The sequence below is a fragment of the Lepeophtheirus salmonis genome, chromosome 2 (genome assembly GCF_016086655.4).
Source record: "Lepeophtheirus salmonis chromosome 2, UVic_Lsal_1.4, whole genome shotgun sequence".
NCBI lineage: Eukaryota > Metazoa > Arthropoda > Copepoda > Siphonostomatoida > Caligidae > Lepeophtheirus > Lepeophtheirus salmonis.
Window position 1 is genome coordinate 2,364,355 of NC_052132.2, and position 144,179 is coordinate 2,508,533.

Here is a 144,179-nt window from a genome sequence, read left to right on the forward strand (position 1 = left end):
ATCTTATTTCGCTATGAGCAGTTTCGAACAATTATTGAATAATAACTATTTAGTTGTTAATAATTGGCTAGCTTACCAATTGATGTTGCCCATTGTCCCCATCTTTCTTATTGGAGGAAAATTTTCAAGATACAATAAGGGTAACGACGTGTCATATCAACGATTCTTTTTTCTTGCTCTCCAAAGATATATTTTACAGCTGGACCAAAGCCAACACCAAGTGGTATAACACGGACCATATTATTAATTTTTGTCCAAGTTCAATTGGTTACTAGTAGAAATTTACGCTGAAGATATCATGAATTATTCAATAAGTATCCACGTAACGTTCATGAATTCTCCTTTTTAATTGAGTATTAACAAGGTAAATTCTGCAAAAAAAAAAAAAGTTGCATATGTTGAAGCTAGTGTTGTGTCAGTCTTATTTAGTACCAAAGGCCGCTCTCTAGTCCAATCCTACATATCGTCCCTTTAAGAAGGTGAAATTGATCCCTCTTGATGTCATAGGGGTTTTTCCCCTTTTTTAATTATTCAATTTTATAAATTATATAACTAAGTAAAAACGATAATATGTTAGTATTCTGTCAACGGATATCGGCCTATATGACCTCTAAACTCGCCTATAAAAATAGGAACAAGCTTACTTCTACCCCTTCCTTCTCTTTCCTGTTATTACATAGGTTATATCTTCAACAGAAAATGGGATAAGAAACACTGAATCTCACTCCGTTTTAACCGGATTTTGCAAATGATCCATTACATCACTTATATGTTTGAATCATAGGTACACGAACAGAAATGATTTCCATATAACTCAATTTAGTATTGAATAATATCCTACCCGTTCATTACTTACTTTTACTTTTAATTATCAACACCCTAATATAATCACTTAGGTAAATAGGTTCATTATACATATTATAGGTATGTTACAATGTCTGAAACAAGTCAAAATATGAGTTTGTCCATGGGCTCTTACGTTGTGTATGGAGCGTCTCTTCCCATAGATACCTCGATTATTAAAATCCATTGACTAGTCACTAAGAAATCCAGAGATTCGTACTTGAAAATTAAATCTGTCTTCTCCTTGATTCACAGGAACTAAGAACTGGTTTCTTAAGACTGGTAGATTAAATATGACGCACGGAGTTTGATATTCATTATCAAACTTAAATTATGTATCTCTTCATTGAAGACTGTCGTAGTTTCAATCACAGAATATACATTTTTCTAGATGTGAATTGTACGTGGCTCAGTGACCGGAAAAGAATGAACATAACACAAACATGGAAATCCTTTCATAATTTTTTAATCCCTACAAATTTATTGATTCTGTCTATCAATTTATATATTTTTTTCACTAATCAATAGAAAAATGGTCAAGTTTTCTTAAATTAAAAAAAAAAAATCTCTTTTTAGAAGGGGGATTTTTGACCCAAAATGTCGAAGCTAATTTGAAGATAAGAAATACCCCTATTATTTATTAGGTACTATAAAATTTGTCATTTCATAACAACAGATTCTGTGAATCAACTTTTTTTTTCCACCAATGAATAGAAAATATTCAAGCTTATTTATGTGTTCTCAAACTTTTTCTTTGTCAACTGGAAGTGGGTAATTTTTTGCCCCAAACTGCCACACAAATCTGCTGTTAATTATATCCTATATTTATTAGGGACTACAAACTGATTCATCTCATAAAAACTGATTATCTCAATCAATTTGAATATTTTTTTCACTAATGAAAAGAAAAATATTCGAGCTTTCCTAAAAAAATTATCTACTAGTTAAAAGGATTATTTTTGCCCTAAAACGTTTAAGCCAATTCGGAGGTCATTTTATGTTATTAAATGAAGTTGTATATTGAGACTAATTTTTGCAATGACAATATAGTTTAAACGTTCTAGAACATTATTAGAGCACATTTTTTGTAATGTCTTTAAGAAAAAGTAATCAAGTTTATTATTTAAAAGATGTACATATTTATGGCGTTTTATACGTCACAAAACTACTTATCGATCATCTGTTCGAGCAACTTAACTATTGGTGGAGAAAAAAGATTAGAGCACTCCCTCTTTTGTAATATACCTAAATATTATATCATAATTTTTTGGGGGGAATTCATAATTCAAAAAAGAAGCTGGCAAACTTACTGATATGTACTAAGCTCATTGCACATATATTGCAAAAAATATTAATGTTTTCATTATAATGCAGGAAAGGGGGCTCTAGCTTGTACTGTGTAGATTCTTATTTAGAACTGCTGTCCAGTCTAATTCAGTCCTCTAGCCGGTCCTTAAAGAAAGTAAAATTGATCCTTCGTGAAGTCATTGAGGGTTTTTATATAATCGAATATATTATACAACTAAGTAAAAACAATAATATGTTCGTATACTTTTGCATTTCATTTGGCTTAATAAACCATTGATATTTTTAAAAAATTCCAAGGACCTGTCCTAAGGCGGAACTGGAACGAATAAATAAGGACCAATACACCACTAGTCGTACCCCAATAAATTACGACTTTTTCGGAAATGAACAAATGAACGTAATAAGCCCTAACGGGTTGAAGCCTGGATGGAAGTGACAAATCACTAATCACTTAGTGCTTTAAGCTCATTTGTATTCTAGTAGCTAACAATACATAGAACTCACTTCATCTCACCTATCATCTTTGTCCCTTTGCAATGTACAATATGTATAGAAATGACAATAATTCTAAAACATTTTCGTCAAATGAAAAAAAATGATCAATTAAAAGCAACAGTTTTTTATGTTTATCAAACGCAGTCTGATAATATCTTTGCAATCCTTCAAAGCTGCGAAATTCAACACCATCTATTCTCCAAAATTATATACATATTACATGTTATGACTGTAGATCCTATCTTTACAACCTTATACAACTACGTGATTCCCTCTCATCTCTTATTTCCTCGTCTTTCTATCCGTTTTCTATTTCATAGAGACATACCAAAAGGAAAACATACGTATTGAAGGATTACACGTTGTATTTTTCATTTTTACATTATGGCTGAATATCTAGAAAGCAAAAAAAGATACTCAAGGATCTACTCTAATCAATCAATAATGCCCATCACTTCCCGAACGTACTCCACTAATATAACATATAGTTATATGTTATAAAATAATACTATAGTTAATTAAAGAGCTAAGATAGATAAAATAGATAGAAATTACGCTAATTCATCGTAGTAGCAGTAGTAAATCCATAAAATAAACACCCGCCGTCTTTGTGCTCTTAAATAATATATTGATTAACTCAATGTGTAGAGAGTATACACTAGAAGGCGACGCATACAACTAGAGGGTGGGGTTCTTCCAGCCTTCTATTGTATAAAGAAAGAGGAGAAATAGGGGGAAGCTTTCTTTCTTTTTCTTTCCTTGTCATTCCCCCCCCCCCTCGCCCACCTTCTCCACTGTTTCTTCTTTTTTGTTTCTGTTTCTTACATGCGTGTTGTATCCGTTTGCGTTATGATGTTGTAGTAGTACTAGAAATCGCGCTGTTTTTTATATACTAAAACAACCATATAGGCGTGTGTGTACATCCACGCTTCTTCCTTTTCTTCTTCTGATTATTTTTTGTTATAGCCGGTGTTGTGACTTTAGTATAGTAGTAGTTGACGGTTTGTCTAGCTTGTTTGTCAGGGCAGTGGGGTTGCGTGAGTGTACAGCAAATATATTTACTATAAAGTTGACGGAGTGCAGTTTATGAAAAAGACGTTCACCGATTCTAAGGTAAGTTGATTACACAAAAATTACTTTGTCTAAATAAATTACATTTATATGCCAATTAGTCAAACTACATTTTAATTTACTTTATTTATTAAATATGTTTTTATTTTTTAAAAATCAGTGTTGTACAATTTAATACATACATAAATCCATAACAAAAAACCACATGAATAAAAGGCCGTAATGCACAACTCGAGATTGATTTATCTGCATTCCTCAGCTTGTATGCATAAATTCGTACTCTTTGAATGAATAAATTTGAATAACGATTTCTTGGAAGAAAAAAATATTCAAGATGAGTTGAATTTTTTCTTTAAGGGTAACTCCATCCCACACTTAACTTTATAGGTGCATGATAGAGTCTAGACGTTACCCACTAGAATCAAAATAACTCATTTTTGAAGAGAAAAAAATAGGCAAAAATTCATTATTGTAGAAGGGAGAGGAAAATAAACCTAATCGACTGATTTCCTAATATACATAGATTATTCAAAGATCATTAAGTATATAGTCTGTATGCCATGAATATCTCGCTTGATGAATGACCCTTTGTGGAAAGTATTCAATGAACCCCCTTCTACAAAAATCCAAATCAAAAATACATCAAAAGCTTAAGAAAATACATTTGGAGGAAGTCTAACGTTCCCAACGCCGGGTTGATGATGATAATTGAATTGGTGGACGTATTATTTTGTTATAATAGTCAAGCTCCATAAAAAGTTGGGTTGCCCATTAGGAACTCCGGATATACTGGGCCCAAATTTAATTAAATATCCAAGGTATTACAATCTTTAACCCGTATTGTGATCAAAAGAACCTTTTCCAAGACCTCAAAGTAAGAGACCATGACACTATATTTAAGACATTCAAGAGTCGTAATCACAGGGAAATAAAAACAGAGGAATCCAGGAGATTTCCACTCTTTTATATGGCATACAGGGGTAACAGTTGATTTAAAAACTTATGTATGGACTATAAATTCAGTTGGTAGAGGCCATAGGGGTAATAGATAAATTTGTAGTATTCCGTTTAGTCTGAGGTTTGCTTAAATAAAAGGCTCATTAGAAGATCATTGTAATAAAATCAACCATTTACTTATTTCGTAGTTATTATCTCCTGGAATGTTTTGAAGTATAACTTAATATAATTTAAAAACAATTGTGGTGTCAACCCTTAAGCAAAGCCATTTTGTCCGATTAAGTCAATGTCTTACGCTGGCGTTCATCTTGCTCCGACTATGTATTATGTTTTCTTATCGTTTTAGTACGACGTCATTTCAAGACAATTTAATATCTATGGAAACAGTTACTGGGGACTGTTTTTGGATTTGAATAGGAACACTATTCAAATTGAAATAACTCAACATTATTCGAACATTGTGACGTCATCACTTGAATACGCACCCCTTTATCAGACTGAGGTCAAATGCTCACTCTGGCACGCAGCTTGTCCGTACTATAGCTAATGTTTCTCTAGTATAGTTAGACTGAGATGATACCATGGCTGATTGCAAGAATATCATCACTTGTACACTCCACAACATTCTTTTATTTCCGACAGGAAATACCAAAATGGCGCCAGAGAAGATCCTTCGCAATTTCGCAAATACAACATTGCTATGATTTTTTTTTTGGCCTACACCGACCTTATTTATTGCTCCACTAGCTTTGCACCCCTTAATTACATTCTATTAATTAGAAAGAGAAGTTAATGAATAGCAAAAACTAAACAAAGGACTACACTTATCTGATTTATATCACTCATGAAAATACAATTTTTGATTCATGGCTCAAACGAAGAACAAAAACAATAATGAGTAGTTGTGTGTTTTTTCATAAATGTTTGAGGTTTTCTTTCTTATTATGTGTTTCTTCTATGTCTATTGGACATTAGGGTGGTTTGCTTCTCAAATTTTTTCGCATTTCGATTACGGCTTATTCAGAAAAGTTGCCCACTTGTAAAAAAATAACCTATGCAAAATAGTCCTGGGATTTCATTGTTAGTTTGCAAATCTTGATCAAGTTTTGAAAAGAGGGAAAAATTCTTTATTTAGTCAATAAGTATTAAAATAAAACATTATTCCGTATTTTACATAAAATAATTTTGATAAGCTTTTTATAACCTATAAAAATTTTAATAAAGTAAGTTTCTAAAGGAACCCCATGGAGTAATAAGAGTGAACAACGTACGGAAATTTTGATGATCACTCCATCTTTTTTTTCCACATTTTCAGAGAGGAATGATCAAAATATATTTATACACTAATACTAGTATAAATAAGTCCGAATCCATAATTATTTAAATCATTTTATCTACATTTTAATAAAATGAAATATAAATTAATTACAAGTATGAAAGATACTCGATATATGAACCTCCAGCTACGGATGTAAATCCACAATTTCCTAATAAATAATACAATCGGTTATTATTAAATAAATATATACTTCAAAGGCAAAATTAATATCATAGAGCTCATTTCTTCTCAGACCTTGTTTAAAATTACATTTTGGCCCATGTATAAAGTACATATGCAACTTGTCGGGGTTTTTGCTCCTCTATTCCACAGCTCCGTATTTGTCACTCATAAAGTACTCGTACCAATTTGCAATTTTAATCCCCTTCCTACCTTCAAACGTACTTTGTACATAGCTCCTTAACTTATTATCACTTTTTGCTCCATTTGCACTGACATTTGGATGAAAAACAAACAAACAAACTTACCGTTCAATTGAAATTTGAAAAAAACCCCGAAAAAGAAACCACCCCTAATGTATACATATTCCATGTCTACTATTATCATATATGGAATATTCCTGCATACAAGAACTAAGGAGAGGTAATTGCGGTAGAAAACGGTTCGTGTTCCAATCTTCTTTCTTTCTCTCTCTGCGTGCCAATTGACCAATTGGTCATATCTACACATCATCGCCCCTTCTTCTCATTGTTCTCATTATCCACTACTTTTTCGTGCAATATAAGAAATTATGTAAATCAATTACCTTTCTAATGATCAGGGAACATTTTCCAAGATTTCATATCCTATATCTACATTCTCCTAGTGTTCTGAGATGTGTCAGTCCTAATTTATTTGGTCCAGTCCAGTCTTAGGACCGGTTCTATCAAGTCCTTTGAATTTTTCATAAAAATATCGCTGGCTTATTAAGGCAAATAGGATATACGACTAATTTATTTTGATCATTGCACAAATCTTGCAAAGAATATTCTTTTTCTCATTATAATACAATAAAATACGAAGATTTATTATTTTTACTTAGTTATATAACGGAATAATTAAAAAAGAAAATATACCCTCAATGACGTCACAAAGGAGCAATTGAAACTTTTTTACGGACCTACAAGTAGGACTGGACTTTATTGAAACGGACTGAACTACACCGCGGTCCTTGATCTTAATTAAGGACCGAAACAAAACTACATTGTACGTACGAATTATTGTTGTGTTTCGGTCTGGTATTTCTAAGACTGTCTGATACCGCTTATATTTTTACTATGTTATTTATTCGAGTCACAAAAGATTAAAATTTTTTGGAAAAAAAAATCATATATTAAATTGTTCGATTTTTTTTCTTCAAAATTCCGTGGCTATTCTCCAAAAATTTCAAAAATCCATAGCTGTTCACAAAAAAATTATATTTTTGAAAAAAAAATTCAAAAATTATATTTCAAATATTAAATTGTTTGGAGAAAAATTTCAAAAATCTATAGATTTTTACAGAAAATTAAATTTTGTCAAAAATAAATTTCAAATATTAAATTTTTTAGTAAAAACCAAAAATTTCTTAGTTAGCCTCCTGCGGACGTCCTTGATATATCAATGCAATTTCCTCTTCTAACATGTTCACAGTGATTTATGCATACAAATGAACTACCTTTTTATTATATTTATGTAAGTATGATATCAAAATCTTATGGACACGCATCCCTGCGCTTCTGTCATGGATTTTTTTGTAATCTACATAATATGTTACATAGAATGTTTCCTCATACAGGAAAAATGATTATCATAAAATAAAAAAGCATGTATGTAATTTGTAGAGAAAAGTGTAAAAATAAAAAAAGTACAAAAATAAATATTGGAATAAATGTTCTAAGGGAGTTGGGGTTGTACTCTATAGTTGAAAGACTGGGAAGTTTTTCTTTAATGGCCCTTGAATTTTCCATTCAGTGAGTGACCAAATATACTTTATTCTTTTTGTAAAATGAAATATATTATGTAAATCGTTGATCACGTTCCTTCTTATTTTCCCCCTTCATGTTATATCAAACTCCTTGGTTAGACTAGTTATAGCGTTATGCTTCATTCCCATTGGCTTTCATATATGAATTCTAACTTGTACACTAAAGGGTAATTACAGTAAACTTATAAAAAAAAATGGTCTAGACCGATTTTACAGATAAATTGTTAACGTATATAACAGATAAATTGTTGACGTATATAACATGGACATCATATGTTTTTCAAGTACAATGACGTTATACAAAGTTTAAGCAGAGATAGCTCGGATTAATTTGTATCCCACCGTCTCTTATATGTATGCATTATTTGTTCTAGAACTTATTGTGTACTTATGAGATTTTTTGGAAAAAAAATGAATGACAGTGGATCTAGAAAAAAAAAAAGGTCTCTTATAATATATAAGACCGAAAAAAATTGGTCCATAAATTGAGACCGAAAAAAAAAAATCTGTCCATAAAGTGAGACCAAATCAAAATCGGTCTAAAAAGTGGGACCAAAAAAAAATCTATCGATTGTCTAGAAAAAATTACTTAAGACCAAACTGAAAAAAAAATTCGGTGCTGAACTGAGTCTCAGCACTACGAAATACAGGGGCGCACAACGTTTATCTTGCTCTACAAGTGACGGATTTAACTTGAGGAATATATTACATATAACGCAAAGTCTTTTTAATGTAAGCAAAGCTTTTTCATTTATGACAAACAAAAAGTTTATTTCATAAGATTTTTTTTTTTTACTTAATACAGAAACCTTTCCTGACAAAAAGCTGGATCAGGTAGGGGTCTGGGAAAATTCATTTCCATGAAAGGGTTTATATTCACGTGTGGCAACTTTTGAGATGCCTTAATCCGTGATAGCTCATTCTTTAGGTCCAGTTACACCTCCTATTTTATAAGCTGTAATTTATTCGTCTTATAATATCAATCCTTATAGCTACCAACTATTCAATTAATGGTAAAATTTAGACCATATTTTGCTCTCAATTGTCAATTTTTCTACTTATTTCCCCCTGATTTTTGTTTCGGAACGTTGATTGGTTGAATTTGAATTCGTTTTGCTGTGCTGTAAAAAATTCCTATTATTTTTTAGTAATAGTTGGCTAGCTACAAACTGATGTTGTGCCTTTTTTCTGTATCTTTTTAGAAGTCAGGGTTGCAAATTTCGGTAAAGGTAGCGATGTGTGTAGGTTAAGTTGACCGTTGATACATGACCCAGAGACGCATAAAGGGATCTTCACACTTGGAGGTATATTTTGGAATGAATACATGAATAAAAATCCATCTAAAATAACAACTTCCATTTTACAAATTAAATAATCAATTTCACAAAATAAAACGTATGAATTTAATAAATAAATAATTATTGGATTCGTGATCTTTTACAAAGTTGATAATATTTTCTCATGAGATATCATTTTATAAAATAATTAGGGTATCCGACGCTATGTTTTAAACTTACTGATCAATTTATTATGTTGTGAAGGTCCTTTTAAAAGTGTGAATCGTTTGATTACTATTTAATGTGTCGCAGATAGCTTATAAATGAGTAATCATTATAATTAAAAATGTAAAAAAGACAAAAACACTCTTAAACATTTATATATTGACCATCCAGTGGAATTTACAATGGTAGCTTCAAAACATCAGCAACTCCTATGTATTGTTAATCAACTCTCAAATTTTCTTTTTCTTTTCCTTCTTGTTATTGTTCTGAATGTTGATTGGTTGCATACGAATTAGCTCTCGTTATTCAGTTAAAAATTTACTACAATGAACACTTTTACTGCATCTCACAATCTTTCCTTCAAAAAGAAACAGGAGGCAAAATACCCAAAATAAGTTTGTTGCTTCCTAGTTCCTCTCTCCAACTAAGGAATTACATATTGTTCAATAGTTGCTGGTAATTGTTCGGAGATTAAATGATAAAAAATAATTTGAATTCAACCAAACAACGTTCAGAATACAGATTTTGAAAAAGGAGTAAAACAACCGACAGCTAACAACGAAATACAGAGTAAATTGTTGGAGTTAAAGGAAGATTGGTCACATTATAATTATCACAGTAAAATTGACTGTAACATCAACTCTTTTTTTTTCAACCACTGCATCTCATTTTTTGTTGCAACTTGTTCAATATAGCAACTTGTACAAAATGTATCTAGGAAAGAAATTACCATTGCCAATCTCCCCCTCTTTTTTGTTTTGTAAATCACTTTTTATTCTAAGAACCTCCTTGCTACGGTATGTTTCATTATAGCATCATTATAAAACCATCATTTGATGATCTTCTCCTCCGTTTTGGTAGGGTAAACCATTTGTTTAATATATATATTAGTATTTTAATATTTATATTGTATCTTAATATATACAATACCCATGCGTGTCAGTCTTTTAACATCTTCCTTTTCATCATTTATTAAACGTTCCTTTTTGTAACCTAATGATTTTTTTACGTTACTATGTTATGTACATAAATGTTAGATTTCGCCCTAAAAATCCCTGACCGGTCCGAGACGTTTATAACTTTGGTTCGACCAAATTCATAATTTGATACCTTGAAGAAATACGATGAAAAAATAAATCTAGATCGGTCCTCCCCTTCCAAAATAATAATGGTCTGTAATGGTCTTACAGAAAATTGTTCTGAATGGTTGTCCTCATTTAAAATCGGTCTAGACTGATTTCATATATGACTTCTTGATGAGGTCACTTGTGTTTCCAAATAACTAATGTTGGACCAATGACGTCATAAGAGGATTAGTGGGTCTCGAATTTATGCAACTCATAAATCGATCCATATATTGAGAATAAAATCTAGACCGATTTTGTTGATGGATGATTTGATGACGCTATGTGTGTTTCCAAATTGTGAACATCAGCATAGTGACGAAATATAAGAGTTAATTGTGTTTTGAATTTGTACAACTCATAAATCGGTCAATATATTAAAACGGAAAGTCGGTTCTATAAGAAATTCCGTCCAGACGGATTTTATAGATACATGTTTGATGATGTCATGGATATTTCCAAATTGTGAACCGGAGCACAATGACGAAACATGAAGTTTAATGCGTTTTGAATTTGTACCAGTCATAAATCGATTCCATTTAAAAATGAGGTCTATACGGATTTTATAGTTAAATTACTCATGACGTAATGCGTGTTCCTGAATTGTGAACATATGCAATATGATGAAACCTCATAAATCGATTATTATATTGTCACCAAAAAAACGTACCATGATTTGGAAAGATTCCATTTTGCTATACGATATAAGACCACGCTCTGGACCAAAAAACTGCTCCAAATTTGTCGTCAAAAATTATTGAACCGAATAACAATCCGTATCGGACCGAGTCTCATCACTAGTATGTAGAATGTACATTCTCTAGATCCCTTGGATTAAAACTTCATTTCATGGGACTGTTGATGAGTCCGTTATAATTCTATTTTTTGTTATTGTTGTTGCATGAAGTATACATACATAACATAATAATAATATATTGAAGCCACAAAATAACTCCAACCCTTCTTTTTTTATAAATATTCATCTCACTCTCGTGACACTGATAAAGTCTTGAATGATACATATATAGTCATAGGTAGTAGGCATTCATCTCACTTATTATCGTTACTATGTATGTATTAGGAGTCCCGTTGTTTGACACTAAGAATTTAACTTTGATTTGGATTTTGTTATTGTTAGTTTGATTACCATACCTTTTTGTAAATGGCAAATACTGGTTTGGAGCCCTTCTCTTCTGCGTAAAGTCGTTATTATATTAAATAGTCATAATTCATATTGGATTATGTTCGTAACAAACGTTCAGGATCCTCAAACCCAGGTATATTGTCGAATGATTTAATAGAAGTATTTTTATTGGTCATTGGGTTGGTTGAAAACAACCCCTGCTGGAACAATTATGAAAAAGGAGTGGCAGTTTTATAAGAAGGATGTCAAATATTAATGACCTCATCTTTTCATTTACATTATTTTTTTCAAAAAATGGATGGCACAACTACGGCCCCTTCCTGTTCCAGCACCTATACTCAAGTTAGTTTTTGTTGTATTTTGATCGGATATTCGAGGCAAAACAGTGAATTAGTGTGTTTTGCTTCAATCTAAAAATCAATCTGCTGATAGAATGATTTAGTTGAAGACATTTGAAATAGGGAGTCTCATGAACATAAAGAAGTGACTTCCAAAAATTTGTCTGTTTTTGCCTAAATAAGGCAGTTTAGTTGAATTTCCACCGGCCTAAGTTTTTATAATATGGGTTATCAACTAATACTACACTGATATCCATATTTTCCCATGGCCTTTATGCTGTATCACATTTATATTTTCCTTCATATCACGCAATTTTATTTAGTTTGATATACACTGACATTTTGAATTTTTACGTCTATCGATATCACCTCTGAATAAAGTTTATATACTAATACATAATAGTTTCCTGAATTACCTATGGGCCACAACGCACCAGTTGAGAAAGACGGATCTAATGGATTTACACAAAAGCTCATGCTGGAGAAGTGTTGAGAAGTTTCTAAGGGTAGTCGTAGTGTTGTGTTTAAGATATCCTTATTATACGAGATGAGACCATTGTGGGATTCAAACCAAGACTTTGGCAGGACTGAGACTATTGAGGAATTGCAGTCTAGAGTTTTAAAGAATTGATATTATTAAGAGATTGTAATAGGACATTGGAAGACTGATAACATTGAGGGATTGAAACCAAAATTTTGGAGGACTGAGATATTTGAGACATTGTATGATTGAACTCGAGAAATGCATACAATACTAGAGATGTAAACATTATTACCATATTGAATGATTTCAACCTTCTTCAAAACAGGGTTTTATAAGGGAACCTTTTATATATTTGACATCTCTTTTTTATCCACTTGCTGAATGTTATAACGTTTTGGATTCAGAGCGCATTTAGGAACGAGAAGAAGGTCATAATATCAGGTCTTCAAATCCTTTAATGGAAAATCGTATGCAGAGCTGTTATAATTGCGACATTTTATAGTATGTATGTCTGCGTAAGATAGTGAAAGGTTCAATAGGATCAAAATGTGGGTGTTCCTGATGATTATCTACGCATTCATGCAGTGTTTAAAAAAAAAAAAATACCTATTTACAAGAAAGAAATAAAATATCAAATGATATACATTTAAGAATGTTGTGTACAAGCTGCAATTTCTATGATCAGATTGTTCAAGATACATTTTGCATATCTCATAACGCCTTATTTAATGAGAACATTAGTCATTTTGATTAACAACTATTAATTGATGCATTAAAATCCCTTATTTAGTATGCTTTTACAATTAATATACTCTGTGTATTTTTGCTTTATGATATGCCAGATAATACGTCTTATCCATTTGTAATTTTCACTAAACCAGTAAAATCCAATGAATATTCAATATTTGCAATATCCTTATCGTATGTAGGCTGTTCATTCTTCATTTCATTTAAAGTTATAAGTTATACAAAATCGCAATTCCTTATCTTTTTATCATAGATGAAAATACTGCTCTAGCAATTTGGGTAATCATATAATGTGCCACATTTGAGTCTCACCTTCGTGCTCCTTGCAATTTAGAGTCTTCTCACGAATAAAAACGAAGTTTAAAGCATGTATTTTAAGTTTGTAGTAGTTATAATTTACTTAAAGGATTTATAGAATGAATCACAGTCAAAATAAACAATTTGGATATAACTTATAAATAAGTCATTGATTCAGCTTGACTTGAACTCTGTACTATGAGTAATTGGACCTCACTAGAACTCAAAATCAAACGGACTAGGATTTGAATTGAACTTGGAGCTATATGAACTCAGAATTGCAGTCATTTGGTCTTTGGCCTCTTAGAGTTGGTCTTGAATAGCTCTCATTTTAACACTGATATTTTGTGAGAAATCTACGCTTTCCTGAATTCCACTATTGTTCACAGTTATTCATATGAACAAGTTTCAACTTAACTATTTAAAAGAAATATCTATGTATATACTGCTATTTGTCCTCTTTTGGAGTGTTGGAGTTTGGATGATTTCCATAATTTTTTTGAAAAATGATGGAGTGACATGACATAGTGGACAACGAGCTCGCCGGAAATTATTCTCTTGAATTGAATGAGCGTAGTAGTAGCTTCGATTCCCATAGATGAGAAAAATATACACTCAGTATGTTAACTTCAAAGATATTTCTTAGGTAAGATGGATTAATTGTAGTACTACAATGTCTCCTTTTGCCTAATCTGTGCAACTCCATCTGATCAATAAGGGGGAGTAGTCGGTTTAATTAAATTCAAGCTTTTTTCGAGTTCAAGTAATACTCGAATCCAACAATATTAAATATACGTATCTTTTTAATATTGTACTTTAATAGTACTCGTATCTGGTCTCGGTCTTGACTTAGACATGCAAGCAAGAGATCATGTAGGAGTTTGACCTGTTCTATGAGACTGTTAAAAGGATTCTGACGGATGATCTCCTTCTTGTAAAATGAGTTGCGGATGGTTGCCAAATTTATTTACTGGAGCTTACAAATGGAGTCAATTCGGTCTGCAAAAGCATACTAAAACGACTTGTATGATGAGGTGAAGACATTTCATGACTCCATTGTTACTATAAGTTATGCTAACATTACCTTGTATACCCCGAAAGAAGAAGAATTGACATGAAGGACTCATTTAGTTCAAAGTGCAGAAAAGTCGAAAAAAGGTGGGCATGACTTGGTTTGGCATACGGGGTAACAAGGTGTATTCTCCATATTTTTGGAAGATAAATACTACTTTCATGAAAAGTTTTATGGTCAAAAACATACTATGGCCAAAAAGGATGTGGTTATGGCATATGGACAATTGCAGCAATCTCACTGCAAGAAACACATAAAAAATTCATCGATCAGCAGCCTTATTCAGATAACCTGGTTGTCGACGCACTTCTTCTTCTTCCTCACAGACAAAGTGACCTTGCTTAGTACCTCCATTGCCAGCAATACTGTCAAGATTGAGTGCACCACCATCAGTACGGATGACTACGAGGCAGCTTTGAACAATTGGATGGAGAGCTGAGATAACGTTATCGAGAGAAATAAAGATTGAGTCGAAAATTTAAGTATATTAAAGTAATTTCTAAACCTTCTAGTTTGGCTGTTGTACGTTCATTTCTAATGGTTTTTACCTCTTATAATAGAGTAATGATTTCATAGGTAGTTGTGAAACAAAAAAACACATTTATAGTAATACAATTAATTAATTAACTTTTTAAGTAGAAACGACAACCCTCTTAACAACTTTCTTGGTACTCAAGTGTACATAAAACTTGATATGTATACATATTTATCAAATGTCACTAACTGCTTGTGGTTATTATTATTTGTTTTTAAATAATAAAAATCCTCATGAGACACGTCCACATATATAGCTTATAATTACAATATATATATGTGTATATTATGTATATACATATTAAGTGTGTTTCTACGAGAGACAATCTATACATATATATACTAGTGTTGTATAACTTGAACTCGAATAAAACTCGTTTTTACTTCGGTTGACGTAATTTTCTTAAAATCACGTCAACTTCCCCAAAATATTGTTATAAAAACTCAACTAAACAGGAGCTCGAATGATCAAGATTTGAAATATTTTATGTATTGATTAAAGAATATAAAATAATTATATAGATATGCTTATAATCGTGAATAACGATTTTTATATCCCTTACTTCTTCTACTAGAAATTATCTATTTGATATACGGAATCCAATTAACTTATAATTTATAACTCAACTATGAATGTTAATTGTTATTTATTACTATCATTGTAGAATATTTAAGTATATTTGAAATAAAGGTATTTTAAAAATTAGTTTGATCAATTCCAATAGCTACACTGCATTGAAAGATCACTAGATTCTTTCCAAACTTATTTGAGCAAGTCATGAAATACCTATTTATCTATTCCTGCAACTTCGAGGCCGAGGGAAAGTGTCTTTTCTACTCCTATGGAAATTATGTCTAAAAAGAGAGGATAAATGGAATTGATAGAATAAAAAAGACGACAATTCAAAACGAATTAGTGACATATTTGAATTCTACACATATTTGGCTATAATTTTTATTCAATATGTCCTCCTTTACCTTCTCAACACGCCGGCGAACAAATTGGCAGCTCTTGGCGATGAAGGTCGTGTCCATTGTATACCGTGCTGTCCTTTAATCAGCTCGGAGCGAATCCAAATTTTGATTTACTGGTGTGGTAGACATTCTTTTCCAAGACACCTCAAACTGAAAAGTCCAGGGAGTTGAGGTCAGGGCTGGAGGAGGGCTACATAGAGGGAACCATATGGTTGCTGGTTATATTTTTGTTCTTCTTGTGTGTAATGGACTTCTTTTCATTGTAGGAAGTCCAAATGGTGATCCCAAAGGTCTCTGCAGCCTTCTCAGTATTGACAATGGCGGGGAGGAAACTACACATGGCGTATCATTTTTTTGCTGTTGCCCCAACATTTTTTTACATTTACAGATATGGGATAAATACAAACTTGTTTATTTTTGTTTCAGCTGTCGTTGGTTGCGTAATGAAGCCTCATAATTAAAAATATCATCCTAAAAACATACAACTGCCAGTTTTGCGTCCCACTCTGTACATGGCAACCTAAATTAATTTATTCCTTGTGGTAATATGATCGATCAAACTTTTTCAAAATAATTTACAATAAAATATTCTAAAATTACCTACATACTACATATTATTTAATTCGTAATTGCCTGCCTTAATGAATGAAGTAGACAAACCCATTTTATCTATTTTATGAAAAAAAAATATTACTCGAATTTAATCTGACTCAATGCTCAAAAACTCAAACTAGACTTGACTCAATATTCAATTACTCGAACTCGATAGAACTCGGATCCAACCCTAATACATGAATATACTGCCAATATAATATGTATTTGTATAACTAGTAAATATGTACATAGATCTCCCCAACCTATTTATTACTCAGAGTAGCAAAGGTTAATAATATATATTATAATCCATCAAGTTACCTTTGTGTCAATCTGACTCATCATTGTAAATGTTTTATGTCATATACATACAAACATGAACTGATCATATTTTGTAGAACTGAATTCTTCACATTGCATCAATGCATTTAATTAATTAGCTAAATGCCTTTTCAATCACAGATTTATATATAAATGTATTGCCGACTTTTAAGGAGAAGAAGACGAGAGATGGAATGCCGGATCAAATAATTTTTTCCAATTAATACATGATTCATCATCGAAAGTTCCCCGTACAATGGACAAAGAGCCTACAAAACGGTTCACAGATTCTTACTGCTGCTCTACAAATGTGTATAATTGATACGTTAGTATAAAAACAATCTTGAACAAAAATCAAGAAATGGAGAAAATCCATAGTTACAATTCCATAGTATTTCATAGACATATTTGCGTCAATTATAGCTCTGTATTCAAATTTTTGGGATGCGTTAATATGCTCAAGAATTTTAGTTGTAATTTAGAAGCATTATTACATATAAAAGACTCATATTTGCCTCGATATGACCTTTCAAATACATACAGTCAATGTATTCCTCATTTTTTATTTATTGTCATGATGAATTTTCACTACTTTAAATGCAATTTGCGACACACCCAAAGGGTTCATAAGTATAATTTGTTGACAAAAAATAATTCTTTTACGAATACAAATGTAATCTACACCCAGATTTAGTGCAAAATCATTCTAGCTTACTTTTGTGTTCAAGGGCCACATTTTGCAAGCTTGAACCCTTTTATTTCTTTACAATATCCGTTCTTGCTCTCATTTACAAATTTATTACTTTTTATTTGTTCTCAAAAGAAACATACAATGGTCTGGCCCACCACTTGGATTAACTTATGAAATATCCGTACATATGACGTCACTGTATCATTTTTCTTGGTACATTTTTTCTTTTCTTCGCAGAATTTCCTGCGTGAATCTACGAAGGTTGAATAGTTAGTTATTGAGTAATTCATCATATCTGTACTAAATATAGTGAAAAAATAAATCACATGGTCATCATTTCGTCACTTCTATAAATTTGTCTTTTTGAGAATAACAAGCAGATATCGATTATAATTTTTATATTGTAAATGATCAATAAATAATTTTTTTAAATCATGACATTCTGACAGTTGAAAGGGATGCCAACTGTTTTGAGGTACATTGATTATCAAAGTCAATGAGATTAATTTGGAGGGAAATTGAAAAGATAACTTTTCAAACACACATTGTACTTATCTACATTTTTTTTTCTTTTTTTTGGTAACAAATATACTTTTGATATCGTTTGATTTTTCGTTTTGATATCGTTTGATTTTTCGTTAAAAAAAAGTTGATATATCGACAAGGCCTTACTATTCACAGATGTACAAAAAAATTAACCCATAACAAAGTAACAGATTCTTATAACTGTTGCATGACACAAACCTGTGCCTGCACAATGTATTTTCTCATGACTTAAAAAAAACGAACTTCATAATAACTTTTAAAATGTTTTGTCCAAGTTGGAATTTGTACACGCTACAACTTGTACAAGCAGGTTGTACAAGTTGCAAATACATCAACCATATCAGTTGTCATCTATACAATTTTTGGTTCATTAAAATTACTCATGTGTATATACTTTATTTATTAACAAGTGAAAAAATCCTGGATCTTTGGTCTATTAAATATAACAACGTGTCACATAGCACTTATCAATGAGTTATTTTTTCATCAGCAAATTGAAAAATGACACTATTAATATACATCAAATTTTTAATGGAATTTACATCATTGCATTATTATGGCTCTCTAGTTTTTATATCTGTTTTGTGTGACATTTCTAATTTTACTACATGACATAATTCAACTTATTTTACTGGCACAAAAATAAAAATAAAAGTTTATTTATGTCAGCTGTCAACTTTTGGCTTCTTTTCCTCTAATCAGTTTTATAATTATTCATTGGTTCAATAAGAATTAGTACTTGTTAAGCAATTTCTCAGAACTTTTTAAGTATAATTTCATAGTTGGCTAATTTTGGGCCTTTTTCTGTGTGTGTGTATGTTTTTTATTTAAAAGAAAGGTTGCGAGATATAATAAAGGTTCAACCGTGTTCTTAAGTTTAAAAAAAATTATGAATTATCATGAATAATGAATAATGCATGCAAAGGAAATATTGATTATCAGCGCTTGTGGGATGTTTTGAGACCTGTAAGTCAGATAAAGAAGGCTTTCTTTTGAAGAATTGTGGTTTTAAATCAGTGATTGGGAACTTATTTGATAAATTATTTGAGAGCTTTGTATTATACTTATCGTGAGAATCAGTGTAAATTATTCAATTTAAATACATGCCATTTGTTTATAATACAAGTTACATCTTGTATTAAATCCCAACTTGTACACAAGATTCTCATATCCAATGTTCAACTCACACTTGTATTTAAAATATTTAAGTGTAAATGCAACCCCTTCGTTCATTGCATTACATTCATTTCCTCAAAAGAATGGAAATAGTAGTGTAATAAGTTTGTAAGAATGAAATCAAATTGATTCAAATTGTATTGCAAACTATTTTTTTTGTTATATTTTTGTTCAAAAAGAAATAAAAATAAGTGCATTTTTTCTGTCTCATCAAAGCAAATGAGTCTCTTATATTTCTTGGAAATCATTCTTGAGTATTTTTTCTTATATATGTACATATATTTGAAATATTTACGAGGAACTTCAACTGGCGCCGGCATCTTTTCAAATTACATTCATATATCTTATATTTAAGTATACATTATATGTATGTATATTGTTATATCCAAGTCAAGTGCCAAATAAATTAGTGTTGACTTGACTTGAGTCGAACCAAACGGAGGGGTTAACAACAAAGCCGATTCAATAATCAAATAGGAATTTTTCTCGGATTTTTACGAATGTATTAATTATGTACTGACCACATTTTGAGTCAAAAAGTCATGGACTCCAATCGAGTCGATACAACTCTAAAATAAATTAGGGATAATATATTTAGTATTCAGGGGCGTCTACAGGATTATATGGGGGAGGGGCTTGGTTTTGGTATTTTTTTGAAAAATAAATCAAAAATCCTAATTAAAAAAGAAAAAAATCAAAAATCCTTAGTTATTCACAAATTATTTCAAAATTTAATTTCTAATATAAATTTTTTTGAAAGAAATGTAACTTTTGGAAAAAAAGTTGAAATAAATTCAAAAAATAAATTTCAAATATTAAATTTCTAGGATTTTTTTCCCCAAAAATCCATAACAGTTCTAAAAAATTTAAATATTTTTGAAGAAAAACTTTTAAAAATCGGCAGCTATTCAAAAAAATAAATATTATTTTGATAAAAAAACTACTTCAAAAATCAAATTTTTAATATAAAATTACTTTAATTTTCGCGTAACTTTTTTTCATCCTGAGCCAAAAATTTGCTAGTAATTCATTCCTTTTTTTCTTCTTTTTTTAAGGGGAAGGGGGCTACAGCCCCTCCAGCCACCCTCTGGGGACCCCTCTGCTATTAGAGTGTGATCTATTAGGCACCACTATGTAAGTATTATAATACTTAAGTACTCAATGCAGCGAGTAAATAAATTTAAATTACAGACTCATTTCCCATGAAAGAGTTTTGTAGAGAGAATAATTACAGTAATCATACATAATACATCGTCGAGGGTGGTCTCTTTTTCTCCACTCGCTCAAGATGATGGCTGAGAAGGGACGGATGTGCGTTTTGTAGACGCATTATAGGCTATAAAGTACCTACTAAGGATGTGAATTAAAGAGTCCAATCCGTGTTGTTGTTGCAGTGTGAACAACAACAGATGGATGAAAAGTGGTTAAATTCATTTTTATTCCTATATAAATAGATATACATATGTAATAATATACGTAGTGTCTCTCGTTATTGTGGTTTCTTGCTCTACAGGGTGGTTTTTTGAAACTGTATCATGATAAATATATATTTAAACAAATTTAAATGAGCTAAATCACAAACTCTTTTAATATTTGGTATCTACTAATGGTAGTACCCGGCATTGCGTCGGCTCAAACATAAATTTAGCTAGCTCCAAAAATATATAAGATAACTTCCCAAGAAATCCTCAGTGTTTCAAGACCACACTCACACGTAACTACTCAATACTTATATCTATTTAAATGATCAATCAAGAATAAGAGTTTGAGGGGTGGGGATAATATGTTGGGATGACTGATGAGTACTTTAATCTTTAGAGTGCTCACTAACAAAAATAAGAAAAATTCATATTATATACTAGCGTTCATATTTCATTCAAGTCTGAATATATAATGAAAATACACATGAATTATGATAAACCTAAGAAACCAATAACAAAAACAAACAGAAACAGTTCTCTTAGTATACATGCACACACCTGCAATAGTTCATTCATACGACTACATTACTATTACTTATGTCAAAGGTATTTAAATGATATACACCAGGGGTCACTATTTACAGTGAACCCTGATACACGTTAAATGCTACAAGCACACGCCTGCAATATTTCATTAATACGACTGTATTATTATTTCTAGATCAAGCTATGTTTATGATATATATAATGGACCACTATATACAGTGCACCCGGTGACTTGTTTTCGTATATTAAGACATTCATAAAAACAAACTTTGCTCTATTAATAAAGAAGGTACAATATCATGTACAATTTGTAACTTGCATTATCAGATTGCGTTCATATTTTTCAATTAAGAATTTACAATCTCTTTGTGATGAGGATGATATAATAATTAAATATTCCATCGATAGTTGATATATTAATCCTGTAATTTTAGACATTTTCAGGATAATTAATTACTTATTGATACATTTACACTGTCATACTTGGTAATTCAAATTAATTATATTGTTGTATAAAGGGTCCATGAACCATAGAAGTTATAACTTGTACAATAGGTTTATATAAGTTATAACTTGTAAATAACGTACATACAAAGAAAGTTTAATAAAGTTATTCAAGATGGGTACTCTTGTCCAAAGGCCGTAATTTGAAAGATGTTCACAAATGACTCAATACGAGCCAAAAAGGTATCATTTTTGGGCCCGAAAAAACAACTACAAATCTTTGTCAGATAATGCACAAAAGCATAAATCCAATACTAAGTGCCAATATTTACCATTAGATAGTGGGAACGCTACACAAAACCACCCTGTCGTATGTACCCTCAACAAAGAGACTTGAAGAATACAAACATATGACAAGAGTAACAAAATGGGTTGTTGAGCTCCACGCTCGTTTATCCATGGGTGGATGTATGTACATTATACGGTCAAAATGAATACATTTTAACAATAATAATAACACAAAGAAAAAGGTACAAAAGCAAAATTGAACCTTAGTTAAAGTGTGATAAGAGTTGAACAAAAATGAGGAACAAAAATATCTTTGATGGAAGAGGGAAAACGCAAATCCACATTCAGCACATCTTCAAACAGTGATGATGAGTGTCATCAGTTGTTCCTTTGTTGTATATCAGACTCCTAAAAGTCCAAGAGGGAGCAGTAGGGGCTGTGGGGAGGTCAAGAGGTCTTACTTTTCAAGCTTGTTGAGGAGGATTTTGCGCCATTTCACATGCTTTACTTGATCCATAAGCTTCAAACCATGATGAAGAGTTGTCTTGTAGGCATTAAGGTGTAAGTCTTACTTCACAGAGCGGAGTATGGTGATCTGGCTGTTGTCAATTTCACAAGCAAGACCATTGACGGTCACCTTCCCTCTTCTACATTCAAAGGTGTCTTTAACTGCCTCAACCAAGTCTTTTGGACACTTTGCCCTTGATCTGGACCTTGTGGAAGCCCTTCGTGTACCTCTTGCGGTCACCTGGTACACAGTAGAGCGGTAACAGGCCAACACTTTAGAGATCTCTGTTTTGTAATTTTCCACGTGGGGATAGCTCCAGAATTGCAGCTCTGCCTTGGTTCATGGCCCTCTTATTTCTGGGTTTACTTTCTTATTTTTTGTTTAGAGTTTCTTTTGATAATTGTTTACAATAATTATTTAGAGTTAAGAATCTAAATATAACAGATTGGATAAAGGTTAACCATTTAATAAAGTGTTGCATTTCAGACGGAGGGGACTGTATAATTATCCTTGATACAATAGGAAAACTGCTAATCAACATTGAGCAGACCTTACACCCCTTAAATTGTTAAAAACATGGGGTTGGGGTATAATAAGTTTTACTCATAAACCCAAAAAAAGTGAAATTGTTGTCTCATATCATCATATTTGAGAAGAGGCTTACAACTTTACTCTGTACCACCCCAAAAATTGTGCGAGAGGCATCAAACCTTTTCAAAGTCCTTATTATGATTGTTCTTGGCAGAAAATGTCTTTTGGCTAGGGGGGGGGAGAGAATATATTAATTTGAAAACGGGACAGTCTAATGCAGATGAATAGATTGTTGATATTAACAATAAGACTAGGTGAACAAGGCAACCATAAGAAGCCCCGCTACTTTTTTTGGACGTTGAATGAATAGGGACATAATGAGGCATGTGACATGTCTAACTTTAATTCCGTTCATTGCTTGTTGCTTGTTAAATATGCATACATATTACATATGTACCCACATACACAGGTGCTGTCTGCCTCTGATTGTATTCGTCATTTGATGTACTTATACAACATACAAAGGGGTTTACAAAGTGGGTAGAAGAATAAAAAGAAGAGTTTGTGAGATATGGAGGACAAAATGATGTTGCATGTTTGTATGTAGTTGATGGTGCGACAGCGTAATATATACATATAAAAGGATGGGGTTTAACCCTATAACGCTATGTGTATTATAATATTTGATACATGAGTTTTGGAATCTTCTATTTGAGCAATTGGATACTGCTTTACTCAATAATGTAATTGATACGCTTGCAAATATATTATGATCAATCAATCATTAAACAGAACAAAAAATGTAAATCTCTTACATATGACCTGATCCAGTGTTGCAAACGTACTGTTATCCAAATTAAAAAAGTGTTAAAAGCACGTGTTTTACAACGTGAAAATACAAATCTAATTTTCGAGGTGTGATAAATACAATGTCATTCTTCTTTATGCATACATCAGCATAAATAGTCAATGAGGTACTTTAAAAAAAATCAATTTTCATCAAAAAACCGAAAATTTTTGATCTAAAAAAAATAAAAATCCTCAATTTTGACATATTTTCTAAAAAATTATAGGATTTAGTACGTGAAACTACAAATCTAATTTTCGAGGTGTCATATATATAGAGGCATTCTTTTTTATGAATACATCAGCAAAAATAGACAATGAGTTACTTGGAATTGTAAAAAATATGAATTTTTGATAATAAATCGAAAATTTTTGAATTAAAAAAATAAAATATTGCTTAGCTCGAGTACTATTTTTTTCCATCAAAAAGAAGTGTAAAATTAAAACAGGAAATTTTGTTTAATGCATTGTCTTGGAAATAGCAAAAGTAGAGTCACACTTACCACAATAAATCACGAAATATAGAACATATTGTCATGAAATTATGATAGCTGCCTTTTGATTGTTTGAAAGAAACGATATAAATAATAAAAAATGCACCATCTCTGTGTGAAGTCCCGGGATTTTTTAACACTTCTAATATTAGATTTGTCATTTATCAAAAAACACGTGCTTTTTTAACCTTTTGTTAATTAGGCAATACCTTTCCAGTACTATGTAAGAAATTCGTATTTCCCCACCTGTTTAATAACCTATTAATTATATATTCACAACTGCATCCATGATTTTTTTAAATCCAAAAATTGTCCAACTACTCAAATCGAAGATTCCTAAACTCAAATATCAGAAATTAAACGAATTATCACTTTAAATAAGTTCAACAGCGTAAGCAGTCCTCTATTTGTACGGGTCAACTTCTTTGATTATTCTTAGTAAAAAACTTCCTACGTATCACTTTTTGCTTATCTAACAAACTGTTTCTTTTATTCCAAATATGTATGCACAGGGTTTTTGTTCCTGTTTGGCTGGTTATAGAAATGTACATTGTTCTTTCTTTGTTTCCATCATTCATCAAGGGGATTATCTAAGGTACCAATTTCAGGGCTTACACATACATATATGTAGGTCTATCATAATGATTATTATATCAAAGGGGAAAAGTTTATTGTGTATATATATATATATGTAGAACAATTAGTCATCAATACATATACACACAGACAAAATACATACATTTACCTCAAAGTTTGTACAGAGTGAATAACTCATTCTACATAATAAATATGTAGAGTGAATTACTCACTCTGCTCGATATAAAGTGAATTAATAATAAAAAGGATTATCGAATCATATAAAATCTTTTAGATGTTATCATAATGTCTGACTTGAACAAATATGAAAGTTTTTTCTACTCAAAATTCGCTAATGCAAGTTTTGTCTATATGAAAAACAATCAGAGGGTAGACTGCATATAATGTACCCTGATGTATATCATATACCAATACAGTATAAAGAAAAATAGGGAGCTCTGTATAAACTGAATGAAATCTAGCAATCATTTAGTTCAACTCTTATTCAAAAAAATGGAAGTACTATACACAAAAAATAAATGACTGTGACTTTAGTTGAGGTTTAGCAACGAGCCAAAGTACACCCTTGCTCATCAAATCATATTGAATTTAATTAATCATTGAAAGGACTATCGAATCATATAAAATATTCTCGATTCTTTTTTTTTTTTTTTTTTTTTTGGGGGGGGGTAGATAGCTTTTATTTATTCAAATATGGTAAAAAAATAATATAACTGAAAGAAATGCTCAAATGAGTTTTCAAAATACCATAAGTGAGCACGAACCAATTTTTTTGTTAGTTAACTACACGCTATTCTACAAATCTATCGCCAATTCCGCTATTTTGTAATTTCACCGGTCTGCTAACGCTGCAACACATGCTGGAAGATTGGCAGGAGGCTTAGAAGGGTTAAAAGTTATAGGCTTTCATATCAGTTCTCCCTCAATTGGCCTCAAAGAGGTGACTGAAACAGGCCGACTTGACATTGGCAACAACGTTAAAAATTTGGTTACCACAGTTACTGAGATATATTACAGACGAATACTTCAAGTCTTCTTAAGTAGTCTATCTCATAGTAAGATTAAATCCGGCATGTAAATAAGAATAAAGGTTCCATGATACCAATTAGCTATTCTGTGCATAAATGCTAATACAATCTATCAGACTCAAAGTATTGATAGTGAATAAAAATGTTGTATGTTTTAGGGGCCATTTATTTAATGCTTAAAGCTTAATTGTACTTTGTACCAGACGAGCAATAATAATGATGTTTGATACAAACAAGATTCATCATTAGGATATCACTAACTCAAAGTATCGAGTGTTGAAAAAATCATCAAGGGTTATTACAATTGTAGTTAATTTATCAATTTGCTTATCTGCTAATTTTTCTTAGTCCTCTAATTAGTGAATTAACGATAAGCAGAAGGTATTTGCGGAATGCCCACCTCTGAAAGTTACTATAGATAAATGTATACTATAAATTTATAGATTTAATTTATATCTATTTGTGAGTAGATCGTGTTCCGCCTAAACATCATAATTTTATAGAATCAGTTTCTTTCTTAAGACGTAGAACTAGGGATGTATCAGTCCTTAAATTTTAACGCTTCGTCTTCACCAGATGCAAAAGACGTTCCCCTGAACGATCTTGGATAAATATAGATATCATAAATCCTTCTTCATCGATTTTTATAAGAATAATAAATACATTAATTAGGCCTTATTTAAAAGTAATAATAAAGTATTTTCGTGCATGAAATATGATTAAAGTTTGACTAAACTAATTAAATTAGTAAACTTAGATATTTTACTTTAACATATATTAGTCAAATGATTTGGAGTTTTAAAAATTTGGTAGTTTTTTCAAGGATCAAAATAAAGGGATGGGACTGATTTAAGTCTCATATTAAAGACCTATTGAGGATCTCATATAGAACACTAACAACCCGCTTCTTATTAAACATTTACTCCCTAAAAAATGGGGTATACTTTTTTTGATTTTCATGGCATGTATCAACATTTCCTACCAAGGTTTGGATTAAAATAAATAAGCAGTTGAAATGAATATTGAAGACATCCAAAAATATTTTTTAATATATGTTTGATGATTAAAACAATATGTATGTAGATACTTTTCTTTTAAATATTTGTGCACCAGAAAAGAGCTATAGGATAATATCGAGTGTACTTAAAAGAAAGTTTACTTTTATATTGATACATACACATAAATAATGCATTGCATCCTCCTCCTTCCACTCCAATGATTTCCATATACACTGGTACCCGAATGCATTTGCAAGTGAAGGCGTAATGAGTTGGATTAGCAGGTTCTTTTTTTTGGGGGGAGAGGACATTTATGTTGGTACTTTTTTATAATTTTGTGAGAATTTTTACGATTTTTTTTTAAAGAGTCATACACATTTTTGAGAAAATATAGAGTTAATTTTTTTTTTGGAATGGATAAAATTTGAATAATTAACCTTTTTACTTTAGGGAATGACTGTAACTTTAACGTGTTTATTTTTACATTTTTTCTAGTAATCGTTTTGTAGAATTTTTTTTTTTCAATTTTATATGTTTCAAAGGAATTAAAAATTGTCTGATGGTCTTTAATTGAAGAGACACTTTTAAAATAAATTTTTTATGTTTACTTATTCTCTAATATGCAAATGTAAGAAAAAGTTAAGGATCTTTTTACAATTTTACAATATGATCAATGTTGTATGTAGAACACATAATTAGTTGTCGATTGCTGGAAATACATGCATGAAAGACATTGTAAATCATCTTCGTCAAGGCCCCTGTCTGCTCCTTGATGCCTTCCTGGGACAATCCTGCGCGGAGGTGCGCTGATATCTTAATCCTCTTCACGTACTGTGTACTCATTGTGGCGACTTGGACAATGTTTTTCTGAAGATTTTCATTATTATTTGTGTAGACAAGACAGTTTTTTATTCATTTCGATCAATATAAAAATTCTGCAAAAGTGGGGGGCAACAATGACTTCAAGGCCCCTATGGTTCCTACGCCACTGAGACTTTTATCCTTTTATAATATTTAATGGCATACAAAATATGCTCACCCCAACGTTTATTTATTATTCATTTAATCTCTGGTGGAGTACAAACTGAGCTCCAAGGAGCTCAGTTTGTAACCACTACTTTAGTCTAACAACAGCAAGTAGAATTTGAAGGATTAATAAAAGATTCTAAAGAACAAAGGCACATATGAATAATCATATTATCAACCCTACCTTTATTTTGCTTCTTCAAAGTACATTTTTATCGTGTAAAAAGGGGTTTTTACTTATTCATTAATACATATTAATACAAAACTATTAGTGAGGTATGTATTGTCATAATTATAAAGGGTTATATTTTTACCAGCTACATTATATTAATATACACCTTATCCTACATATAACAAAGGAAAAGGTAGTGAAGCAATTAGGAAGAAGGAACTACGAGGGCTATCACTATAACTTCTTTTTCTTCAAAGTATAATACATAATTATGTATTTATGTACTTTTGAATAATAATAATGATAGCTCAGATCCGATTACTTAAATATTATGTAGTCAGTTGATGCTCCAAACTTTTTATCAATAGTGTCTATAATCTTTTAAAGATCCCCCTGCGATACAAAGTGTGATGATTATATCACTCGACTCTGTGGGCTCACATGCTGAAAAATGTTTTGTTCATTTTTGGAATGGATAAATTCATACATGCAAATGATTTTTTTTCATTATAATTTATATTAATGTGTTTTTTTTTTTGTATTCATCACTATAGCAACGCTATTGAAATATATTTTTTTATCATGAATATGTTATATACCTTTGTATAAGGACATGGATGTATAATATATGTCCTGCCGGTATGTGAAATAAAAGAAACTAAAAATGAACGTGGACACCCTAAACATTTCAAGAATGTTTGGGAGGAGAGCAGCTTAGCTGTCGTGACGTTTGATTAGAATAACTACAAGCAGCTCTGAATAAGCAAATAAAAACAAATATCACTCCGTGTCTAGGAAAAACATTCACAATCAAAAAAAGTATACCCATTTTTTAGGGAGCAAATGTTTAATAAGAAGGGGGTTGTTAGTGTTCTATATGAGATCCTCAATAGGTCTTTAATATGAGACTTAAAATCAATCCCATCCCTTTATTTTGATCCTTGAAAAAACTACCAAATTTTTGAAACTCCAAATCATTTGACTAATATATGTTAAAGTAAAATATCTAAGTTTACTAATTTAATTAGTTTAGTCAAACTTTAAGCATATTTCATGCACGAAAATACTTTATTATTACTTTTAAATAAGGCCTAATTAATGTATTTATTATTCTTATAAAAATCGATGAAGATGGATTCATGATAACATCACTGTATGATATCTATGAAGATGTCATTTATCCAAGATGTATATTCATTTATAACAAAACTTTATTTAGAGTCCAAGATTTCAACCTTTTTATCACTGTATTTATGGTCAAATATTTGGATTTTTTATTTTTGATATTTATTCATAATGTAGACATATACAAAATTATGTTGTATTAACATAAATAAGCATTTTATCTTGATATTAGTACTCCTAGCCAAGACCTACACCTAAAAACAATCCCACAATCAAAAAGTAATAAAAAAAGTCACACACTAACTAATATAAAACATAAAAATCAATCCATTGATCAATGAGGATTGCTTTTAAAGTAGTTATATATCTTGATGAATCTAACAAATTTATATTTGACAATGCCAATAGTTGTGTCCCAGGAATCTACATCTATCTTTGGTATCCTCAATGCAAAAGCACAATATCTTGTTGCAGAGGATAAAACTATTGCTATTAGGGTTTCTCTAAGAATTGCTTCTCCACTTACCAATTTATTTTAATGACCTGGATCTGAAAAAATACATTTTTTTTAAATTCAAAAATTAGACTTCATCATTTACAACATTAGTTATTCCTGGTTACAGAGTGGCATTTATGGTTATTCTTTTCCTCTCATAGCTGCCTGCAGTTAATTTAATCAAACGTCATTACAGCTAAACTCCTCTTTCTCCAAAAATGTCTTCAAATTGTCAGGATTACCATCTCCTTCCTTGATTTCATAATGTTTTTGGATACCGTTTGGTGATATTTTATACAACTATAGTTATTCTATATACCGGTACTAGAGTGGTACCCCAGTGCTAACGTATTTAACCCTCCGTTGATGAACTGAGATGTTTTACAACTCGAGTTTTATAAAAATGATTCTTACTCCTTTTGTATCCACATTTAAAAGCCAATACTTTTGAAGTATGCCCTTAAAACAGTATATGCAATTATTTATTTCCTTGATGATGTCTTGTCGTTCCTTTTGATTTCTTGGATTCTTCTTTTTTTTTTCCAATGTTTAATATTGCAGCTAGTATTTTTGGCAGTACACGAAAATTCATAAAAATACTCATTTAATTATTAAAATTTACATAAAATAATGAATATTTAAATTTAATGTGCTTGCTTTAAGGATAAATAATTTGTATATCTTGTGGAAACCCCAAAATCATGTTATTCAGATGATTTTAAATGAAGGTTTTTTTAGTTTGTCGATGTTATATATTCATAAAAGTATTTTTAGAATTGTATAAATATTTACAAGTGTAAAACGAATGGAATAGTTTGAAAAACAATTAAATGACGTAACTATTGTTATCGTTATAAACTGTGTTTATGATGTTATGAAATACTTTTATTTTTGGGGTTTCTTTTTTACCCAGTTGACTAACCCTGTTATAATAAGTATGTATCAACATTTCTACCTACTATTCAATGTATCCCTATATATGTACGACAATGATCCTTAAATGACTTGAAAGAAGTTGAAGAATTTTTTTCTCTCTTTTGCAACAAAGAAGAAGGAATGAAATAAGGTGTTTTAAACATACATTTGTATTACACACATATAGGGGTAGATATCAACATAATATATGTCTGTATAATACCTTACATATGTAAATCAACTTTCTAACAAAATTTTAATTCAATCTAACATCATCTAGTCTCTGTTGCTTTCTAGAGCAACACGAATAAGAAGTGGATTGTTTTTTGTTGTTGTTTTCTTCTTCTCTTTCAAGACAAAGAAAACATGAACAATGTCTACGGAAATAACGTTGTCTTTAATCCTTCTTTTATTTTGGGTGTAATAAATCCTTTTTAATGGAAAAACAAAGAAAGAAATACGGAAAACAAATAAATAGTTAAAACAAAATCATACGACCTATAGATAAAATAAATTAAAAAGATCTATTAATATATTTTTTATGTTAGATTATATCTTATTATTAGATTCTATCTTTACAGAGTGGGGACCCAAAACTTGCAGTAACATTTAATTAAAATTAAATCTCCGTTATTTTTAATGACGAGGTTTCTTTTCGAGGGCAGCAGAGCCAAAAATAAACATGTTTTGTTTTCATCCTATGTCTCTAAGTGTAAAAATGTTCGAGCCACCACCAAAAGACAACCCATGTGCAGTGTCAGTGCTGAGAAGGCTACAGAGACTGTTGCCATCTTCAAGCCCATATAGGCCCATACAGCCATGAAGAACCAAAACTTCTGCAGCTACAAGTATGCTCACTTCTGGCCTGCCTCCACTTGCCTCTCTTCCAGCCCTGAGCTTAACACCGTGGAATTTGCAGTATGGGGTGTCTTGGAGATGAATATCTGCCAGTCGCCTTATCCAAATTTGGATCCCCTTTCTATCTTCCATCATGACATCATGGTACACTATGGACACGGCCTTCATATACAAGAGCTGCCAATCTGTTCTCCGGCGTGTCGTGAAAGAGATATTGAATAAAATATAATAGCAAGATATACATTCTATTTAAACCTATCACAAGTTAGTTTTGAGGTGTCTTTTTGATTCTATAAGAATCACGTTTTTTCATAATTTAGTCATGGTATTGCAAGTTATAGGTCCCCACTCAGAAATAGTTAGTTCTATTAATATATATATATATATATGTTGTGGTCAAATTGTAAATTGTATAAACAAATTGTACTAGCTGTAATTAACACGCCTATAAATAGTTTATTTAATTACAACATCAGACAGCTTAATTACCAACTAATAATTGATGCAATCATTTCATTTGGATCGATTAAAACAAAGCATTAATGATTAATATAACTGTAATTATTTGATATTATTAATGTGCCACGGAATACTTGTCAATTAGTATTTTTGATGGAAAAATATATCAATTACATATCATTAACATATGGACCATCTAAAGAATATTCAATGATTACATTTTTCTCATCATAAATACTCTTTATTTAAAATTATTTATGTCATTTTTGAGTTGCAATTTAGAAATCCCGAACCCAAGCTTTAAAACATTGTTAACAATCCCTTCATAAACTAATCCAAGCCCAAACAGAGGGGCTTGTTTACTACCCTAGTTCCAAATCCATTTGAAATCGAGACATCTGCTGTCGACTTTATATATTATATCTATGTGATACGTGCATGCATAAAACCATAATACCATGGGAGGTATTATCGAATTCATATTACCATATTATATCATAATAGATTTAAGCAGATGCATTCAACTTTGGTTGCTTACTATATACGCATACGTAAAAATATGTGTTTATAGTATATGTAATATGCAGTCATTTATGAAATTTTAGGCTTTCAAACCCCTTTGAACAAGGTTTATCCATATTTTCCCATAGTCATTTATCTGCGACACATTTTTATTGTCATTCAAACAATAAATGTGCGGGAAAACCATGGTCGTCTCGAAGAGATGGCATTTGATTCTGAGAAAATTTGATCTGTTTATGGAAAATTTCATAATATTTAATGGAAAAACAAAGTAGTTGGGGTGGAAAATTTTAAATATGTAAGAACCCACCAAAAAAATTACAAAAAAAGGATAATCAACAAAAAATTTTAAAGAATTACCCCTCGCCCTTCCATAATCCCAAGAAAAATCTTAGGGACGGCTCTGCGTAGGAGTTATTTGAATTTCATTCTGATATTTTATTCTGTCTTTTTTGATGCGGTTTCTCCTGAAGGGCTTCAAAACTATTAGTAATCTTTTTATATAGACATTGGACCGCGTAGAGGATTAAGATGACACTGAAAATCATACTTTCAATCTTTTTAGTGGGTTGGGAGCCGGATCAACGTCATGAAGAACCAGTATAGTATGTGTAATTTTACATTGTACTCGACAAAAACGTTCTTGTCAAACATCTTTCCTGAATATTTGAGCCTTAAAAATTATTTACTTGTTGGAAATTCCCTCGCTGCGACCAACTTTTAAAAAAACATTGAAACGTCAACCCAAAAGCCAGTAATAATAATCTTTTCTCGAAATTGAGTCTGGATTTCCTACATTTCTTTTCTTCGAGGAATAATTATTGTCAATTTCTATTTAGAAATTATTCTGATTAATCGTTTGGAGGCACTGCAAATTGGACATAAAGTAACAAAAATTAACAGCCCCAATTAAATACTTGAATGGATGGATTTCGGCATCTCGACTCATCCCGGTCATATGAAAACAAAGCTTTTATTGATAAATATGTTGTAGGAATATTAAGCGATATGTACAGAGCTCTGCAGATGAATTGGGAATTATTCGAATTACTATATTTCTCCTCCCACTTTGAATTTCATACAATAAATGGCTAATTTATTTCTTCGTATGATATTTTGTTTATAGAGAAACGCCATTAGAGCTGATCGTTGTCTAAAGTCTTTAAACTATTTGAAGCACAAGGGACTTCAACAGATATTGCCCATGTCGATAAGAAAAGTTTTTGGTGGATGCAGATATTCATCCGGAAGCGTCATCGCCCGTGATCAAACTGAAGTCCTACCAGTTTTGAAGTCCAAGAATCTGCCCGGAGTCATGGGTTTTACAGCTGTGGCCATCAACGGTTCCATCATATCACATGGAGGCTGGACTTAAGATCTACTCTGATTGCAGAGAAGTTTGACCTGAGTGATGTGGTACGTACAGGGGCAGGACTCTGCCCCTTGCCATGTCTCATAAGAAACTAAATCATTTCTATCTGAGAGGTTCCAATTTTTGTGAAGGCGGAAATCTGATCTGGAATAGTCCATATTTAAGCATTCTCAATTACTATCTGTGGGTCATTCTTGAACAACAGGTCAACAGATGTTCCTACGGCAGTGTTAGTTTCCTTAAGGTTAGCATCACTAAGAACTGCAGGATGATTCCAATTGATCATGTAATCAAGGCTGAAGGAAGATTCCGACCAAGGATTACAAAGGTTATTGAAGCTGGAGGAGATAGCATCAAATGAATCAAAGCACAAGATCCCTGGCAACAACTTCAGAAATTTTCATTAGATTTGATAAATAATGGACCATGATATAAATATCATAATTTGCTAATTCCCAGTTTATCTACATAGCCCTTTATATGTATATGATGTAAAAAACAATTCGACTTTTATATGTATCCTTGATGTTTGTTCAAGATTATTTTTTTGCTGTTAACTCACTACATCTCTAACTTTAGAAAAAAAGGATGAATTTTAATAGAATATTTAGCATAACTTTTCATGATCGGAGAAGTACAAAGGATCTATAAAGGATGAAATGAGTCATAAGGCCAGTCAGTAATTACATACAATATGTACGACATTCTAAGTACATAGAACATTAATAATTATTTCTACTTTTTCAAATAAGGGTCAGCATCAATTGATATATGTATAGAAAGATATATTTTCAAAAGGTTTAAAGGCATATACACCTATATATCAAATATTTGGAATTCCATAGTTTCTTTTAACTTTTATTATTATTTTGAAAAGTTAATATAAATATAGAAATGGCAAAACACGCAGAAAATTCCTTCACTCCCTCCCTGCCTTCAAAAAGGGAAATGTTCAAATAAAGATAGCGATGATCTCCCTTTTTGTTCATTTGGCATATTTTAATGCCATATAAGTAGTAAGTAGTAGAAATAGGAAAATGGAGTATGATTTATAGGCCTATAATATATTAAGCCTTATTTTCATTGACTACTACTTATGTATAACATACATAATGTAAAAAAATGAGAGTATAAAAAACACATTTAAATTAATATATATTTTTACTGTTATGAATGTAGTCAAATGGCAAAGAGGAGGATTACCTACTTTATGGGTTGGGGAGAATCATTTGATAGTGAACATTTTCGACATATTCACCGCCTTTCTATGTTATAGGGACTTTCTGTAGCATTACAAAGCTAAAAAGAACTTAGTTTTTATAAAATCATGGAAATACAACTCAAAACCATATTTAACATTATATATGTTATTCAATATGTCCTCCTTCCCAAGCAATAGCCGCCTCGTTACACCGGCAGCTCTTGACGATGAAGGCCGTGTCCATGGCGTACCAGGCTTTCATGATGGGAGCACGGAATCCTAACTTGGATGAGAGGTGCGACAAACATTCGTCACCAAGACGTTCCAAACTTGAAAGTCCAGGGGGTTAAGGTATGATATGGAAGTGGGCCACCTGGAGGTTGGCCAGAAGTTAGTCATATTTTTATTGCAGAAGTTTTGGTTTCTATTCCCTGTATGGGAGAGGGTGCTCCTTTATGTACTTTTAAGACAGTCGGATGGAGATGTTAACGGTATTTGCAGCATTTTCTGCACAAACACCGGCGCAGAAGAGATCGCACACGCGTCCCTTTTTTTTTTTTTTTTTTTGCTCCGACATTTTACATTAAAAAACATGGAATAAAAACAAAACTTATTTCATTTTAGCTCTTGTTGGATTGCGTAATGAATCCTCGTAATTAAGAATAACAGGAATGAATCTGTAAGGAAATGCTATTTCAATTTTTGGTTTCCCTACTCTTTAGGTTCGAACTTTACCTTTAGTCTGACTGTTTTTTCGCAGCTATAGATCATAGTATAGGAAAAATGTGATTAAATAAAGAAGTGCCAGGGTTTATAAGAACAAAGGAGTTACAGGTACGGTATCATGAGCCTAAATCAAAAGGACTCATTCACTAGTTGCTCCTTATGCATAGTCATGATCTTAGTAGAGGCTTGTAGAAATGTTTTAAGCTCCATGATGGTAAGAAATGAATTTGTCAAAAGTAAAGACTCAGTTGTAAGTTCGAACCTATAATATAAAAGATAATGTGCCAGAGCATGTTATCTGGCAAAATCCCCAAGAGGCAAAAAGGTTTGCAGTAAAATTAACGACGGCGAAAATATTCTTGGCAAATTACCTAGAACCCATAAAAGTTGTTACCTTGATTGTATTTTGGAACCTTACCTTCAAAAAAGAATCGACTGACTTTTAGATCTTTTTTCATATTGGAAGAAAGGCTGCGAGGTACAATATAGGTAACAATGTAAATAATTACGTAGTGGAGAACATTTTTCCACAGAGTATAATCGTATAAAAATTTCTGTCCACGTTATGTTATCCTAATCCAGATCTTTTCTTTTTTTTGGAAATCAGTCAAAATGGAAGATGTTTCGGTTTTTAGTTACAAAGTGAGAACTTTTTTATTTAAACTAACTGATTGACTGTACTCGCTGATGTTTATTTTATATTTATTAAATGAATATTTTTCTCTAAATAAAACCCCTAAAATTAAATTTGTATTTAAAAAAAAAAAAAAACAAAAAAAACCACGTGGTTTTGGTACTTTTTATGATAAGGCAGTAGGTTATTAGTGCACTGGAAGGTCATAAGTAAGAAATTTGCATTTTTTCCTCTTTTATGATATTATTTAATAATAATAATACATTTTTATTACATGCATAAATCTTTTTGACCCAAAAATTGTCACTTGGCTCAAATCAAAGATTCAAAAACTTGTATCAAATATGATAAGTATGAAGGTTAGAGTCTCTTAAGTATTATGTATCTATGCAATGAAAAGCAAGTAAAAAAAAGGATATATATGGTTAATGTACTCTTATTAAGTAAAAACTCTGTTAAATGAAATAAATGAGATATTGCTTATTTGTTAATGGTGAAAAAATAATGATATACACTTCTTATATTTACATATATGTAAATATGTGGGGACTAACGAAGGGGTCAAAGTGCATTATTGTATATGCTGTAATTTTTTGCAGAGTGCCTTACACAAGTTGAGATTTATGAAGAAGGTATGTTTTTACATAATATGTACATTGTGCAATTGCTGTGATGTTTATGATACTTGAGATTTGTTTGTGTACATATATAACTCAGCATATAGAGGAGATTCAAGGTCAGAGTGAGTGAGTCAGTTATTTATTATTGACACACAGAAAACATACATAGGCAATATTGTGTATAAGTATTTCGAAGCAGTCAATAAGCTACATTTGTTTTTTGTATACAATATATGTATATACGCTACAGTAAATCTTTTGAGAACAAACAACTTACTTTGCGTGAGTGAAATACTCATAATCCCACCCCCCAAAAACTTAATAAGACTAAGTTTCTTAAGAATAAGTAAATAATTATGCCATCATTCAGAAGGGCATCCATCGCCAGTTTTCCGAAAATAATTTGAAAAATTATTATTATTTATTTTTTTTAATTTAGAGATCACTATTTTTTTACCAAAAATAATTCTTTCAGAATTTGTTGTATAACTCCATAGCTATTCTCAGAAAATTAATTTTTTGTATTATTTTTTTTTCGAAAAATCAAAAAACCAAAAAATCAATTTGTATTAAAATATATGTTTTATTATTTAAAAAAAAAAAAAAAAAAAAAATCAAATATTAATTTTTTCATAAAAAATTCAGAAATCCACACCCCATTCTATTGTAGCTATATAACGGATTCTAGTTGAAACTATCACTATTAGGCATTTGAGGATGTCGAAACTTTTTTTGTATGATTTCTTGGGCTATTTCTTGCCTTTGGTAGTAATTTCCTTGCAAACTATTTGGAAAAAAAAGACATGCATCTTAAATATAGGCTCGCCTAAATAAATTACCCATAATACATTTTAGTTTGTAATAAAATCCCAATGGAATGAGTTAGTAGTATACTATAAAATAAATATTTGATCTTTGCAAATATAATAGTTAAATTATGTAAATAATTATTTGAAAGATGGGATGACATTTAAAGGTCTGATATATGTATAATAAATTTAAAGAAATTGATTTTTAATAGAGTTTGAAGTCCTTTTATTAATTGGCCTCATTTTGACATCCAAATACACAGCAATCGTTCCCCATATTTATGAAAAAAAGGATTTCTTTTCTTATAAAACTTGGTTGTTTATGCCTCTCCAAGATGGCGGACATCAACAATGCTGACTTCCCATGATAAACATAAGTTTTTTGTGGCTATTTATTCCCTCCTTACCAAAGTCATTTTCAAGTCTCTTGAGACGAGCAACAACACCTTTAGAAAAAAAAAAAAACTAACCTCTTCAATAACACTTTATAAAAAATAAGTTTAGAAACAAAATGTCTTCTCATCAAAAATTTTGCAAAAGTTTTTTATTATTTTTGTATTAAACTCATATTATATATATATATATGTATGTATAAGAGTAAAAGAAATATTTGGAAATGAAAAAGCAGTTATTGAAAAAAAAGTTTTTTTTTCTCTACATATTGTTATTATTATTTTGACAGGAGCTGTTTTAAGTTTTTTTCTCTCTTTTTCTACTTCTTAAGTTTTATCATTGTTTTTTTCTTTTCTTTTAAATATATTTTTCTTTGCCTTACTTTTGCATTTCTTTGCTACCATAAATACTATTTTATTTTTTTCAGGTAAGGATAATTATTTCCCATCATTCTTTGGATTAGAGATGTTAAACGACAGTCTTTATAAATAAAGAATATTCGATCTGTGTTAATGAAGTTTAATATTTAGAATAAAAGGTTGCGTGATAGGAAACAAAAGATCTATTGGGATTTCGTTCGTACACGTAGATTTGTATAAAATGCAGGGATGTAAAAATAAAAGTCACCGAAAATGAACTTGGTAATCCTGATAATTGGAATAATGTATGGGGAGAGAAATGCATCGATGTCGATGTCCTGAATTTTGATTAGGTCAGCGTCTAGCAGCTCTGAGATGAAGTAAACAAATACAAATCCAACTCCGTATCTTGTAAAAAAAGCGGTAGGAATTACTCAGATATTGGTCCTCAGTTTAATTCAAAGTCAAACAAGGAATAACCCTCAACAAGTTAATCTCGTTCTTTCATGAGTGATTGCTCTGTAATTAAGTGTTATCTCTTAAATAATTAAATAATTGTAATGGCTACTTTGAAAGAAAAAACTTTGTTCAGGAAGCAAACATAACAATTCTCTGACATATTTTATACAACTCAGAAAGTTACATGACGTCCTTATCCAGCGATGACCTTAAATATTGTATGTACCTATGTGAAACGGCCCAAAATGCCTATTGGAGAGGGATAAGGATAAAAACTGAGGGCATATTTGACTTCTTTTTTTCTGAGCGGTGTCCGGGGTATAGTTAAATGTTTGGGCTTTTTTAAAATTTCTTTTTCGAAATTTTTTATTTAATTTCAAACTTAAACTGTTCTTCTCAATTGATCTTTTTCTTAAAAGAAAAAATGTCATGTCGGGGACCTTTGTGGCAGCATGGGTTGCATCGGCCTAAGGGTGCTCTCTGACTTTCATTGGTTTTATTTACAATCCTTCTTTTGTTTTAAAAATATCATTTTTGTGGCGATACTTAATAATTATCTCACGTTCTGCTTCTAAGCAAGTGAAGCTGATGCATTATATATGGCCTACTGCTATGTAAAAATAAAATAAACCGAAAATCAACGTAGTAATACTGATAATTTGTAGAATACTAGAAGAGGCTGTAATGCCGTTTCATTAGATCAGCTACAAATAGCTGTGAGAGGATGGAAATAAAGGCACTGGGGTGTATCACATACCTCTTTTTTTAGAAAATAAATGCTAGAAAAAATCTCCCCACAACTTTTTTTTTGTTAAAAAAAACCTTAAAAATTATTTTTTCCCTCAATGACCTTTTTTAATAAAAGAAATGATAATTTGTTTTTTCTTAATAACCTATTTTCTTAAATTTATTTGGTGTTTTTTTTGGGGTGGGGGAGGCTACATCCCTTCTCTCCTGCGGAAGCCCCTGAAACAAGACCCAATATCGTCTCTAGCAATAATATAGGAAAGAAATACTCCGCTATCGATCCTCAACACTAACTCCGAGTTCAACATGGACTTCCAATTATAGATGCAACCAACCCTCATTGTTACTCTCCCCGTCTTTCATGAGCACAAGCATTAGTTATTACTTATTAATTAGATGTTCTCTCTTCAAGAATAAAATAATAATGACAACAGCCGTGGAAAGTAAAAAATCATCTTCAAATTACCAGCTAGAAAAAACCACTCCCGCTTTCTAGTACATGTTTTATACCGATCTATTTTTTTATAAACCACAAATTCCCCATCTCTATTCAAGGGGCAATACCTTAAAGTATTATCGGCCGACAAGAGTTAAAAAAAATACGATATTCGATTTTTATTCTTTTTTCCGGATGATTTAACATCTCTACTCTTTGGATTGCATCGACCCAAGGCCTGTAATATGACCTTGTTGTTATTATTATCGTCTCAACTCATTGATTATGTTTGATCATCATTTCATTGTTATTGTTTTCATTTATATACTTTTGTTGGGATCTAAACAACAAAAAAGAATAGGAAATCTTCTCGCTAATGGATCTTCATCAATCGTTGTTTATTTTCCATTCCATTAACTAACACATTTATATAATTAAAAAGTACTACAATATAAGCACTTATAAACAATTTAATATTGATGTTTTATGGGTTAGGTTGCGTTTATATATTTATTTATGCACTTGTCAATGATTGATAATAGCACATCTCAAGGGTTATCCAGTTATACATACGAAACATTTTCTCACGTGAGATATAGTTGTAGTTAGCAACTTTAGCAGTGGTTTTTATTCTTATTTTCCAAAGGGGTTATCATTATTTTTCCATTTGAGGAGATAATGTCTAAATCAAAAGTGTTTGTTTACTCATGAACGATGGGGAGTAATTCTGAGGGTCTGATAGATAGTTATAAGTACAAGTCCTGGTTAGAATCTTGAGGATCGTAAGCAGAGTTACGTCTTTGCTAGATACGGAGAGGATTTTGTCTTCATTTTCCCCCTTTCATAGGTGCTTATAGCTTATCTAATAGAATATAATAACAGCTCTACTCAAAAACATTATTCAACAACTTGAATAATTCAACAACTTGGTAACCATGTTCCTTTTGTACCTCCCCCTCCCTATTAAACAGATGGAGCTGCACCAATTAAGGTGTAAAAATTACATTATAGTACTAAAATTAAACCATTTGGTCTATAAAAAGAAGTCAATATCCATGCTAAGAAGTGACCAGGATTCGAATGACTCCTCATTGAGTTAAGGAAAATAACTTTTCTTTTGTGTGTTATAACGTTTCTAGTTTATAAATTATCTTCACAAAGATTTATTTTGGATATTTGTTTTGTCCATTTAAGTCAAATAAACTGTACATAAATTGTGTAATTTGTAGGGAAAATGTTATACATTGGCGTTACAGTAAGGCAATTTTGAAAAAAGCTTAAAAGTCATTAGCATATGCTAAAAATGAGTTCTTAGAGAGTTATTATCTTGTGTTTTTAATTGTCTGTGCATTTTCACAAAGCTTTTATTTTTGTAAAAAAAATAAAAATGTTCGAAATCTCACAAATTTCTATCTGTCTTTCCTTTCTAAGCACCATGCTTTGTTGAAGACATAATTTAGTAGGTGTTAATACTTTTAACAATAAAAATCTCACAAAAAATGCCATTTTTTTTACAAAAGAATTCCCATGTATTTTTGCTGGGTTTTTTATTGCTAATTTCTTCTCAGCAGCATTATGGTTGCTATGTTTATATAAATATATACAATGTGTTCCAGGAAATTGTTCGCAATACAGCTTCAACTAAAGTCTGAACTCTTCTAAAAAATATATGTTTATATTTTTTGTCGTAAATAAAAAAGATAATAAAAACACAGCACAAATCATTTTTAACTTCAGCGACAGGAGCGTCTGCAGGGTTATATTTTGAATGGGGTCTTGGTTTTTGGAACTTTTTTTTAAAAGAAATATAAAAAAAAAGATTTTTTTTGGAAAAAAAATTTAAATATTAAACTTTTTCGAATTTTTTTTCAAGAATCTATAGCTGTTTTCAAAAAATGTCGAAATTTTTTGAAAAAAAAAATCAAACATTAAATTTTCTCGTAAAAACAAAAATTCCTTAATTTGGGGGCTACAGCCCTCCAGCCCACCTCTTGAGGATGCCCCTGAGTTATGTAATACTAGTAAAATATTCTTTCAAAATCTCAAGTACCCCCTGGAGTGCCTACAAGCACCCTAAGGGGTACGCATACCCTATTTGGGAACCACTGGCCTAGGTTATTTGCAAATTTGGACGAACAACATATTTTTATTTTTAAAGATGCCCAAAATGCTACTGAGTTGCATCACTGTTCATCTACAATGAGTCACCTATTGTAATTGTGTAAGTCGTTATTTATTCGGTCCAGTCCAGTCTTCTTTCAGTCCTTGGGGCCGGTCCTTAATACTGTTAGTACTAGAACTGATTTAAAAAATAAAGTTGAGTGACGTCATCAAGGATCGGACTTTATAAGTTTGAGGACTGAACTGGAGGGGACTGAGAGTGAGTCTTCAGTCCCTTGAGTCGTCATTTCTAAATAAGGACTCCCACATGACTAGTCTCACCACTTTGTTCTTATTTCAGCTCTTGAAAAGCAACATTAGAACACGATAGGTTTGCATTTGCTGGAACGCACTTAGAATAGCTTCATAATGATGTCGATGAAAGAGTTTCTAGGGAGGGACAAACTACATTCCCAATTTTTGAATTTGTTGACAAATTGATGGCACTCCTTCCTTCTCATTGCCTAAATTATTATTATTATTATTATTGTTTGCACAAAAAAAAAAAAATGAATTAAATCTCTATTGATTCATCACATACAATGAAGTTTAATGTTATAATCGTTGTTAATAATGGGCATTCATTTATGTACGCCTTGTCTCTGAAGAGTCATATATGAAAATTCAATTACTCAAATTTGCCCTCTAAATAGTTCTCAAAAATGACTTTGACAATTTTGGATTAACATTATTTAAGTAAGAGTATTTATTTATGAACCTAGCAAAAATAGTAAAGTGTCATGTTTGGTTTGAAATTGGACCATTTAAAAAATCTTGTACTCCATCCCAATTTTAAAAATATGAAACAATATTCTGATTGTATTGTTACATACATAGGTTTTAATCTACCAAACAATATCCAAATAATACATGACCCGAAAAATATTTATCTATATTTATATAATTACTTACATAAATAGGTTTATTTTATCTGTATACAATAAAAACAAAGAAGGAAGGTAGAAGAAAAAAAGACCGAGAATGATATAGAAGGATACAGAGAGAGAATAGAAGAAGGGAGAAGTAGAGAAATTCAGAAAGAGATGAGCAAAAGGAGGTTTTATTTTGGTCAAATACAGGCCTTAATGACCTTGGAGGTCCACAAAAAAATATATCATATGAACATGATTTTGAGCGTCTAATAGGTAAATTTCAGCCTGATCTCTCCGACCTTTTTGGATTATATATGCGATTACACCAAAAACAAACATATATATATAAGATGTGATATTATAAAAATGTGGGTGGGCCTTCAAAAACTTTAAAAAAGGCTCAATCCCTCCCTCCTCGTCCCCAAATGAAGCCATGGAGAGCAAAATTTGAATCTTCATGCTTGAATATTGGTGAAGACATCGTCACCTAAATGTTGAAAGTTAAATATTTCAGTTCAAGCTTTTGTCCCGATAGCGTGTTTTCCCATTGGGGGAACGCAATGTAGTATTCCCGACACAATTTTGAGGAAAATTATCATAATTTGCTTTCGTGTTCATGGACTACTCATATACATTGAGCACATTTCAGACCATTTGGATTATAATTGAAGTCAAAGTGCTCTAAGGAATCTACCCTCAATTTTTTTTTTTTTTTTTGAAATCTAATGCATATTCTCGTATTCCCTACACTTGTATGTACGATGTACAAGTTCATACATATGTATAAAAACTGTTATTACTAATATCGATATCTTTACAGTCATGTATGTATGTTCGGTATGCATTGATAATCGATATCTATACATGTTATTATTATTTCACTATGTACCTATGTAATGATTCCCTCCTAAATGTTTTGAGCAATTTACAGATAATTTCATTTTGTTTTTCTTCTTTTTATTGGAAATATACACACCGTCATATATTATGAACATATGTATATTCGGTTTTGCCTAAGTTGTTCAATGTGCTATTAATTATAATTCAGTAGGAAATATAAAAACCAATACATAATTGGATTAACATATGTACCTATGTGCATTATAGTGCACTGACCGTTCCATGTAAAAGTAATTCATAACAATTGCAATTACCAATATTGATGTATAATTCTTATGTGTATGGTTTATATAAAAACATGCCAGTTAAACCGAATTTGAGCATTTAAAGCACTGTACATCAATTCAGTAATGAATTTTCATTTGTTGTTACCATTGCTAATTTTTTATATTTGTTCTGTGCGAGTTGCAAATTGTATAAGACAAGTGTACAATTTGCAATTTCTTATCTTAAAATGCATTATTTAATTCCAACATTGGAATACTACATTGATACTGAAGAATGAATTTTCTTTTCCTTAGCATTTGTTATCAAAGTAAGTCATTGTTGGATTCACAGTAGTATGGGGGATCGACATTGGAATAGTTCTAGCAAATGACCTTGTTTATATCTTTTTCTCCTTCTTCCCTTGTCGCAGTGATTGTAGCTGATCTAATGAAACGTCTAGAGCATTATTCTTTCTACCCTCCAAAACATTCTTCAAATTGTCAGGGTTAGTTGATTTTCGGTTGATTTTTTCACACGCCCATTCTACACTGGATTTTCATCACTGGTAATATGACTGTAGGGATTTGAACTTGATAATGTGCTACAGAATACTTATATTTTAGTAATTTGTATTCAAATACTAATAAATGACACCATTATTGTTTCCAACAATCATGGAATATTCAATAATTGCATTATTCTCATACCAATATCCTTCAATTAAAATTATTCATCTCATTTCACATAACTTCATACAAAATAGTCCTTTCCCAAAATTTATATTTCAGAATCGTCTTTACCCGGATAAGTCTTGTTCTGAACTGCCTTTTCATTGAATAGTCTTTCACAAAATAGTGTCGTGCTGAATTGTCTTTCCACGTAGTAGTCTTCAGCTGAATTGCCTCTGAGTGGAAACTTTTTTCCTGAATTATCTTCAATCGGAATGGTCTTATGCTAAATTGTCTTTAAGAATAATATTTTCGTGCTGAATTGTCTATACACTTAATTGTCTTTGCTCTGATTAGTCTTTTGCTGAATTTAATTTCTATGGAATAGTCTTCTACAGAATTGGCTTTGTACCATATAGTCTCACAAGAAAAAAGTTTCGTGGTGAATGATCTTTGCTCAGAATAGTGTTATAATAAATAGTTACATGCTGAAAAATATTGTACTAAAATGTATTTCTGCAGTATAGTGTCACACTGAATTGTCTTTTTGTGGAATGCGTTAATTTTTTCTGTGCTCAAAGTAATTAGAATAGTTTTATGCTTGATTATGTGCGTAGAGGTGTCTTAAGTATTCAATAATCTTGTGCATATTTGTTTTTGCGTGGAACAGTCTTTTACTGAATTCTAAATGTGTGAAATAGTCTTTCGTCATTTTTCTTAATTTTTACTTAATCTTATGGGGCGGAATTATCTCTGTGTGGAATAGTCTGGCTCTGAGTTGTCTATGCAGAGAATAGTCTCGAACTGAATTTTATGTGCTCTAAATAATTTGAATTGTGGATGCATGGAATGGTAGAATGGAAAAACTAGTATTGCGAAATAGTCGATGCATTGGGCTTTATTGTTTCTGAATTCCTGCCTTCGGCAAAGACAGGGAGGAGAGAAGGAATGGTCATACTACTCATACATAGTTATGTACTACCTTGCTCAGATGAATAATTGTAGTTCCCATGATTGTATATCAATTTTATTTTGATTATTGGATATATATCATAGATATGTAATATAATATTATATCCACAATACACGCACACTAGTATCAAAAGTGAAATTCGTAGTACTATTTTTACAAGAATGTATATTTCTCATGCACTAATACTACTCGTACTGAGAAGAAAAGAAGAGAAGAAGAAAAATGGTTATTTATTCGTGGGAAATGTGTGTTTTCTTCTTGGGTAATTTGGATGAGGAGTGCATGTAGGGGAGACCGGGTGGAGTTGCAAGGCTCTGTTTTTCTAAAGCACCAAAGAAGCTAACGACATAACAATTTTCATTGTTTTTCCTGTAAATAATATCATTTCATTAATGTTTAGAAGCGTTAGTACCCGGAATTGCCGGAATTATTAGGCGGTGACAAACTTTGTTCCTGCATAAATAAACTCTATTCCTTTTTAGTATGACTTGATGAGCAATAACTACATACTCTTGTTGTTCAATTGAGTTATTTTCAGACAATCCCGCAAATAAAAAACAGACAAAATTTGCTGTTTAGCATAGATTTTACAATGAATAAGGAGAAATTGGAAATATTGTAATGCTCAGTACAAAGAGGACAGTTGCAAAAAGTGCTACAATTTTCCAAGCACTGTTTATTTAATTGCACTTCACATCAAACATGCTTTTTAGGCAGAGCAGGGCTCTGAAGAGATTTTTGATAGTTCATTTATGTGACCTATAGTTCAAATGAGCGATCGTAAGGATAAATGTATTATACCACTATAATACATTTCAGTTTAATAATTGAAAGTCGTCAAAAGTCTTAATTATTTATTCATCAAAGAATAAATTTGTAACTCAAATTCGACACTTTTTAATTGCTACAACCGTCTCTGGCTACTGGAATAGTTGCAACATTTAAAGAGATGCATTTAAATACATTTTGGGAGAAAAAATATTGTGTAAGATACCCTTTAACAACAAATTCCAACAATAAGTGACATATGTTGGAATGTTGTCTAAAAATTTGGCGAGTTTAACTCAAACCATCTCCGAGTAATTGAGACAAAAGCCAAAACTGTCTCCGGTCTCCCTTACTATGAATGCATGTTAAGAGGATTAAGAAGGTGGTGTACATATCATTGGCATGCCCTCTTTAAACATTTACGGATATTGTATATCTATTATTATATTAGTAAATTGCATTCACCATTCTACATTTAAATGGTTCAACAATTCTATAATAATAATTAATAGCCCAGGGATAATCATTCATCCTCCCCACATAGAATTCTATCTAAGTATGTACATAATTGTTCAATATATGTGAGTGAAAAGTGTGTCAAATGCATGCTAAATATCCCTCATTTATCAACAAATACTGAAGTTAAAATCATACATATTAGTCACGAAGAACATCAAGTATATAATCTTGATTTAGAATGTGTATTAAGAATTAACACATAAATGTAGAGTTGTCAATTAAAAGCATTATCACGTGTGTGAGATTTTTGTAGTTGGAAAATTAAACATGTTTTTGTTTTTTGAATTCTAAAGCTGTTATTATTATAATTTAACTCTGGAGGATAGAAAATTAAAAAGTACTCGTAACATTGGATATTTGTTGGGGAGCTGGGTTTAAAACTTTGTCATTGTCATTTTTTTAATTATTTGCTGCAGAAAATGTATTTGTGCAGGAGAGAAAAATATATGTCCAATATGGTCTGCAAATAGTATTAATACAATAGAATATTAAAGAAACGAAACGGAACATGATTTTAAGTAAGCATTATCGCCTATTGATTTAAAAATGCATAATTAAATAAATATACAGTGTTCGGAAGCAAAACGTGGACTGTTAATAAATGCTAATTATGTAATTAAAATAGAGAGGTTTTGTGCCACCTGTTAACGGACACTCTGAAGGAAAAGAGACGGAGGGGGGGGTATGCAGAGGTGACCTGAAGAAGATCTAAGAAAGTTCGTGCGTGGAGCAAAGCAAATGGATCCACAGTAAAACAATTCTCTGACGAGAAGATTTTGCCCGTGGACCAGGTCTACAACCGTCGGAACGAGTGTTGGGTTAGGGAATCACAGGAGGAGGAAGTCAAGGAAGTGTTTCGTACAAAATATCCGGCCCAAACAATGGTCATGGGGGTCGTGGCGTGCGACGGCAAGAAGATGCCTCCCTTCTTTTTTAAGGCTGGGGAGAAAATCGTCCAGGAGGCATACTACAAGGTACCGAGGTTCACCATACTGCCATTGTTCAAGGCTACCTATCCAGAGGATAACTATGTGCGGACCCAAGATGGTGCACCCTCACACACATCTGCCAGCCAAATACCAGAAGTTCTGCACCGACAAAATGGCTGATTTTTGGCCCAAGGACACGTGGCCATAATTTTCGCCAGATTTGAACCCGTTGGACTTTGCTGTGTGGGGCACTTTGGAGAGAGAGACTAACCAGACATCTTACCCGAACGTAGACTCCCTGAAGGGTGCCATTGTGAAGGACAAGACATGAGCGAATTTCTTATTTTTTCCCAGATTAACAGTCATTGATGTTTTCATTATATTATTGAAAGATCTTACATAGATTATATATCTCTGCATAACCTTAGAAATCTAAAAAAACAAAAACAATACTGCATTCTTACAATATTCAGAATAATTCAGAATCCAGCGATCCGTATATTACAATATGAAATTATAACCATTAAACTAAAATAACAACAGTTTGAAATATAGATATGCTTTTCATTCAATAATTGTTATGATCATTCTAAAATGATTAAGTCCAGATTAAGCAGTGTTCTAACATCTGCAAGAGTTAGAACACAAAGAAGATAAAGGTAATCTAAAGCAATATACTTTAAGATTGATCATCCATTTTAAGAGATGTTCAAATTCGGAGTTCCGTGTTACAGGATGGACGACGCGGAATGAAAATTCATGGTTATCTTGGTTTAAACTTCGTATGGTGACATCGTACCGTCTTCACAATTTGAAAACACATATGACGCCATAAACAATTTATATATAAAATTGAGCGAATTTTAAATGAGACTCATTTTTTTGGGAACGAACTCGACTGAATTGTTCCTTTGGGAAGATCTATACCGTTTTTTCTTTTGGACCGGTAGAGATCGAGTTTGTTCTATGAACCGATCTAAACGTAATTTTTCTATAAAATCAGTATTGGCCGAACTTTTTTAAAGGGCGGAATTATTTTTGTTTAGCAAAGGTCTCAGACCGGTCTAGGATTTCCAGACTGAAACACAACACTAGTACATACAAATAATGTATTCAGTAGTTGGCAAGATGAAAAGCTGATTTCATTGTTTTTTTCATTTATTATTGTAAGAAGATAATATTTAATTATAAGATCACTAAACCTTCCTATGTTAAATAGAAAATCAACATTAATTAACAGTCCACGTTTTGCTGCCCAACCCTGTAACAAGTAACAATGATGATTTGTAGGGGAATCATAAATATAAGTACGTATTGGGTCGGAGTAGAATTGAGGATCTGCATCAGAAAAAATCTTGTATATGGCATTGCGAGATTCAGAGTGGTATTTGTGTTGGTTTTGAATCATCAATTGTCAGGGTGTCCATTTTTGGTTTCTTTTGATTTACAAAATAAAAGTGCGTATATTTTACAACTTTATATGTTTGTATATATGCGAGACAGTTTAAGAATTATAATTATTAGTCGCCGATTATCATTGTGGATATCTATTAAATAACTATTATTATAAAAAGGGAACTCAAACATTTGAAAAAAAAAAGAGAAATCTTCAGGCCATAAATTACGTCTTAAAGGGAACTCTGCATGATCTAACTATTTGTACAAAATTCCAACTTGTACTTAACATATATATTTACATAATAGGTATAATATACTATGTACCTACTTGGGCTCCTCATTTCCCGGGAAGTATTTTTTTGAAATTTAAGTATTTATTCGTATATTTTTTGAAGAATAAATACATTTTTGGATATTTATTGGACTTCATTTTAATAACTTATGGTCAGCGTTTTTTTTATTTTTAGATCCTTCAGATCTCACTTTTGTCAATTCCGTAATCTTATCCAACCCACAGTAAAAAAAAAGACTTAAATAGTAAGTGATGAAAGAGCTCATTTTTCGTGGAGCTGAGGTTAGTATAATTGTCGAAATATAGAGCCTGACCTGCGTGTTAAAAGTCAACTCGATATGTATATTAAAGGTTGTTCAACCAAACATTGACTCTCGAGCTTCCTCCTGGCCTTCATGACCTATGTCAAAAGGTAATGTGGGGTACTTGTGTTTGAGCAGAATCCCAAGTAGCTCTTCAAGGCCCTCATGATTTTCTTTGCAGCCATAGATAATTCGTGTGGGAGGGATTCATCGATATGGTGGGGTCCTCCTTGATCTTCTTCATGTTGGACAGGAACTCCAGATCCCTCTTTCAATTGTACCCTTCATTTCTTGCTTTCCTGGGGAGGTCTTCTCCAGCATTCTTCAACTTGGTTACATTGAAAACAATGCCCCCAAAGCACTTCGCAATGTCCTTAATCCTCGTGACCTCAACTTTTGCACAAAGGATGGCTCAACCAGAGTGTCAAAAAATAATCACTAAACTTTCCTATATTAGTGTCAAAACTAAAAGTAACTAACAGTCCACGATAGTTAATATTGCTCAGCCTATACATATAATTGTAATAATGAAATGAATCTTACATGATAAAGTATAAGCAATGCAGGATTTGGCATAGATATAAAATACCGAGAAATCCCGGAAAAATGAGAGGGACCCTTCTATTATCTACACATGCAAATAAACAACTCTTAAATCACTACCAATGACATGGATATTACACATGATATATGATTAAGCTTAGTCAGAGTAAACCCTTCATAACCTTCAATCTCTTTTTTTTTTGGTGGTTTTGGATGAGTAAAGATTTGTTTCATAGCGTCATACAGATCCCTTTTAAGGGGAGCTATTTGATCACATCACGTTTTGTCGTCATTTTGGATAAATGTACGAACATTTTAGAGTGTAATAATGCATATATTTACATGACAAATGGCCTTTACATACATAGGATCTAAATATATATATGTTAAATCCACAATAAATGGTAACAAACATTATAATAAAGAGACTAAAAAGCAAATTGAGCCATTTTTGGGAAAGAGTTCGTCCCCTTCGTTTTTTTTTACATAGAATATTATATGGATGTATTTTGTGAGTATGTACTTTGACAAAATATCATCATTAGCGTGGTTTGTTTTTGAACTTTTTTGATATTCGATGACGGCTAGTGCGGAAAATTTGTTATGTGGTAAGAAAATAGCCTATGTAAAAGTTCATTGTTCTACAACAATTTCATTTTTAAGTCGGTCATCTTGGCCAAAGTTTGAAAAAATGCAGAAATTACTTATTTAGTCAATAAATACTCCAATGGAGCATTATTCGTTATTTTCCCAAACATAATTTCGGTAGACATTTTTACCACCTAATAATCATATTTATTAAGTTTTTTTTTTCTAAAGTCACCCTACGGAGCAAAAATAAAAGTTTTGATGATCCACCTATAGCGTGCATCTTTTTAATTTATATTTACAGAAAGAAAGATGAAAATGTCCTTACGTATTACATATTTTTTCTTCATAGGGGATGATGACCTTATAAAATAAAACAGTAAAAATATTCTTTAAAGGTTAGAAAAATGTCTTATCAATGTGATTTTATGCAAAATAATGAGTAATCCTTTATTTTTGTCATTCTATCTTCCTTTAGTGTTGGAATACAAAAGGAAAAAAAGTTGGGATTGTGTTTATATTCTTCAACGAACACTTATTGACAATTTCTATTATACAATTATTCTGATTAATCCTTTGAAGGCCTTACAAATTGCACTTAATAGCGAAGAATATAAAGGTTGAGAGATACAGTGTAGATATGTCATTATGAGTATATATTTTTATTTTGTAAGGTGACGTGATAAACATCTCCAGTTAATTTTTTACATCATAAATACATACAGGAGAATATTTCATAGGCATATTTTACCCAATTATAGGCTATGTATTCATTTTGATGGAATGACATGAAAGTGTACATACAACTTAGTTTAAAACCTTAATTGAATTTATTAGACTTTATTTGGCCACGACATTGCCCCTTTCAAATAAAAACGATCCATGCCTTATTATAAAATATTGAATTTGCGTTTTTAATCGTAATTTTCATCATGGAGCTACGTAGCTAAGTGAACAACGCGCTCTGGAGGATTCATTCTCTTTAGAAGCTTTTGAGGGTACCTAGACTAGTCTAAGAGCTAGTGTTAAGGCTCTTGGACTGATTAGGTTCGCACCCCAGACATTCCTAGAGAAGGAAATTTACAATAAATGCATATGGACTTCAAAGAAGATATCTAGGTCAGATGGAGTAATTGTAATACTATAATGTTTACTTATACTTAATAAGTACTACTCCATCTGATCAATTAAAGGAATATTATAAGAAGAAGATAAAAAAATCAGTACTTTCAAATGATAAGTCAGAATAATTAGTTAACGATAATTTGCCCTTGAAGAATACAAATGTAATATAGACTCAATTTTGAGAAAAATCATTTTATATTGTTTTTGTGTTGACAGGCCACATGTACATAAATGTAATGTTTTATTTTTAGTTGTTGATACAAGAGATTGAGAAATTGAAGATGATGAGAGGGGGATAGAATCGGGCTTCTGTATGTAGTCAAATTTGTCTTTGAGGAAAATGAGATAAATTGCTTTGTTGAACGTATATACATAGAGACAATTTTATTTACATATAAATATATATATATAATTGAGACAAACTATGCAGTAATTGATGATATATCATTTATATTTTGCTAATTGAGAGGAAAGAGAAAGAGAGAGCGAGACAGTTGCGGGATTGCAAATTCCACTACTCCTCATAAATAATGTCCATGAACTATTATTGTCATTTAGTCGTTATATTCATTATATTGCGGTGTATACAAAGATACAGTCAAATCAGAATAAAAAATATATAGGAAAATTCTCCCAAAAAAATCACCATCTATTCCACCAAAAATATTACCCTTATAAAAATCCCATTTTTTAAAGTACCTAAGAATATTGGTCTCCTGCACAATTAATTATTAAATTCGCTTTTTTTTACTTAGGCCAGAAGATTGACCGTTCTTTTTTTCAATTTCCGCAACGGTAGGATTGCCAAGCCCAATGTTATATTGAAGGAACCTTTTATTCCAACCTCATAATTAAATAGACAATTGAGATAAGAAATATAAGGGCCATGCAAATACCAAAAATATGGTTCTAGGACAATTGTCCGAAAATATTTTTGCAGAATGGGTAATTTGCCGAAGGATTATTTCGGACATTTGGCCAAAACATAATATTTAATTAGTTTTATATTAATATATAGGATTGCATATTTTAATTCAATTAAAAAAATTGTATCATAAATTGCCCGATTGTTATTATTCATAAGCAATATATGTCATATATGTAAATTAATTAGTGTTCTTTTACAGAAAATATTTTTTATATTATTATTTAGGGATATTCATTATTGATATATATGAATACAACACAGTAGCATGTAGTTCGAATCTTTTATCGTTTTAGTACTTTAAATAAATTAAATAATAAACAAACATGACAGTGATTCAATCGAATGGACGGAGTGCTAATAATTAATATCCGCAATATATCCGTTATGAATTATCGTTCGACAAGATGGATTATTTATATTTGAAAAGACTCATGGATGGACGAATAAGCATTACTTCAGATCAAGGAAGAGTAGTGATTTAAGATTTTTACTTTGTTATGATCCAGGATGTTTTGGAAGTAGAGGAGGTTGGCTGTGGTGAAGCAACCCACAGGGAGAATTTGTGGAGGCACTCAAAGGTCTGTTCGTATAAGAGCACTAGGAAATGAGAGACGTAAGCGAGGAAAACTGCAAATATCAGTACAGTTGTAATCGAACTACAGGATACTGTGTTGTGTTCATATATATCAATAATGAATATATCTAATTAATAAAGAAATATTTTCTGGAAAAGAACACTGATTAATTTACTTATATGACATATATTGCATATGAACAATAACAATCGGACAATTTATCATACAATATTTTTTAATTGAATAAAAATATGTAAAGTAATATATCGAATAAAAGATTTGTACCTAAGAATAAGTTGCGAATATTTCTGTTATCCAGATTGATTTTGTCTGGATTTGCCTGAATATACGCAGTAAGGTGGATTACATTTCTATCATACGTGTACACGAAAAAAATATTTATAATTTTTGGAGTGGATGAATGGAAAATTCATTGCTTAGAATATTGCATATTATAATCTTCCAACATCAACAATTATCCTCTCAAAATGAAGAGGTTTTGTGATTTAAAATATTTTCTTGTTTGTTGGTGTGAAAATGCCACGATAAATTAAATTTGTGAAGAACATAAATTAAAAACGTCTTGACAAATATATCACTTGTTCGTATCGTCATCGTTATGATAAAAATCTTCGTTAACAAACACATTTTCTCTAATCCCGTCGGACTATATAAATATTTATTCAATAAATAAATAAAAGTCAAACCATTTAGAACCTGATTAATATATTGACGAATATAATAAATCGGCAGATTTTTGACAGTTTTTTAACCTTTTCTAATCAGTTAAAATATGATAATTGTTACACATTGGAGTATCTCATTTTTTTCATTTCATCATTATCACTAATAATGTACAGGTTGTTTTTTTTAAGAACTCGTGGCTGTCATTTTTTTAAAATTCCGTTATCCGATCCGACTTGCAAAGAAAGCGATGAAATAGCTAATTTTTGATGTAGCTGGGTATTGTATAATTGTGAAATACACAAATGTATCCAAGGATAAAAGTCAACTAGATATGCATTTGATTATAAAAATCAAGTGAAGCTTAAATCAAAAATGATTCAATGTGAGATTTTCCGGGAATTTCCCATAGGTGAAAAAGCCTCGAGAAAATCTGGGAGAGAAACCCTACTACAACCTGTGTTTCCCCTCTTACAAAAAATCAACAATATTTTTTTTATTAAAAAAAAAAAAGAACGAGATAAAAACGTTAATTCTTTTAAATCTTGACAACTAATATATTATACAAATTCCATAATTTTTTGGTTCATTTATGGCCATAAAACTAAAAAACTTGTATAAAATCCCAGACAGGATCATTAATACAATTATAGAACGTCTTTACAACAATGAATCTATAGTTTAAAAATTATAGGTTGTCTTCAATTGAGCTAATTCGCTATGGTATGTAGAAAGTTGTACATGGACTAACTAGCTATGTTAGGTCTTTTGTATGAATATACTTATTCCTGGGGTTTAAGGGTTAAATTATGAGAAAATAGAAAATAGACAAAAATTTCGTCAGATTTATCAGTTTTTTTTTTTTTACAAATACTTAATCATTTCGGTCATAAAAAATGGACACTCGCTGTCAAAAAAAAAACACTCGTAATGCAAGTTAATACAGTCTATTCATTTCACATTTTACTTCTTTGTTTACTTTTTCTTCCATTACAAAATGGAAAAACATTCATGTATTTAAGGAGTTTTAAGCAATTAATATTATTAATATTTCTCTATATCCCACAAATCATTGCACAGGCTCATTAGTCCTGCCACGAACAAACTTTTAATGACTTTCACGTGGTGCTCAGTATAAATAAAAACCTACAAATCATACAGAAATAGAAAAAAGTATGAGCTCAAACTTTAATCTTCACTTCATTTTATCACATTATTATGTCAGTTAAGAATTACTTAAATTTATATATAAACCATGAAATAATTTGAAAATAGGTATTTTTGTAGATGTTTTAGGGCCATGAAACACTTTATCCAAAATCTTTAAACCCCCAAAAAAGCAATAATAATATTGAAAAGAGAAAAAAATGTAAATAATATTATTTTTAGACTGGTACTATTAAGGAAATAATTGTAGAGTTGAGTAGATTGTTACGAAAAAACTACCTTTCAAAAAAACGGTTGTTGCATGTGCTTTTTCTTTTTTATTGTTATTATTTAATAGGTCGTCGTTGCGTTAACTTCTTCTTCTGAAGTAAGCATTATCACCTATCTTTGGTATTTATTATTATTTGTTTACCCAAGTACAACTATATTTCAATTGGTTATTCAATTATGAATGAAATGCAATTTGAAGGTGAACTCACACCTAAAACACAACAAAATAACACATAAAAATAAAAGTTTATCAAACAAAGATCGGGAAACAAAAGAGTGCATGTTCCATGTATTAACATAATATTCAAAATAAATTAAAAGTTTAAAAGTGTTTTATTCACTTTTTTTAAGGATACATCGATATAATAAGTAATTTGAGATTATTGTTCTCTACAAAAACATGGAATACATATTATATACATTCTTCTTCTGCTCCGAAATACAATCCGAGCATGTCTTGAAATATCCTTTAAGAAGATCAAAATGAATAGAAAATGAAATGATTAGCGAATATATTATGTAAAGGATTACAAATAACTACATATTACTATGAGTTATTACATAGATATGTAGTTTAACATCAACTCTTATGAGGTGGGGAAGATGAGTCTATATATAAATAATAAAGAAACTTACTGTAGCGTAAAGAAAAGTACGGGGAGTTACAGCATACAATACAACACATGGCCTTTGCATACGGAAAACATAAAAATATTTGAGGAAATTAAATGCGTAATAGTTTTAAAACGGAAGGAAAAAATAATTAAGAAGCTACAATGTAGGTTCATATTTTAATTAAATAATAAAGAATTACACTGTATAACTCTCTACCTACCAAATGAACAAAAAAGTAATGTATTTTATTAGTTACTTTAATATTTATTTCACCCTGATTTTAAAAGGAAGGCTGTATTCAAAATTTAATTGCGGCAATATGTTAAACAATAAACCTACTGCACATGGGACATAGTGATGATGTCCCACACATGTGTTGTTCAGTATACCAGTACAATAGTGGGTACTTATGAGGTAAACGGTACAAAACTAAACTAATATTAGAATGGCGCTTGTAGCTCCACTACGACAAAGGAAACTAGTCTTCTGATGACCTAGCCTAGGGTTGTCCAACCTTTCAATATAATGGGCCGCATTGTCCCTTGAAATAGTTTGATAGGACACAAAACCTATTAAATTGAATTCCATGAAAAATGGCTTCATAAAATAAAACTATTGAATATACATTTATTTCAAATTTATGCCCAATCTGATTTTTCAAGGACAATCTGTGGCGGACTTGTTTTTTTTAAATCGCTGCATAACTTGATCAAAACCCTGATAAAAAAGAATGTTTGGCAAACGGCCAGGGGTCGGACATCCCTTTCTGACACCTCCCTCCCCGTAAAATAAGCGAGAATATATTGTTTTAAATAAAAAAGTTTATCAAATATCTTAGCTAGCTACCTCGCCTAACAAAAAATCCTGCGGGCGGCGTGCCCGCAGTAAATGCATGAAAGTTTTGATTACCTATATATATATATTTTTTTTTTTAAATTAAAAAATGTACCAAAATACAGAAAATAGTACGAAAATATTGCCATTATGTCAACACTATCTCTCGCCAAATCCATAAAACAATTAATAAAACGCCTCTAGTTTAGTTGGGGTAGATTCCTTGTTAGCGTGAAATATCCCTCCCCCAACAAAATATGTTGCTTTATTTCCTTTGCAAAATTCACCTTGTTAATTCCAGGGTGAATTCAGGGAAGAAGTTTTGTTAGTTATAGTTTCAGGGGTATCTGCAGGGGGCTCGAGGAGCTGTAGCCCCCCTACCCACAAAAGCAAATTAATTTTTTTTGTGTCAACTGTAGATTTTTGAATTGTTATTCCTAAAAATAAATTAAATTTTTAAAATTTTCTGTGGACTGCTGTAGATTTTTGAGAATAGCTGTGGATTTTTGATTAAAAAAAAAAAAGAAGAATTTAATATTTGAAATTTAATTATTGGATTGATTTCAGAATAACCTCAAAAGCCAAACCCTTGGCAAAATATAATCCTGTTGACGCTCCTGAGTCATGTCACCTAAACACATTAGATGGACATAAAAGTTTCGTGTGAACACAACTACTTTGTATATATATAGGGCACTTGGTCATCGTATGGTCCCTTGATTTATAGTTTTGTCTGTACACAATAGCCCAAAATCAGATAGTAATTGGCTAATTCTTCTCAAATATTAATTACTTAATAGTATGATATTTTTCACAGCTGACCTAATTTATGTTTTACCAATCCCAGGATCAGAATACTGATATCGAGCAAAATAAGTAGAAAATATGTGTGTGTCAATAAAATTAATAGAAGTTGCTGATGTTTTTGAGGTATCATTTTGATCTCTGAGGATTTAAAAAAAATATAGAACCCTCAAAAAGAGAAGGAGAAAAGCTCTAACATTATTTAGCAATGATCCAATTATATTGAGTTGTTAAATTATTCTATATTTTAATATTGAGAATGGCACATAGCTTAACAAAATTAACTAATTCGAGTTCAACCTAGCCAGCTTTAGGCCACCAATAGGGGCATAACTAGTAAAAGATCAACAGCTGAATCTTAAAAATACATAGGAGTAGGATAGGAGATTTTTCTATTATGATTTATATCATTTTTTTTATGTTACTCTTAATCCAAAGAAAGACTGTAACATACAATATATTTTAAGAGGAGGAGAAATTAAATTTCTATTAATAAAATAATTTATTAAGTAGTACCCATAAAACGTACTGATGATAAAATTAACAAGGAAAAGTGGGTAAAGTGTGTTCATCAAGGGTTCTTCCCTATCTATGATGTACTTTAACTAGTGACATAGCACGTCCTTACTTGTTTTGTATCACGCAACCGCTCCTCCAAAAAGAAACAAAAAAATGCCCGAAATTATTTGGTAGTTAGCGAAATAAGTCACTCATACCAACTGCCATTTATATCTTAAGCACTCCCAGACTATCACTCTCATATTATTTCATCACCATCTTTAAAATGAATTACATATTGTTAAATTCCAAATAGTACTGTATTTTAATATTGCTTTGTGATACTTTATTAAAATAGTAGTAATACATTAATATTTGTGTATGATACCCAAAATTTCATGATGGAAATAATAAAATACCCAATACATATATATTATATAAACGACGAGGGATCAATAGGAAATTATTTTCCTGTTCTTCTAGAAATAAGTATAGAATAACTTTTTACTTTGTTTATTTATCAAAAAAGAATAAATTATGAAATAGCCATGACGTATCAATGGAACGGAGGAAATGGACAACTGGGTATGTTTGTGTTAGTGGGATAATAATTTTTGGGTGGATAAAATAAATTTTGACAAAATATTTGACCTTTAAAAAAACAAAACATTGATCTGATTAAACTTTTTTTAAAGAAAACTCTCTGATGACATATTTTTAGATTTCAATTTTGGGACAAATATAACAAATTAATTACCCAAATATTAATAAATGTGCATAATTGTGACTCTTCCGTCTCTTACACTTATGACTTCAACATAAAACGAATATGATGATTACACAGAATATTGAGAGCAAGTGTCAAATATTTCATTTAGCATGTAGTAAGGGTAATTAATCTTGTTATTGCAGTTAGTTATTAAATTGACGAATACATGCATTGTTGCACATCTTACCCCAAAATAATCATGCTAATAATTGGATCATTCGCCTTAAAAAACAATATTAAAATTTGCATTTTTGAGTGTTTGTTTTTGCATATAACACGATACTAAACGTGAAGTTTTATAAGTACCTCTATATTCCCTAGAGCAGTTTTATGTTGTTCAACATACTAAGAAAACCAGGGGATGAGTTCTTGGATTTTCTTTATCCCTTATATTAAAGGATGAGCTCATTGTACTTTTTGAGTATTCAAGGTGCGTAATGGGGAATCCCTTTTCTTGGTTTCTGTAAATACAAGAAAGAAATGAGAAAGGAAGCAGGGTTGGAAAAGGGGAATATTTTGTTATGTACAATGTATATATAAAAAAAACTATGACTAATACGAAAAAGGGAGGGATTTTTTTCTCTTTTTTCCAAGGATTCTTCTAGAGTTGATGATGATGCTCTGATGTTTTCATGTAACTGTAAGAATCATGACGTTGAAATTCAGAATGATAATACTGCTACTACTACTACTACTAAAAGAGAAAGCCATTTTTTTTTTAAATGAAACTTTTTATTTATAAAATATATAATTGATCAAAACTTTTTCCATTTTCCCCCCTTCCCCATATTCTTTCTTTCATTAAATTCAAATCCATTGTAACTTTTTAACGAACACATATTTTCATTTTTTGAAAAGACAAACTTATGACTCTAATAAATAATATATCTTTGTATTTCAATTCCAGAATGCCTGGTCCTAGCGGCTCAGAAGGACCTCGAAGTGTGCCAGGACGAGCAACCTCCGTCCGCAAGCGCTGCTGTGACGTACATTGTAATAGTTTATGGTCCGTTTGGTACGGGATCCTCGTCGTTATATTCCAATCCTTTATTCTCTATAAATGTGTCACTCGATTCCTTATCTATGTGGCTCTACCCTGGCCTGAAAAGGAGCAGCCCTATCTGGAATTGAATTTGTATGTGGGCCTTGTTGGGGCTGGAGTGGTCCTTTTGCCCTTTTACTTTATCTCCTTTATGTTTAAAATTGGGAATCTGGCAAATGATGGCTATAAGTTGGGAATGGAGCTCTCATCCTGTGCTATGGATCCTCCATCTATTCTGAGTCGATCCAATGGGGTCATACGTAATGTATGGCATCACGGAGGACCCACTTCTGCCTTTATTCATCTCGTCTCTGCCTTTTGCTTTGTACTGCCCAAGATTTTCATTGAGGGAAAGCTGATTCATGTTGGATTCCTTGCAAAAGGTAAGAAATTAATTTCTTTGAACGAATGTGTTTCATTTAGAGATATACTGATAAGCAATGTCCGCAATTAATCGGCCGATTATTCATTCATTTCCTAGTACATACTATGTTATAAGGTTATAACGGGCCCAGTATATGACAGTCATACTTACACATTCTAAAATCTCAATCACAACACTACCCAAGCCTTACACAGTCTCTCAGTTAGTCACTTCCTAGCTGTTGCAAGAGTAGGATGCAACAAAAATCCTTGGAGTTGCATTTTTTTTTTAAATAAATCTTTTTTTAAATTATACATTGAATTTATTTCTATAATATAAGCTATAATTTTCCTCCTCCCTATGTATTATGAATAAGTTATAAGGATCTAAAGATGAGTGCCGTTTTTCAGCATGAAAATGGAAATATCTCGAGTTCAGAACAAGATACAGAATCAATAAAAATACTTTTTAATATGAAAAAGTTTTTTACATAAGTTTTATTAATTCTACTTTTAATTGGGGGATTGTTTTAAGGGTAAAAAATGACTCTGAACGGTAATAGTCCTGAATTATTATAATTCAAAATATTTCAGAATTCAGATGACTGAGAGAAATAATGAGTTCCATTTTGGATTCTGCGCTCATACACTTGAATTACAGAACTAAAATAAAATAACGTAGTAATTGTTCTTCGCGAGCTTATTATATACAAAAAGCGCGAAAAGAAATGTAAAAACCAAAGATCTTGGGGGAAACCCCCACCCAAGCACTGACAGCCCTGGAGTAGAGTATCTCACAAAATCAAATCCACATATCTTCAACTCCATATATAAATTCCACTATTGTCTTTAATTCATTTGTACAAAATTTCACCCCCCTCTAATTGTTCCCCTGTGTGATGCATTATTGTATTTGCTTATGTAGCCATTTGAGTATTAATCACTAGATTTGTCAATCTTAAGCAAGTTTATTTTAGTTGGCAATCTGAACAGTATTTTTTATTATCTTAAAACAAACAGAGTGGGCACCCCAAACATACAGCAGCATGATTACGTGTTTTTTATGAAATCACGAAAAGACAGCTCAAAATCAACTTGTAATATGTTTGAATACTATATGTAGCTATATTTTTTATCCAAAGCCTCCTTCACACGCAATAACAGCTTTACACTCTGGCGAACAGATTGATATCTCTAGGCGGCGATGAAGGTCGTGTAGATTGTCTAAGACACTGACATTATGGCAGCTCGGAGTGAATCCAAATTTGGTTGAGAGGCCCGGTAAAGATTCTTTTGTGAGACGCTCAAAACTGTAAAGTCCAGTGTGTTGATGTCAAGGCTGATGGAGGGCCACATAGAAGCAGACCAGAAGTCAGCGATATTTTTTTTTGGTTTTCTTGGCTGTATGGGGTTGTAAAGCGTTATTAAATGCTATTGGAATTTTCTGGTCTCAACAGGTTATCCATAAAGCAAAGGTAACTAAACCACAAGAAAACATAACTCGCAGCATTTGTCGAAGTAAGATTGGTTGCCGATTAATCTGTGCATCCCTAGTTTGAGTATTTTTTAAAAGTATCACAACAAATAAATTTAAAATGTTAATGATTACATTTTCAACAAATGTTCTACATTCATCTAATGAGGTCAAACATTAAATAAAAAATCATGAATTTATTTCATATGTACTGTGTAAATTAATCGTAATTAGTTAGTAATTGAAATTCTTCATTTTAAAGCTATTTACATTGAACACACAGGAGTGCATAAATAATTATGTTCTATATTACTTAGTACTATTCCCTTGGAGAGCTTCAAAAAGTCAAAATTAGATTCATTCCTGTTTATTTATATATAAACAAAAAGATTTCACGTGTGAAAAGTCCATCAACTCATGCATAGTAATCCTTTTAATATATCAATACTCTTTCCAAAAATGACGTAAGAACGTGTAAAAAGGTAATCAAAACGTCAACTAAAAACATCCATTCCTTAGATAAACTGTTTTTAATCATACTACAGATGGGTTTTTGGGTAATTTTTTTCCAAAAATCGATGAGGCAAAGGGTAATTGAGCTTCGGGCTTCGGTAAAACTTGGTATTTTAATACCCAAAAGTAATTTCTAGCTATATATCCTTAAATAGGAGTAGTACCAAGCATTGCCCGTAGTTTTAAAGTGTTGAGGAACATACAAATTTTGAAGTGTATAATTAAAACAAGAAATTGTTTTTATCCATTCTTTTGGAAATAACAAAAGTGGCGCCACACTTGGCAGAATAACTCTACCACAAACAAACAGATTGTCATGAAATTTTGACAACTGTCCTTTGAAAGTTGATACTCACTGAAAATTCGGTAAATTTAAAAAATATAGCACCCCTTTATGTGTGAATCCTGGGACTTTTCAGCCCATGTGTTATTATTTCTAAATTATTATCAAACAGGACATGTTATAATTATAATAATTGGATTCATTATTATTTTTTATATGCCAGGAATTCTTTGATAGGAAGAATAATTATTATTAGTAATTCAAATTCCCTTTCTTTAATTAAATCATATTGAATTATCTTCTTTATTACGTGTGGTTATCCAAGCATTATTATTAAATGATTAATTTTAAGCACATTCTATTGATTTATTAGGTATCCTTTTTATTATTAGTTTTAAGAGAGAATTATTCATCCAAGGTTATGTTTTATTCCTTTCTCATTTCTTATCTCTTGTCACCCATTCATTCCCCAGTACCCCGTTATTTGTTTATGTATATCACCAGGACCTACATGTTTGCTCTGAGTAAACAAACAAAACTCTGACGCAGTAAAGAAAGTTACTTTGTGGGTTTAATTTATCTGTGTGTCGATGGCTTTGATTTGTGTTTTATGCGCATAAGAGTTAGTGTTGGGTCTCTGTATGGACTGGTATCGAAGTAAAACTCCATCCACGAAATAATCAATCTTTCTCCGGTCTCATGTCTTAAAAAAACAAGGAATTTGAAAGACTAAAGCGAAAAAAGGGGGTTTCGGGCCTAGTCTCAACAATCATTAGAGTGCCCCATTTGGGGGGGCTCTGTTAGTTTTTGTTCGCCAGGGGATTTTCTGTTGTCTATAGATTAAGAAATCTATTCATGTTCGACAAATTTCCAACTTTTAATGATATTTTTTTTTGTTAAAACTATGAAATTAAAAAATAATAAAAATCGGTCAAAATGGACTATTTGTAAAGGCCTGAAAAGATCTCAATTTTAAAGGTATGGGGCATTTCATTTCAAGTGACTACATAAGCATCTGAAAGCTCTGATATTCTTGATTTACGACAAATACCTCTGATGTGTGTTGTGTCAGTCCTTTATTTATCCGGTCCAGACCAGTTTTAGGACCGGTCCTTAAGACTGTCAGTACTACTAGAACTGATTAAAAAAATAAAAAATAAAGGTGAGTAACAAGAACTGAACTTTATAAGTTTTAGAACATAACTGGAGTGGAAGAAACGGAACAGGACGGGACTGCAGTCTTTAGTCCTATATGAGGAGTGTCACAGTAATAGTTCTGAGTAAAGATACTTTCAGAAAAGAGTAGACGAGCCTGTAAAAATAGTAATGGAACTAAAAAAAAATGTTCCTCAGCCATTTTTTCTCAATTACACACTCTCAATCAAAAAAACGACTAGGGATGGGAAGTTTGTCGAAGGGAATACAATTGTATAGAGTGAGGACCCAAAACGTGCAGTATCAAGACTAAATTATGAATAACGTGTTTTTATGGAATCAAGATAAGAATTACCCAAAACTAATTTGTAATTTGGCTAAATACTATATATTTACGTATATTTTTATTTATTACCTCCTCCTTTGCAAGGAACATCAGCCTCCACACGCCGGTGAACAGTTTGGCAGCTCTTGAAGATGAAGGTTATATATAAAGATAGCGTATCACACTGTCAAGATGACAGTTCAGAGCAAGTTCAAATTTTCATGAGAGGCGAGGGAAACATTCTTCTCCTAGACACCCCAAACTGCCAATTCCAGGGGGTTCAGGAGGCCAGAAGTCTGCAATATTGCTGCTGCATAAGTTTTAATTTTTCTTACCTGTATATTGGGTTGGCTAAATATAAAATATTTTGGGGGAGTTCAAATAATTTTTAGAAAACTGTCGCCTCTCGTAAAATCCGAGCTTTTTGTTGAGTTCAAGTAACATTCGAATCCAACAATTGCCTTTCGAGATATAAAAATACCTACACACACACTACTGATTCCTTATATTCTAAATGGAATATAGCTTCTTGCTATTGAAAATATCGATGCAAGGGGTACTACTTTTTTGAAAAATGCCAGTTTTGGTTGAAAATTGTCATTTTTCACCCTTTTAAAGGGCTTGAGTGGCCATTATAATGGGATTGTAAGCCTGTAGCTGTTTAATCTTTTTTTTTTCATTATTGCGTAGGAGAAATCCCCTTGGTGCAAACAAAATAACAGAAATTCCCCACAAAACGGGATACCCTAATGTGTAATATGAGTATTGGTATTCATTGTAGCTTTAGAAGGAAAATCCATATGAATAAGTGGGGTTATCGATCCTTTCACAAAATAAAAATATGTTTTCATTGCTCCACATATTATCTAAGGCTTTCAATTAAAACGCATAAGGAACAAGATATATTGTATGATCTTTTCTTCATTATAAGTTAAGTAGAAAGTCATCGTACGTGAAGAAGATAATTTTTTTCCTCAATGCTCCTCTAAAAAGAAGATGACTACGACGAGTGTGACTAATTCTTTTGATGTTAGACTAAAGGGTTTTTAGAGCAGGAGGTTGAATCCTTATTAATCGTTCGAGAATAAGGGATCCTAAATATTTACTCCAATAAAAGTTGGAAAAATAAATATACTTCTATAAAAACACATTTAATAAATTAATTTAAAAAACGTCAAAAATTAATATTATATAAATTGTAGTCATCATCAATAGGGAAAAAGAAGAAATGAAGAAACTTCTTAATATTACAAAGGCGTTTGTTGAAAATGAAGAGGGGGGTCTGAAAGTGACTTAAACCATCAAAAGTTTTGACGTCTTTGTTTCTTTTTCTAAATAATATTTCAACTTGTGAAGTATTAAGTTTTACCCAAGTTTTTAATGTACATTTAATAGCTACAATTACATTTCTATAAGCTAATCAATACGTTAGTGTAATTAAGACAGTTGCAACGATTTGTGTTGTTGGCTCAGAGCTTGTTTGCCACGGCACATAACGTTTTAACAAAACATAATAACTACATAAACCTTTATGTTGATATTGGAATATTTTTGTAAATTATTCCAAGGAGTAGTGCATTTGAATTCAATTTTTCAAATTTTGCAATTCTCCCATTTCCAGAGACGGCTGCAATACTTAAAAAGTTAGAAATTAAGAAAATTTGACTCAAGCACATCTTTAAAAGAATAAATAACAAAACTTTTAAGGTGTTGAAAGATTAACTTTCAATTTTCAGACTAAGATTTAAATAATAGCACACTGATCAGAATTTGATATAGCTTGAAGAAATTTAATGTTAGATCCCTCTTTAGGGCTCTGCTGTGGCTAATAAACTTACATACTCCTTACTTTGAAGCTTAAATGTTAGGTTAAGTAAAAAAATTCATCGTTTTTGACTATATATCCTCAGTTAACTATTTCTCACGATCAATACAACAAAAAGAGCTTAAAGTATCCTTTAAGGTTAAGCGTACACTTTAAAAAAAGTTAATTTACAGTTTTGTGTTTGGTGAAGCCAGTTTGTGTTATAGGATTCCAAAATGGAAGTAAAAAAAAGAGAAAATTCGATGCATTCTTCAGTATCACTACGACCAAGGTGAAAAGGCAGAGCAGGAGGCCAAAAAAATGTGATGTTTATGGACCTAATGCAATATTGGATGCAACAGCAATGGAGTGGTTCCAATGACGTAATATGGACGTCGAAAATATCGATGAACTAATTGAAATCGTCAAGTTGGGCTGGCATGAGAGCACTTATTCCATTGCCCAGGAACTGAAGATTAGCCAGAAAACCCTTGGGAACCATCTAAATCCGATAATCCGTACTATGTTAATTTTATTGTCCAAATAAAGAAAAAAACGCTCAGAACTTTTACTTAATCTATTATATAAAGTAATGAATAAGAATAATCTTTTTGGGGGAAATTGCAACAGTTTTGTGCTCAAGGTTATAATTTCAAGATCATTTTTTTATAAAATGATTTAAATAATGTATATATATGAAAAATAGTCATAAGGTCCACTGCATATAGTTATCTCTGATATATATTATATACCAATACAGTATTAAAAAAAAGAGAGTACTGAATGAAATCTCACAGGCATTTAGTTCAACTCGCATTAAAAAAGAAAAGAAAAAGGAAGTACTTCCCATGATTTTTTTTAGAAATGTATGTGATTTTCAATAAGGTTTACTAATGAGAGAAAGTACTCCTTGGCTCGACGAATATTATATATGGTCATAGTAAGATGGCATTTCATTTTGAGAGGTCAAAGGTCAACGTAACACAAAACGTAAAAAAATGGATAATCGATCATAACATTGGAAAAATTTGATTTAAGCTGAGGTTGTGTGCTCTACCGAATGCCCATTCTAGTTGTTATATCAATTTGATAACCTGTAGTTTTTTTTGTTTGTTTTTTAATTTACGAACAAAAAGGTATGTTGATTCGTGTTGCAACTGTTACCAATCCCTCCTATTTATCTCTCATAGAAAATGGCAGCATACAGTGTAAAACAATCTAGTTCTTCAATATTGTAGATACGTATATTAACGTTTAGTCCCATTATTATAATTATTATTTAGTATTAAGCACCTGAAGAGATAAATAAACGATTTGTTTTCTGATTAGAAAAACAGAGCCTTGTCTCTTTTCTCTCTTAATACACGACTATACAATTACGTTTTATGACATCATCACGTAGAGAGGCCTTTTGTATTTGTCACGCAGTGAATAGTTCAAATAAAACTATGTCACGTCATGTTACCCTCTGAACTTGTATTGAATAAATAAATCCTTGAATTACGAAGAAATATATTTTACATTAATCAAAAACTCATAAAAATTATTCATAATTTAGTTGAAATTCATATCTGCTTAAAATAAACATCGTAAAACTTTCAGTAAATTACCTACCTACAGTATGATTGAACCCATTCATTTTCCGAAAATTTTACGTCAAGGAGCTCCTTTGTTTATTTATGAGCTGTAAAAAACAATTATTAATAATACAAATTGTTGCATGCAATGACATATTATCAATAATTAATGAAAGGAAAAGATATTCATGTGACACATTAAATCATCAATAATTTTACAATCATTAATTCTCAACATAAATATCACTGCTTATAAACAATCATTGTTGTTTAGCAGGAACTGGTTTAATAAGTATTTGTATTCAAATGGCTGTCTGTTTGGATGGAGTCCCAATTAGAGAAGACCTCTCATTTGAGAAACTTGTTTCCAGATAGGTGCTTATCTTACAGATACATTTTCGAATAGTCTATATATGCATTTTTTTACGTTCTGTGTTATATTGACCTTACCCTCTCAAAATTTAATCGTCTCTTATTAGGACCAAATATAATATTCGTACAAAATTTGATTAAAAACTTTTGTCTTAATCCTTGTGACTAACTAACTAACAAACAGAGCCTCCGTTCAACTTTGTTAGCGTAAATAAAAAGAGACTAAATAATAAAATTTTAATTGAACGCCATTCATTGATTTTTTTTCCAATTCAGTAGCTTAAAAATGAACAACCATGACATGATCTGTGCTCATTTTCCGGTTATTCTCGAAGCCTCACTTATTCAAAAATTATAGACGACATTTAGAAAGTCCCATCAGGAAATATTCTATACATAGAGTATGCACTCTTTTTTGCCATTTCTAGTTTTGAACCAACTACGGGCTATTTTTTAGTTATGTAATGAAAGATGAAATTGTATTAAAACAATTGTTTAATGAGTGTCGTAAGGAATTAAAAGTCTTTGTCTTTGGTGGATCTATTTATTTCAGATTTAATCAGAATAATAATGAATTAATTGAGTTATTTTAATTTCTTTAAGAAATTCATCACATAATTGTTTTATTTAAATTCCCTTTTTCTTTTCAAAACTATTTCACTAATAGAAAAATAGTAAAAAGAACCTTTTGTTCGTAAGGAAAAAGGAAAGAACAAAGGTTGTGTACCACATGTATAGAGTATTCCTTGACAAATCTCACAACATGTTTTCCTTACTCTTTTTTAGTATTTGTTGGTATTTATTTATTTGGCCCAGTCCAGTTTGAGGATAGATCCAATCAGTCAATTTTTTCTAAAAATGTCGATGGTTTACTAAGCAAAGAAGATATATGAGGTATTTATTAAGAGTATGATGTATCTTTCTAAAAAATAGTCTTGTTTTCTTTATGATGTAAAATAATACGAACATACTAATAACTTTATTTGGTTATATAATTTATTTTATTATATTACTGAATAATTAAACCTTAAATGATCTGACGAGGGATCGATGAAGACTCCTCTAATGACTGACAAGTGGGATTGGAACTTAGAAATATAATATATAGAGCACTTGTAGGGCGTCCGCAGGGGTTTTTCTTGAGGAGATGTAGCCTCCCCACAAATATCCTAGTTTCTAAAAAATTATTTATTCAATTTTCTATGAATAGCAATAGATTAATGAATTTTTGACCGAAAATTTTATATTTGAAATTTTTTTCCTAAAAATTTTGAATTTCGTTTCCAAAAAACAATATTTTTGTGAGTATTTTTGAATTTATATTATTTTTAATAATTTTATCTGACCTTTTTTTTGAAATATTAAATTTTTTTCCCATAAAATTTAATTTCTCAAATTTTTCCCCAAAAAATGAGCAAAAGCAAAGGAAATTATTGTGAGCCTACCAAAATAATGGAAAATATATCTATTTGCCTATCAATCACACCAGATATTGTATGGAACCATTCTATACTTCTATTACAAACTGAACGTTCCCATAAAGAAAAATACAATGAAATGTAAAATACACTGAGGAGCATAAAAATATTTGAAGGGTCCTCTATATTGTTAAATCTCCCTTAGTGAACTTGAATATTATACACACTGAAATTTATAAAAATGTTTCCTGTTCCTTTGAATCCCCTTTTTACACCAAAAAACTTTTCAGTATGCTCCTAAAGATTTTAATCTCATTATTTAGAATTATTCAATCATCTTTAAAATGTTAAAAATTACTTCACATATTTCGTCATTTTTAATTGAGATTTAGTGAATTTAATGCTTAAAAGTATTTCCTTTTAATTTTTTTTTTGGATACTTTTTTCTACATGTGAGGACTGAGGAGTAGCTACTAAACTAAAATTTTATACCAATTATTTTATAAGATACATGCAACCTCATTAAAACTGATGGGTGCTAATTTGATTCAAGAAATTCGGTTAAAGTAATGAATTTTTTTATATAAATTTTTAACCAAATGAATAACAAATTACATTTTTTTAGAATCCAAAACTTACGTTGTCAATGTTATACTCAGTATTTGTTTAATTGATATTTACGATTGCAAAATGGATGGAGTAGGTAGAAAAATGATTTAAAATGGTTCAACTATTTCTGATGCAATTACATATGTTTTATTTTTGGGGCTTCTTTTTGCCCAGCACACTAAATGCGTTATAAAAAGGATGTTTACTAACACAGGATTAACATATCTGTTTATCACAACTACAATTTGAACTTTTTCTTCATGTCATCACTCATGCTTTGTATTTTTCACGGCGTTAGCTTACATACACATAACACCCTAGGTATTTTGTTCTCAGCTGCCGATTCTTTCGTCTCATTTGTTACTTCATGGCTATTTCATAATTTACTATTTTTGATAAATAAGCGAAGTAATATGCTATATCATACTTATGCTTCGTTTCCAAAAGGACACAATTTCTTGTTGATCCCTTGCCGTATGAATACATATTAATTGACAATTTAATTATTTCTATAAAGATATTTTGTACATCATATACAAATGTTTAGCTATGCTTTTCTTAAAATATTACTAAGCAACATCGAATAATATAAATAAGAAGATTTTAATATTATGATATTTATTTAAAAATTTATTTTAAAAATTGTGAAAAAATAATATGATCGTAATAGTCTGTGCGTACTTAAGAGATAAATAGCAGTTGGTATGATATACTTATTTGCCTAATTACCAAATGATTTCGGGTCTTTTTTTCTGTTTTATTTTGGAGGAAAGGTTGTGTGAAACGGTGTGCTCTATGAATGTATGGGACGGGACCGAACGACGGTTCTGGATCCTAAATAATGACTGTCACAACACTACCAGGGGCGCCGCTAGATTATATGTTTTTTTTTAAGTAGGGGAGGGGCTTATTTTAGAATTTTTTTATTTAAAAAAAAAAAAAAAAATTTGGACAAAAAATTCAAATATTAATATTTTTTTTATGAAAAAAATTTCAAAAATCCATAGCTATTCACAGAAAATTATTTTTAATTTTGTAAAAAATTTCAAAAATTAAATTTCAAATATTGAATTGTTTGTAAAACAAATTCAAATTTTAAATTTTTGCTCTGCTGTATCATTTTAACATATACACTTTTTTTTAAATAAATCTTTAAAAAAAAAGAAAAAAATTCCCCAATTTCCGTATAATTTTTTTATCCTGATCAAATAAATTTTTTTCGTAAAATGCAAAAATTCCTTAATTTCGGTGGAGGCTCCAGCTCCTCCACCCCATCCCCTGGGGACGCCCCGAATGTCTTATTTCTAGCATTGGCACATATAAAAATCCTTTAGATATTTCCATATACCGGACAATACAAGGAATTTCCACCATTTTGGAAACGTAAAATACTAATTGGCGTATTTCTAGAAGGATATAGGGATTACCTACATGACAACAAGGAAAAACATATTTCTATCAACATCTCCGAAACGGTATACAATTTATATATGTATAGTAGATCAACAGAACAAATAACGTATGTAAAATACTGCATCTAGGTATACACAATACACAACAGTCGTAGGTAGTAGATACATAAATAAATAAAACAAACACCACTGGAGTTTTGTTAGCCATTAAGATTGTGTTTCTATAGTTAATAATAACAATAATCTTACCACAGTGGAACAGCTTAGCATCTTAAACATCATACATAGTCATAATAATTCCCCCTCTTTCGTCGTTACTAACTTATGTACAGCTGGAAAGATACACAGATATTATGTTATGTACAACAACACACTATTTTTGTAATCTCCATCGTGTCTTATTATTAATAATATTAAAGACATAATAAAAAGCAGAGGAGAGATAAGGCAATAAACATATGTTCAAAAGACATTCATATATTGTAGAGTTTCGAAGGGTCTCTTCTTCTTAACCTTCCTATTCTTTACTTTGAATGTGTGTAGAGTGCTCCTTTCATAAATTTATACAAAATTAAATGACTGCATATAATTTTTAAATGGGTTTATTTACAATGTAGAAAGGTTATCAGGGGTGTCTACAGGAGGTAAGCTGGAGGGCCTGTAACACTCCCCAAATTTATGAATTTTTGAAACCTTTTTTTTATTTTTTAATAGTTCTGGGTTTTTCAAAAAAAATCTATAAAAATTTATTTTCCAATTTAAAAAAATATCCCAAAACCAAGCATCCCCTACCCCTCCAAAATAAATAAATATATATATACATATAAACTTAGTTATATTTTTAATTAATTACAAATAACAAGGTTCATGACAACAAATGAATTAATCAATATCTTCTTCCTTTGCTTTAATGACCTTCTCCACACAGGACCGAGTAGGGTGACCAAAGCAGCTACTACTGATGGAATGCTTCAAGGTTTATTAGTTTTAGGCAACTACGACGGCAGTGACCTCAGCACTGCCACTAGGTCTTGAACTTGATTTGAAAAAAGACATTTGCAATTTATTTTATAAAAAAAAGCCAATTAGGAAAAATGAAACATTTATTTAAACAAATAAATTCAAATTTTGTCAAAAAGGATAGAAAAGATAGTGCCACGCACATTTACTCCGGGCCCCACTTAGACTAAAACTGACGTCGGCCTTAGTTTTAAATATTATTTTTATCTCTACCCATATTAAGATTGTGGCCCTGCCGGACGGCATAGATCCCCGCAATAGCTAAGATTGCCCAAGGGTGAGGCCAGTCCTACATACAGGCATTCTTTTCTAATGATAATAATCACCAGTATTCAGATCTAGGGAGCTTGAGAGCTAAAAATATGTCTATGGGTATGGAGCGAAAAGATTTATGATGTTGTATAAAGTGTCTTCTTGTTGCATTTTAGGTGGCTAATAATGTTCATGGACTTGTTACCTGCGGCGAATAAGTTGAGACGACCGATGGTGTCTCTTTTGGTCTTTGCCATTCTTATTCTTTGAATTTTGCGACCAAAAAACGGTAGGCCACTCAGTGGAAGGCACACAATCTCATACACATCATGTTTGACTGGTTGTGATTACCTAAATTAGTCATTATACTTTGTGTACATCAGTCTGAGGAGCACTGTAGAAGATATTAAAAATATTTTATTTTTTTTAAATTTGAGAGTTACATTTTTTGGGAATAGACAAAACCTATAAAATTAATTTATTTTTTGTAATAACTATACGACTCTCAAACAAGTTATGATCTCTGGGCCCTAATAGTTCTAGCGCTATTGGTCTGAACCGAAAAATTGGTCCAAATCGTTCTGCAAAAGACCTCTTAAGACCAAACGTAAACAAAAATTCGGACTTGGCTCGAGTTTCAATATTACCATAGGTTTGTTTGTTTTCAAAATTATCCTTTCCCTTTTGACATTTTAGATTACGATTTGATAAAAAATGTGTACGTGATGAATGTAAAAGGAATGTTCGGTTGAATAATTACATATGAAATTTAATACTCAGTGCGTTACATACATAAATAGTTGTTGAAAAGTTTAGGGTGTCAAACATGTGTGTTTGTCAAATTATTAATAAAAAAATATTGAATAAGAAGAAAATCCAATAATATATTCATTCGTCTTCTTCTCCGTCTTCAACATAACATTATTCCTTCCTCTTTGAATGTACATACAATCTACATACACATACATCTCAAATTTATAATTTAAAATTGATTTTTTTTTTTTTCAATTTCTAATAATATTTTAATCATCAGAGGAATTTGAAAAATGGGGTCAATATTGAATTGATTTTGACTATTTTATTTAGTCTTTTCCTTAAGAAAAGTCTCTTTCTTTTGAAGTTCCTTCATCAAAGACATCCATGATATTATTATATTAGATTTTATACATAAAAAAGTTATCACCTTTTCACTAATTGCGTTATAAACCAAAGAGACGACTTGTTGAAGGCGAGCAAAGCAGTTGATATACAGTTATAATGCATGGTAATCAGTTGTAAAATTAGTGGGGCGTGACTTTATTGTAGAGGTTAAATTCTTTAGTTTTTTCTTGGAAATACAGTGAGTCCCTATCATGCTTTGGAGTACTGAAGAACATGTATTTGTCGTCAAAAATAAATGTTGCCCAAAAATGGTTTCACAGAATATTTTCTGAAATTAAACTTATTGGAATTTAGCTCCTAAGTTTTTATTGGGCCTATAAATCAAAATTAATGAATTGCTTCAATTTCTAAGATACAAAAACGATTTTTTAAATTCATTTTCATAATTTGACATTTGCAAAATTATGTGATAACTTTGAGCTCCGCGAATAATTATTTAGAGCTACAATTGGTGCCATTAGATAACGGATTGCGCAAGGATTCTAAAAAAACCCCATTCTTTAGACCTTTGCGGAATCGCCAGTGACTTATTATCTAATTAAGTAATCATCCACATTTAGAAAATAAATAATGTTGCTGATTTATTTATTTATTCTTGTGTATGAAATATTTATACCTTTGAATAATGAAAAGTTATTTAAAGAGCAACAATAAAATGAAGAACAAAAATCACCAGCCATTAAAATACTGCAGTCTAGTTTATTCAGTGTAAGGACAATGGGGGAGGTCACCTAATTGATATGATTTTCAAAACTGTCTAGTATAAAACTTATAGTGTGTACGTTCATTATGAAAACAAAAATAATTTTTTTTTACATATAAAACTTGTTCTATTGTCCTTTGGAGAAGAGGACGGTATGTTGACGCACACTATATATACTAACCCTATGACACCATACGTGTCATGTATTATACATGGGATTTTGAACCCTGTATTTGAGCAATTAGACATTTTTTTGGAACAAAACTTTGCAAATTTATAGCTATCAATGGATCTTTGAACATAAATAAATGCGAATGTCGTACTTATGAACTTCCTGTGTTACTACAAATGTATTGCCTTATTGAAAAAAAAAAAAAAAAATGCTAAACTACGTGTTTTTCGAAACAGACCAAATATCATTATAGAATAGTTACTATTTAGAGGAAATTCTTCTTCTTTTAGGAACATTAGCAAGAGCTGTTACTTTGAATAATATAAATTATCAATTTCTAACGAAGAACTCAAAAATCTTTGATTTTTAGCAAAATATCTCACATTTTTGGTCTTAAAAATAAATAATACTATAATTTAAAAAATTATGAATACATTCAGGGTTGATCTTATGTAGTGGTCCACCTTTTATTATGTTCAATCCGGAATGAAATTGGTGCAAAATAACGGAGGAGGATAATAACACATCTTATCTTTGAACAGAGCAAGCTGATATAGTTGGAAAGAGCAAAAAGATTCTAAATTTTCTCAAGGCCAACGAATATTTGAGCAAAGTTTTGCTCTTTTTTAATGAAAAAATTTTCACCGTTGATTCCACTTTGAATATAAGAGAAAAACTGCTGCATCACAACCGAACATCCAGACTTCAGTAAGACATATCTTCATAACAGAAAATCCAACTGGAACTATTCTCATGGGCATTGTAGAGTCTTGCTTCCCATTTATGCAGATACTTACATCGTTCTGGATAAGAAATTGTTACTTTGGGCCAGTGAAAAGCTTGGGGAAAACTTTTTTTTCACTTGACACAGAGCGCCGCTAAGACTCATGCCTTCCTGATAAATAACCTTGCGGATTTTTGGGACCTCAACATATGGACACACTCGCCTCCAGGTGCGAACCCCTTGGAGTACTCAACGTAAGCGCCTCTGGAGGAGAGGGTGTGCGCTTCTCCTCACAGAAGTATCCAATATCTAGAGGCTTCCATCAAGAAGGAGGAGTGGACCAAGCCCGAGTCTGACTACTTAGTCAAGGTCTGTATTAAATTAAGGACTCGTATTAATACAATTATTAGAGAATTTGACTAACATTTTGAATAAAAGTTGTGCCAAGTACTATTTTGAGATGAGATTATATAAATATCCTCACAAAACCTCTCGTTAAAAATTTTACTCTTGAAAAATTGAAAATAATACAATTGATACCACTAGATAAGATCACCCCCGTATAAGTCTAATTTGTGTGATAAGTTGAATTAAGTGAAAAAATAATTAATTATCAAATATTGTCTAAATGAAACATCATCTAATTGCTTTAAAAATGAAAAAAAAAAAAAAACTATTTTAATAAATAAAATTTAATACTTCTTAAAATTGCTATAAAATGGAACTTTACAATTAACTCTATTCTGCATGGACTATTGACAAAAAAAGTAGGATAACCGTCCTAGAAAAATATGTGAACCTTGCAAAAGTACATTTTTTTATTTCATACAAACGTTATTTTGAATAAATTTCTGTGTCGGAGATATTATTAAGATATACACTTATTTATATATAAGACGGTAAAGACTTAGGACTTGTAACTTGACTGTCTAATAAAAATATTGTTAATCTTATTATTACATTCAAATACCTAGCTCACAATTTTGCCGACATTTACAACAATGACGACACTTTAAAGCACTCAACTGTTAGCAACTCAAGTGAAAATACGTTAGGAACAATTATATACTATATTCACACGAAACCTCTTACTTCATTGAAGACATGATACACTGAGCTATATTTTGAAATATATTACATAATTTTGTATTTAGGGAAATAAAATTGAGTCACCTGTGGATTGCTGATTAAAATTATATTTGTCTGCCAGAAAAGTTCAATATGGGGGTAATAAGTTCAAATATGTATTTGTAACAATATAATTAATCAATTTGAAGTAATTCATGGCAAATGAAGGCTGCTCGAATGATCAGCATTTCATATATTCATTGAAATATTTGCAATTAGTTGCATAAAATGAACAGTTTTGACAAATAAATTGAAACAACAATTACGTACCATTTTTTTTTATAAAGTACATATTTTTCAACAATGTATATCTAATATCAAAATCAATTCTAAAAATATACAAGGTTGTATAATTAATACAACTTAGTCATTAAATAAGATATCATTCTCACTTTAAACATAAAAATAAGAAAAGTTTAACAAGTGGACTTAATAAGATTCAAAAATATTGATGAAGATTGTTCGGGATCGATATTCCGTAGCTCCTTATTAGATAAATTATTTACGAATCTCCTAATTTCATCTATTTTATTGTTGTCTCAGCCATTCATATACAAATATAAGTCATATATCACTATAAACTAGGCGTTCAAGTCTATAAGAGTTATTTTATTTAATGATTTATATTTATAGATATTGTAGCACAAATACTTTTGGGTAGCACTGACATTCATGCCCAAACTTTTTTTTACGACCAAGCCATACTTTATTTTAGAAGTTGTAAATATAAGGATTGAACATATGAGTCAATTGTGTTCTGAGATACTTTTATCTTATTTGCTCTCCTGTTTTGAACTTCAAGGCTCAGAATAAGGATTTTAAAGTACATGTACATATTTGGATCGATGAAACCATCTCATTTTCAATAATTATATTTTTACTCACTATTACGGGATTTTAGTCATAATAAAATTGAGATCGAGAGATATTCTCATACTAAATTCAAATTTGTAGCTTTTCTTCATAAGAGGGGCACTTGAAATCAACTTCTTTAAATTCATTTTCGGAAGAAATATATCATGTCAATGATAAGTTTACTTAAATATTATCCCATGATATCCATAAATAGATATCTTAAATAGAAACTACGTACTTCAACAGGATGAACCCTCGTTCACACGCCGGATTAGTCTTGAAAGGTTTTGATCAGAACGCACTTGTTTGTGCAAAAAACCTCGGTACAATCCAGAATTAAAACCACCGGATAATGCTTTTAGGTTGTTAATACAGTATAAAGAATATCAATTACGTAAAGTAGGTTGTTAACCGTCAGTGGTATATCATGAACAGTAAGTGCTCTTTCAGTATGTGGAGTGTTTTCAGGCTCTGATCAGAAGTCGTTATTGAGGCCAAAGAAGGATACATTAAATAAATTATTTAGTGTAAAATATTCAATATCTGTCAATATTTAATTGAAAAGTTATAAGGGGTTATAAAATTAAGTTGAAAGTATAAACGGAATTTAGAGTCTACAGTCAAAAACTGACTCAATTATATTTAAGTTCTTCTCTTAATTAATATGTAGAAAGATTTGGATAACTACTTCATATCCCATGTGGCAAATTGTTTCTCAGTCATTTTACTCATATATACATAATATCACTGGTAAATCCTTTTTTTATTTTTACATTTAATGTTGTATGTAGAGACAATTTAATTGACTTTCCCTTTTTTTATGGCTATTTTTCCCCCTTCATTAATCAAAAAACCCCTGTGCCGGGGTTTTTAATTTGACATTGATAGAAGATTTATTATACGTAGGTATAGCAAACGAATTTAAATAGGTTAGGAGTGATAAAAGTTCTTTAAAAACTAGACTAACATTGAACTTAATTAATATTAAATGTGCAAACGTTGTATAAGTTGTATGTGTATTTTTGCTAAAGTATTAATATTCACAAAATGTAACCTACATACATATTAACAGTACAACAATATCATTTAATTTACTTGTTTTTTATTACTACATATTATATGTAAACAGAGTGTGGAAGGTAATTTTTCATTCAGTTTAATTAGATTCAAGAACTATCTGTGGAATAAAGGAAAAATAAAATACATAAAATAATTTTCTTTTGGTCCTGAAATAAATATTTTTTAAATCAAACAAAAAATGACTACATTGCAATAAAAGGGTAATTGGAAGTAGATCTTTTGAAGAAAAAAAAATATTAACTATGAACCAGGTCCTAAACTGCTGAAATAACAGATCCATAGCTAGATCAACTGAAGAGTTTAAGAGTACCTTCAAAACAAAGCATCCCACTGATCCGGTCTGGTATCTGGGCGTTGTAGCGTCTGTTGAGAAGAAAATGGACGCATCTCTTTTCAAGAACAAAGAAATAGTTCAATACTCAGGTCTACCATAAGGATAATCATGTAATGAATTGGAAGGAGATCGATCTTATACATCTCTCAAGGCCCAACACTATATTTAACGCAAGTCCTTGTACTATCCTCACATGATTTCAATCGTCTAGGCGACACTGTGTTGAGGGTTTTGGGGGTCTACATTGTATAGACCTCTCACAGCAAGGTGGTAAAGTTGAAGGCAGGTATCTGTGAGCACTGAAACCAGATGTCCATCGAATAGATTGTCGTTGATGTTTCCAAGAGTGGTCATTTTGTCTAGTGTCTCAGCAGAGATGAAAAGGTTGGGAACCTTTCAATATAAAGTGTATGCTTTACAACAGACTGCTTTTAAAATGATTAAATTTGGGGAAAAATTTCCTTCCGTGCCCTGTACGTAAGCATATGAATGTTATTTTCTAAATCATAAGTGAAGCCTTATATATGTAGTAATAAATCATATGTACTACACATAAACCAAATCATGTTCTAACTAAAATTGTCCTTATCTCTAATAGAATTTAAATCTAATTGTCCTACCATTTAATTTTTAATGCAAAGAGAAACAAAAGATAAGGGTTCTTTATCTTTATTAGAGAATTTGGTGCATAAACTACTACTGATAAAATGTTTCTTTATGAGAGAGTTTTTTTAGTCTATATTAGTGTTGTCAAGCTACCAATATTTTTTGGCATGGTTCCGGATTCAAAAATTTGCTAGAAAATGTCATTATACTGGAAGTCCAAGTCGAGTTTAAATTCATTGGTTATATTTCCAAGTAAAGTTCAAGTCCTTGGATAGTTTCTTCGAGTCCCTGAATATTTTTATCCAGTCCTAAGATTTATAAATCTATAATTATAATATAGATCTATATTATTAAGACTTTTTTTAAAGATCTATATATGTATACTAGCCTTCTAGCCCAAGTCGATTCGATCAATCGAGTCCTTGTCAATTAACGAGTCTCTGATTTTGAAATCAAATCGAGTTGCAAATCTCGAGTCCAAGTCTAAAACTCAGGTGTTTTTTTGTTTTTTTTTGGCTAAAAATATATCAAAAAAACAGGTAATTCACATATACCCCTAGAGCCTTCTACCATTGATGGGTCTTGAAAAAATTTATAGACTTGTTTTATTTGAAGACATTTTATAATTGTGTTTCTTAAAGTTTGGGCGTGGGGCCTAGTTGAGAAATTTGGGCGTTAGGTCATCCTTTGGAGTTCAATATATTACCGATTCTTAGGAGGAACTGAATGAGTGAGATACAAGCTAATGTTTAATATGGCTTAAGGCAGGAAGTTTCAATGTGTGGGAGAGCCAGTCCCTACTCTTTGTAGGTAATAAATGTATAATTATCATTTTTTGAAAAAAAACAGTCGTATTTAAAGTTGTGCGATTACTGATGATGTTGTCATTAAGACTAGCCGTCATTGACATTAAACTATCACCAATTTTTGAATGAATCCTGAGCCAAAATTTCTACTTTTACTTTGTTCGTTTATTGGTTACATTAATAATTATTTTTTCTGGTTTGCCGGCCTCTTACTATACTCTCTAGCAAACCAAGAGGGCACGTTTCCCTGTTTAGAAAACCGCTGGATGTAGCCTTTATTTGATGTAGGATACCTTTGGGACCAATAAATGGCGCTTTTTATATAAAATCCGTCAATTAATAGTTATTTCATTGTTACGATGATTTTTTGTTAGTTCAAGCACTGAAATTTGCGACAACTCCAAAGGATTAAGTGGAGTAACTTGATCCTATAAAACAAATTCTAACTTGCTTTTGAGTTGACAGGTCACATATATAAATAGAAAGTACCGTCTATAAAGTAGATTATCCTTCTTCTATCCTTTTTTTTTTGTTTTTCTTTATTAAAATGTCTTGACAACAGTCCCTAGTGTCTGTTTTACGGTTGGTATGTATACATATTTACATCAAATAAACATAAGAAAGTATCATACCCCCCTGTAACAAAGACAGTATTTTGCGTCATAATTAAAATTTTCTTTTATTTCCCAACAAAAGTAAATAAAAAACGTAAAATGCAAAGTTTTCAGAATAAGAAAAATGTTTTTTCGAATGAGAATAAAAAATTTAAATATCATGAAAGGTTTTTTCCCAGCCCCCCTCTTTATATTTGTTCCATTTTTTCCTATAAATTAAAAATTTATATTATAGAAAAAAATAAGATACATAATATAATATCTATATACTTTTCAAATATGAAGGAATGTAGGAGGTACATTCTATTAAATATTTATGTATTATACATAATATAAGATATTATAGACATATAGGTTGTGTACAGGTTGGGCTGATTATTTTCATATGTCCCTGAAGCTTTGCTGCAGACAACTTCTATGAAATTATTCAAAAATATTTGTAACATAGTAATAAACAATAAGAAAGAAATAATTCAAATCATATTTATATTATCATGGCCTCTGTTAGTTTCCAAAAATCCCCTCAAACTTTATAGAAATTTAAATTATTTCAAAAGATTTTTTGCTCTGTATGCTCGGAAATTTTATCCTTCAATGAGAAAAATATCTTAATAATTGATACGACTTTGGGATAGAGGACTTGACCAAGGGCATAGGAGATCTAACACATTGAATTCAAACGATTGATTCATTCGCATTATCAATTGAATCTCAATCATGGATTGACTGACTCTTTCTCTTCTTTAATTTGATTTCTCTCTTTCGAATTTATTTTTGGGTGGCTGTCATGATTTTTGTTTCAAGGGTTCTAATAGCAGTTTGAACCAACTATTGAAGCATCTTCATAATGAAATGAATCAATTATTAATTAATCAACATGTACTCATTTCAATTCGGAGCAAATAATTAAATAAATAATTTAAAATTTGTGTAACATGAATAAGAATCATTATTACAATGTAATGCTGCATGAATCATCATAAATGTTTATTATTTTTTTCTGCAAAGTGTCTTAAAACTGTTCTTTCTATATGCAGAGTGGGATTTGTGTTTATTTCGTTTCTGTCATTGTTGCATGTAGCTAATTGATTAAAACGTCATGACAGCTAAGCTCATGGGAAACTGCTCTAAGTGACAAAAACACAACATTTGATATGGTTTTGTTTTTAAGTTGTTTAATTGGCATTGCCTACAAATATGGAGAAAATAATTATTTACTTTTGCTTAATAATACATGGAAAAATACTTCATCCCCTCATCAAATCTCTTTGTAGCTATAGAGGTAAACTGCCTTATGCAGTAAATATGTCTATTATACTCTTAAATACTACCTATTGTGTCATTCATTTTCTAATACTCTGTCCAACTAAAAAACCTTAATTAAATGCTAATGATGATACTGCATAGTAATTGATGACATAATACCCTTAATATAGTAGACAGAGCCAAATTAAATGGGTAAATGACCTTTGTAACCAAAAATCCTGGCATATCAAACATAGGATAATATGTATAAGGCATTTTTCAGAAGACCCACAAAATAATAAATAATCCACTATGTATTTTATAGATGATTAACAAGCTTCAAACTAACTTATAACAGCTTTTTACTCAAAACAAGATACTGAACACCATGGGCTTGTCTACAAGTTGTGATTTTGTACAAGTTGCAACCAAAAAATGTGATGAATATTTTTTTTAAAGGAAGAATTTACAGAACTTGGGATGATAAATATGCAATAGTCCATGGACATTAAACATTTTAGTGGTCTAATTTTTGACTCTTTTAATAATAAAAAAATAAGTATTATCTGGCACATTATATAGTTCAAATGTGTAAAGTTATTTTACGCATTAATACAAAAGCCACGCGTAATTTTGATAGACCCAAATGGAATGATAGTATCAATTAATAATTGGTTACTATAATGACCAATGTGGTTATTAAATAATGTATTTTAGGACAAAAAAATTGAAACATGTACCATTTGAAACTGGTACAGACAACGAAAGTGCTTAGAATTGACAACCTGTACATTTGCTCCTGTACAGTTATGGTCTGCAAATAGTATTCATACAAAATAAAAGTAAAGGAAATGAGATGGAAAATAATTTCAAAGATCATAATATATTATTCCATATACAAGTACGTTCGTATAATGTACTTAGACAACATTTTATGGTGCATTCATACTTTATGTAGGTAAGTAGAGAAGTAGAATATATTTTGATCCAATGAATTTTTCATGACCCTCCTAGAAAGTTCCCTATGAAATGATATTAGAATGAAGTTTTATATACTATATACCTACACTAGGGTGGGTCTAAAGATACTCACCTTAGAAAGAGGAATACAAGCCGGTTGGAATAATAATGAAACGAAAAACAGAGTAGGACCCAAAACTTAACTAAATTACGAAAAACGGGATTTTTATGGAGTGAAGAAAAGACAAATCAAAATCAATTTCTAATATGTTTTTTTATTCAATTTATCCTCCTCCACATGCAATGAAAGCCTCGACACGCCGAAAAACAGTTGTTGATAATGGAGGCCGTGTCCAATGTCATGATAGCATCTTGGAGCGAACCCAAATTTGAATCAGAGGTGTGACAGACATGCTTCTTCTCTAAGACGCTTCAAACTGCAAGGTCCAATTGAGTCAGCCTCGAATTTACCCATATTGTTGATGCAGAAGTTTGGGTTCTTCTTGGCTGTAATTGACTTCTTGATGCTGCAAGCAGTTTGGATGGAGATGCCAACGGTTACTGCAGCTTTTTCGGCACTGATACCGGTGCAAAATATATTGTGCACGCCTTATCTGTTTTTTGTTTCTCCTACATTTCACACATAGAGTCATAGGAATAAATCACATTTTGTTTCAAATGTCGTTTGGTTGTGTAATGCAACCTTGTAATCATGATTAACGGTGATAAGATCGTAATAAAATGTTACAGCAAGTTTTAGGTCACAAAATAAAATATTACACGGAGTGGGTTTCAGAGAGTCCCCAATACATATACATTTTTAAAATATGTATTATTTTATATAGGGATGTTATTGATTTATTTTGTGAGTATGACTAACCCTATTCCATCCATCGTTAAGACAAGATCACTCTACTTCTTTTTATGGGGACTAACTATTTATTATGGATTGATGATGATTAATCATTATATTTAACCGAAAAAATAAAGTTTGATTTCTGGATCCACCAATTTTTTTGAATAAAAAAACTAGAACATTTTTAAATATGAATGGTTATAAGCCATATAAAGTTTCGCCAGGATTCAAATTTCTGACCATAATTCGTAATAATGGGGAACATATTTACCAAAACCAATACAATATTTATAAATAAAAATTTCAACGGATCTAGGGGACTCTCCAAAATACGTTGAGTCGATCTGAAATTTGACATGGAATAGTCTTTCATATTGTTATAAATTTCCCAATCTAAAATTTGGCCCACTCTACACGTATGTACATATATATTCTATAACTAAAGAAGGGAATAAAAGTCTAGAAAGCCTCAGAACCGTTTACAATTCATTTTTTTTTCTTTTTTCCCTTCCCTCCTATGGTTGTTGTATTTGATTAAGACTATGAGGCTTTCAGCCCTTTGTATGTTAAAAATATTTATTCTGTTCATGGATATATACAATGTACATATCTATGATTTATCTCCCAGTTTTCGCCTCTCTTCTTTGAATGGATGCCGCCCTGACTTATGACCTCTTCACCCTAAAATATATTACTGATATGTCACGAGCAACATTGAGTATCTATAGTTTTATTGAGTTTTACTGTGGTTCTAAATATCGATTTTTTCGAATAAGGGCATTGATGCCAACAACTTTTTAATCTAAAAATATTTTTTCACTAAACTTTTGACTAATTTATTCTGACATAAAAATATTTACAAAAGTTTTCACCAAAAATGTATGTACATCTTTTTTTTAAGCCCCCAACTTAGATCATTTTGTTGGTTTTCGTCAAAATTTTGCCAAATTTCTGTTAGAATAGTTCTCAAAATTTTAATTTAATTAAGCAAAATTTGTTTCTTTGTATTTATGTACTAAGTACAGAGAAACCAACATAATAACTGCGATATAATTCACGACTGAAACGTCCAAGCGCAATAATGTAAAAAAAAGTTTGTAGTATACACTAACACCTTTACAATACCTTATCGTATGATCCGATCTTGCCAATATTGAACAAAATATACTTAGTTAAAAAAAAGTGGGAATTAGGAAACTATTTTTTGCCCAATCTATTATTGAGGGTTGAAAATCCAAAGGATTTCTTAGTGTGCAATTTTTGTTATTTTTGGCAATATTTTTCTAATGTTCCCAAATTATTACCATTATTATTTCATTCTTGAGGAGAGAAAATCTAAGTATTGAGAAACTAAGTGTCGTTATTCTAATGAAAAATGTCTTCTATATTAATAAAGAAAATATATACTATTAAAGCGAAAGTTGTCTGTTTGTAGACGTCTAATAACTCCGGGCAATGCTGATTACTATTGCCAATAATACTTAAGATTCAATTATATATTTCATTGATTTATTTTTAAACAAATCAGTGTTAATAAATTTATAAATAGTGATGGCATTGTTTGATATACCAGTATTTACTATTGCGTTGCCGGGGTACTGTTGCATTCAAAATGAAGCAATACTAAATTATAATTGGAACCAATATACGAAAGCTTTTTGTTTATCTATTATTTTTAAAAATTTTGTCCCCTTTTTGATCAGAGTATTTTTAATTAGGAGAATTGCTCTCGACACATCGTAAATAAAAATAGATGTATATAGAATTACTAGTTCAAATTGTAATTAATATTTCTCCATAGATGAAAGACTCTGATTATAGAATATATAAAAAGGTAAAGTATATCCTTTCAAAAGCCTTGATTAATATTTCTTTAGTTTAAGGGATTTGTTCATCTTTAGAGATACATATAAAGGATTTATGCAAGGAATACTCTAAATATGAACCTTTTGTTTATGACCAACTAAGTGTGTTTTTCCCCCTTTCTATTGGTAAAATTGTTATGAAATAAAAGATAAAAATGAACTAAGGCAACTTTTTGTATTAATTATTATTCTCATAATTTCATAGAAACTTATTTTTTAAGACATTTATTACATGATTGTTTTAGTTCATTTCCTTCTTGAATTTTATAACTATTCTACAAATAAGGAAAATCCCACTCCATATCTAGCAATGATATAGGCAGGAAGTACGCTCGTACGGATCTTTAATTCTTCTGTGAGTCCAGAAAGGGCTTACACTTATAACCATAGATGAAGATATTAATATCCACATTGAGATGATGGAAATTTACACAAACCCCCATTCCGTATCGAGGAAGTACATATACAGGAATTACTCGTTTGTCGATCCTCAAGTCTACTCCGATTCCATCAGCGACTTACACTTATAACTCCAGTGCATTGATCTTCTTTATTCATGATCAAACACATTTGTGGTTACACTTTATAGTTTATATGTATTACATGTTCTCTCCTCAAGAATAAAAGAATAATGAGTACAGCTTAAGAAAATTGAAAAAACAAAACATATATTCATGTAGGAACCGCAAAAAACCGGGCCCTCTTAAATTATATTAGTATATTCATTTATGATTATAACTCCATCTTAGTGTGACACTGCGTCTTTCATAAGTACACTCACACGTTTTACTTACTTTATACGTAACAGCTGTAGTGAATAAAACTAAAACAATTTTCAGATTGTCAATTCCCAAAAACTCTGCACGCTAGAAAATGCTTAGAATTTACAACTCTATTTATGAATACAGAGTCATGTCATCTTTCTAACCAACGATCATCATCTGTAACTTTTGAAATAAAACATGACAAGACCAACAACAATCTATATTGAAAGTAAATATTTGATGATTGCAACAGAAAAAAAAGACACATTGAAGTTGTATTACTCAGCATTTTATGAAGTAATAAAAAAGTGTTTTCATAAATACTCAGCTCTTTTTGTGAAGAAAAAGTAAAAGAAATGAATCGATAAAAGGCAAGAGGGAAAAACAAATACACACATAGTTATTGGAAATAAGTTTATGTGATATTTAGATCACGTAGAATTGGAACAAATAAATAGAAAGGTCGTTTTTCCTTCTTTTTTCCTTAAACACTTCATAAGTTTCTTTGTAACAAATAACCCCCTCGTTTCCCACTAAGTTTTCCATAGAGACCTTTTTTTTATTATTAGAGAAGGTGGAGCTGAGGCCTTGAGTTTAATAAGCGTTAATAAGAGTATATTTTATGTATACTTTGCTATGAATATACATATACATATAGGTAAAACGGTCCAGTTTTTGGGTGAATACTTTTATTCCCTACGGAAAGACCTTTTCTGTTGAGGATAATTTTTAAGAAATAACAGTCAAATTATGGGATAAGGGGTTAAGGGATTTTAATTTGAGATTTTTTTGGTCTAAATTGGGCATTTTTAAACCGCTTGACCCTTTTCAAGTATAAAGATGCTTTGAGTCAAGAATAGTATTTTATATATTTTGAAGTATTTGGTTATTGAAAATGTGTTTTAGTAAAAAATACTATGTACCTAATCTTTAATAATTTAAAGGGTCTAAATTGGTTTGCCGGGTCATTGCTTTATCCTCCTCTTTGTTCGACAACTGTCATCAAGTATTTTAATATTATGCAATAGGCCACAAACTACAGCAGAAAAGGTCAAATGGAACAGTCTAATATTTATATATCTCTACATTAATAAAGCAAAGTTCGTCTGTTTGTCTGTGGAAAACTCATTTTTAGCAACGATCATTTGTAGCTGCGCCCTATATTAATAAGGGATCTAAATTCTAAGGATTTATTTTCGTGGAATTTATATTGTTGTTGTCGAACTGAGCAAGGATTTTTATTTTCTCAAGCTGTTATGATAATTATTTAATTCATGAGGGGATAACATCTAAGTTTTGAGTAACTACGTGTAACACTGAAGATTTCTTGAGGAGTTATCTCCTACATTATTAAAGCAAAGTTTGTCTCTTCCCCGATGCTTAATAACTCTGAAATGTCGGGTACTACCATACAAATAGTTGCAATATTACTTTTTCTGTTTCTTTGTTTGTAATTGTTGTTATTTTTCCGTCTTTATGTCTAAGTAGGTATTAACTTTATTATGCCATGTAGTAATATTATTCTTTTAAAAAGTAATAATTATTTTTTCTGTTAAATACAGTCTTCTTCTCTTTGTGTTTTTCTCTTTATTACTCCTCTATAGAATTGTATGTAGTAAATAATTACGTGTATTGAGTCGAAATCCTTTCTCTATTCCCTTTTTATTATTTCTTGTCGTCTAGGAATTCATAATTTTCCTTTTGTATGGAAGCATACCTACGTTATACTTATAAATATAAAGCTACCCTCTTTTTGTCCTTGTATAGATATAGTTTTAAAAAATGTGACCTCCCGGAATGTTAAAAAAACAAAAACGAAAATTAAAGTGCTCACCGGGACAATTAGTATAAAGGTATATAATGATGGAAATAAACTCAAATCTCACAATGTATCTAGTAATGAATTTGGTAGGAATTACACCAATGTCAATCCTCAATTCTTACACTTATAACTCTCCGAAAAATCATCAAATTTTAATTTGTACTACTTTCTCTCTTCAATAAAAAAAAATTATGATAACAGATTAGAAAAATACAAACACTACTCAGGTTGCAGCGACAAAATTTCATCGCACACCTACAATGTCATTTTTTTTACAGTTATATATATAATTTGTCGACTCTATGCTAGGGTGTCAATTATTTCATTTTTTGGAGGTTACACAGTGTTTCTTTTGATAAAAAAATGCAATTGAGAAATTTGAGCCATTTTAATGAATATTTCAAGGTAGCTCAATGGACCTAATGCTTAGAAAATTTACATTTTTAAAGAAATAAATCGGATTTGGTTTGAATAATATTCGTTTACTACACATTACAACCTGTTAGTTAAATAAAAATTTTATCAAGAGTCTTTTATAATTTTTTATGAGCACTCAATATTTATTGGCCTAGAAAAACGATGATAGTAATTCAATGAAAAGTAGCCTTCTGTCTATCTGACAGTTGGTTAGTGTATGTATCAGAGCCAAATTTTTTGACAGGTGTATCAAAAAATTTGCAAGTATGTTTATTTTATACTTAAATAACTCAAAAAGTGATAATTTTGATGGCGTTAACTTTGCTTACCAAATTTAGCTAAAAAACCCCTATGTAGACAATTTTTGTGAAATAAACTAAACATTTACGGGGAAAAAAAAGTTACAATGAAAATTTAGTAGGCGATAATACTCTCAAAAATGGACACCTGAGTCCATTTGAGGCCGAGAACAACAACGATTTAAAGACAAATATTTATTTTTACTATCAATAAGTAATTTTACTATGTAGCACATTGCCTTAGATGTAATAAAATTTCAAAACTTTAGGAGCATTTTGCTACGATAAATGGTCAATCTGTGTTGTCCTATTTTTTTATCAAAAGGAAGAACTTTTACACCTCCAAATTCAAAACTTCATTCTTGGAAATTGTTTACAGGCTCCATAAAGTAATTCAAATTCAACCAATCAACGTTAGAAACACTGAATAACAGTGAAAAAAGCAGAAAAAATCAGAGCTGACAACCAAGTACAGTGTAAATTATTGTATACTTGAGATAACATCGTTTGTCTCTAACAAATATCATGGATAGAGTTGAAAATTTCAAGCCCTGCCGTTATACTTTAAAAAACCAGAAAATTGACATGGTAATCCTGACAATAAAAATAATGTTGGGGGAGAGTACTTTAGCAATCACGACGTTTTAATTGATTAGCAATGACAGGAATAAAGCCATACATAAAAAAGAATTACTCCCTTGTATATAAGCAATTCCACGTTGACTCCAATAAAGGCCTACCCTTTCAGTTCGTCTATAAATCCTCAATGTCCTCTTTAGTGAGTACCTTCACTAGTAATTACTTTATTTGCAAATTTTATCTGCTCAATAATTTAAAAATGATAGCTTTGGAAAATAAGCATTGCTCAGAATACCAATTACTAAAAGTATCCCACACTAGAAAATGCTTATAATTTACAGCTTTAGTCATATTTATATCAGTCTTTTATACTAAAAAGTATCACTATTAGTAATTACATCATCAACAATTATTCAATTCAAAATATATTTCTTGATGTTAACTCAAAATGATTTTTATGCGAAGACACCAAATATACACACGTCATTGTAGAATTAAAGAGGCAAAAAAACAATTGATAAGTTAAACCCTTTTAGATTGTTGATACGGGATTCAAAGTCGATGTTACAGAGTCTATTTTTAGTTATATATATATATATATATTGTTGTAATAGACTAGACCAACTCTTGGGATTACGTTTATTTCTGACTATAAATAATCCACATTTCAAAAAGTCATTAGGGAAATGAATGGCTTTATTTGAGTTATTAATTGATGTACCATAAACGTTTTCTTTAATCGTCTCAGATGTTGTTTTTTCTCGATAAGCTGTATATATGTATTATTCTTACATTATTTATCGTTCATCAAAGTCAAGTTATAGGGAATTGTTCAGTATATTTTCCTTCACTCTTAGAACGCACGTTCGAAACAACAAGTGTATTAACTTACATTTCTAATAGATCATATATACATATTATTATACGAATATTTGGTAATGCTTTGAGAATAGTCCTACCAGTCGTGGCATGGTAAGAGACCAGGGTCTACTCCTGGTAATAATATTTCAAGGGGTTATATATAGTTTTGAGACTGAGGTCCAGCACAAAAAAAAAAAATCCGTTCTGTCTAAAGTGATTTTTTTTTCGGTAGACATTGCAGACCGATTTTGATTCGGTCTCACTTTATGGACCGATTTGTTTTTATCTCAATTTATGGACCGATTTTTTTCGGTCTTATGAATTATGAGAGACCCATTTTTATTTTTTTTGTAGATCCACTTTCATTCATTTTTTTCAAAAAATCTCAAAAGTACACGATAGGTATAAGACAAATACTGAATACATATAAAAGACTGCGGGATCAAAATTAATCCGAACTATCTCTGTTTAAACTTAGTATAACTTCATTCTACTTGAAAAAAAAAACAACATGATTTATCTGTAAAATCGATATAGACCGATTTTTTGGGACCTAATTAGACGGAATTTTGATATGAGATCGATCCAGACCCAGCTTTTTTTTTGCCCGAATTATTTCGGTCCAACAAAAAATATAATATTTCCAGACCGAACCCCAACACTAGTTGCATATTCTACGGTAGGTTCTTTGGTATACCGGTACTATACAGAGAAGGGACACAAAACTTAGAGTAAAATATAGTTACAATTTCATCCTGGTCATTTTTAATCACGAGGTTTCATTACGAAACCGAACGACTGGTTAAAAAAAAGCAAGTTTTGTTTCTATCATATGTATGTCAGAACAACAAGAAAAAAGACAACGGGTGTGTGATCTCCTCTGCGTTGTCGTTGTTGTTGCCGAGAAGGCTCCTGTGACCGTTGGCATTTTTATCCGGACTATTTACAACATGAAGAAGTCCATTAAAGCCCCTTACGGCCAAGAAGAACTAAAACTTCTGCAGCAAACAACTCTGTAGTTTGATGTGTCTTGGATAAAAAAACTCAAGTCTCAAATAAAGATAGACATGAAATGAAAATCTAGTGTATTTTCCAGCTGGGCCGTATTTTGGGAATTGTTGGTCTGGCGAATGATTGTTCTTTTCCTTAGCAGTTGTCATTATTATTTAATTCCTGAGTAGTGAACTTCATTTCCAAAATAGATTCAATTATTTTCAACACCTGATTGCTCATAAAAGACGGAGCGGAACCCTGAGGGTTTGTTGCGGAGATATATTTGTAAGTTCTTTAATTATAGAATTGGGGAACGACCTCGGAGTAATTCTAGCAAATGTGGTAATTAATATCCTTTTCTCCTTCCTCTCTTGTTACAGCTGATTGTAGCTGATCTAATAAAACGTCATGAGCATTATTCTTTATCTCCTCCAAAATATTCTTTAAATTGTCAGGATTACCATGTTGATTTTCATTTTCATTTTTTTAACATGCCCATTCAACACAGGATTTTCATCCTTAGACATTACACTAAAAAAATGGAATTTCTTTTTTATTTCCTTTGTCTCATATCTATATACTTTGTAGCTAATCATATAAAACGTTTATTCAAAACATTCTTAAAATCATGAGGATTACGATGTTAATTTCCCCTTTCTTTTTGTTTAACAAACCCCATTTTTCCTTTAACATACTCATTACTTTGACTATGTATTGAAGAATTAGACGATACAACTCACTCTTGATTCAAAACACAATAGAATTCCTTCCCTGAGTGGTGAGACAATCAATTCAATATGTGTACATAGAATGTGTACAATCCTCTTCAATATTCTTGATAAATTTATGTCTTTAGAAAATAATAGAAATGATATAGGGATTGGTATGTAGAAAGGGAATTCTAGCAATTCCCATCCATCTATTTCTCAATTTTTGAGTTTTTCTATATTATGTATAATACATATGTAGGTAAATGTTCATACTTCATACGTATAGCTCTGTAGATCAAGAGGAAAGAAAGAGAGAGAAAAAGAAGGGGGGGGGGATAATTGAAAAGAAAATGATTTGATAGTCTGTCACTCTATTATTACAATCATATGGGAAATAACTAGTGAGGGGACAATTAATCGGAATCCGAGAATCGGTTTTTTTTTTCTGAAATCCTAATCAGGAAAATAATGTTTATTTTACGATTCCGAATTTTATTTATTACTTTTATAAGTAATGAAAAAAATAGCACTCTCCAAAATTAAGATTTTTTTTCTTTTTCCAAGAAAATTTAATATTTGAAATTATTTTTCAAAATATTTAATATATTTGTTATTAAATTTAATTTCAAAAAAATTAACTTTCTGTAAATAACTATGTACTTTTTTCCAGAAAATTTAAAATTTGAATTTTCTTTTAAAATTTTGTATTATAATTTTTTTTTTTTTTTTTTTTTTTTTGAGAACAACAGATGATTTTTGAAATTTTTGGTGAATAGTCATGGATTTTTGAAATTTTGTGTGAATAGTTGTAGATTTTTATACAAAAATTAAATATCAAATTGTATAATTGAATTTTTTTTTCTTTAAATTAAAAATTTCAAATTAAATTTTTCAAAAAAATTCCGAAAACAAATCAATTTTTGGATTTTTTGCAAAAGTGTATTTTTCATATATTAAAGAATTAGAATCGGCATCTGTATTTTTCATTAGAATTGCATCGGAATCGACATTGGGATTTTTTTAAATCGTCAAATCACTAGAAATAACTAGTATTGTGTCGATTTGAGTCGAACCGGACTGATTCGATTAATTAGAATGATAAAAATAGATAAAAATAAATGTTTATGCATGATGTCCACTGGTCATTTATTAATTTTTATTAAATGAAATACCCCTTTAATTATTTGTTACGGACCGGGAAAAGAGCCTAGTACCACATTTCAAACTCATTTTTCCAAGGTATAGTGGTCTTAATAGCTGTATAGGCATCGATTGATAGGCTCAACTGTAAATGATTGTGGTAAAAAAGTTGTGGACCAAATCTTTGGAAAATAACTTTGAGGAGTTTATTTTTATTGAGATACAAAATTGTTGATGTAATATTATGGTGAAGTAACATCATTATAAGCGATATAAACTGAGGAATTCCTTTGTAAGACAAAATTATCATCGCAATTATATTATATTGGGGTGATCAAACAATTCAATGATTAAGCAACATGAGAGAAAAAAGCATATTTAAAATACATTATACACCATGGGGAGTTGTAAGTGAACTGCTGGGCCCCATGGTTGTCAAACTCCACCGTCGTGGCTTCTCTGAATATCAAGGATCTGTCTAATATCTACAATATGTGAACTCCGGCTCAATAATTGTACAGGTGAACTGCTGGATCCCAATGCAAATTAAAACCTCCGCCACCAAGTAACAAGGACCCATTGTAATATCCCAAAACACAACCTGGTCTAATTTAACCTATCTTGAGCCAATAGATTCACCTGCACTAGTAGATATTAGAAGGGTTTCTTAATTCTCAGCGAAGCAGTGGCGGATAAATATAACCTGCATCGGAGCCGAGTATTTCACATGCACCACCCGTGGGGTGGTGTTTATTACAACATAATATAATGGATCCTTAATGCTTAGAAACGCAATGGTGATGTGGGTGCCTTTGGGGCCAGAAATTTACCTGTGCAACCGGAAGATCGGATTGTTCTTTCGGATATTAGTTTGATTGCACAAATAGAAGATAATTGCAATGAATTTACTCACAATCATTTGCTTACAATTATTTTGCTTCACAATGATATTACCCACAACAATTTTGTTTAACAATGATCACCACGAATTTGACTAGTAACATTTTTTTCCGCAACCTTTTTACCACAATCCTTTTACTTGACACGGATAAATAGTTTAATCTTTAAGATTATTTGTAAAATTAGTTGATAACTTGATTGTTCAACAAATTGGAAGTCAGATTGTTGGTGAGAGTAACTTTTATCCGCCTCAGATTCTCTAACACACAGATTGTTAAGACTTTTTGTGGTTAATCGTCACACTTTCAACCGTATTCGTACGCGTCTGGTAAATAAATAAAAATTAATGGATCGTTCACGTAGTGGGATACTAATCAAAAAAACTCAGGAGGCTGCAAAACAAGCGTTCAAGGCCACGCCGGCCACAAAGATGGCCGAATTCGTGAATAATAATTATGTGGCCTGTTTCACTGTGTCGTGGTTAGTCCCAATGGTTTATTAGGAGACCTTTTTAACTAACCATCAGCAAAATCTTCATGTGGATCACTGCCGATGGCGCTTGAATGACCTTAAACATCATAGGGTCGAGGATCGTTTATTTTGTTTCGGATAAGAAAACTGTTGACAAGTCTTCGATAAACAAAATAGCGCTTTTTTTTTTTGCTTCATCAGCTCTAATCAGCTAATATTTTTTAGGTCCTCTGAGACGGTGCAATTCGTAAATAAATCGTTTAGTTCATCTCCTCAAAGAGTAGAAAAAGCTCATGAGAAATGAAGGTGATTGATTAGAAAATTACTGAGGGGCAGCAGCATCACAAAACTCTAAATATATTTTGATGAGGGGGTTTACTGAAACAAATAGAACTCGACTCATCCCTAGTAATAATATATGAAAGAAAAATAAGCTCAATTTTGGTTTAAGTATAAAGTTTGCAGATAATTGTATTACAATTTTCTTCTATCAAATCTTATAATAATAATAAAAACTCTTCACCGGTCAAATACCCATGTACATACATTGTCTCTTATTTTTACAGCTCAGATGATGTCATTGACTGAATTTAATGTTTTTCAAAGAAAGAATGAAGAGGAAAGAGGGGAAGAAAATGATTGTATACATAACCTTCTGCGTCACTGTTACCCTTCGTGTCCCTTGGGAGTTCATAGTAAAACCTTTTCTTTCCGAACGCTATGAAAGACTTTTTGCATTTCCTTTTATATATGAATTTATCTAATTATAATGTGTATTCGTAATCTATCTTCATTCCTTCAAAGAAGGAAAAAATAATATTCTATCGGAAGGAATAATTGTGGTAGACTACATATCGGCTCTAAATTGAATTACGACCCACATTCGATTAATGAAACATATTTGTACTTACTCGACAACTCTTGATATTTTGACATTTCATACAAAGAATATATAATTAATATTTTATTCAATATGAAGTCTTTTGGCTTCTCTCTTTAACTGGCCTCAAAACAAAGTTGGGAAAAAGTCCAAGTCTTCAATATTCAGATTTCTGTCGAGATCCTTTCTGTTCCATAATGATAATAAAAGATTGATAGTGTTAAGGCTTTTTGCAAGTTTAGTATCGAATCCAAATAATTTGAGTCGTCCAACTTGAATCTCAAACCTATATTATCAAGTTTCGAGTCCTTGAATGTGTTATCAAGTTAAGTCACAAGTCTTCAAAATATGGGCCAAAGACCAAGTTCATTCATCAGTCTTCAAAATATGGACTCAAGTTGAGTTGCAAGTCTGAAGTCCTCACCTCTGTCTTGAAGTGAGGACCAGAACTGAATAATCAATTCCTCAGTTATTGGTTTTTTGAGGACATTCAAATTTGGTAAAAGTTTTTAACAGACACAGGCTTCAATACCTGCTCATATACTCCAATAAAGAGCATTGCAGTTTAGATAGGATGAATGTTTCAGTTGTTTCAGACAATAAACATTATGAAGTATTTTATTAGTATGGATATCCCCTAGTATACTCCCTTATAGAATCGTTTTGTTTTATGTACAACAGTTGGTGAGGATACGTTTAATCTTTTACGAATTTTGCACACTTTGGCATTTATACGTGGCTTGTCTGAGATTATGTGTGGCATTTCTTAAAAGTGTTGATATACTGAAAAACTTTTTTTTTTGGAAATGCTGGACAATAACAATTGAATGAAATATGATTTAAAAAAGACTCCGTATCCTGCAAAAGAGGAAACTTAGACTTATTCCGGTCATTTCCATGTTTCCTGAGATAAAGGCATTCAGGAACACACCATCTCAATCCAAGGGCAAAAAAATATATAAATTTTGTAGACTAGTCTAATTATAATTTATCAAACTTTTCGATTGTGATTCATCGTACCTCTAAAAAGTCATTAAAAAAGTGTGGCAGAATTAAATTTTATGTACACCTTGTAATAGAGGGACTGTCATAAATCAGATAAATTAATTAATAACTTAACTTTGAATTATATTACATCAAATCCTTATTTTTATTTATTTATTTTCAGATAAAATATGGAAAACGGATTTGGATTGGCTTGTTCCTCATCAGGATCGGTTGGTCATACTCAACTTTCTAACGGGTGGCCTTGTGAATGCCTCCTTCACAACCACAACACAAGCACCCTATCTTCACCCTGCTGCACAAATTCGTGAATATCTTGAGTCTGAAGACTCTTGGTGGCCCATGTGTCCCGAATTTTTAAACTACATCCTTGCTCTTACTGTCTACGGTGTTCGATATTCCAGTGTTTTTTGGAATACAAACAAAATATTTGCTTTCGTCTTTTCTCTTCAACTTTTTGCAAATAGTATTCAGGTAATTAAGGAATTAAATTTGAAACCAAATTTATTTAAAAGTGTCTCATTGACGTTATTTGAGATAAAGTACATTTCCTTATGCACACACAGAAGTGCTACGTGGGCTGACGTTAGTAGCGGCTCGGGCCTTGTATTTTCAACCTGCAATTACAACAAAAATCAGCTAGTTCATTTCTTATTAGTTTTCTTTACCCTTAAAATTATATTTCTTGATTAACAAGTATCCGGATTCCAGGGCTCTCAAATCTCACACAAAAAGATATAAATTCAAGCTAACCCACCCTTTTTTGGGCTTATATGCCCCAAAAAAAAAAAGATTTTGGCATACATTTTGTAAATGATAAAAAAAGTAACGTAGAATTTTATGGGATGACCCAAGGTTAATAGAAATACAAGGTTATACCATAACGCGTATACGACTGATGTTTGACTTCCACCACGTTTTTGATATTGACGTCATAGTAGATGAGTGCTTGTGTTTTTGTTAAAATCTGTTTTTCTTCCCCAGCAGTCAATACAATACATCAGATTGAAAATTCTAGCATGCCCGATTACATGATATTCTAACTTTGTTTTTCTATTAACCTTGGGATGACCCTTTTTTGGAAATTAATGTAGAACTTAACAGGTGATGGTGACGAGGTTCTGTGAGAAGCTATTATATAAATAGGAGATGAACAAACTGAAAAAAAATTATTTGCATGGTGATGTGACAGTGGGTAGCTTGTTATTTTATCTAATTGTTTTTTTAATGGTGCATGCTTAGAATAACTTCAGTCACTTCTATGTGAATAACAAACACCTATATTTTATATTAAATAATATTATCATTCATGGAGCAGTATTATTTTGCCACAAGACGATGTCACTCTTTGTCCCATTGCTGATCAGCTAATGTGAGTAAACAACACTCATACCCTGTTAGAAATTAATAGTTTTTACATAAAAGTCATAAAAACATCATTGGGGTGAAATTAATCTTCTCATAAATCAAATGAACGTTCTAAATTATGAATCCTCAGAAATTCAAAATCTATAATTGCCTTAAATATGCTCTTGAAAATAAATTAGCCATTTCTCACCACAAACATAAGGATGGGAGTTTTGTCTAGGAAAAACACAGTTCAGCGATTACGGCAGGAAAAACGGTGGGTGTGGTTCCTCTTTTTATTCATTATTTTATAAATCGTCGAGACGTTATGATCTCCATCTGAAGAAGAAAAAAATATCGCCCATAATTGCTGTTAATTGTTTTAAAAATACATTATGAAAAAAATATAGAGTAAGTTATGCATCGTCGGACGTTCCAAATTGTCGGACACTTAACGATTACGTGACACGAATTCTTTAATACTTCAACCTTGTATATAAAAAGAGATTGTTATGTAATCTTCACACATTTCTAAATAATCATGTAAAATTTCAAATCCATTGATGTTATAGTTTTTTGATAAAAAAAACAACTTTAAAGTTCGAGGTTCTCATAATTTGCTGTTAAAATTCAACACTTCTATATTTTTTGGTTTGGTAATGAGAGGATATTCCGTCTCCATTTGGTTATATTAGAAAAAAATTGCCATTTTTGATTGTAATAAGAGTTTTGACATAAGTTATTTATTTATTTGCTGCATTTTTGTCTTAATTTTTGCAAAATAATGACTGTGTGATAATATGAACCAAGTAATTGACAAATTCATATATTCGGACAGTGTTTTAATGAGGATTTAACTTTCGGGAGTTGACGATAGGAGCAAACAAGGCCTGAGAATTATAGCACATTTTGGAAAAACTTTGAAATTTCCATTGGTTCCATGAGTTGAAGTAAAGTAACTCGGAGAGACTCTCTACGAATCTTTGCTAGAGTTGAATCCGATAGAGATTTATTTAATAGTGAATCGAATATCGGAGATATGCATGAGATAGATGCATCATATCGTAGAACTGGGTCCATTATATTCCTTCCAGAGACGGAGTTGGGAACACGGACATGAACCTTAATAAATTATATTTATACCAAAGAAGATTCTTCTTTTTCTATTTCTAATTTATGTACCGTGTGTCTGTTCCTTCCTCTATTTGTTCTCATAAAATAATATGAGATCCTAGATCTCAAGGATTGCCAAATAATCTTGGATTCTACTGGGTACTAGAGTAGGCACGTTGTATTCTGAATTTTATCCAGAGATAAGTATTCAAAATAGCATTTGCACTTTAATGTATATTTTCCCTATATTTTTGCTATTTCATGGTGTTTAAATTAAGAAACTTGATTCGAATAACATCCGAAATTAAAAATAATGAATTAAAACTTGTTTGAATTGATGAATTTTGTACATTTTTATTTGAGTTTTTAAATTTTTTAAAACGTCTTCATTCGATGTTTTTTAATTAAAATATTCTGATACAAACTTCTTACTTACATATTTGTCAATGCGATGTGTTAAAAAAGATCAAGTATAACGCAAGATGTCTATATAAAGTACATCAACGTGTAAACACCTCTTCGATGTATCCAACGATTAAATCTAATTTAATATTTTCCCTGCGGTAGTTCTATTTAAAATGTTTAAGGCTTTCCTCTTTAATACAGTAATTTATTTTTTCCCTTAAAATGCTAACAAAGATCTAAATTCATTAATACTATGATACTTCTTGTTCGTGCCATGTCCTCCCACTCTCCAAAAATACTATACATTTATGTTGCTGAGTCTCATTTGCAATTATTTTTCTTACAACAATATCTAAAACTATTATTTGTCTAAATGTCACAGTCTAAAAGTAATATTGCTATTATTAAATATCTACTCACATTGACTCCAACAAGTGCATTCTTTAATGTATGTACATACAAGAATATATATATATAATTGAAATTCAATTCTCTTGACATATGCAATTGAGTGCAAATATTTGTACAATGAACTCTAATAACTGGGAAATTGAAGGCATCACGTACTCACCCCTGATGTATGTACATTATATTATATAGACAATTCTGTGCATACGAATAGGGATTAGATTACGATTAGTGTTGGATTTTGGTCTGGAAATTCTAGACCGGTTTCATACCTTATTAATCTGAATACCCGCCAAAAAAAAAAAAGATTTCGCAAACCATGTAGCTTTTTTATCATGGTTCGTAAATACCACTGTTGGTGTTCGTTCTGGAAATCTTGAGACCGTTTTTTTTTTGTTTTTTTTTATCAGTTCTTTAAAAATGTGATGTCCGAATCAGTCTTATTATAAAATTCGCTCTGTATCGGACCTACAAAAATATTGTATAAATTTATTTTATAAATTAATTGTTGTTGACGTCATTAGTGACTATTTTATGATAATTCATTCAATTGATATGCTTGTAAAATGTAATTTTAAATTTTTAATGGTGTAATTCAATTTGTTTTTAGACTTTTTATTGTATAAAAACATTGTAAACATTAACGACAGTTAATAAGATAATAAGAAACTCGGTCATCCTAGGAGATTGAAAAAATTAGTCCATTGTTTGAAAATGATTTTATTTTGGTCAACAGTCTCTAAAGGGAAAAATATTTATGATCGAACGTACCTAAACTTGGTCTGAGATCGAGTCTAAATACTTATTATACGTATTGTATTCAACTTTCATTGTTTCTCGCAACTTTACCTTCAATTTTTTTTTATAAAGGGAGCCAATCAATAGGCAGCATTTAGCCTATCCTTCTCAACTGTAGATTTTTTTTTTTGGTAGTAGTTCAAAGCTTAATAATGATAAATAATTAAAGTTTGACGAATCTACGTTCTGCAGAACAGCGATACGGGGTTAATTATGTTGAAAAATCAATAGCTGACAACAAAATACTGTTCAAATTATTCTGTTAGTGAGTAACGCTGTGTAGAATAGTCTCTTGACTAGTGTTCCCTCGATATTTTGATACTTTTATTATTAAAAATTTGGAATATAAATGTAGTTAATGCCAATTCACATTCACATACAGTGGCATCCACAGAATTTTGGTTTGGAGTGACGTGAGAGGGCTTGCTTAGAAGTTTGATGACGCTATAAAAGCAATCTGTAATTTTGTTATCTACATATATAAAAAACTATGTCTATTTGTCATTGAATAACTCATTTTTGAGTGTGCGCTTTGTATCTTAGAACTGCTTGATCTATTAAATTACAATGTAGCAACGAGCGGGTGTAGCTTAAGCTTAGTGTTTCATATTAATAAAGAAAAGAAAAAGGGAGTACATATCTTTAGTGATGTAAGACGTGTGTATTTTTGGAATTGGTAATGTGAAGAATGAATATTTTACATTCCTCAGTTGTTATCATTATTATTTAACTTCTGAGTAGCCAACTTCGAATCCTACTACATTCAATTATATTCAAAACCTGATTAAACATTTATGTGTGCTCATAAAATACGAAGAGTAAGTTTGAAGATTTGTTTTAGAGATATAATTGCAGGTCCTTAATTGTACTCAGACTACAATTAAGGATCAACATCGGAGTCATTCTTGACAAAGTCCTTATTTATATCCATCTACCATTCCTCACTTGTCACCGCTGATTGTAGCTGATCTAATGAAAAGTCATAACAGCTAAGTTGCTCTCCTCTAACAGATTCTTCAAATTGCCAGGGGTTTTTTAATATGTCCAAAGTATTTAAACACGATTTTCATCACTACATATACATATTATTAAAGCAAAGTTCATCGACCCCGTATCGCTCCTGCTAGTGTTTTGTAATCGGTGCGACAATTTATATGACGTAATGGGGCTGCATGAATGGATTACAATATCAATTGTATAGAGTTATGTTTTAAATGCGTCAGTAGCCCGGATTTACTATAGTATGCTTAACAAACCTAGTTTTGTCAAATAAAAGAAGTTGCTGCAGACTAAATATGAGTTGTGACTTTTTTATGCTGTAAGTGGGTCTACTATGTATATATGTATATGGATTAAATTGTATTAAGTCGAACCCTAAGTGATTTATACATTCATATACGATTCATTAATGTGTTTTCTCATTAAGAAAAAGATTATGCTTGCGTCCTACTATATAAATATGTCTCACTGGTTAATACATATGTATATAAATGATATTCGACATGCAAGAAATGTAATCATAATTATTAGCTGTAGTAGTATGATACGTTTGAATAATATGACTTTTGTGTATGTATTGTAAGGATTGTGTTTGTTTGTAGGATATTTTGTAAGGACTTTATTTCCTGTTTCTTTTGTATATAGATAACTAGGTTCATTCCCCTTAGATCTTACCTTATTATGTTGTTTGTGTCTTTAATATGTTATATATATGTAGTAACAATACCTAAAATGGGGGCAAAGTCATCTTTGAAGATTTCTAGCTTCTCTCAAAAGCATGTTTTTATGTTGTTTTCATTACTATACATACGTATGTATATCTTGTGAGTTAATACAAAAAACATTTTGAACAAAAAAAAATCAAGAAAAGGATAAATGTCCAATTTATTTGTCTACATAATATTATACGTCGTTACTTTTATTGTATCACGTAATCTTTCCTCCTAAAAGAAGTGGAGATGAAGGCCCAAAAACAATTGGTAGTTAGTTCAATTTTGTACTAATTATTGGTAATTATTCTTAGCTACTTAATAAGAGCTGATTCTAAGTCAACCAATCAACGTTCAAAATACTGAGGAGGAGGAAATAAACAGAAATAGACAGCTGACAATAAAATATAATGTAACTTTTGGTGTTAACTCTGTGATAAATTTACAGTGAAATGTTTTATAGACACATTTTGCGACAATTTGTGATACACAAGAATATTAACTATAGTTCAGAACCATCCATTCATTTATGTCACTTTATTTCCTTTTGATATAGTTCCTTTCAAATGGAATATATCAATTTAAAATTATCTTATTTTATCAATGAATTCTTTCTACAATAAGTGCAATTTGCGACGCCTCCCAAAAATTAATCAGATCAAATTTCTGGAAAGAAATTGACACTAATTAGTAGAAAAATACAAATTGTAATCCAAGATCAATTTTGAGAAAAAATATTCTAGCTTGCTTTTGTTTTGATGGGCTACATATTTATTTCTTAATTTTTTTTTCTTTTTTTTTCAGAGCTTGATATCCATTGGGGGAATAGCCATAATGTACAAAATACAAATCCTGGGTCCTCAGAATGTCCTTCATAAATACGAACCCTTCCTTCTCAATGGCCCCATTTGCATTCTCCTCTACGTTCTTGGCTGCGTCATTCTAACGACTTCATCATCAGTTCTTTATATGTATGGATATCAGAAATTCAATGCTTTTGTGGAGAGCGAACGAGAGAAACGACACATCTTTGTTCGAGAAGGAAAGTCCTCCCTTTGGTCATATTTCCCTCATTGCTCCGCAATGTGCATACTCATTGCCCTGGTGGTTTGCAATGGCCCTCTTCTCTATGACTACACTCTTATATATAAGGGATCTCTGGATGGTACCGTTCTCTACACCGTCATTACAATTATTTCCCATCTTTTTCTATGGATCGTGACTTGGCTTTTCCTCACAGTCAAACAGAATTGGACCTTTAAACTCCGTGTCACTGTGGGACGAAGTGTTGTCAAATCTGCTAGGAGTATCAAACTCGTGAATGATATTGATTTGGACTCTGATGCTGAGAATGGGCCTATGCTTATTGTGGGCTATGGTAAAACATTCACGGTGAATGAGTCTGAGCCCAAGAAATTAATTATGAACACACTTGCGAGGGCTGCTATTGAGAAAGAGCAGAATTTGGAAAATGAGGGAGAGGGAAGTAGTGTGGCTGTTTTTCAAACTCTTCAAAGGAAGAAATCTGTTCAGAATAATAATAATGGGTCTTCATCATCTAATTCTTCCCCTGCAAAGCAGAAAGTCACATTTGATCATCCAAAGTGAGTATCTTTTATAGTAAGGGTGAATTTCCACATCCATCGTTAGGACATGCATTATTTTGGAATAGACAGATAGAGTTTCTAAGAACTCTACAAATCATAATCTTCAATCATCTATAATTGTTTTTTTTTTTTGGTTTTTTGTTGTTTGCAGAACATCTTCAAATTGAAAAAATAATTTTTGAAGCTTAAAATACCTATATTAAATGTAGATTTCTTAGAAATAAATTGTCCATCCCAAACTTTGGGACGTGTACAGTGTAGACACGCCCGATAGATGTGGAAAACCACCTGATCATGGCATAATGTTTGGTCGTTAAAGATCAACTCGAGTCTTTTATTTTAAAAAATAAATAGAAAAATTATAACAGCCACCCATTTCTACAAGTGTTGGTTTCCGTCTTGAAATCCTACACGAGTCAGATATCGTTTATAACTTTTTGGGACACCACTAATTCGGTCTGCACCTGTCACAAAAAAAATGGTATAAATAAGGACATTGACTTTACACATATTTTAGGTACAAGAATAGATTGTCTAAATTCTTAATCTATATATTTATTATTCTGATAAACATTGGGTGCTTATACCTTCAAGATTGTTTGGAATCATTAATGATGTCCCCCTTTGTTCATATCAAATATTGTTCTATGGGTTGGTTTTTGCGTCCGATTTGAACGCATCCTTAGGATTTCGGACGAAATATTAAACTTTTTAACCATTACACCCCTAAAAATTATGTTTTTATAAATAAGGTTATGCTTAGAATTTAAAGGATTAGAATATTTGTCGGATATATAGTTTTGAAACTGTTGTCTATAAAATATAACATTCTGGGTTATGGTAACACAGACTTATCCATGACACAATTCAATATATTATCTATGAGTTTTGTAATTTTATCACATTATATATTTAATAAATATGAACCTCTTTAAAAAAAGAGATGAGGTCTGATTTCAATCATAAAAATGATTTTATGAAGTATTATAAAATATATAAGAGTATTTGAAAACGTGACCTACAGCAATAATTAATAAAATAGAAGGGTGAAACGAAGTCAACGGGATCAATATTTGTTAAAAGTTGAGGTCAACGCATCACATTTTTTTCCCAACCCATTGAGTATATGTACTTGAGTATGACTCTATAACTAACTACACAAAAAAAAAAAAATTTAAATCAACTCACAATTTTTTGTGTTGAATCAAAAGAGTCGTGACAACACTAACATAGTGCATGGCATCCCTCTTGCAATACTTACTTATGTGCATACATCCATGTACACGTACATTGCACTTTAAATTGCAAAAAGGGGAATCGCTGGATAAGATACGAAGATGAAAATGCATCATCGACAGGGGAATTTTATTAATGAACTACATGCATAGCACATAGATTGGAATGGGACTCCGGTTTTTTTTATGCATGGTTTTTGCATTCCATTAGGTATTTGTATATATGTAGTAGGCTGGGTCCTACTTTCCATATTTTCGAAAATCAAAAACCGTTAGTGTATTTACTGTATTTATTTTTTCGCGTAGATTTTAAAAACTTAATTTTCAAAAAGATAGAATGACCCTCAGTTACATCATTTTCACTTTGAAAATTAGAGAAAATGCAGTTTTTTCTATATTTTCTAGTCCCAGTTTTCTTTATATACTTTATAGATATTCATATTAAGGGAATGTATATGTATTGCCCTTGATGGGAAGAGTTCTAATATGAGGAAATTTTGATCATAATAAGACATTAAGTTAAGTAAATTTACGATTTGATGATGCTATATTTAGTGTACATATCAGAGTCTTAATGGATCCCAATGGGTAATTTAAGTTAACTTTTAAATATTTTATTATTCCATAGCCAAAGTTTATTTATACATAATTTAAATCGACTTTATATTAGTTAAAACACATAATAACAGAGTCATGAATCAATTTAATAAAAAGTGAACGTTAAGCATTGGCAAAAATAAGAATAGAAAATGCAGGAGAAGTTGATGAAAGAAATGAGATACGAGTTTGAAGAGAGGTGTAGAGAGGGGAGCCAATCTCCTGTAGTCTCTTTGATGGAATAATCGACTTGACTAATGTGGTGACGGAAAGAATGGGCAGTGAACATTCATTTATGGGTTGGATCAAGCAAGATAACTACAGTTTTTTTATTGAGGCTGTGAATAATTACTTGTAATTACTTTATAAAAGAGAAAGCAAACATGGAAGAATCACACGCTACACAAATTGCAAAGCTTATATTTCAATGGTTAAAGGAGAGAAGTTTTGATAAAATAGTCATGGCGATCGGAGGAGACTCAAAAAATGTTAAGACTGGTGTAAATACTTGGGTTATACGAAAACTTGTAGGATAACTGCTCTGGTTAGTGTGTAGTCTGCATACTAATTAATTTTCATTGCGCCGTATAATTATTGAGCTTGATGGCCCAAATCTCTCAGATAAAACATTATTTGTACCCATAGGAAAGCTGCTAGACTCAGATACAGCCTTGGATATCAATTCAAACTTTCCCCGAATCTCTATTGGTCCACGACTAGTCAAACATTGGGATGAGGTTATTTTATATTTGTCTACAGATGAACGCTATGGTTATATGATAGTGTGTGCTATCAGGGAAGGAGTTTTCCGGGAAAGATGGCTTTCTGGGAGATCGGACCTGTTTACCTCAGCTACTGGCTCACTACTGCTAACATACTTTTATAATTCGTGTGTATTATCCATCTTGGTTGTTCAATACCAAGGTGAAGTAATAGTGGATTGAATTGCCAAGGCACGTCATACTCCCAACTTAATAGTCTCAAGGCCCAGAAAAATAAGTACGGTAACTCGTGATGCCAACAGGGAAAAGATCTGCTTGGTATGCTCACAGTTAATTATCTTACAAACTCTAGTTTACTTTGATGACTAGAAGGAGATAATCATAGGGGTAGAACGAATCTTGACTATCAGGGGAGAGAGTGGACCGAAAAACGGGTAGCCTATCTGTCAGCATCAGAAAAACACCTCCTATAAACAGTGGGGCTTCTAGCATCATTGACCTGATCAACTAGTCAGAAGGAGTGTCAGAGCTCTTAACAACTTCCGAGTTGAAAAACTCTAACCAAACACCAATGAAAGTGTTGAAATAGCCATGTGAGAGGGTTTTTAGGATAGTCACACAAGCAAATTCCCAGTATTTCTCACAAGAAAAGAGAGATGGAGATTAAACAGGAGGCAAGCAAGACCTCTATAACATTTTCTAAAATTAAATAAATTATAAGAAAGATACACTGAAAGAAAAAGTTGAAACTCTTTAATTGATTAAAATGTAATTCAAATATTTTCATCATTTAATTAAACAAAATTTTTGTAAATAAATTATTCTGATTTTTTTCTTCTCTTATTATATATTTAAAATCAATATAAACAAACTAATAAAATATAACATCAACAGATATGCATCATAAGGGCAATAAATAAAAGTATATGTTTCTAAGTATTTTCCAAACAAAACAGTATTGTAACTACTACTTATTTATCTATTTTAAAGTGCACAAATGACTAGGTTAGAATGATTTAATGATTAAAATTTCTTCAAATTGGAACTCTTCACATCAAGAACAATGAATATACATTCCTTTAATATGAATATCTATAAATTATATAGAGAAATCCGGCCCTGGAAAATATAGAAAAAACTGCATTATCTCTAATTTTCAAAGTGAAAGGTCATTCTATCTTTTTGAAAATTACATTTTTGAAATCTACGTGGGGGAAAAAAATAGTATAAAACACTGCCGGGATTTGATTTTCGAAAAAATGGAAAGTACGACCCACCTTAATATCCAGCATTAATATTAAATTAGCCACATTTTAAGGCTGAAATTGTTTGCTTTAAAAACTTTACTACTTAGTGTTGAGACTTGATTCGAGATCGATACTTTGGTTTTTGAGAATCTGTCTCGGCTTGTTGGTCAAGAAGAAAATAAATCTTTGCAGATGTAAAAATGCATGTATTTTTAAGTGTTTGAGGATCCAAATTATCTTAATCCCCGTGAGTGTAAATAAAAAGGAATATATTATGTTGGTAACTATGATTGACAACATATCTGCTGACAAAGATCACTGACACGTTTGAAGTTTCAAAATAGGTATAACTAATTAATAAGACCACTAATATATTGTAGTTTATCATCTCACAAGGGTTTCAACAATTTTCACATCTCTAAGAATTGTACAAGTTAAGATGAGTTTTTAATTTTTACAGGCCAAATGCGCTCTTTTTCCCCTTCTTTGTTAACCAACCATGGAAATGAGTCTATATATAAGTCTTTGTATTATGACATCAAAGTCATTTAAAATCAAAATTTATGTTATCAATGAAATAATGATAGCTTATATAAATATCCGCCTAGTTAACAGGCGCCGAAACAGAGGGTACCATTGCTCTCTTCCCATTTTTTAAACAATATCAATGATAAACAGTTGGGTGATCATTAGTTGAGATGAGCTAAAGATCGAAATCCCGGCGAGCTGTGAAAATAAGAGTACATTTTGGTTACTTTCAAGATATTAATGCTCTTATTCATCATTACTTCCTTTCTTCAAAAATTTAAATGTCATCAGCAGGCAAAGCAACATCAAGTGGTTTCTGTGAGTAGATATGTTGTTTTTCATAGTCAAAATATTTTAAGGCATTATGTTAAGCATGGTTTGCTTGTTCACCACAATTTCGAGCATTTTCAGATCTTTAGATATAAGACATGTGAAAAATGTCGAAATCCCGGTGAGCTTTAATTAAAAAAAATATATATATAAGTCGTTATCTGTGATTTTATAAAATATTCCTTCTTATTTTCAAATTTCATCAGCAGGCAAGGAGGATATAAAAATTGCTGGAATCCCTGTAAATGTAATAACCATCCTGAAATGATGTCATTGAAATATGGTCACTCTAATAGACGACATATATACTGAAATCGATCACTGTAGTGTTTCTAGTCTTTTGTTGAATCTTAAAAATAGGGTATAATAATTATTAAGAACTCAAATATTTTGTAGATTACACTGTTTTAAATTACCAATCGCCTGGACTCCAACAAATGCAACATCTCTAAACTTCTAGGCCAAATCAGGATGAAATTAACTGGTTACCACAAGTCATCCAGAAATTTGAGTACAAAGTTTACAAATGGCCAAATTATATCTATGAGATATGGGCCGTATATTTAAAAAAATGTATCGGACATTTTTGCTTCTTATGATATTTTTGTTGAATATTTTTTTATGTTTAAATATGTATAGTGTATATCTGAAAGAAAATCTCTTTTTATTAAGGATAATCTTTATCATTTGTCTTACATAAATCCATAGACATTATGTTCGTATACAAACATATGTATTTCTCATTTTTCAATGCAAATGATAAAATCCTCATTTAAAAAGATCCCGCTCCAAATGTATTGCATATTATATGTATAAAGATTGAATTAAAATTTATGTATTCATATCCTTATTTTTTTTCTTTCTCGTCCTCAATTTAGTTTTTCTCCCACTACCCTTACTAAGAACAATCGGAGACAAACAGAAATGGATGTGGACGGAGTGGATGCAGAAATACAAACGGACTTGGTGAGATATCATATATATAAATACTGATGGAATTCTGGCGAGCGTGTATGTAATATATATTAGAGCATAATTTGGTAACCCTCTAAACTGTAATTCTATCTTACATCCTTTCTCAAAACAAAGGTGGATTTGTGCAAATTTCCTTCCTATTAAAACTGACTGGAGCTAGTTTAGGGAAACTTCATGACACAGCTAATCTGGTTACCTCCAAAACATTTTTTTAAATTGTATTCATTACGATCTTCATTTTTTTTTTTTTTTTACATACAAAAAGTGCTTAAAATTTACTACTCTAAGGATTAACATAAGGATATCTGTCTACAGATACTATTTAGTCTCTCAAAACTATCATATTTATTTTAACATTCTGTCAGAAGTTTTTTTTACCCTCGCCGTGGTTCCAATAAGTTTTACTTTTTTCTAAACATGGGTGCGTAAAGTTCACCGCACTTTTTTTACCTACGGTAAATTCACCATCGTGAGGATAATTGATATTTAGAAAATTGTTTTTTATACTAAAAACTTTGGGATTCTATATATTATTTTATTTTCTTTGAATTTATTAATTAGTATCTAGATGCTGTTTTAAGAAATGTGTAAATAATATTAATTAACCCTTTTTTGGGGGTTCGACTCGTTGACATAAATAACAATTAAAAAAGAAAAACAATTTATACTGTTAATATCCATAATTTTTAATACTTTTTTTAAATTTCCTTTCTAATTATTTTTAACAATTGATACTAAATATTGTTAAAAACGAAATTTATATTTTGTAAGCAATCTAATATCCTAATGGATGTATTTTTTCTGTTATTACGACTTATCTCATTGCAATTAAATTACTTTACTTCTAACGGAGTTAGTATATAAAATATAATTTAGTAGCTACCAAATCACATTTAATCTGTTTGTAAAATCATTTTCCAAATATTAGTTATTCTTCGAATGAATATGACTCGGGCTGAACTTGAGTCAGTGAAAAGAGTGTCCTGAATTGTTTTTAATGAATTATTAATTTTTTGATGTGCCTATAATTTTTGTATGAAACACAGGTTAATCCAGGGCATGATTCTTCACTATCACCACTCTTAATTCCACAGGATGAACCAAATGGAAGTGATGACATTGAATTACCACCCCCGCCTGGTCATCATAGCTTAGGAGAGGAAGCAGCCGCTCGATTAATGGTATCCCCACGACCAGCACCTCGTAAAACTCAGGCTGCAGTTCATAACAATGATGTAATTATTTATTCTAACTCTTTATATAGTCTTTCTAGATATTGAACATAAAATTGGAAATTAACTGATTATGGGTGATCGAGGGTTTATTTTCTCTCTTTAACGAAATGCGTATCATATTTGTATAAAAAGCTTTAAAATCATCAATATTTTGAATAGTTTGACCATTTTTTGGCTCAAAAACATGATAAATGTAATTGGAAATATATTATTATGAATGGATCATTGAACAGAAAAAATGGCATATTTCTTACTTATTACCTAGTACAGTGTCGCAAATGTATTGGTGCATCCATAATTTTGCTAAACCACTTTTTTGTTTTGAAAAACTGTACATCTATTGTTAAAAATGTTATAAGGGGAATATTAATCATTCTTTACATAATTATCAGCAAAAACAGTCAATCAATTACTAAAAATTAAATGATTAAAACTGTATGAAAACTCAAAAATCTTTCATTTGATACATTTTCAAAAAAACAAACAAAAGAAAAAACAGATTGAATCCTAAAAATGTACAAATTTTATCATTTTTAAAAATTCAGGAAATTATGAACATGCATTAGCCTGATGTTCAATATTTGTCCAAATAGTTGTGGCTACAACGCAATAACTTTTTTCTACAAGGGGGTGTTGAGTTTTTGTGTATATTACTTTAAAACTCACTAGAAAACCTATATGAATTCCCCCTTTTAAACGAATAAACAAAGTGGACCCTGGGATGGGAAGAAATTAGCACACGTCACGAAGGGGAAAAGACAAAAATGACATTGTCTGTGGTATCATAAAAAAGCGACGTCTTGCATGATAAAAAAATTTAAGTAATAGATGGAATCTACTCAAGCTACTATAGCCACAATGTTTGGTAGCGTTAGTGGGCGTCATAGAACTAAATTTATATATAAGGGGAATGAGAATTATTCAGTAGAAATTGTCATTTAATTCTCAACTACTACTTTTAAATGTTTTAATATAAATATTATAAAATAAAGGGACTTGGAACAAAAAACAAATACATATGTGTAGAAAACGCAGCTCTTCTCTTCAAAGAGAGGAGACAGAGAATAATGAAAATGCAAATTTGTTTTCAAATTTATTAAATTTTTGTCTGTTGTTTCTATTTGACAAAAAACTTAATTAAATATTCGTCCTGTTTATATACTACAACAAAGATCAAAGAATAATCAAACTAAGGAGCTATGAAGAAAAGGAGTCTTTAAAACGCAAAAAAAAACTTCATAAACATTGAGTTCAGAAGGGGTTCATAGTTCATATATAACATCACAGTTTTACAATTTTCTACTCTGTTTTAGTTATTATTATTATTATTCTAAAGGACTTCTTTATATAGAGTTATTTTAACGTAGTATTAAATGCGAAAAGTTGTTGTGCAAATTTTACCCAAATTCTACATAGAGATCCTACAAACATTGTAATGCTGCTCAATGTTAGTGTATACATTGGTAAAATATGTTATGTTTTTGAAAGGTAATTATTGATTATATATTAAATGGTGTTAAAACGCTGAAAAAAAAAACAACTATTATCTATATGCTAACAGTTGAATGTCAAAGATCTATATCAATAAGGCAAAGGTTGTCACTTGGTTTGTGAAGATTCATTTCTAAGTTTACGTTTCATATCTTTCAAATAAATAAGAATGTAAGAAATAGCGCGTGTAACTAAAGTTGAGCGCGTCTTACTAAAAAAACAAAAAAGGGGAGTAGTACATTTATTAAAGCTTAGTAAATAAACTAATAGCTTAATAGTGCTAACATATAGCTCTGAAAAGGCAGAGCAAACATTAGTGTTGTGTCTGTTGTTATTTATTTGCTCCAATCTAGTCTTACGACCGGTTCCATCGGTCCTTTGGACAGGTTTCTCGGGATTTTTCATAAAAATATCGATGGCTTATTAAGCCAGATAAGATATATTCAATATGTATTAAGATTATCTTGCAAAAAATATTAAATTTTTCACAATAATACAATATAATATGAATATATTATATTATTACTTAGTCATATAATTTATTCTGTCATATATCGTAATAATTATAAAAAGAAAAAAACACCCTTATTGACGTAACGAGGGATTGCTTTTACCTTTTTTAAGGACCCATAATTGGGACTTAACTGGAACGTGATTATCGGTCCTAAATAAGGTGACTGTGCGAAAATTATATATCATAGCCGACATTGCGTTGACCTCTACTTGCATATAGCTCGCGCTATATGCCAACAAATTGTTTGTGAGGAAAGTTTTTTTTTTTTTTTAATAATGATAACTAAAAGGGAGGGGGAAATTGTATGAAACTACATTGAGGGTTTTAATGAATTCACCTTCACTCAAGTCCTACTATGAGTTTAGAAATGTGAAGTATATACCTTCTTAGCGAGTTTATAGATTTCTTCTTTTTAAGCTGTAATTATTCTTTCTTAATTCAGTTTGTAAAGGGCACCTCTATTAAACAAAGATGATTTGACATCTTTAAAATGATGCAAAATAATGGTTAAGTCATATGTTCCGATTGATTAAATAAAAAGCTGTTTTTTGATGAAACAAAAAAATAATAACATATTCATGACTATCATGATTTAGACTCAACATGATGCTTCTAGAGGTTTTTGTATTTTTTATGGCATCATTCGAAGTGTGGTTTTTATATTAATCCATATTATAATTAATTTAAACTTTTATCATTTTTAGGATGTTCACACACCAAGAAGTAATCGCTCTGTGGATTCTGGTCTCCCTCATGATGATGTAACCCCTAGATCGGACTCTTTGAGCACTGCATCAAGCTCAGTAAGTCCGCCGGATCAATCCATTTCTTCATCAGTCATTCCTGATCATCGTAAATCCACATCCCTGGATGATATTAATATTCAACAGCAGATTCAAGAGCAACAGCAGGGTCAGTGGAAAACATATTCTCTACAAAGAGGGGGGAGTGGTGCTCCACCCCATCAAAAAGAGGAAGTTGTCAACATTCGACCCGGAATGGCCGCAACACAAGATGAAGATGATGAGGAGGATCCCTATGGAAGATGTATGAATATGAAGTTGAGTACATTTGAAGCCTCAAACACATCAGCAAACAACCTCAACAATAATTCTCGTGATCCACGGATCATCGATCTTGGCTACATGCAACAGCAGCAACGCCCCGGCTCATCAGCATTTAATACTCTTCCTGTGAATAATAACTTAAATAATTTGAACTCCTCCAATGGTAGAGGGGGCAAACCTCCTCTTTCCTCTGGTCCTAATAACACTCTACCCGCACGACCCGTTTCAACTTGTAATTCAATACGAAACGGTCCCACGGGGCGGCATTTTAAACCCTTTGACCATAGGAAAATGAATCCTATGGCTGGAATTCAAGAAAATGCAGTATATGGAACCATCCCGCCACAAAATAATTCCCCTCCTCCTCCAGTCTTAGTTCCAACGGAGGTAACTCTCCAGAGAAACAATCTCATTGTTCAAAAAACAAATAATACATTACCACACATGCCAGCAGAGTTGAGGCATACCAACTATGCTTCTCCCTCTAATGCAAAACAACTAGTCAATCCACAGATCCTTAGCCATCGAGACTCTGCTAATTTTTCACTAGCATCCAATGAATCCACTTAAATTCAGGGTTTCATATTTTTTTTAAATCAATTCAGTGCTGTTGTTGCTTCGTTTACGCATATCTACAACCTAGCCCGACCGATACATAAGCAACTTTAATATTAATTGGTAATGTCCCGAAGCTGCCGATATTAAAATGAAATAAAAATCTCATTTCATAAAATTAATAAATGAAATTAGAAAAAATCCTTACAAAAATTAGATGAAAGATTTGAAAGCTAGTGTTGGACGAACCATTGGACGTATTTACTAAATGGTCGTTTTTCTTGTTATGCAACTCCTCCTTTCATTGGGGAATATGAAGAATACGTGAAAACCACAACATAAATGTATTTGAAGACGTTTTCAAAGGATGTAAAGAGACCGTTTCGTAATTATGTCCATGGATCGATACAACTCTATTCATAACCTTTACTCGTAATTAATATCTTTAACTCTGGACAATCAATGTAATTTTGAGATATCCCTTTTAACTGTCATTAATTGTCAAAGACTTAAACTGTAGCATAAAATCCTCTGTTCCAACAATGAAATTTGAATGAAAATTATACAGAAGCCAATATGACCATGCTTGGGTTTTGTGTCAGTACTTTTATTCAGATCTCTAACGTGAATTTGATTTTTTTTTTTTTTCAATTGACACTTTATCGGTTTTATGGCCTCCAATAAAGTACATATCGATCGAGTCCTAATATCTATACACCTTCTCCACTTCTACCCTCAAGTGCCAAACCTTTGTTTCCTCTGTATATGTTGTCAACTGCTCCACTAATGCCACACATCCAACCCTTGCCCACATCCAGACTTTTTATTATCATTTTTATCACCATGCTATCATTTGAACCAAAGTTCTCCCTCTAACTTATATTATTTTTTTGTATTTGTAAAAGGGCAAAAAGGTTTTTTGTCAAAACTTTAGAGCCCTTAGCAGCAACCAATCTTATTTCTTTCGCATGTTGACCCATGCACTATAATCTGTGATATCTAAAAATTGGTTTTATGGTCAGAGGGAGAAACTATTCAATATTTTTTAATTATGTCTTATAATTATTTGTGTCCTGTATTACAATATTGCAAATTAATGTATGTGTATTTGCAAACTGAATCTCATAAAATATTGATTATATATTGTATGTTTGTTTGTTTATTTTTCGTATTTTCTACGTTCTCAAAATTTTTGAGCAAAAGCACAAATTGGAATTTAAATATCGGTAAAATCAATCTCTTTTTTAAAATATATTTTGCTTAAGCAATATATGCAGCTTTTTTTATCATGGTACATAAATACAAGTGTTGCACCGATCTGTATAAATTATTTGGAGTTCGGTTTGAACGGCTCACATTTATAAAAAATCACTTTATTACTCCCATATAAAATTTGTAGTCAAAAATGGAAATTAGAACAAAATCGAATAACTTCGATTTGAACTAATATTCAAAAAATAACAATTTTCTTACTTCAAATAGACTCTAATTATGATGGTTCATTTATCTAGTGGGAGTTATTGGGCCAACCAAAGATTGGGCTCAACAAAATTGGTCTATAATTTGAAAAGGATTAAATTTTGATCAAGCTTTTGACTGAAATATCGATTCAAATCTACTTTGTATAAGTAATTTAAGACCTAAAACCCCCTCAAAAAATAGAATAAAAGTGAAAAAATCAGTTAAAAGTTTTCAAAACTACTTAGTTTTGTTCCACAGTGAGATCCCTACCAAAAGTTTTGTTTCAAAATATGTCTGGAAAGTAGTCATGTCATTTAAGTCCACTATTTAAAAAATATTTAATTTTGATCCATGGTCTATATTCGTGGTTCTGACAGGAATATATATATGTATAGAAAAATTAAATTATGAATAGAAAAGTGAAAATGAGTATTCGACGAGTAAAAATTTACTCCCCTTCTTGATGACAACAGCTGTAACATGTTAAACATTGAAGTCTAAAACAAAATCCCAGTTCGTATAAAATAATTATATAAATACAAGTTGGCAGTCTCCCTATTCTTAAGGAATGTCTTTGTTTACTCTTCGTATTCACTGTTCCTGTCATATCCCTGCTCAACTTATAATCAATAAGAACACCAAAATATATTTATAAACAATGAAAGGAGCGCTTCAAAGTGTCTGTGAGTAGTAAAAAATATACTCTTTATGTATGTAAAATGAAGGGACGTGACGTAAATAAATATCATTTACATATTATTGACTTACCAATGGATAGAGGGTCCGGTCCGGTTAAGTTAGTCCAGACGGATTTATTACTATTTTTTGATAGATACTGCTAGCACTAACGATTTCAACCTCTTGAATGAATTTGCCAATTATTATTATTATTATTTTACACGCACCGGGAATAAGTTTTTATTTAAGTCTTTACAGATACGCATGCTACAACTAGGAAGAGCGAAGACAAAATATATTTAAAACCCTCTTTGCACACTAAAAAAAAAATCCTTTCACAAATTCTGACCGAACCAAAGAAGGAATCGGTCTCGGACCGAGTCTCAACACTAAACAATTACATACATTACAAATGCAGAAAATTAAAAACAAGATGTGTATCATTTTTTATAATTCGCTCATATAATCGAAATAATGGCTATTACATAAATACAAATTATATATACTATTCACTATTATAGAAATACAAATTAAATTTTTTTATTGTTATTGTTTATACATCTATAAATGTTTTAAATTTATTGAATTTCATTTTCTGACTCACGCCCCTCCCCCTTTTCTTGTATTACTTCATAATAAAATCTATTAGGGCAATGTGTTAGTCGCGGTATTTTGGAATTTCGATTAAAAAATTACATGGAAAAGTTCATAGAAATACAAGGTTAGACCATCACGTAATCCGGCTTGCTAAAATTTCCCATTTGATGTATCGTACCAACTGCTGGGTAAGACAGGCAGATTTTGACAAAACACGCAACTGCTCATACACTATGACGTCAATATAAAAGCGTCGTGGAAGTCAAACATTAGTCCAATTATATGCCCTTGTATTTTTATTAATCTTGGAAATGTTATATTGTTATCTCTTCAATGCCCTCCTAAGGTAATATTTTTCTCCATAAAAGTTTGAAAAAAAACAAAAATTATTTATTTAGTCGGATAAAATGTCCACATGGCGACGTTTTTAAAAAGATGCTATCATGTCGTTGTCTTTTTTGCATCACACAACCTTTCATACGAAAAAGAAAAAACAACTCAAAATCAGGTGGTAGCAATAAACAAGGCAAAGAGTGGACACTCAAGGCAAGGAAGGTAGGATTTAGTGGTTCTCAATTTTGATTAGCTTAAAATTAGATGCTGCCACAAGGTGTCTTCCAGACACAGCCAGTTTGAAAAGCCGTCTCCCTCCTAGTGAAAAGAGAAGAATGAAGAATAAGGGCGACTACGTCACAACAATAACACGATATTATAAGTCGGTGTTAGGAACACCGACGACAGTGTTTTGATTGAATTGTTTATATTTCCCTTAGCCGCTCTTTCCCTAGAGTCCTTTAGGTGGCAGGGGTGTCTGCAGGAATATGTGGGGTTTTTTTGGTGGAGGGGGGCTTGGTTTTGGAATTTTTTTGATAAAAATCCAAAGCTATTAATAAAAATAATTTTATTTTGAAAAATATTTTAAATATAAAATTTTTTTTGAAAAATATTCCAAAAATCCACAGCTTTACACAAAAACGAAATTTTTCTTGGAGAAAAATTTCAAAAATCCCCAGCTCTTAACGAAAAATGAAATTTGTGCAAAAATTTTACAAAAATAAACAGCTGGTCACAAAATAATTAATTTTTTGGGAAAAAGCCAAATATTAAAAAATAAATATTAATTTTTTTACAGTCCCTCCATCCCCCTCCTGAGGACACCCCCCCTGGGTAGTTGCCTATTTGTCTAGTATATAATTATTATTTGGAATTGTTGAAAAATTAACAATGGCTAATTCTATTTGCACCAATCAACGTTCCGAATACTAATTAGGGGGACAGGAACAGAAACATCTACAGCTGACGACAAAATAAAGTGTACTTTTTTTATAGGGAAAAGTAACGCCGTGCCGTATTTCATTCCGTGGTTAAAATCTGCTTAATTCTTAACTGATGTATCTCATGGAAATATCAGTATTAGAGCACATTTGGAGTTTAGAAATTACATCCTTCTCTTAATTTAAATGATGACTTCGTGGGGATGACAGATATGATATATTCACTGAACATACATATTATAGTAAGCTATCCGAGATCTTGTATGAAAACGTAAACGTTTCCGTGGGAACGGAGCCTAAAATAAAGCATTCATTCATTATTTTTCATAAAATAGTTTTCTTAGAGTTTTTTCTTATCCATAAAAAATATTTAAAAAGTTTTTTTTTAAAGTCGTCCGTTGAAGCAAAGATCGAGAATAATCCGATGTAGTTTTAATAAACCTGTTATATTGCCCATATTTTCCTTTACTTTAGATTTTCAAAAGCTACAAAAATCATTATTTTTGTTCAAAATTTCACTACATTATTCCCTTTATTTTGCTCCATGGAGTTACATTAGAAAAATATTTAATGTTTTTTTTTTTAAAGATTAGAAAAGTGTTTTATCAAATTGATTTTACTCAAAATGGAATAGAATAATATATTTTAATCTTAATTGACTAAATAAATAACTTTTGCATTTTTTTCAAAAGTACATCGAGACCTACGACCTAAATTTTTGCGTAGATCATACTTTTTATCACAAGACTACTTTTTCCCACAAGTCATTATTGAAATTCGATAAAAGTTCAGCAACAAACCTCCCTAATATCCAGAAATACAAATCCTTAAATACAACTTATCTTTTAACATTCTACTACATAACATTTTTATTTATTTCCTTAACAATATTTTTTTTAGAGTTTTGTTGTTACATTGAAAATTGTACAACTCATTTTTCTACAACAATGAGTAAATAAAATACTTTATGTAATATATAACTTTGTATGAATATACACAATTTTGTGAAAATGAAAAATAAAATGCCGTTGATTTATCTGTTTTTATTTATGGGTTATTTTTTTTTTTCGAGAACATTATTCTCCATAAATTTTTGTTTTTCCAAGTAAAAAAAAAATATTGTATTTTCAATTTATTTTTGTATTTCCCTTTAGTACGTGGGTTATTTTTTTACTAAATCAGTGTACTTTTTTTTTGCTAAAAGTTTTTTGCAATTTGCTTTGTGAATTTCGATTAGGGAATTTTTTGACTTAAATAAAAAATTGACTTCTCATCTATATAAATTTTTTCATGCTTATTGTTATTATGTTCTTTAAATTTATAACACATTCATTTTTTTAAAATTCATGACAATAAATTCCATGTACTTTTTGGGAACAAGAAAAATCCACGTTGCGCAGACACTTTTTAGTACTAAAAAAATTCTTGTTTACCCCAATATATAGTTTAAAAAAAAATTATTATCATTATAAATAAAACTAGAGATGGAAATATACTTCATGTATATGGACTTCAAAGAAAATTCCGAGGTCAGATGGAGTAAATGAAATACTATAATGTTTACTTATACTAAATCAGAGCAACTCCATTTAACAACTTAAAGGAATATATAACAAATAAAAAAAAGACATTCACCATTGTCAATGTGATTTCCCACTCCTCCCCTTGGCCCGAGTAACACCAGGTGACCCCTTGCTAGCATGATTATAAAATATTGCGTTAAAGTAGTCGGAGTTGGGCATTATATTTACTGACCCTAGTTGATCCTGTCCCGGGTCTCCCCCTACACTTTTAGGATTGTTTCTTTTTTGTTTTACAATATCTTAATTTGCATTCTTTCCCATAATGCAATATAGTTTCTGATTTTTATCATCTAGCCATATTATAATTCATTGTTGTCATGCAAAGCTAATAGTATAAATAAAGGAAAGTCATATATTTATAATTCCATCAGTTCTTACTGCCTTCAATCCAAAAGAATTTTCCATTAAATAAATCAGGATATTTCATTTTGTGATCATTAGATACAATTTGAATATTTAGTATGCTAATACAATTTTAGTGAATTGAATGAAACATCTGTTTTTTAAAAAAATATCTTGCTACTTGCTAAAAAGTATTTTTAAAAGGAACATTGACTCAACTTAAGAGCCATTTAGCGAGTAAAAATTATGTATGTGATTCGTACAGTTAATTTTGACTTAAGAAATAACAATATAGCCATATTAATTAAATCTCCCTCGCACTTTGCATGTAGTATTGATCGTGACCTTTTTATGACTTTCTCTGAGACTATTTTGTCAATTTACGAAACTCTAATATATATAGGTTATTATATATGTAATTATATCTCTAATTATAAATATATATATATAATCTTGCGGAATGTTCTATATATATATATATATATAATCTTGTATAATCAGTTGGTCACAAAAAATGAAATTCTTTGAAACAAAATTTCAAAATATATATATATATCAAACTTTTGACTATTTTAAAATTTTTCTTATTACTAAAGCAGCAAATTATCTCATCTTCCAAGATTTGTAGAAATTTAAAAACTTTATCCAGCAATTTTTTCAAATAGAAAACAAAGGCGTTTTATTTGAAACAGTCAAAAGTTAAGACATTTATCGTCGTTAGGATCAAAAAGGTTACTTACGAGTGATGGAGGAAAAATGAAATTTTAAAAATAGCTGATAATAAGGGTGGCCATATTGAGTGAAAAAAGTTTTGCAAAGACCTTATCTACATGTTTTGTAAACATGATTTTTTTGTCTATTATTGAAAATATAAAATTATTGATGTATTTCTTAATCCATCTCTCGAGTCCACGTTTTGCTGCTCTACCCTGTATATATTGCCCTAGTTTTGGCAAACATTTGTAGACTAAATTGTTATCTACAGAAAATGTAGTTCTCTTATGATTTTATTACAATTATATATTCTGTGAAACAGTCTAATTGCAATATTTGGTATTCCGGTACTACAGTGATGCAGGGATCTGGCGCATATCAAACGCTACTATACTAAATTGTTAATAATTGTCTCTAACCTACGTCATAAGAAAATTGACGTAACCTTTGAAATTTTAGACCCCTATCATACCCTACACACCTCAAATAAAAGTCAAGTGGAGAGCCCCGTAAGTAGGGGTTTGTTAGTCTGTATTCAAGACAGAGGACCGTGGTCCAGTCTAGTCCCACTAGTCAGTTCTAAAATAAGGAAAAAAATTAATCTTTTGTGAGCCATTGAGGGTTTTTTCCCTATTTTTAATTATTATATATTATATGTAATAAAATTAATTATATAACTAAGTTAAATATAATAATATATTTGCATTATATTGTATTATAATGAAAACTTGAATATTTTTTGCAAGATTTGTGTAATAGAGAGGTTTCACTTTTTCTTTTTTCGAATTTTGATACGACGAGTTCGGAAAAGTTGTCATATGGAATGAAAATTTCTCCCCCTGTTCGTCAACATGATCTCAACTATCTTACGGCAATCCCACTGTTCTTTTGACTTGCCAGGAAAAAAAAAAAAAAAAAAACATTACATAATTGAACGTGGACGTCTCTAAGGAAGTTCTTTAAGTTCAACACTATTTCTTATTGCAGTCAATGGTCTTAACGAAAAAAAATATCTTCTTCTGAAATAGTATAAGGAATTAGTTCTGAATTAGGAAAAAATATGCAGATGACCTAACTATCTTTCTCACAGGTACCCCAACCGAAATGAAGCACTCAATTGACGTCCTACTAGAAGTAATGGATAACGTCATAAACAACTCCAGTCTCGAAACAAGTAAGGAAAAAACAAAAGTCGTTACATCGTTGAATTCTTATATTAAAATACTTATATTATTATAGTAAAAAAATGAAAATTATTGGGGATCCCGATCACTGACAATATTACTTCCTCGTTTGACAGAATGAAAATATCCTCATATCAACAGCAAACTTTATTCATAATAGACTTCATATACATAAAGCGTAGAATGTTTACATACTTCAACGGGTTATTGAGATACATTGCATACTTGAGACAAACCTGTGAAAGAATAGAGGGAATCAAAAAACAATTAATTTGGGATGATACATAACCCCTAAATTTATTACCATACACACTTAGAGCTCTTTGTCTTTTCTCTGGGGAGGAGAAAAAGTTGAGTCATACGAATAATGTTGCTATGTGATCAATAAAAGGCTTTGGCTTTCATACGTTTGAAGCTCATTTAAATAAACATTATGCAAATCCATTAATTTTGTGTACAATTACTTACATATATATACAAAAGGAGTGATCAAAATCAAATAAGCATTTTTCTTTTTTTTTTAAAGAATACATTTCAACATATTTAATGTATTTACAACTGTACATTTACTCATTTAAATAATAAAAGGGGATTCGTAGGAGAAGAAAGCCGCCTCATTTTCTTAGTTCTATAGTATTTTTAATATACTCCTGTAGCCTGTAGAGACCGTTGTTCATTCATTCATTCTTCTATGTACACAATATATATAATTCCTAATGTATTTATCCAACTATAAACACAAGGGATAAACGTAATCCAACTGCATGAATGTCCTTATATGTTTTTTTGTCATTTCCTTGCCGTTGATATAATGCAATCTAATCTTATGAATAACTCCAGATTTATTAATGGCTCTTCTAAACACATATGACTATAGGATTTCATGAGGGTTCATTTGACTGGGATAATAAGTCATTTGACTGGCTGTAGTTTTGACCCGATAACGATGATGTTTCTGTACAGAAATAGGTGTCGATACTTTTCGAATAAATATATAAAATGAAATTTCCTTAAGGACAGTACACGTGAACATACTTACAGGTAGAGTTGTGTTGGTCCTTATTTATTCGATCCAGCCCAGCCTTAAAACCGGTCCTTGGTACTGTCGGTCTTTGAGGCTGTCCTTGGGAATTTTACCGATTTTTTGGAAAAAAATTTCAAATATTATATTTTTTTCAACAAATTTCAAATATTAAATTTTTTTAGACATTTTTTCAAAAATCTATAGCTATTCACAAAAAAAAATTAATTTGTCGCAAAATTTTTTTGCAGTTTTTTTGTTGTGTTTTTTAATCCGCAGTTATTTACAGAAAATGTAATTTTCTGGAAAATAATTTGAAAAATAAAATGTTTTGAAAAAAAATTTCAAAAATCCACAGCTATTCACAAAAATTCATTCTTTTTGAAAAAAAATTCAAATGTTATATTTTTTGCTCTGTTGCATAATTTGCCCGAATGACGTGAAGTAAAAAATTTATAGTAAAAAGCAAAAATTCCTTAGATTGGGGGGAGGGGGGAGAGGTGACAGCCTCTCCAGCCTACGCTCTGTGGACGCTTTTGAGGGGGGTTGTTTTTCAACATTTTTTTTATTTTGTTTACACCCTATTCGGAAAAATTGTCATTTTCTAAGAAAGTAATCTGTGCTAAATGTTATTTTTCTACGATGTCATGTCTTGGTAACATATCGATTTCCAAGTTTGAAAGGAGACAACAGTTATTTATTTCGTTCATAAAGATTAAAATACAGCATTAATCATTATTTTTCATTAATTATTTATGATATACATTATCCTAACCTTAATAAACAATAATGAATTTTTTTTATAAAGCTACTCTATGGAGTAAAAAAAGAAAAGGATATAATAATTTCTTTTCTGAAAATGTAAAAATAGGATGCAGGTTATACGCGGATTATTTTCTAACTTTTTTCTCTTTTTTTGTTCTATACGACATTTTTAGAATAACACTTTAAATACACTTCTTTTTATAATGTTTATAATGCTAAATAACTAAAAATGTCTTCTCAAAATCAGTTATTGGTGTAAATTTTTGGAAGTTATTCACATCAACTTACTAATAATTAATTAGAGTTAAACCAATCATTGTACAAAACATTGATTAAGTAAAAAGAAGTAGATATATCAAGGGGTGGGAACTAAATGCAGTATACATTTGTATATTAGCGAGGTAACACCAAGGGTAACAATTACTTTATTTTTTTTCAACTGTTGGGCTAGCTATTTGCTATTTACAACTTAGCAATCACCACACAACCTTTAAAAAAAGTTAGCAGTTGGCATTTGTTTGCTAATTATTCTTCCAAACTGTGGAATTTATATTTATATATTAGTAAGAATTTAAAACAGCTGATTCGACATAAAATAATCAATGTTGATAAAAATCATACGGAACGTGAATTGTTAAAAAAAATTGACACCTGGAAAAAAATACATGGGAGCCGTTGATCACACGATTATCTCACTAATACAATTTTTACTATGTATGTTTTTGTCAGCTGTCCATTATTTTAACATTCATTCCTTTTATTAGTGTTTTGATCGTTAATTGATTGAACTCGAATTATCTTTTGTTAAGATGTGAATAATTACCTACTATGAATGAAGAATACTTCCATAGTTGGGCAGAATTGGCTTGGGTTTTTGTGCCATTTTCTCTCTATCTTTTTGTAGAAAAAAAAGTTATCAACACAACATATATAGCGATGTGTGATACTTTGGAGATACCATTGTGCTACTAATGAGAGTCAAGAGAAGAGATGTCAACAGATGACAAGGAAAATATATGGGAATGCTTGATTATGTGGGGATATATACCAGAGATGAGAAAAAGTCATGATACTACTTGTTAAAGTCCAAGTCTCTATAATATTTGTAAAATACAGGATGCAAAATTTTTCCGGTCATTTATTCATTCTCAAACATTCTACAATTTATCCCTTCCAAGATAAAATGAAGGTTTTATCTCCAGTTGTGATAAATACATTTGTATATTTATAACAATTATGTTTCCTTCAAAATCAATGATTCAATGTCCTAATAAATGGCAGCTATCAATCTAAAATTAACTAATGTTATAGTCAATTTAAATGAATCACCTTCACTTTAATGATGTCGATCAAGTCATAATAAAATGAATAAAGGAGCAATTACTATCAAATAGTGTTGGATTCGAATTTAAACATCGAGTTCGAGTTTTTGAGCATTGTATTAATTCGTGTATACAAAAATAGTTTTTCATTTAATCAATATAATGTAAGTTGTAATGTAATCATGGCTATTTGACCACCTCAATATGGCAGGGGAAAAAATACTAGGCGCCCATTATATTAAAGAAAAAAGTTTTACTCAAGGAATTACTGAATCAAAATGTAAAAACAACTAAAGATGAGATGAATCGATAATACTCCTATATTTCGAGTTCGATTTTAATAAAAGTTTTTCAAATAATATTTTGTGTGAGTTGAAGTAGTTTTATGAAAATTGTCGACTAAAGTAAAGTCGAGTTGTTTTTTTAGTTTGAGTAATACTCGAATCCAACACTACTTTGAAGTATATACTCATAGTGAGCTCTGTTTTTTTTTTTTTTTTTTTTTTTGACATAGTAACAATAAAAATGCACTTAAGCAGATATATAAATATGTATACTTATATATATTTAACAATCAGGTCAGGATTGGGTTAAAATCTAATATAATCAAATTATAATTTATATACTTTGTGAAAATCTCCATGAAATCAATATTTAATCCTTTTATTTTAAATTGTAAAAAGAATTTCATAAATCCAATATGTGTAAAGAAAAATATAAAAGATGCATTGAGAAAAAATATTTTAATATAAATTAATGTAGGATACGTGTGAAAAGAGATGGCGCTTTCATAAAATAACTATTTCATAAACAGTGTTATTTTTTGAGTATCATATACTACAATGTTTTTTTGGAAAATATATGTATATCGTATACATACATATATTTCAACAATTCCAAAATTCTCTATTAATAGTATTAATGAATAATTCCAAAGATGGTAATAATTGAATATTTGCCAAGGGATTTTGAATCTATTTTCCATTTTATTTTTTGAGGAAAGGCTGTGATATAAAATACAGATCATCCAAGAGTTCTCCAAATTGTTAAGCTTGTCATCTCATTTTTCGAGGTTTTTGTACAACTTTGGGGGTACATATGTATATGTACTTAAATAAATTTAGACAATGAAAATTCCCAGTTAGTATTGACGAATAGTCACATAGCTGGAATATCTATCAGAGTGATTTTGGCTCTTTTTTCCTTTATTTTTCAGAAGAAAGGTTCGCTATACAATCATGTTATATAGGATCTCAATTAATTTCTAATATATAATCGGGGGGATTTTTTGAGTATCAGTTTTGGGGGTACCTCCCTCCCAAAACTGAACGACTTAAGATTGTTGATAATAGAATGGCGTACACTATAGGCTCAACATTTATGTATAAAGGAAATTGATCATCAAGACATTACATCTTCTTATCCCACAAATCATAATTTATCCATTAGAAGGCTTGCTGGATGTGTTAAATTTTTTGTACCTTGTTCCATATGGCGTCATTTATGCCAACTTGGCACGTTATTAATGAATTCGTAGTTTTAAGTTAAGCATCCCCCTCCCTCCACAATGAGAGAATGTCTCCTTATGTGGCATTTTATCTCCCCGAAACAAGACACATTTTAAATCACAGAACCTCTTTTTTTCTTAAAGGGAGACTTATTGAAGTTTGATGGTAATAATATGTTAAGTTTTTAGAAATAAATTGAGTGTATATGCACGTTTTAATTCATTTTGAAAGATATTATGCCGATATTTCACATTAAAATTGAGCAAAAATAAAAGATGTAAAGTCTTAAGGATGTGAGAATTGTTGAAATCCTCGTGAATATATATTTAAAAAAAGGCTATGGGGGCAACCTGCAAGATATCATTGTTGTTGTTTTTTTTTAAATTATACCTTCCTATTTTGAAAATTTATACGTATTAGCGAGGTAAAATCATTATATTTTTTATCGTGTTATCTGTGTTGCAGATATTTCTAGTGATTTCTTGATCTGATGTATTTTTTTAGCTCGTCCACTTTTTTTTTTTTTTTTGGAATTGTATATCTGATGAATCAATTTTTTTTCCTCAGGTGTCGTCGTTATTATTTGACTCTTAAGTAGTGAACTTCCTTTTCTGCTACATTCAATTATATTCATAACCTAATTGAACAGTTGTGTGTGCTCATAAAAAACGGGTAGTGACCTTGAGGATTTGTTGCGGAGTTACAGTTGTCAGTAGAGTAGAAATGAGGATAGACATTGGATTAATTCTATTCAATGTCCTAGTTAATTTCCTTCTCGGTCCCCTACCTTATCGCAGCTCATTGTAGCTGATCTAATTAAACGTCATGACCGCTAAGCTGCTCTCCTCCAAAACATTCTTCATATTGTTAGGGTTGATTTTCGTTTTCTTTTTTTAACGTGCCCACTGCCCAAAATACTCACAATTTTCATTACTAAATATGTCCTCTACAAACTAGTACTGTTCTTTTTGATTTACATTCACGAAGGCTTATAAAATGTTTTCCTATGATGCGTATATGAAGTATGGCATATATATATTTATGATACTATTATGTCTACTCTATGAAAGTAAATTGTTTTTACATCCTTTTGTTGGGAGGATTAATTTATACCTTTTTCTTTTTCTTGTGCTTGGATTGTAGTATTAATTTCCCCTGTGAATACAGAATCGTCTACAGGTTACTTTTAGCACATTCTATTAGTTTGAATTTCATACTTTATATAAAAAAAACTTTCAAATAATAAATAATTCAACTAATTGTTCGATGAAATTTGGAAATAAAATGGTAAAAAGTATACTAATAACACAGGAGAACACTCATTTTGTACAAATGATTTCAAGGCAAAAAAGGAATTTATCTATGAGCGCAAAATTCATAACTGATCTTTGTCTTTCTCTCAGTCATTTGAATTCTGAAATATCTGGGATTGAGTAATTTGGGAGAATTATCATTCACCGTCATTTGTTACCCTTAAAACAATCCCCAAAGTTGAAAGTAGGGTAATAAAACTTATTTTAAAGTATTTTAATGATTAACAAGGGTTTGTTTTTGATTCTGTATCTTGTTTTCAACTCGATATATTTCCATTTTTAGACTGAAAAATGATAAGATATGTATCTCTAAGGATTTTTGCTCCATTTTGTACTTTTTGAATGATCCCATTTTGAAATATTAAAATTATCTAATCATCCTGAATGGATCCCTTTATTGTTTCCCAATGGTTTTCTGGCTAATCTTCAGTTCCTGAACAAATGAATAAATTCTCACATATTTTTGCAACTCGATGATTTTCATTGTGTTCTCGACATTTTCGACGTTTATATTACCAGAACGGAATCTTTGGAACCCCCGCTTTTCTGTTTCATTCGATATTATAATGGGTCCATAAACAGAACTTTTTTTTTTTTGCCACTTGCTCCACCTTTTCACCTTGATCTATGCTATACTGAAGAATATATCGAATTTTCCCTTTATTTACATCAATTTTAGAACGCTGTAACAAATAACTGGCTTCACCTAACACAAAACTTTACGTAAACCTTTTTTTTAAAGTACGCTTAACCTTTAAGCATGTTTTAAGTTTTTTTTATGCAATGTATTAATAGTGAAATATAGCTCCCTAAATATATCTAGTGAAAAACGCTCATAACTTTTTACTCAACATAATATGAAATAAACGTCTGACAATATGAATAAATAAATTTAGATGAAAATCAACTCCCTCAAATAACAATTTGAGCAAAACTTTTTGTACCAAATTATGCTCAATTAATTTAGTCCATGATTTATAGTTGAAATCAAGACTATAATATTGGCAAGACGTACAATAGTTTAACTGTTTTGTAATGCCATGATATTGTTAGCTCGTGGCGTCGTCAGGAACATTATATTATTTATTTTTTAAGCTTATAAACCACATTCATATTGGATATTTCCCAAAAAATGGTCGTTAGATATAAATTGCAAAGAAGTGAGGGATCATACAGCCCACCTTTTTTTTTTTAGTTATACTAATTATTTTTTGATTGATTTAAAATATAAAAAATTTCATCAAGCGTATAAATAAGTGATAAATATGTCAAAAAACATGACAAAATGACTTTAAAAATTGATTCAATTTTTTTTTTCTAGAATCATTCGAATATGATTTTGCCAAATCTATGGTTATTTTTTTAATTATTTTTAGATCCAAGGCATCACTTGAGGTTAAAAAATAACAATATATAAACATTATTAATTATTTTTTCATTGAATATGGCTAGGCAGATTTGCCATTTGAACCAACGATCCTCAAGACCATGAGTGACGCATCATCTTTGTTTTCATAACTGAATTTAATTTTGTCAGGTACTTCAATAGGCTTCTTGGTATTTATTAGGGACGAGAGGGTACTCTAAACCCACGGTTCGGTACAAACCGTGGGATACCTTTCACGGCACGCGGTTTGATACGGTACAATAGTAAAGGGTTGTTTGTTTTTTTCAAAGTTTTTTCGAAAATTTATTCCTTAATAATTTGAATTATGTACAAATACTTCCAGCACAGAAGGGCTTTATAAAAGGCCGGTTAGCAGAAGACGTTCCGAAATCCCTTCAAGAGGCTATCGAAATAGCCAATTCAAACAGAACAAACTTTGCTGCCTTGCTCATCGATTTCGAAAAAGCTTATGATTCGATAAGTCACGAATTCATAATAAGCCAATTATACAGTAGTCTTACATTCATCAATATGATATTTTGTGTCCTTAAAGACTCTTTCTCAAGACTTGATTGACCAAATACGAAGGGAAAGTTTTTAATAGAAAGGGGATGCAAACAAGGCGATCCTTTAGCTTCTTCGTTGTTTCTGATTGTCATTAACGATATCTATTGCTGAATCGATTCGAACCATCTCGTGAAAGGCCTGAAAATTAACGATAGATCATTCAAGACTCTTCGAACTCCGAATCTGAGACAAATTGGTCGTTCCCAAATAGTCCATCTCTTGAGATACACACCATTTAAAAAAAAAAAAAAAAAAATATGAAAGATAATAGAATACTCTAAGAAATAACTTTTCTTGGGAGACAAACGACAGTATATCTAGTAATGACCGCCTTATTACCTCACTCAATAGCTGGGGCTTGGGTTCAGTCGATACAGAAGTATTTTGGAAAAGTCCAAACCTTAGCTGGCTAAAAAGACTCATGAAAAGTGAAGACGTTTGGGCAATAAGAATCAAATAAGCGTTCGAAAGAACAACTGGATATGAATTATCAGACGGAATTTTTTGTAGACCTAACGAAGTTTTTAAAATAATAAAGATCTTGGGTAATTAGTGGTATAAAATAGTAGTTTCGTGGGAAAGTTCAGTCGTTAGTACTCTCATTTGGTTAAGTCCTGATGAACCACTCAACTTTAACCCAAGCCTTAAAACTGTCATCAGTACTATATATCTTCAACAGGCGAGCTGAAAAGATTTCCAGGAAATATTGCAAACTGGATTCTGCATGCAGGGGTCACTTCCATGACTCCTGCTGCTAATTTTTACAACAAGGCCCGCCAATCTCCTTTTTCTTTGGAATTTGTTCAGTGGGAAGAAAAAAAAAAGAAAATAATGACCGAAATAAAAATAAAGTCACAACCAGGCATTTTGGTGCAAAAACCCTGGAAGAAACTTAATATGTAAGAAGAAGTAATCAATCAAAGAATAATATACTCAAACCCTTTAAAACATGGTTACAGAAGTAGTTTCGGTAAAGGTTGGTAATATCCTTGATATACACCAGCACGTCTAATAAAACGGAACGTGAATGTTTTTTCTCTAAAGAGACGGTACAATCTTCTTTCTGCCTATTTTACTTATGTGATCGAGTGAGAACTCTATTGTTGATGGTAGATAATATAATTACCGACAGGTATAACATAACTCTAAGGGCGTCAGACTGGCTCATTGCTCTTAAATTGAGAGGAGATAATGGATTTAAAGCCGAAGCAATAATTGCAAAAACACTAACGATTATCTACGTTTTTAGGTCAAAAAAGGCTCCTTCCTTCCTGTAGGTTTAAACAAAACAAGAATCGAAAGATATATTGAAATAATGGACTTTTAAACCGGACAAATTTTATATTTTTGTTTATAAAGGGGATTGTTTCTACATATGAAAGGATAATGAAAAAAAAAAATTTAAAAAAAATTACAAATAAATTATTTCTATGTACTTAACTTCTCTAAAAAAACAAAGATTGATATAAAATATAGACGGGTTATACTATTATTCATGAATTGATAATTTTTTTTTTGCACAAGATGAGCTTGTTAATATTTTGAGTAAATAAACGAGAAAGATTAGCAGTTATAATATTGCCAGCTGTCAAAAAAATGATTTCGCCTGATATAAATGTACATGCAGTTGGGAAGCACAGTGAAGATACCTAGAAAACTTTGGAAATATATTTTAATTTATTAATTCCTCCACCATACCACTGTGTTTTTGTCAAATGGTATTTCATCATTTTTTAATCCATTATCTTCTTTTGTATAAACAAATACATAAATTATTTTTTATATAAGATGAACGCTAATCTTAACTCACTATCTAAATCTATTATTAATAAAAAAATAACGAAATTTTTATAATATCAAAATATTTAATACGGGATTATATATATATATACGTACTGCACCGAGTGTAAAAACATACAGGACCGTAAGGGTCGTATCAAACCGAACTGCGCGGTACACCCCTGTACCGTACCCTGTTGTGCCCTTCACAACAGCCTTTGTGCGATTCTTCTTCTTCTTTTTTTTTGCTTTTACAGGAATAGCATTTCAAAAAATTATAATACGGCTTATAATCAGTAAACTATTGTTTTTTGGTGAATAAACCTGTGCTGATATCCATGGGATATTTCTTGCAAGAGGACATAAGTTTTCTTTTTGGATCAATTTCAGCTATGTTGTTATCGAATTTATCTATGAATGAGCACTAAACTCCAAACGGATCTCAGTTTTTCCCTCAGTGATCTGAATTTTGAAATATCCGGAATTATAGTAATTCGGGACCATTATCGTTCAGAGTGATTTTTACCCTTAAAATACAGCGATATAACTATCAGTGCCATTTGTCATCAGCGATCCAATCAATTTAATTGCGATCATATTCAAATATACAATTTCTTTAAACCTATAACTAAACCTATATATTTATATAAACATTTACCTTTTTAACATAAATTATCAATTTATACACTTTTTTCAAATGTATTTATTTACAAAATTTTACGTCAATAACATAAAAAAATATATGTAGAAAGAAACTAAAATATAGTCAGCCGGCGAATAATAAAATATCTACATAAATCATATATCTTCTAGCTCTTTATTTGACATTAACTCAGGAGCGACATCTCAAAGTTGTCGTCTCTCAGCCTTTGTCTAGTCCTCCTCAGGATCTGTTTGGCATTAAAGAAAAAAAATCGCTCCTGGCACTACTAGGTAGTACGACATTGTATATTTGATATACCTTTTTGACCATCCGTTAGCCCAAGATCATTTCCAGACCTTCAGAGTCATCATAATAAAGGTGGTCTCTTCAAGAAGGACATTTTTTCTTTTTCTTGAGTCTCCTCAGTAAGAAAGGCTACTTTGAATTGTGGGAGATAAGGTGGAGTGACGAGCATCTGCCTTATTTCAAAGTAGGTTCCGAAACGTTTGTCCATCCCGGCCAAGGGCTTGCATTAGATAATGTTGTGCTTCTCCTCGTACACCTATCCCTTTAGATATGTGATGGTAGGAAGCAAGTACCACAAAAATATGCTCTTATCCATGTGGAGCACATCAAGGGCGGCGGCTAGGTGCTGCATCACACGCAGCCACTCCTCTTTACACACCAAGTCTTTGATTTGCCTAGACCGAGACGAGACCAAAACCATAAAATAACAGTCTCAAGACAAAGACCGGTCTTGAGAACCATAGCACTATATGTTATTTTGTACAAATTGATCAGATCGCAATTTTTTTGCTATTTCTGTTGCGATTTAACGATATAAAGATTAGGACTGATTGTGATACTGCGATATAATATCGCCATTTAAAAATTGATCACTAATCAGAAACAACTCCGATAAACAAGCCTGCCAAATAATAAACATTATCATCATATATGTATTTCTAATTTTATGACGTCATGCTTTGTAAATGGAAGATCAAGTCAATCGATGGAAGATACTTCTAACTTGATCATCCATCCCTAGGGATGATCGAATTCTGAATTTAACAAGGGACAACGGAAGGAGGATTCATCCGAGTAAAAGAAACCAGACCTCATAAAGGAGTAAAGTGGACACCTTCCTTGGAAATGAAATACCAGGATCGAAACTATAAAACGATCCATTCACTATGATTATAAAATTTTAATATTCTAAAATGGGATCACTTAAAAAATACAAAATGCAACAAAAAATCATTTTCAGTGTTAATTTCGTTAGCGAATTTTCAATTTGTCCTCCCACACATATTTAGTTCATAATTTTGTCCAAAAGATAAATATTTTTTGCCTTCTTAGTTTATGCCAGGCAAAATTGTTACTACAGCTGGGGCATACCCTGGGACGTAGCTTTGGTGGTATAGTTTTACTGATCCCTCAAAACAGGACAAACAGTTTTAACTTTAATTTTATTATTCTCAAACGATTTCTAATAAGCACCGCTATTTAAGTACTAACACAGGAATAAAAATACATAAAAAACAATCAATATGATAAAAACATTTTCTTAAAAAACAAAAATCAATAATAAATGGAAGAACTTAAATGAAATAAAATTCTTTTAATACCGCTTTGGTTGTAATTGGAATTATTTTGATGTACTTGAAATTTATTTCTGTAGAATGGTGATCGCATTAGAATGGCAAGTCGACATTTTTGTAATCACTCCCTACGAAATCATAAAAGAGTTCATCATTTGTGTTGGGGAAATAATTTTATAAGCTCCCAGTAAAAATATTATCAGTCGAAGAGAGCTAGGACGGCTGCAAGTCTTCTCCAATATCAAAAAAGCCTCAGCCATAAAGTTGACAGAATGATTCTATAACATAATACAGATTATTATGAAAAAGTTGAATAATTTTAGTAAACTTTTCTAAAAAGAGATATTAGGTAAGTTTCAAGTTTCGTTTTTACCCGTTACATCACAAATTCCAAGAAAACAATGGGATCCCACCAATAAATATGGATCCAAAGACTTAATTTTACTCACATTTTATTTATCTGGTAACATACGATCATTTTGTTCAATGAAGTTCCGTATACGATTCCAAGAGTAAGGTCAGTTACAACAGTACATCTAAAAGAGTTGATGGTAATGGAATAAATGAATTTTAATATAAGTAAAGTTCCGTTAATCTCAAGAAAATAATATACTTTATTACATATATTAGCGAGTGGTCAATTAAAATCTGAACACCTTGAATTTTAAGCTTCAATAGGATATAATTGATTAATTAACAATAGAATTTCAACAAAATTAATAAGTAATAAATAGATGTGTGTCTTAGCTCTCTTAATCATTGGTGTAACCCTCCACTAATTGCTTTCAGGTAGCAGAAGGCTGTCATGGTGTCCCAGTGCTGGCTGATAGTGGCTTTGAGAGCATCGGAGTTTGGATGACGGACACTGTAGGCTAAACCCCCGTCCCTCGATAACCATTCAAAAGGTATAAACTTTGTGGATGACATCAGGGCTCTAGGGGGTCAAAAGTGTCAAAAAGACTTCAGAATACCTCAAAAGACTCTTTGAAAATAATCTTGCAACAAGGGATATGGGTTTCTTTCATTTCTTGTATCGAAAGTAGCCTCTCCACCCTCACCAGGCTCTTTCCACCCACTTTTTTGATAGGCCTTTGGATAGTCTAGTGTGAAACCATGAGATCTCTTGCATAGGGCCTTGTGAACTTGAAGGGATTAGCCTGGGATGTTTTGTTTAACTCCCAACTACTTGAAGTGCGCAAATGAAAATTTTTAGATCACGTTCAACTGTTATTTTCTCAACTTGTACGTAAGCTAGAGAGCTCAGATTTTTTTGTAACTAATTGATTATGCTTTAATATATTGAGATATTAATTAACTTGAATCAGTTAACCTACATTAACTACTGAATTAGTAAGTGTTCAGATTTCAATGGACCACCCAGTATATTTATAAGATATTTACTGAAATACAACCTATTTATCATAGAGGATAATATCAGCAATAAATGTTATTTGCTTTACTTTGATAAACGAGCATTTAAATTCAATTTGAACACTGGTACTATAAATGAAAATATTATATGTATGTATTTCTTTTAAAATGGGAAGAGCTCCGTACGTGTCCTTGAAAAGTGTATACTTGAAAAAAGTCATTCAATGATAATAACAAGGCATTTGAAAGCTCTTACAAAAGAGTAAAAATAAGATATAAAAAAGAAAAATACAAAAGTTAGAATTAAAACACATTTTTCTGAATCAAGTTATTAAGTCATTCATAATAGATTCTTTTTGTGTAAGTAGGGACGCTCTAAATTTCTTACAACATCATGCATTATGTAGCAATATATCAACCTAAGGCAAGAATATTAAACTCCAAATGTGAATATGTATAAAATTGATAGGAGACTGGGGACAGTTGCAACGCTTTTGTTTGGTACAATTACCTGGGACTGCTTCGACTAAAGTACACTTAACAGCAAAAAACATTGTAGGAAAAAAACTAAGTTTAGAAACTAGAAAATGAAAAAAAAAAACCTGTTATTGCGTGTGCTATTTCTTCATCATTTAATAGGTTACCATGTTGTGAACTTTTCCCTATAAAGTAAGCATTATCCCCTATTTTGGGTGTAAATTGTTTTAAAAATGCACAATAAAATAAATATATATGTATTTAAATATATTTACAATATTTTCCATAAATTAATGCTATTTTAAATGTAGAAAGTTCTCCCCTTTATAGCAGTAATTCATTTTATCCCCCTAAAATCACATTACAGACAGCTGATATCAACTAGGGTCTTGGTTTAGATGTTCTCCTCGCGCTCTTTTTTCCCGTAACAAAGGTATCAACAACTCTAGTTACATAAAACATATATATTTATTATCTTTGTTAGTCGGCTTCATTACCCAGATCCTCTAAAAGAAGAGTCTTTTGCAACATTTATCTTCAGATACAATGGCTATTGTATTCACTATTCCTCTGTCGTTTTGTCTTGTTGTTCTATTTTGACCTTTATCCATGACAGATGTGTTCAGTGATTGCCCATCAGGCTTTTAAAAAAAAACTTGTTTTTAGTGGATCATATATAATTAATTGAAAATAAGATAAACCCTAGTTACTGCAATCGATACAAAAAACATCATAATGTATATTAATACTAATATACAATAACTATTATTTAATATTAGCTGAAAAATGCAATCATGCCAAAATTGCATTCACTGGTTAGATATACATAGACGGAATAATTGCATTTTTCTTGGGAAAAAATTACTACTTTTTATCATCCGTAGTTGTATTTTTTTGTTTAGTCTATTTGAACATTAGATGGCGCATCGAATTTGAAAACATTGTCATAACGAACATAACAAAGTATACTTATACATGCTAAATAAAATATTAAAGGAAATCTTACAATTTGGTATAATGTTATGACTATTCTTATACTTTAGTGGAAAATTTACTAGTAGGTTCTATAATAATGAGACATAATATAAAATACATGCGTGGAAAACTGCCTTGGGAAAAATTGCCCGCTATAGATTGCCTGGAGTAAATTACCATGGAAGCCCCTCGGATTGACTATTTTCCCGGGGCTAGTTTGGGATTTTTAAAAACCACTAACAATTCATCTAATAAATCTAAGAAACCCCTTTAAAACCCCAATCTATGTAGTTCAAAACCCTGAGCTGGTTTAGGTCCTGGGGTAGTGCAGGATAGTTAAAAGTATCGCCAATGCATCAAATATGTACATCTAAGAAACTCCTATAATATCAAAAAAATAGTTTCAAGCCCTTGGGTTGGGCGTGGAAGTCTTGGTAGTGTTAAAAACCAAGTGTCATGGGCCGAATCAACATGGTGCACGTCTCACATTCGCTAATTTTTTAAAATATAATGAGCTATTTTAGTGCAATGTATACTTCTGTAATATTAACTTCAGGACGCACATATTATTGACATTTTTTTAAATCCTTCTAGATGGTACTTTTCTGAGTACTGATTTTTTCTCTTTGTGCATTCAATCTTATTGTAAGAGGGCCTAAGCTATTTATTCTATTCCCCCTCCTTACCAATCCTCTCGATCCATTTATTAGAAGATTGGATTGAATTTAAAAAATTGCAAGGAAATTGTATTGAAATATTATTACTCACATTTGAAGGTACTCCCTTGGGGGATGGAACAAACAAATATGTTTTGATTTTTGTCATAAATAATATTAAGGGATTTTTCAATAAAGTTTGAAAAAAATACGTGCAATTTTCCTCCATAGAAATTTTCTCCAAGGCAACCTTCCATGGGCAATTTTCCTCAGGCCAGTTTTCCTAGTACCCATGCTAAAATATAATTTTTATAGAACATAATCTATAAGAGATATATTACGGTCTTTCAACGGAAATTATGACTATTGCCATTAAGTTTATCATGATAAAATTGGGCCACTTAATAGATAAAACATTAAATATATATTAGATGTGTTAAAATATTATAAAAATCAACCAGATTCGACTCCGTAGTCGAAAAATATCGGACATGACAAAAATTTGAAAACAAAATATTAATGACGAATTAATGTAGTTATAACTCACAAAGTTTATTAATTTGCCAGACATCGATGTAGCTGGGATCTTTAAGAATACGTTAAATATATTATACTTTAGTTCTAAATCTATCAAAACTTTATGAAAATGGAATAAACTAATAGTATTCAAATCAATGTATTAAATAATAAACAAATCGCTAAATAACTATTGTGAAAAAGAATCATACGGTAGAACTACTTAATCCGATTACGAAAATATTTGTAGTGGCTACGTTTTTTAACATACGTAACTATAGTTTATTTATTTTTAGTATAGAAAGGCGAATAAAAAGCTTTTAATGGCCTCAAGCTGTTAATAGATAATTTTATATAAATAGTTGGCCTGAACATTTCAAATAGTATTAATATACAAATACATTTTCCAACTTATTTTTACGAAAAGAATACATTGAAATAACGAATTAATCAAGGAAGGCAAAGCTCCTAATAAATAATGCATACATAATGTAAATGGTTAATCCAATAGTTATAAAATTAAATATTCTATTTGTCAAATCCACAGAAATGAACATTACATACTACTAAGAAAAAATAATTTAAAATAAATATAAAATAATTTGGAGCATGAAACCCAATAATAGAATTTTTGATTAGTTACGACGCTGTTGCCTCGCTAACACAATAAATTACACTGTATTTGATGTCAGCTGTCGATCTTTCTGATTCTTTTCTCCTGCTCAGTGATCTGATCTTTGATTTGTTGAATAAGAATTTGCTTTTGTTAAGCTGTGAACAATTCCCGACAATTATTGAATAATAATTCTACAGTCTGGAAGGATAAGGCATGAGCAAAATTAATAAAAGAATATCCGTTAGGTGGTGTGACAGTCTTTAGCTTCTTGTTTAAAAAAATGGCGTATTAGGAAAATAATTTATGTGAGTAACGTAAAAATATACTTTTTATTGAACTATATAATTACTCAGATAGTTGTACTATTTTGCCGCCAGGAGGCGCCCCTCTTTGTCACTTTGTTTGCAAACAAATATAAGTAAACAACGCACATGCACCATTAACTAACTGATTTTGATTCTTTTCTTTTTGATTCTTTTGAGAAAAAGGTTACGTGATACAATAAAGGTAATGACGTGTTATAATTTATAAGAACATATTTCAGGGACGTCCACAGGACTATATTTTAGGGAGCATTGTATGTAAAAAAATACAAAATAAATATTTTTTGAAAAATTACAATTTTCGGAAAAAAATTTCAAATTATATATTATTTAAAAAAAAAATTCAATATTTAATTTTTTGCAAAAATTTTCAAAAATTTAATTTGAAACATTAAATTTTTTCAAAAATTTACACTTACTCACAAAAAAATTCAAAAATCCTCAGCCGTTTATAAAAAAAAAAATAATTTGTTAATAGTAAATTTTTTGGATGAAAATTTCAAAAAATTATTATCATTCTAAGAAAATTAAATTTTTGGAAAAAAATTTGAGATATCTTAAATTAAATAAAATATATTAAATTTTTTGGAAAAAAAAATATATATATTGTAGTAATAGCAAATATCCTTAATTTGGGAAGGGCTACATATTTAGTGTTGTCAATAAAGCAATAATTACTAACCAATTCCAGTACCAAAATTGGCATTGACATATTGATATTTTTTCTACTACGAGTAAAAAGATAAAAGAAAAAAGTAATTAATATAATATTTTCTATGGAGTGGACTGACGCATACGTAAATACGCAATAGAGGTGTAAATATCGATTCCAAACAGTACAATTTTAAATGCATCAGTACACCAGCACCATATCCTATGGGTATATCGAACAACTCTATTTCTGTAGGAACAATAGACAATAAGTGACTTGTCAATTTGCTGCTCTTCCTAATTGAAAAACTTTTTACTTATCTAGGATTGCAGCATATTCCTTGGTGATCCGTATATCTTTTTGTTTAATCGTATTGTATTTTCTTTAGAAATACGTCTTATCTAACATTGACTACAGAAGAAATTAGGAACAATATCCTCACTACTCAGTTGTGTTTTCTATATTTCTTTCCATCTGAATCCACAGGGACTTTTTAGGGGTTCTATATATTCATATAAACATCGTGGAATAACAAAGACGTATTATACCTACTAGTGGCATTGTTTGTCAAATCGAACCCTCATTTATCTTATTATATTTACCATAAGTGCAGATGTAGTCTTATATATTCATTCTTATATGAATAAAGATTATGTTAAACTTACATATTAGGGATGAGGTTGAGATAACTGAACATGCGAGTAATTTTTTTTTACAAATGTACTAACTATTGTACAAATGCAACTCATAAGTGATGAATTTATGCACCGTAATTGTTGGGGTAATACCCCTCCTCCCCTCCCTTCCTCTAACTTTTTGAAAAACTGGGTATAACAATGAAAAGTCGCGTTCAATGTTGGGGTTGATATGATGACGTCATTTTGTAAAACTGCTCCCTTCCCCATTTTTGAATTGGTTTTTGGATAACCTGATGATGAATCAGAGTATGATAAGAAAACAATTTATATAGTCAAGTAATCGTATGCACTTCTTGCTAAGTTTTCAAGACAGATGATGACTTCACAAAAACTATAAACTCCTGTACATAAGTGCTGCTCAAGAGTTAAAGGAAAGAAAACGAGTACCCATCAATAAAAAAGGATCCGAATACTTTTTTAAAATGTTAACCGCCAAAAAGTAATTAATCACAGGGTATATGTTTTTGCAAGTAGTATACGTGTGTTTTTTTTTCTTTTGAGTTTCGGAGAACGAGTATTACCAGGACATTTCTCCACTATGCATTTCCGTCCCTTGTTTAACAACGAACTTTGAATGCATGCACAGGTAGGAAGTTGTTTTTGTTTTGATGGCTAGCTAGAAGTGTTAGGCGTCAACTAAAAAAATGACGTCAGTCAACGAAGTTATTCCACAATCGTGAAATAGGGAACAAGTCCTTATTTCAATCTGTTCTGCACGAGACAATATTGTGAAAGCAAACTTTTAAAACCTGCACTGATTTTTCGTTTGGAGGGTCAGGAAAGAACTTGAAGAGTCTGGAGGTGATTATGAATCAATAGCATAGCGTGCTGATCTAGTTGATCACAATATGAGGTCAATCCTAAGGACTTCATTGTATGGGGCGCAGTTGAGTGATATCCTCCTGCAACAAAAATCCAAGCTGAAATCCATGATCCAGGACAAATTCTTGAATATTCTAAAAGGGAATTGCATCTTTGCCTGCTCTTGCTTCCTAGGTCGAATCGAGGCCGTTATTGACACCAAAGGTGGTTAGATTATATCATTATTCAGCTGTTATTTGGTCTTAGTTTTTATTGAAATCGGATTATTAGTTTAGGAGAAAATAAAATAAAAAGGCTTTACAACATCGTAAACAATTGATTTGTGCAGCTTTGTAAGTTTAATATTCTCTTTGGGCACACAGGTCCGCATTAATTGCCGCAAAGGGTACATATTCGGAGGACATCTCAAAGATTTTGTATATTTTCTTATATAGTTGCGTCAACTAAAACTAATGAGCGGATTTTCATTAAACATAGATTTCAGGGTTGACAAAATGTTGAGCTCTTGGCTTGTTCGGGATTTTAAATCAGTATTCATCATAGTCTCTTATTTGATGGATACATACAATCAATTACATTTGTGTGGTTCCTTCCTTTTGGGGTTGAAGTTTTAAAAAAAATTAAAAAGATTAAGGGATTGTCAAAAGCATGATTTACTTCATTCAAGACTTGAATGATCAATTTTAGATCAGAACAGTGTTGTTTTTGACCTAAATTTCCAATGTTCTTGTTTTGTCCAATTCTATCTAGTTTTGCATTGTCATACTTTATGTTGAGTATACAACATAATTATATAGTATTTTGTAAAGAAGTAGTGAAAATAGACTTTATACATTGGTACAAATACATAATGTAAAATATTAATCTGGCTATACTTTTAGTTAGAATGTCTTTTTTTTGGTTAATGTCTGATGATTGAGTTACTATTGCTAGAACATAGCTTTAGAACACCTGGATTCTAATCTACTTGAAAAACAAAAACAAAAAAAAACAGACCAGATGAAGAATAGAGGAAAAAAATGGTCTTTTCTTCGTTTTATCACGTTTTGTTCGTCTCGTCAATTGATTTCGTTGAAAATAACTTTTCTTTATTTTAGTCAGATAAAACAGAAAATTAAATTTTTTCATCTTATTTTTTCAATTACAAAAATCTTCATTGCCAGATACATTTTGTCTAGTCTTGTAATACAAAATTAGCAAGTAAGAGTATCTATCCAAGTAAGTCTCAAGTATATAAAGCTGAAATACAAAGCAATAAAGACAAATAGCCAATGTGTAGTTATCATAACTTATTTCCAATGACAAATGGCCCTTATACAAAATGAAAATATATTTACTTATGAGAAATTATGTGCTCAAATAGTAAGCCAAATAGTTATAAATCAAATAGTATTCTTTCATGCCTTCTCTCGTCAAAAGAAGTACGAGATAATTCCCAAGTCAAGTATAGATAACTTCAAAACAGTAACGGTCCTAGTTGTCATGATACACTGGCCGAACCTGCCCCCACAACTCAAAAAATGACCGAAAAATTCCAAATGACTTATTTATTAAAGTAACATCTATAATACAAATAAATACCTTCACAGCAACTATCTGATAGTAATGATGGCCATAGCAGTAAGGTGTTCTTGTGACATAGTTGACCTGAGGTAAGTTTTGATGATCTTTAGCTATGAAAAGTTCAATTTGATTCAGCGAGATTGATTAGAAGTGTAAGACCAATTCTGAGAGCAGTCCACATATTTTGAAATATTTCTAAAATATCCCTCTCCAGGACAATTGTATCCAGCTCAATCAAGGACTTGACATTTGATAACAAGTTAGGGAAGTTCTTGAGCTCCTGTTCCAGCTGGTAGAAAGTGACACTTTTTTCTGTTTGAAAATGACGCTGACTTGAGGGTTAATGAACATTACACAACCCAGAGAAAATGAATATAAAAATTTTTACTCATTTTTTG

At 31.0% G+C, this 144,179-nt stretch overlaps 1 protein-coding gene across 2 annotated transcripts; it reads left to right on the top strand.

Annotated features, from left to right (window-relative positions):
• Nucleotides 1-3,608: 3,608 nt before the first annotated feature.
• tinc (transmembrane protein tincar) lies at nt 3,609-116,641 on the top strand. 2 transcript variants are annotated; one of them, XM_040728026.2, is made up of 7 exons: nt 3,609-3,759; nt 60,829-61,346; nt 97,654-97,964; nt 104,075-104,874; nt 110,415-110,502; nt 111,558-111,746; nt 114,456-116,641. In XM_040728026.2, the coding sequence occupies exons 2-7, from the start codon at nt 60,830-60,832 to the stop codon at nt 115,386-115,388; spliced, it is 2,838 nt and encodes a 945-aa protein (XP_040583960.1). In that variant the 5' UTR covers nt 3,609-3,759; nt 60,829; the 3' UTR covers nt 115,389-116,641. The 2 variants fall into 2 exon arrangements, with proteins under 2 accessions (XP_040583960.1, XP_040583961.1); XM_040728027.2 differs by having other exon boundaries at nt 3,618-3,759; nt 111,606-111,746.
• Nucleotides 116,642-144,179: the final 27,538 nt, after the last annotated feature.

Coding starts and splice junctions, on each gene's coding strand:
- tinc (XM_040728026.2), top strand. CDS start 60,830: ATGCCTGGTCCTAGCGGCTCAGAAGGACCTCGAAGTGTGCCAGGACGA. Junction 97,965..104,074: donor TTTTTGCAAATAGTATTCAG/GTAATTAAGGAA, acceptor TTTTTTTTTCAG/AGCTTGATATCCATTGGGGG. Junction 104,875..110,414: donor GTCACATTTGATCATCCAAA/GTGAGTATCTTT, acceptor TCCTCAATTTAG/TTTTTCTCCCACTACCCTTA.